The sequence below is a fragment of the Phacochoerus africanus genome, chromosome 16, assembly GCF_016906955.1.
Source record: "Phacochoerus africanus isolate WHEZ1 chromosome 16, ROS_Pafr_v1, whole genome shotgun sequence".
Classification (NCBI taxonomy): Eukaryota; Metazoa; Chordata; class Mammalia; order Artiodactyla; family Suidae; genus Phacochoerus; species Phacochoerus africanus.
Window position 1 is genome coordinate 21,580,041 of NC_062559.1, and position 144,179 is coordinate 21,724,219.

General features: G+C 37.7%; 1 protein-coding gene across 2 annotated transcripts; it reads left to right on the top strand.

Moving 5' to 3' along the window:
- The first annotated feature begins 15,426 nt into the window (after positions 1 to 15,426).
- LOC125117682 (metabotropic glutamate receptor 8) lies at positions 15,427 to 120,293 on the top strand. 2 transcript variants are annotated; one of them, XM_047763720.1, is made up of 3 exons: positions 15,427 to 16,356; positions 105,966 to 106,267; positions 119,720 to 120,293. In XM_047763720.1, exons 1-2 carry the CDS (start codon positions 15,430 to 15,432, stop codon positions 106,260 to 106,262), a joined length of 1,224 nt encoding a protein of 407 aa, XP_047619676.1. In that variant the 5' UTR covers positions 15,427 to 15,429; the 3' UTR covers positions 106,263 to 106,267; positions 119,720 to 120,293. The 2 variants fall into 2 exon arrangements, with proteins under 2 accessions (XP_047619676.1, XP_047619675.1); XM_047763719.1 differs by having other exon boundaries at positions 105,966 to 106,212.
- Positions 120,294 to 144,179: the final 23,886 nt, after the last annotated feature.

The following is a 144,179-nucleotide window of genomic DNA, read 5'->3' on the forward strand; positions in this document are numbered from 1 at the left end:
ATACGTATATTCTTTTTGAGATTCTTTTCCCATTTAGGTTATCACAGAATACTAAGTAGAGTTCCCTGTGCTACACGGCAGGTCCCTGTTGACCATCCATTCCATGTACAATAACATGCATATGCCAATCCCAAACTCCCAATTTATCCCTCCCCTCGCCTTCCCCCTTTGGTAACCATAAATTTGTTTTTGAAGTCTGTGAGTCTGTATCTGATTTGTAAATAAGTTCATTTGTATCCTTTTTTAGATTCCACATATAAGTGATCTCATACAGTATTTGTCTTTCTCTGTCTGACTTAATTCACTTAGTATGATAATCTCAATTCCTTGTTTCTTGATGTTTTGCTCTGTATTTCTAAATAACTTGCTTACACTTACTGTCTACTTATTTTTCTCCTCTGCCTGTTTATATTAACTTCTCACCTTGGAATGTGAAGAATTATCTCCTTTATACCTGTCCTCCTCTGCCATTTCCACCTCTTGTCCTATCAGCCTCCTGATACAGGCACACCTGTAGCTAATAAAAATCATTTACAAAATTGTTTGGTTGCTTAGTGTTTGTTTTTTGTTTTGCTTTTTATATACTTACAAACAATTCCCTTCCAAACTTTTTAGCAGAGGCATCTGGTTAACTATACTTAGGTTCTTAGAGACATCTCTCCAGCTTCTCCAATTTAATTGGTACATCTATAAATAAAGGTGAAGCTTGCATCCCAGCATCTCCCTCTACCATAAGTCAGAGGATTGTCTTCACATTTCTTTTGCATTGAATCTTCTCTTTCCTGGTAATTCAGCTTCCCTCTTACTTCGTTTATTATTTTCTTTAAGGACAACCTATCAACCCATAGCTTCCTGAAACAGAAAATGGAAGATATGTGTTTTGGAGAACTTGGATTTATAAAAATATATTCATTTTAATATTATGTTTAAACAACAGATTGCCAAAATCTAGGTTGGAAATCATTTTACTTGAGAATTTGAAGCCGTTATTTCATTGTTTCATAGCTCTCAGGTTATTCTGATCCTCAGTTCTCTGTAAGTTTTTGTTTTGTTTTGTTTTTGTTTTCATTGGGTTTTTTGGGGGGTTTTTTTGGTCTCCAGAATCTTCTAAGTTTTCCTATTTGTACTCATTATTCTGAAAGCTCACAGGATATACCCGTAATATGTGTATGCTTTTTATTTATTGGGCTGAACACTCAGTTGGACCTTTTAATCTGCAATGTCTTATCATTTCCTTTTCAGAAAATTTTTTTCTGTGTTTAATAATCACAATGCCTCATTTTCTTTTTCTGGAATTCTCATTTAAATCCTGGACTGATCCTTTAATTCTCTATGTCTCTCTGATTTACTTTCTGGGAAATTATCTCAACTCTACCTTCTAATTCTTCTATTGATTTTTTGTTTCTGAAATTATAATTCAGAATTATAATTAATTCAGTTATCTATAGTTATAACTAATTATGAGTAAGATTGCAATTTAGCTATATTAATTATAATGATTTAGAATTAATTTGTAAGAGTTATTTTATGCTCCATGAATATTCCTTTCTTATAGAAATTTATTGTTTTATTTTTTAAAAAACTTCTGAAGGTATTAATCATTTTCAATGCTTCTCTTTCCAGACATAGCTTTATTTACTTACATTGCTTCACCCCCCCCCCCACTTGTTTGGTGTAATGTTTAATATTCATGGTAAAAATTTTTCTTCATGCCCAGTGATCCTTGGATTCCACTCAGATATGAGAGTGCTGGACACAGCTGACCAACAGCTTTCTGCACATGGGTATGTTTGTTGACAATGGATATCACTGCAAAATCACCTCACATCAGAATGTCTAGATATTTTCTTTTAGGCTCATAGATCTAAAAGTCTCCCAAAGCTGAATCTTCACATCCTCCGCTTGGGGGATGTAAATGAGGCTAGTTGTGTTCTGTGAGCCAGGTAGGGGTAGAGGACTGGAAAACTCAGCATTCGTATGTTTACCTGCCACAACAAATGTTGATGTGGTACCCTGATCCCAACTATACCAGGCATCCTGCATCCAAGAGACCCTATGTTTTACCTTCCTCAGAAAGCAAACCTCTAGTTTTCTTTTCTTTTTCTTTTTTTTTTTTTTGCCAGGTTGGGGGAAAGAAAGTGTCCTAGCTTCACTAACATCAAATATTTGATCACATGATTTTAGTGCTGAATTTCATTCCCTTATAAATTGAGAGCTCTTTGTGTGCATAGATGTTGCTTCATTCATTTTTCTGTTCCTAGTACCTACCCAGTTGTTTATACTGTTATTGTAATTCATGTTTTTGAATCAATGAATAAATAAGTTCTTCATAAATTGAGGAAACCCGTAGCCAGATGCACCTGACTTAAAATATTTCTCTTCTGATGTCATAGAGATTCTTTTCTCATATCATTGCCTTAGTTTTGATATGTTGTTTGTCACTTCTGTGTCAGAGTAAACGTGTCTTAATATCAATATGAGTTTGAGGAAATTCACAGTATTTCTGTCTGCTATTGATCAAAGTTCGACATTCTAAGCACGGTCTTTTTGTTGTATTTCAATAGCTTTGGTTACTACTTTGTCCTATTAGCTGAAACATAAAAACAAACAATTCTGGAAAATATTTGTGTGTCTTTGTGAGTCATATTTCTCCCAGATGACAGCTGTGGTCTCCTCTTGTACCACGCAATTTCTCATTCATCTCTGTTCTTTGCTGTCTGGTCACTTGGCTCAGCTGAATCCAAGAAAACTTTTTCTTAATCTCTCTCAATCTTTCTATTCTGTACTGCAGTCTGTGAGAAGAGTCTTTAGTCTCTAGTTTGGGGGCTGAAAAGAAACATCAGGTTCTCTCCTTTTTTTCGAAAGTCATTTATTTTTATGATATGTCTAATTGTGATAACTCTGTCCCTCCCTAGCTGCAGGAGCCTTTTTGTTGGTATTTAACAGTTTCTCTCTCTATTCTCTATGTGGGTAGAATATAGTCATGAAATCTCTAGGAATTCTGTATGCAGTAGAGGTGTTTTTTTTTTTTTTTTTAACTGTCTCTTCTCTTTTTAATTCAAGTAAGGTATCTTATTTTCCATGTATTAATTTGGGATTAAGTTATAAAAAATGTCTTTTTGGCAGGAAGAGTGCCATTTAGGGTTGTGAATAAATCATGCTCAGAAGTTCCCTGGTGGCTCAATAGGTGAAGAACCTGGCATTGTCACTGCTGTGGAACAGGTTCAATCCCTGGCCCTGAAAGTTCTGTATTCTGGGTGCAAACAAACAAACAAAAAAAGATGGTAAATTGATACAGTAGCCTCTTAATGATACTCGTATATGGAAGTAGCTAGAAGAATCTTAGCTGGAGACAATGTTTCACTGTAATAATTATGAGGAAAAAAGGAATACATAGCATACTCAAACCATGAAACAAATATTTATCTCTTCTGAAGGTTTTTTTCTTTTTTTTTCTTTTGGTGTGAAAAAAATCCTTTAAGCAAATTATCACCAAATCCTTTTGATTCTTCTTTCTAAACCTGTTTTCAACTCACTCTTTCTTTTCTGTTCCCAGGAAACTCACTGCCCTGGTCCCACCTACTCTTCTGTTCTTGTCTAGGGTCTCTCCTGTCTGGGACTATACTCTCCTCACCCAGATTATTATTTAAAGGTGTTATAACTACTCTGCTGTTTCCTATCTCCTCTGCTCCCTATTCTGGATGTTCAGTCAGTTTAAAAATAGTTTCATCCATCCTTCATGCCATGTACTGCGCTGGGAGACATCAGGTACAGGCAATAAGATGCTGGGACTGGCCATGTGGCTTCCAGTCCCCTTCATCATTTAGTAATACTCCATGTGATGTGAGGCAAATTACCCACTGCTCCGTGACTCCTTAAAGAAAATGGGGTAGAGTGGGGGTCCCTAACTCACAGGGTTGTTATAAGCACTTAATGATCATCGCTTCCGACAGTTCTGGCACATAGTATGCCCTCAACAAATGTTAGCTCTCATCATCACCATCACTTTTTATGTCTGTTTACTTAGCCATATAAAATGGCTTTCCACTGGAAATAATTCATTCCAAACTCCTTTGTCTTAACCTCTCACAATCTGAAGACATTTACTTCCTATAAATTTCCATAGATTGCGTTAAATGTACATTGAATGATATGGCCTAAAATCGAAATAGACAAGTGTTTTGCACTCAACATCTGTTTTATTGTTCAAAATATCACAAAGTGCCTTATCAAGAATTATCTTAGTTTCTAAATCAACTTAGTGTAGGAAAAATAAGAAATGTGAATAATTAAAAGGACTGTTCTAAGAGAGCATTAGCCCAGAGCTGATTTGCAAATTATTTACTTCTACTTAGTAGCAGTGAAGGATCTGCTGAAATGAACTTAGTCATCACAAAGTACTGGCACAATGTATTTAATGTAGCTATTTATAGATGACATTTAGGTCATATTTTAAGATTTAGCTCACTTTGAAATTAAAAATATGAAAGCTTTTAAATAATATTCACAAGTGATCTAACATATCAAATCATCCTGATAAGTTAAAATCATTATTTTTGTAATAAATGTTCAGATGAATTAATCTTAAGTGGAAAGATTTTATCAAAGGAAATTATTTAAAACTCTAATTTTGTTTTTTTAGAATACAGTCTGAACCTAGTAACACAAGTCTTAGTTCAATGTCTTGTGATTTAAAATGATCACTATTCATAGCATTCAAATAATTATTTTTATTACAAATTTAAAATTATGGAAAAATTATTCTGTTTCAATACTACTGCTAAAAATATCATACACTCCCTGGACATCTGCCTTTGCCCTGTGTTTGGGTGAGACTATGTTATAGTGTTAGTGCATCCCATTCACCAAGAGCATGGTAGGTCTGACTTCCTATACTTGTCCCTGAAACCAGGCATCGCACAACATATATCCCAGCATCCACACTCACAGATATCACCTCCTGCAGCTTCAGAGTCAAGAGCAGAAGACACTCACCTAGACAGTTTTCTTTGCATTGAGCTGCTGTGATGAGAGAAGGGGCATCTCAGGTAGCAATTACCAGGAACTGACATTAAGAACTGAGACAGTGGAAAAACCAAACCATGAAAGAGCAGATTTGGATGAAATCCAAAGACATTGCTTTTGCTTGCTGCTGCTGACATAGTTTTTGAACAGATCAGCTATATTTAATTATACGCAGAGCATGGGGCCTTTTTTCTAGCGCTGCCTCTTAGTCCTAAATCAAGATATATGTAGAGTTTTTGACCATCGTTTACACATTTTTTAATTCACAAAACATTTTTGCAGATATTAACTTGTTACATCTTTCCAATATCCTATAAATCATGTGTCAGAGTGCATAACTGCCCCAAATTAGCCTCTCTGAAGGTATGGATGAAATAATCTAGAAACCATACAGATTTAGGAAATAATAAGTTATTTTTTTAACTTTGAAAATTTGGCTTTATTTTTTAAGTCGAAATAATTGATGGCTTTAGAATTCCTCTTTGGTCTCCCTTCTCCCTACACATTGAACACTTAAAACCACATAGGACTAATCTTAGGAAAGAATAAGTTTACTACCATCCTAGTCAAAACCCTAAATTAAGAATAATTATGTATTTGGAGTAGTAATACATGTGTTTAGTATATCTTCAACTTATTAATCAATTTATTTTCTTTCAAACATTGAATTCCTACTGAATCCTAGATCTTAGTATAAGTAATGAGAAGTAAAAATATCTGTCTTTGAGATTCTGGGCTCTTGGTCTAGTGGGGAAATTGATATATGAACAGATGATAGTAATATAATGCCAAAAAGTTATAATAAAAGGCACAATTAAGTATAATGAAATCCAGGGGAGGCACATATCTATCCAAATGGTATAGGGTCAATAAAAGGAGACTTCACAGAAAAGCTAAATTTCCTGTTGTGAAGGTAACCATGGACTCTTGATTTTCAAATCCTATCCTCATGGACTTTGACTGTGTCTTTGGTCACCACTGACCACAACCTTGTTGCTGAAATTATCTTTTTGTCTTCTTGGACCTTAGACTAGATTCTTCTCCGGTTTCCATCTGCCCATGTTTTTTCATCCGTCTCTACTAATTTTTCTGAGTCTGCTCCTTAAATTCTGCTCTTTCCATGCCTCCATTTATGTCATCTTCCTTTCACACTTTGCACTGTTTCTGTGGGTGAGAATTTGCTAATAAATATTCATGGTCTCAACTTTCTCGCATATGACTGTGTTTTAGAAATCTTTGCTGCAGGCAAGCCTGACTCATGAACGTACCTCATGTGTTCATCGGGTTCTGGTTCCGGAGCTTCTTGGCTTGGATGCTTTGCTGGCACTTTGAGTGAAAGACACCCTCACTTGTTCATGATTTTCCCACTCCTTCTTCCTTTATTCAACAAATTATTTATTGATGCCTATTGGGGGTTAATTACCACCCTACCTACCTACTTACCTACTGCACTTAGGCTAAGGATGTAACAGAGGACAAAAATGACCTGGCTCTTACTCGCTTGAGGAAAATACATTTAAATTGGGAGAAGGGCTTCTTTTAAAAATATCAACTTGGAGTTTCCTGCTGGCCTATTTGGTTAAAGATCCAGCATTGTCACTGCTAAGGTACAGGGTTCCATTCCTGCCAGGAAATGTTACATGCCGTGGGCACAGTTGGGAAAAAAAAAGCCAACTTGTGGTTCCTTTCTAGACCTATTATATTGTAAAACTGGGAACGAATGAGGTATATCTTAAATTCCTTATGTGATTCTGAGGAACATAACTTAAAAGTTATAAAACCACTTATTTGAATAAAAAGAAAATCAAACAAATAAATATATAACTACATACTGTAAAAGTGCCAATGAAGAAGACTACAAGTTGTCGTCTGAGTGTATATGGGGTAAGGAAGGTTGATTCATGATTACCTGGGAGTTAGACAGGGGTGAGAATAAGCCTGGCCATGTTATTGGTGATTGATTAGGCATGAGGTTGAAGCAAGTGAAATGCTAAGGTTGACTCTCAAACACAAGCCTGGGGGCCAACGCTTGGTTCCTCTTTCCCTCCTGCCATCCTTATCTTTATTTTCTTTACTGTATCTTAAATTTGTCTCTTCTTATTCATCACCACTGTCTCCAACAGTTCACAGGTTCTTGTCTTGCCTGAAATCATGAAATTATTCTCCCCATTTTTATCCTTGCTATATATATAGATATTCTTGCTTCTATGTCATCTTTTCCCTGATCTGTCACCATACTGGTCTCCAAAGTAAATGTATATAAAGTATGTTTATATTTTTAAGTTTAATATATATATTTTTTAATATTTTCTGTGTGATCATGCATTTGGTTAAAATCCTTCAATCACTCTCCATGGCCTTGAGAGTCAAATCTGAAAACCTGGTGCTGCTTACAAAGTCCTTTATGCTCGCTGCCATTCTCTGGATTCCTGCCACCATTGCCTTTCATCTCGATTTCTACAACAGCCTCAGCATGGTTGGCAGTTGACCTGTGTCTAGTCTTGGGTTCCTTAAGTTTTCTCTCTGCCCTGAAGCCCAGGGATTCTTCTAAAAAGTAAAACTCATTATCCTTTTCCTCATTATAACCCTTCAGAGTATCCCAACCTCCACATTCAAGATAACATCCAGACTCCTCTCAGTAGCTCACAAGGTTCTTCACAATCTAGCCTATCTTTTCCAGAGCTGCCTCTTGCCACTCTGCTCAGTTCTTTAATCTATACTTTTGCTCTTCTTACACCTTTTGTTTCTCCAGTGTATTATGACATCTTGACCCTGGATCTTAATGTTCATTTGTTTGTCTTCTGCATGAAGCATTCTTGAGACCCCCTTGCCTGGTTTACCTCCTGCACATCCTTCAGTCTGCTGTTCACACATCCCTGAAGCCTAGGCTTGGCGACCCCGCTAGGTGCTCTTCTAATGCACCATTTCCCCATCCTTGTTTTAGGGAGCCCCATACTGAGCCGTGACTGGCTCTTTACTTCTCTCTTTCCCCACCTATACTGTCTCTGGAGGCCAGGGACCATGACATGGTCACTATTGAATCCCCACATTGATCCTCATATCTTGCTTTTTTTTTTTTTTCCCTCTGTCTTTTTAGGGCCGCATCTGTGACATATGGAGGTTCCCAAGCTAGGGGTCTAATCTGAGCTGTTGCTTTGGCCTACACCACAGCCACAGCAACACAGGATCTGAACCTCGTCTGTGACCTACACCACAGCTCACAGCAACACTAGATCCTTAACCATCGAACATGCAAACTCATGGTTACTAGTGGGATTTGTTTCCACTGCACCACAATGGGAACTCCAAACCTTGCATCTTTTTTTTTTTTTTTTCTCCTTTGTCTTTTTAGGGCCATACCTGCAGCATATGGAGGTTCCCAGGCTAGGGATGTAATTGCAGCTACAGCTGCTGCCTACAACACAGCCACAGCAATGCGGGATCCAGGTTGCATCTGCGACCTACACCACAGCTTGTGGCAATGCCAGATCCTTAACCCACTGAGCGAGGCCGGGGATCGAACCTTTGTCCTCATGGATGTTAGTGAGATTCGTTTCCACTGAGCCACAACAGGAACTCTCAAACCTTGTATCTCGAACAGGGTGGGCATGCTATATGTTTTTTTTTTTTTTTTTTTACACCAAAGGAAGGGCTGACTGTTAATACTTCTGACACCGTTTAGTTTGCATTTTTTTTAAATAACAGCTTTATGGAGATAATTCAAATGCCTTCAAATTTGCCCTTTTAAAATACATAATTCAGTGGTTTTTAGCATATTCACAGGGTCAGGTATCTACTACCACTAATTTTAGACCATTTTCACCACCTCCCAGGAAATCCTATACCCTTGGGTAGTCACTTTGTATTCCCCTCTCTCCTTAAACACTGGCAGTCACCAATCTAATGTCTGTCTATGGATTTGCCAATTCTGGACACTTCATATAAATTAAAATCACAACAGTCTATGGTCTTTGTGGCTGATTTATTTCACTTTACATATTTTAAAGGTTCATCCATTTTATAGCATAAATTTGTACTTTATTCTTTTTATTTCTTTTAAATTTCAGGTTGTATAGATAAAGCACATTTCATTTATGGACAGTTGGGTTGCTTCTGCTTTTTTTGCTATAATGAATAATGCTGCTGTGAACATTCATGCACAAATTTTTGTGTGAACATATGTCTCCAGTTTTCTTAGATTGAAATTACTTAGTGGAATTTCTAGGTCATATGACAATTCTATGTTTAACTTTTTGAGAACGTGCCAAACTGTTGTTCAAAATAACCGCACTAATTTACATTGCCACTGACAATGTAAAGGGTTTTAATTTCTTCCCATATTCACTAACATTTGCTCTTGTCTCTCTCTTTTTTTTTTATGGCCCTCCTACTGGGTACTCTGGTTTTGATTTGCATTTCTCTAATGACTAATGATGTTAGACATCCTTTCATGTGCCTATTGGCCACTCGTACTTCTCATTTGAGAAATGTTTCTTCATGTATTTTGCTTATTTTTAAACAGATTGTATGCCCTTTTAACTGTTAGATTCTAAGAGTTTTAAGAATGAATATTTTGGATTTAAATTCCTTATCAGATATATGATTTGAAAATATTTTCACCCAAGCTGTGTGTTGTCTTTTCACTCTCCTAATGGCATCTGTTGAATCACAAAAGTATTTAATATTGATGAACTCTGATTTATTTATTTTTATATTGTTGCTTATTCTTTTGGTGTCATCTTTCCCTGGCACCCTTGTTAAAAAGGCTATTTTTTCCCTCCATTAAATTGCTTTGTCATCTTTATCAAAAATCAATTGGTCATGCATGTAAGAGGTTATATCTGGGTCTCAATTTTATTTCATTGATTAGTCTATCTTTATGCCAATATCATACTGCTTGATTACTGCCGCTTTGTGGTACGTTTTAAAATCAGGAAGTGTGAATCTTCCAACTTCAATCTTCACATTCAAAATCTTTTTGTCTATTCTGGGTACCTTATAATTCCACATGAATTTTAGGATCAAAGTGTCAATTTTTGCAAAGAAGCCAGATGAGATTTAATGGGGCTCATATTGAATCTGTCAATCCGTTTTGGGAATATTTCCACCTTGGCAATGTTAAATCTTCTGCTCCATGAACTTGGGATGTCTTTTCATCTATTTAGATCTTTAAATTTCTTTAAATGATACTGTGGTTTTTAGTGAAAAAAAAAACTTGTACTTTACCTGTTAAGTTTATTCCTAGGTATTTTATTTTTATAAATTAGAAGTCTTTTGTATTTTTAAAGGTTATGTAGATCTATAATAACACATGAAACTAGAACTTCAATCTGAGATCATTTCACACAGACTAGATTTTCCAAGGACACTAAATCTACTTACCACTCTGAACAAGAGTAAAGAGCTTTGCATGACCCAAAGGAAATGGTTCAGTATTAAGGCAGAAATATATATTTATATACATGTATACTTATATATTGAGAAGCTTTATTTTGAGTTGCATTATCAAATTAATTGTGCAACACAGTGGTCATTCATATGTAAATGAATGTGATTCACAAAAAAGTGACTTGCAAAACATGATACCAAATTTTGACATTTTAAATAACCATGCTAATTAAGTACACTTATTAAACCTGTTGATCATATGGAAATTAAGTAAACTTTTTAAAAATGCCCAGTTTCATTGGAAATGTTTGCACATATAATCTGCTGTTATATAAATCAGATGAAGAGTTGGGCTTTTGAATACTGTCATGGCAAACTAGTCACCAAAATGATTATTAATATTGGGCTTATTTATAAAGCAAGATGAAAAGAGCTAATTAAGGATGGTATGACTAGATATCAATTATATTTAAGTGTTATATTTAAAATGTCTCCACAGGTAATCATATCAATGGAGATATCACTTAATATGTGGGAAAATACGTAATAGAGGTATTAAATTGAGTGAGAATTTTGTAATGAATACTAGAAGTGATTAATTACAGCAGGGCCTTTAGTTGGGGAACATTCTTCTAGTCCTTTTTCTCAGTAGTTATTATAACCACACAGAAGAAAATTATTCTATAAAAATAATGTCTGTGAAAAGAAGTTATGAAGCATTACTCTAGGTGGCTTGGTCTGGAAAGATTAAAGATTAAAAAGTGTAAGTATACTCACTAAGAAAGTCTTGGTTTTGTGGTGGTTAGTGTATTTGTCTGCAGTAGTAATCTGACAGCAGAAACCAGTGGATGGCTCACATTCTATGAAGTATACTGGGTTGGATCCTATAGAATGAATCACTGTTGTGTGACCATTGTCATCACAGAATGGGCCATGGTTTTGTCTCTCCCAGGTCTATCTACATAACTCTCATCCATTTGTTAGACCACATGTTTTAGACAGAAAACAGCCTGATATCAGAAAAACATCAAAGGAGAGGAAGGCACATTTTTTAAAGGAATGGTTTAGCCTTCTTTTTTTACTCTATGAAAGATGGTGTAATTTGTTAATATAGCAAAATAAAAGGGGTGGGTGATCTTCATTTATGTTTTGTAGCATAGTTGTGAAAGTTAGGCAGTTTAATGTACCCTCAAGTAGCATTGCTCTTAATTTAGCATCATATGTAAAATACATCTTTCAAATATTAATGTATTTACAAGACCCTGATTCAAGTGTTTATTTGTCCTTCCTTGAGGTGGATTTTGGTTGGTTCCCAGACTTCAACTATTGCATCAAAACACAATATAGTTATACATAAATAGATTTCTTGATGAAAATGAAGTTATATTATATTGAACATGTTAACTAAAACATACATAAAATTATCTCCAGTATGTCAAGGAATGTCATAAGATTGCTTTGATATATTATTTTTTAATTATCTTTATTTTATTTTATCGATTTAAATGTTGTATTGGTTTCAGCTGTACAGCAAAGTGAATCAGCTATGCATATACATATTTCCATTCTTTTTTTAGCATATGAGTTATTACAGATCTTTATTTAAAGAAAATTTACAACTATTTAAAAAATTGTGTCATTTATCATTATCTTATGGCTATTCTCTATTTAGGAAAAACAGTTTTCTATTAGTTCAGTACAAAGAAAACTGATCAAAAATGTAATATTTAGTTTATAATGATGAACATTTATGCTTTTAATGAGACCTAGCTGACATAGGTATATTTTCTTGTTAGTAAGTCTTGTTTATTTTTTCATCTTTTTAGGGCCACACTCACAGCATATGGAGGTTTCCAGGATAGGGATCCAATCAGAGCTGTAGCCGCCAGCCTACACCCGAGCCACAGCAACATGGGATCCAAGCTACACCTGTGACCTGCACCACGGCTCACAGCAACGCTGGATCCTTAAGCCACTGAGCAAGGCCAGGGATCGAACCCACATCCTCATAGATGCTATTTGGTTTCCTTAACTGCTGAGCCACGATGGGGACTCCCTTTTGTTAATAAGTCTTATTTCCTTCTGTAAAACTAAGTGTGTTGAGAATTAAAGAATTAGACTTGTGGTTAGAGAAGTAGACCTTTAAGATCTTTACCAAACTTTGATGCTTCTGAGGATTTTTTTTTTGTCAACAGTAAAAAAAATCCGTAGAAGCCCCAAACAAAATGCAATTTTAATTTTACAATAATTAGCTTTGAAACGTAACCTTCACAAAAAGTATTTTATTATCTTATAAGAGTCCATTAGGGTATAAAATCAATACTTTAGCCACTCAGTGGAGTATTTCATTTTTCTCAATATTTTTGAGAGAAGCCACTTCCAATTTAACTTTTTTCCCTTGCCTAACGGAATACTAAACATAAATAAAACAACTTTTCTGAATCATTACAACCGAATAGAAAATTAACAGGATTGTTTCCCTCTGTGGTGAACAGGCAAGGTAGAGCTAATAGTTCTGCATGCCCTTAGGATACATGAAGTGCCATCTTCTACTTTCTCAAGGGAGGATGTTTGAAATTAAAAATGCATGAATTCTGTACTCCACCTTGGGGAGATCTGACAGCCCTGGCAAGTGTTGAACCTAGGAACTATGATTCTCTGCCCTTTGTTATTCACTCTACATTCAAGAAAGGAAACCATCCTTAAGAAATAGATCTATTTAGGAGAACAATCTCAGTCACAGCGTTCCCAAAGGGAGGCAGCCTTAAGAGTGATGATAGAATATTCTGACCCTCAACACTTTGAGGCAGTTCACAGTAGATTCTCAATAGTTGACTACACTGGTGGTGGTCACAGAATGGGCGGGTAAGCTTAACTTGAGCTGCGTTAGTTTTCTTTTGCTGTGTAATAAATAACTCCATATTTAGGAGCTTAAGACAACAAAACATATTATCTCACAAGTTTTCTGTACATTGGAAATTTAGAAGCAGCTTTTCCAGGCTGTTATGGCTCAAGGTCTCCTATGAGGTTGAGTCAAGGTGTTAGCTGGGGCTGCACACGTCTGAAGGCTTGACTGAGGCCAGGTGATTTTCTTTCTAGGTATCCACTCACATGCATAGCAAGTGGGTGCTGGTCGTTGGCAAGATGCTTCTGTTCCATTCCATAGGGATGCTTGAGAGCTCTCAAGACAGTCTGGTTCTTCCTCTGGAATGAACAATCCACGAGAAAGCAAGGCAGAAGCCAAAATGTCATTTATGACCTAGCCTCAGAAAATACATGCAGCTATTTCTGGAAATTATTGTTGTTCATGCAATCAGCTCTTTTTAAAGTGGGAGAGGACTCCATAAGCACATGAATTCCAGGAGGTTAAATTTTTGAGAAGCCATCTTGGACCCAGACTACCACGGGAGATGGTCAGTTTTCTTTTGGGTTTTAATAGAGCTGGTCTTGGGAAAATAATTCGTTTTTCATTTTGTTTTGTTTTTATTAAACATTCCTGGAATTCTCATCATGGCTCAGTGGTTAACAAATCCGACTAGGAACCATGAGGTTGTGGGTTTGATCCCTGGCCTTTTTTAGTGGGTTAAGAATCTGGTGTTGCCATGAGCTGTGGTGTAGGTTGCAGACATGGCTTGGATCCCATGTTGCTGTGACTCTGGCATAGGCTGGCAGCTACAACTCCAATTAGACCCCTAGCCTATGAACCTCCATGTGCCGTGGGAATGGCCCTAGAAAAAGGCAAAAAAAAAAGGCATACACCAAAAAAAATTTTTATCTCTCATTTCTGTGCCTCTTTGTGTAATCTTTTTATTTCCAAAACCGTTTTTATTTCCAACTTTCAAGTGGGTCCCTTCTTCAGCAGTGCCTTTCCTGTCCTTCCTTCCTCAAAAATTCAACAAATATTTGAGGGTGAATTGTGTGTCAGTAACTTTTACTCATATCAGTGAAAAAAATCCTCCCCCCCATAGAGCTTACTTTTTATACAGCAGCTGCATTTCATAGTAAGTTGTCACCTGTTCTCTGTAATTTCTAGTTTTGTCCTATTAGCATTCTGTGGGAGCTGATGTTATTTCCAGGTAGATGGTGTCAGAATTGATTTGACGTATAAGTCACACAGCTGGTATCCAAGAATTTCTTGGTGGAGTGGAAAACCCCCTCTTCTCCTGCCCCTCACATTGGAATTGGGCCCAAAACCTTTTATAAACAAATTTAAGGAAAGAGGTCAATGATTAGCAAAATTCCCCTAAAATAATATTTTTATTTTAATAAAGGTATTCTATGATCTAATTCAAAAGGGTAAGATGGACCTTTAAGGCCCTGAAACAGACACAGAACACAGCAGGAGGACTTATTCATTTGTACCAATTTCTCTGCTTTCAGCCTACATTTGTTCAATGGAAAACATCACCATTAAGCTATCTCACAATGTGGAAATGCAAGACTAGGGGGAAAATAATGTATTTCAAGCTTAAAAAGAGGCAGAAACAATGAAGTTATCACCATGAACGTACGAGGAGTACATTCAGAGAACGTACGTCAGAGAATGAAGTAGCTAGTTTGGCCATTTCTTTTCAAAATTAACCCAGTGAGATTTGAATTTATCCACATATGGTGGCTCATCATTTACACATATGATTATATCCTAGCTGGTGTTTCAGGAACTCTGGCATTTATACCTGAACGTAATTCTAACGCATTTTGGCTTGGGACTTTTTTTTAGTATTAAAACCATTTAAGCCAATAAGTCTTTCTCCAAATGTCAGATTGGTCAACCTTTAGGAGGTAAACTAATGACACTCATCAGGTTGATGATGTGAATGATTTATTGGGTCCAATCATTTAAGACTTTCATGAAGTCAATATCAGGGAAAGCAGCTCTGGGCTCTTATTATGGTAAACTGTGTTTGTACTGTCAGCATTCAGTGATTTATTACAAACCTGTGGCTAGGATTAGGATATTATAAATGGGGGAAAAATGGAAGGCTCATTAATATTTTATACCCACAGGTGGAAGACATGCAGTGGGCGAATAGAGAGCACACTCACCCGGCGTCCGTTTGCAGCCTGCCCTGTAAGCCTGGGGAGAGGAAGAAAACGGTGAAAGGGGTCCCTTGCTGCTGGCACTGCGAGCGCTGTGAGGGTTACAACTACCAAGTGGATGAGCTCTCCTGTGAACTCTGCCCTTTAGATCAGAGACCGAACACCAACCGCACAGGCTGCCAGCTGATCCCCATCATCAAACTCGAGTGGCATTCTCCCTGGGCTGTGGTACCCGTGTTCGTTGCCATCCTGGGAATCATCGCCACGACCTTTGTGATTGTGACTTTTGTCCGCTATAACGACACACCTATTGTGAGGGCTTCGGGACGTGAACTTAGTTACGTGCTTCTCACAGGGATTTTTCTCTGCTACTCCATCACCTTTTTAATGATTGCAGCACCGGACACAATCATCTGCTCCTTCCGACGGATCTTCCTGGGACTTGGCATGTGTTTCAGCTATGCAGCCCTTCTTACCAAAACAAACCGAATTCACCGAATATTTGAGCAGGGGAAGAAATCGGTCACAGCACCCAAGTTTATCAGTCCAGCATCCCAGCTGGTGATCACCTTCAGTCTCATCTCCATCCAGCTCCTGGGAGTGTGTGTCTGGTTTGTTGTGGACCCTCCGCACATCATCATTGACTATGGAGAACAGCGGACTCTAGACCCGGAGAACGCCAGGGGAGTGCTCAAGTGTGACATTTCCGATCTCTCGCTCATTTGTTCACTGGGGTACAGTATCCTCTTGATGGTCACTTGTACTGTTTATGCCATTAAAACAAGAGGAGTTCCAGAGACTTTCAACGAAGCCAAACCTATTGGATTTACCATGTATACCACCTGCATCATTTGGTTAGCTTTCATTCCCATCTTTTTTGGTACAGCTCAGTCAGCAGAAAAGGTAAGTGGCAAGAAATGCATTTTACCAACACTTTTCCTGGATTTCACTTCTTCCTTTAGGATACTTTCCCTTCTTTCTTTTTAGTTCACTTATAGTCTCTCAAGAAGCTTCAGTGTAAGATGTGTATGAATATATGTATATGTATATATATGTAAAGATCACTCTGCTTTGAATATGTGTTGACTAAGGCTGGTTTTCAATGAAAACCACTTTAATGTGTCCTCCTTAGCAAGGCTGAAGATTGACAGAGCTCACATCTCTTTCTCGATCCCTTCCCAGCTCTTTTATTGACTAACATAACTCTTCTTTTCCAAGCATTAAAAGAGGCAGGGAGAAAGGCCAGACATGACTCACAGGGATGCGCTATCTCAGAGATATCTCCGCGCATGACAAATGCTTCCTTCCCTGGTTCTAAATGACTCTGGACAAAAGCTATTCCATAATAATTAGGATGGTTTTAGTCACAGAAGCAGCGTTTAGAGTAAAATGGCAACAGCAAAAAGAATCTAAATGTCTTAGTTCCATCTGAACGGTTTTACTATTTCTCTTCAGTCCCCATTCTTATTTTTTTTCCCATATGTAGAGAACAATGAAGGGAGACAGCTATGGGCAATTATATAAAGCAGTTTATAATTTATTAGAAGTTGAAGATCAATTGAATTTGCTGAAATAATTTTCCTTTAATCTTCCATTTAAATCTTTAATCTTCCATTAACTTTGCCACATAAAACTCTGCAAGTAAAGAACATCTATATGTGAAAGGAAGTATGTGCTGAACTGATGTATGGAGTTCAATGTATAGAAAGCAGAGAACTAACATTAATCATGAATTCCGAGGTTTGGGTGGTGTGGTGGAGACGGCCAGCTTGTAAAACAAAGGCAAATGCCACCATTCTGAAGAGACAGCCCTTCAGCCCCAACATACTTATGTGAAAGTTCCCTTCTCAGTGTGAAGACTTAAAGATTGTTCCTTCCTCTGTCATCAAAAGTCCTGAGGAATTCAAACATCCTGGGCGCAATTATCTTCCCTAGGCTCTAACATTCCAAGTCCTGCATGACTCTTAAAATTCCAGCTAACTCAGAGGAAAGAATGCTCGACAAGGGCACAGAGAGCTCATTTGTATGAGCTTTCATCCCTTCCAAGATCAATGTGGCCTTCAACTTTGAAAGACAAAAAGTGTACTTCAGCAAACCTGATTCAGAGTACACTTGCCGTGGTTTCCAGCGCTGTGACCTTTCTTGACGTGTGTAGCCTGACGGAAATCCATGAGTATTTTATATAGGACCATGCTCATGGCAGGAAAGTCAAATAAGACAGTTTGGGGCTCTCAACCTAATAATTAGATAACATTCTCTTTTGGCGCATATGCAGAGGGGAGTTTATGAAGATTAAACTTATCAGTTTAACTTAGGAAAGAATGTTTCTCTCAAATTCTATTGGCTCTATTTTGACAGGGTTAGTTGGACCAGTCAGGGAAAAATAATGTTTTTCAGAGTCTTGGAAATGTCCATATTACTTGAATTATTAATAACATCAACTTAAATGGTACTTGTACTTGTGTTTGAACCTGGAATTAACTCTTCAATATATTGTTTTTATCTAGAGAGAGCCATGGGTAATTTATTTTGCTTTCTTGTGGACAAGAAATATTTAACCAAACAAAATCTCCTGAACTCTGATATCTAACTCCCTTTTCTTTTTCTTTCTCTTCCTTTACATTTTATAAATGATGGCCTACTCTTACTTTTTATATTATGACTTCCAAGGGCCTGGGGGAGCAAATATAAGTGCTAATAAGATATTATTTCTATTCAGAGAAGTCTTTTAGTGACTCAATTATAGAATAAACTTTTAGAGTATATAAAATCATGGTTCTCCATTCAAACTATAAGATGCCACTATAGTAATTCAAGAGTGCATCATCCTAAGGTTCCTTTTTAAGGAAATGAGAAAAAAAATGGCCATTGTCTCTCAGAACAAGAACTCTGCAGGGTTTCAGTTGCCCCCTGAAGAGCAGTGATGGAGAGAGTAAGAGTTTTCAGGGTGAAATGGATCCATGAATATGCCAGGGAGTGGAGGCTGCCCAGTGCTGCTGGGCCTGTGGGAGTTGTACATCCTTCCAAAAACCTGGAGTTTCTGTACACATTTGTGGATGTGAATTTATCAATGCCTACAGAGACAGAACTGAATGCTAGCCAGAATTCTTTTCTCCTTTTTAGCTTTGTGGAATCAAAGCAGGTCAAAGAGGCACATGGTAAGATAAATGTATAAAATATATTAATAGACATAAAAAGAATGAAATAATGCCATTTGCAGCTACATGGATGAACCTAGATATTATCGTATTATAGTAAGTCAGACAGAGGAAGTCAACTATCATATAACACTACATATGTGGAATCTAGAACACTGGTATAAATGGACTTACCTACAAAGCAGAAATAGACTCACAACATAGAAAAACAATTTATGGTTACCAGAGAAATTAATTTGGGGGGGATAAATTAGGAGTTTGGAATTAGCAGATACGCATTGCTGTATGTAAAATAGATAATTGACAAAGACCTACTTTATAGCACAGGGAACTCTCTTCAACATCTTGTAATAACCTATAAAAGAAAAGAATCTGAAAAAGAATACATACAACTGAAACACTTTGCTGTACACCTAAAGCTAACACAACACTAAATTAACTATGCTTCAATATTAAACAATGATTTAAAAAATACGCTTATGTGTCATCCTAACAGTTCACATTACAATTTGTTTCCCGTTGGAGTTCTCTGGTGGTGGTGCAGTGAGTTGTCATTATAGCAGCTCAGGTTGCTTCTGTGGTGTGGGTATGATTCCTGACCCAGGAATTTTCATTTGCCATGGGCACAGTCAAAAAAAAAAAAAAAGAAGAAAGAAAAAAAGAAAAATTGCTTCCTGCTGTTCTGTGTCAAAATTAGTACTCTTTAATCTTTATTCAAAATAATACACAAAATTTTGAGACTTTATTTTTTCACATTGCTAAAATTATTGACACAGAAATTAAAAGTGAGTAAAATATTTCTATCTCTAAAGGAAGCCTTTTCCTAGGTTTCATTGGCTTTGGAGGACCAAAGAGCTGGTCAGGCCTCCAGTGTCATTTATAATGCTCAGCCAGTTAACCCCACGTTATCAGCTTGAAGTGTTTGTAATAGTCAGGTGGCACACATACCCATTAATTCAGCAGATCCTTATTGAGCACTGTGGCCAGAATCGTGCCAATTATTGAGCCATGTCAGTCTGCTTCCTGAACCTTCCTTGTACAAAGGCTCAGCCTGGCTCCCAGCCCATGCTGCCTGACGCCTGCCTGCACCAGCAAGTGCCAGGCTCAAGGGCAGAGGGAGATAGTGAAGAGCAGGATGCAAGATGAGAAAGCAAGCAAAAGAACTATGTATCTGATAACTATACATCAGTGACAAAGAATTTACAACATGGAAGATAGGGGCAGAGCAAAATTTCTTCCAGTGTGCATTTAATTATATTTCATAGAATGATGTCTACAGGAGAAAACCTATCTAGCCACACCAGGTCTCTTTGAAATTACAAGAGAAGTAGGAATAGAAAGTAAAATTAGTTGAATAATTTAGACAGATGTTTTAGAAAACCTCTGAGTAAAATCAAGTTATAAAGGGAAATTTGTAGCATTCCTGAGGACAGACAGCTCTCTAAAGTACACCTTCATTCAATGGTAAAATGCCATTTAATTTCACACATTCTTTTTTTTCAGATTTTGAAATCAAAATGATCTATTTTTTTCAATAGATTTTAATGACATCATTTATTAGTTTTGCACCTATGGCTGCATTCAACTAAATCGTAATAGAAGTGAATTTTTTCTAGTCCTGAAGAAAGAGTGGTGTGAAGGAAGGGCAGATGCACCAAGGCATGGATCAGGACCAACACAAACTTTTATAATTGGGTTGAAAAGACAAAATTTTTAAATATAATTAATGTAATAGTCAGGAAAAGAATCCTCAGGGATAGTTAGGGGCTGTTAGGATGGCAGAAAACTCTTCAATACAAATTTTACTAACTCTAATTGGGTTCATAAAACCTAGATAATCAGACCAAGGTTATGACACTGCCAAGCTCCAAGGAGCACAGTGCTTCAACCAGAGCATAGTATGGAAACAAAAAAAAACACACCCTTAAAACAGAAAAGAAAATAAAGCTCCAAAATGTTAAAAACCCCTTATGTCCCAAAACCCCTGGCCTTGCTCAGTGAGTTAAGTGTCCAGCATTGCTGTGAGCTGTGGTGTAGGTCACAGACCGCTTGGATCATGCCTTTCTTCCCTCTCCTTCCAGATGAACAGTGCGGCCTCTACCTAGTAGCTTAAGTCAGGAACCTGGAGTTATCTTAGACCCTTCCCTCTGTTCAGCCTCACCCCTTTATTTTCTCCTGTCATCTTCACATGTCATCCTTTATCTGTCTCATGTGTATGTCTGTCTCACGTATCTGAATGAATATCTCTTTTACATAGAGCCTGTCTCATGTATCTGGATGAATATCTCTTTTAACATAGAGCCTCTCTCTCTCTCTCTGTGGCCACACCCACAGCAGGTGGAAGTTCCCCAAGCCAGGGACTGAACCCACACTGCAGCTGTGACCTGGCCATAGCTGAAGCAACACCAGGTTCTTACCTCACTGCACCACAGGAGAATTTCGTTATGTAGCACATTCTCAATAAACACCTGTGGAATGAGTGAGTGGTGTGTCTTGCATAATGATGATATAATATAATAATATAAATGCCTATTTATGATTTAAGTTAGACTGGCCTAATGGGACCTTATGTATTCACCTTACTGTGATTCCCATTACAACTTTTTTTCCTAAAAAAATAATGTTTCTCATTTAAATGGTATGTTTCTTTTCAAAATTTTGTCAGTATCACTTATTCTGATATAGGGCTGCTAAATATTTAAGGAGAAATGCGAAAAGGAATTCCTACAGTTGTTCTTAGTTCTGTCTAAAGTACACACGTCAAAGGAGAATTGATGCTATTCTCCAGATGCCTTTTCCATGTCATCCCTCCCTCATTCCTTTATTCTCTCTGTTGATTATAAGGCAGAAGAGCCATAGGGGTGCAGAGGTGGGTGAGTGGAGTGAGAAAGATCATGGGGGAGTTCTAGTTGTGGCACAGCAGAAACGAATCCAACTAGTATCCATGAGGATGCAGGTTCAACCCCTGGCCTTGCTCAGTGAGTTAAGTGTCCAGCATTGCTGTGAGCTGTGGTGTAGGTCACAGACCGCTTGGATCATGCGTTGCTGTGGCTGTGGTGTACGTGGGCAGCTGCAGCTCCAATTCAGTGGCTAGCTTGGGTAGCCACAGATTTGGCCCTAAAAAGCTAAAAAAAAAAAAAAAAAAAAAAGAGAGAGAGAGAGAAAGAGCATGAGCTGTTGAACAGGAAGACATGGATTCAAATCCTTGTTCTGTTAAACCAGCTGAGAAAATGCAGTTCAGTGGCTAAATTTGTGCAGAGAACAGTACATTCCCCAGAGAATCCAAATTCAGCAATAGAGTGATATAAAGCGCTCACCTTGTACCCAGCCCTCTTCACAAACTGAAGCAGATGTGAGTTCATACTATTTAGGAAAGGGCAGGAGGATGATTGACTTGTTTAAAATCCTCTTGTCTCATTATGGTGGGTTTTTGTGTTAATAGACACCTCATGGTGGTTTTGCCAAGAGCTACACATTATGAGTCACAGGACGTGTTTAGTATGTAATAAACAATCAATAGATGTTGGCTGTTATGACTGTTAGGTTATATTTCATGAGTGCAGGGATCTTATTTTATTTTGCTCACCATCATATCCTTCCATCTAGCATAAAACCAGACCCAGAATGGGTTCTTCACACATATTTGTTTAATGACTGAATACATTTAAAATTCAGAAGATTGCCTCAATTTCTCCAGCCATTTGGACTATATCTGTGGAGCATCCCAACCAGAAGTATTTTCCCAAACACAGGGGCTTGCCCAAGGGTGTAGACCATAGCAGCTTCCAGAGGTTAAAGGAGAGAAGAATCTGCAGGGCTCAGAGAAAGAGAAGAGCAACCTGTTCCTGAGGCAATGTGGAACAGCCTTCGTGTATTTAGCAGAAAAACTGGAAGAAAGGCAAGTGTCACCAGAAAGCAGTTGCTGACACACTTGGGTGACCACTGAAAAGTGGATAACTCTAACAAGAGTGGTGAGAGGTAGTTTTAAGAACAATAATAAGAATCTTGCTCTAAGAAATTGTCCAGATGAGAAAAGAACAGCCTGAGAAACCTGAGGTTAGAGTGTCAATATAACCTAGACAGCGATGGCCATGGAAGTAATTTTCAGAAGAGATCAGACCAACCCTAATTGTCTGCTAACACTTCTCCACTTGGAAACAATCATCAGTATCCTTCCTGTGTGTCCATCATTTGTATAAACTTTGTAGCGCTTTCTTTCTTTGTTAGCTCACAGTCATTCCAAGTGATTCTTTAAAAGGTTTTTACCAACTATTTCTTGAAATAGAACTGTCCCACATCCCAGAACTATTTTCGGTATTAGGGTAGATTAATCATACCACACTGTTGTAATCAATTCTGGAAGGAAAAATCAAATTAAAAGGAAAAAGAAAAAACAACAACTGGAAAGCAGAACATTTTTATGATCTCATTTTTTTCACTCAGTGAAAACGATGTGTTTGTGAAGATATAGAAGGGAAAAAAATGAAATGAAAGAGATTTGAAGGCAGAGTATAGGCAAGCCTGTAAGGAGCTCTTCTAGGAAAGGCAGACTCATTATTATTATTATTATTTACATTTGTGCTACAAATCACTGCTGCAGAATATTACCAACTTACCCATCCAGGGCAGATCTTTGGGGGGATGCCTATCTTATTGGATAGCACAAAGAAATATTTGATTGTGTGAACCTGCTTAGATTCCATGATCCCACTTTTTGGGGGCTCAGAGGAAACTGTGTGGTCTGGGGCTACTTAATTTAAACATTTGATTGTTGGTGAGATTATGGCATTTACACATTTATATATATATGTGTGTGTGTGTGTGTATTCTCCCTCTCTTTCTTGAACTGAAATTGAGTTTACAGAGGATTTGAATTGTCTACACCCAAGTTACAATCAATCAATCAATCAATTAGTCAACCTGGGAAATTAATCCTAGAGCTAACATATCTCATTAAAACAGTTTAGCTTTCTGAATATCTTTGAAATGCTAGAGAACTAGGTTTGATTAAGACTAAAATGTGAACATTTTCTGAAACATAGTGACCATGACTTTATTTCATACGTTTAGCAGGAATGCGATACAAAAAGACTTAATTTTTTTCTATAGCCAGAACTTTAATGACGCCCCAGACTGTTGATAGTACAGAATGCAGTGACTAATTTACTTATGTAACTCCAAATTGCATTTTCCGTGATTCAGTAGATGCTTATATCTCATGGAGCACACAGGGTGCCAGGAAGAGCAGATTGCAAGCAAATAGTTCCTCTTGGCTGTAACCATATATACATTTCCATGTTGGGAATTTTTTTTTTTTTTAACCTCTAAGTGCAGAATCATATGCATTGGTACAACCCACCCCACTGTGTAGAGAAATATTCAACCAAATATTACCTTAAATTCCAGGCTATTTAAAATGAATGCCAAGAAGATTTATTTGCATCATTAAAAGAAATTAAAAAAAAACAAAACCTTAGGCTGGCTTCTGGTCTAAGATATGGGCTGGCACAAACATAGATATCTATTCCCTGTAAGGTCATAATTAATTTTTTTGTTTGTTTTTGTTTTTTTAGGGTCATATCTGCGGCATATGGAATTTCCCAGGCTAGGGATCAAATCAGAGCTGTAGCTGCTGGCCTATGCCACAGCCACAGCAATGCCAGATCCGAGCCACGTCTGTGACCTAACACCAGAGTGCATGGCAGTGCCAGATCCTTACCACTGAGCGAGGCCAGGGATCAAGCCCACATCCTCATGGATACTAGTTGGGTTTGTTACCACTGACCACAACAGGAACTCCAAATTTTTTTTTAGAAAAAGGAAAGAAAATAAGGGAAATAAAAGAGGATGGAAATGATGGGTTTAGAGAGAGAGGGAGAAAGAGAAACAGAGAGACAGAGAGAGACGGTAGTTACAGGTAGACCTCAGAGATATTGTGGGTTTGGTTCAGACCACTGAAAGAAAACAACGTAATAAAGTGAGTCACACAGATTTGCAGGTCCCATCCCTGGCCTCACTCAGTGGGCCTAGGATCCAGCATTGCTATGAGGTGTGGTGTTGGTCGCAGACATGGCTCAGATCCTGTGTTGCTGAGGCTGTAGCACAGGCTGGCAGCTTAGCTCTGATTTGACCACTAGCCTCAGAACTTCCATATGCCATGGGTGCAGCCCTAAAACTTAAAAAAAAAAAAATTAAAAAAATTAGAAAAAGAAAGGGAGAAAGTGAAAAAAAAAAGAAAGAAAGAAATATGAGGAACATTTAGAACACATTGAGCAAAGACCCAGGATCCTAACATGTATCTAATAAATGTCCAAGAAGAATAAAGAGACCAAGAAAGGGAAGAAATAATCTAAAAGTAAAGTTTCACAAACTGGAAATAGGGTGTTCCTAAAACAGAAGGGGCCGCTCATCTTGGAAAAATGTTACTAATGTAGAGAAATTCTAAGATTTTTTTTTTTTTTTTTGGTAGAGGTGGGGGACTACTCCTGTAAGGAATGAAAATTGGACCTCATGTGCTTCTTGAAGGCAATAAGGCAAGACTTTCTTAGGGAAGAGTATTTTAAACTTACAATTGTAGGACTGGCTAAACTATCAACCATTAAGAGGCTAAAAGTGAATGTGGCATAGAAAATCTGGTGCCTATATATCTTACGCATGACTTATTCTAGATATAATCCAACAAAATTAAAAAGTGTGTCTGATATGAGGCAAATATTGGCAACTACATATGAACTAGAAGAAACAAAATTTAAAAGCCATTGTAAAAGATTTATTAGATCCAAGTGTCTAATTGCCCTTTAAAAGACAGGGTTTTAATAATTATGTTGATCCTTTCTCTGTGAGTCCAGTCAGGCTACTTGGATAAATCTTAAAGGAATAATATTTAGTGGCCATTATACAGCTTTTTGTACTGGTCTTACACTGTTAGAAGGAATCTAGGACCAAAACACGGACATGTTAATTTATCTATTTAAGTGAATATAAATATTATAAACCTGCTAACTTAAAAATAATAACATAACTTTAAAAAAATTGGGGGAGTTCCTATTGGGTCGCAATGGAAATGAATCTGACTAGGAACCATGAGGTTGCGGGTTCGATCCCTGGCCTTGCTCAGTGGGCTAAGGATCTGGTGTTGCCGTGAGCTGTGGTATAGGTCCAGATGCGGCTCCGATCGTGTGTTGCTGTGGCTGTGGTGTAGGCCAGCAGCTGTAGCTCTGATTAGACCCCTAGCCTGGGAACCTCTATGTGCCACGGATGTGGCCCTAAAAAAAAAAAGGAAATAATAATAATAATAAATAAAAATAAAGAAATTGGGAGGTTCTTAAAAAGGAGCAATAGAGAGGGAAGCTGTATAAGCACCCTAAATCACTCACCTTTTACTGTGAGTAGTCAAGTAACTCAGAAGTGCATTATTTAAACAGCAGCAAATTAACTAATCAATTAATTGAACCTGTTCAAATTTGTTAACTATATAGTGTCACGAGATGGGGAGGTGGGTGATGGAGAGATTTAATTTTATTTAATAAACACAGGTTTTATTTTACTTAATAAACAAATCTATGATAAAAACAGAAGTCATTGTATATAGAAACGTTTCAATGAAAGTCTCAGGAAAAGCATCTCTAAGAAAATCCAAATGTACCTTCTCTTGGGGACTTTGGATGTGCTACACATACTTTGAGAAAATCTTAGACGCAGAAATGGGTGAGTGATTTGGGACTGGTTTAAATGACTCACGATCTTTGGTCATCACAAATAGTTTATGAATTTCCTCTTCTTTAGGGCTAATGACCTAAAGAAAATAATTTTTAAAGGTCACAGTCTGTATCAACTCCCAGCCAGCGATGGCATTTTCAAACGTTTGCTATGCAAGGACTTTAGCTTGGTATTTAGGAAAATGCAAAGATGAGTAGCAAGTATTTAGGGTCAAGAACAGGGACACACCAAGCACACAGAAGTCTGGCACAAAACAGAGGAACATGATGGAGGCAAAACATCTACTATGACGTCTTGGAGCCAAGGACGGAGAAAGAAAGGAAGGGAGTCTGTCCTCCTGAGGGATGGAGGACATCTCCTTGAAGGAGGTGGGGAGCAAATCGGCCTCAAAGAGTGGAAACAGGTGGATGTAATAGTCCCGACAATAGGAGCAGTGGGTTTAAACTTTCAGAAGAGGGAAATGTTGGGACATTGTGTGTAAAACCTATGACTGAAGAACAGTTCTGAGTTTAGCACAGGCACAAGGGGGGCTGGGTGACCACATGTCCCGATTTACCCAGTTGCTAATAGCATTCCTCTTATCTGAAAATGTATTTCCCAGTGTGAGCAATAAGTTTTATGGTTACCCACAAACTAAAGCTCATCAGATAATTGGCAGCGAATTCACAGTGGACCTTAAGCCAGGTTTGTACTTCATGTGCGAGGGACTTTATATTTGAATCTCTCTGAGCGAGGCTGTATTCTCACTACCGTTCTATTTTGTGAGGTTTCTCTGCTGGGGTGAGTCAGATGCATTGCAGTGTGCAAGAACAAAGAAAAAAGACAAGAAGAAGATTATTGAAGAAACACAGGCAGGAAATAGGGAGGGCTTGACTTGTGGCAGCAGAAAGAAGAGACTCCTTTCCAATCGAACTGGGAACAGAGGACAGAGTGGGAGGTGAGGCACTCGTCCTGTGTGGTCTGTGTCTGTGTGTGTGGCTCTGAACCTTCTCTGTGGCTGCGGCAAAGTCTCTGTCTAACTGGACTTCAAGAAAGAGCCTGAAGCTTTCCCTCTGGCCTGGGCTAAAGGAGAAAAAGCAGTTCTTTTTCATTGCTAATAACTGCCTCTAGCCAAGGATGGAGGATATGTGGTCCTAAAAGAGTGAAGTTGTGTAAAATCAGTGTAGATAAAAGCAAAGATAAGAATACAAGGACAAGAATACCTGATGGACTATGATTTTTGGTAAACAAATATGGTACCTAATACCCAAATGAATTGTGATCATTGAAATAACAAGACAAACTCATTAGAAATAAAAGTCAACTCACTCCTAAATGATTTTGACTCCAACTCATTGTATAAATATGGACGTGTAATGAATTTTATAGTCTAGTAATCTTGGGCAAATTTTAGAGTAATCTTGATTCCCTTTGCTTATCATATTTGCGACCAAATTCATTCACTAGTTTTTTCCTTATTATAGATGTCATTTTTGTACAACTTTGGGCACCTTGCATTGAGTTCTTGAGTTAAACTCCAAAAGTTCTGCATTTTGACAGTGTTCTGAATCTTGTTCACAGGGAATAGTTTTGAATCAATCAAAACTTACAACACTAATTGTAGAGTTTTTAAAATGTGTTTTAAGGATGACTTAAGGTTATTCTCCTTTTGAAAAAAAAATCGTTTTAGTTAAAAAAACTGCCATCAGTTGAATGTTTTTATTGGAACTTTAGACTCACTGAGTTATTTGTTCAGTCAAGCGTATCTACAGAAAAATACCACAGAATGTGATATTTTCTGTTGTCTGTTGGCCCCAATTCTGTAAAATACCGCTCCCCAAATAACCTTTGTGAGTATATACAAACACATTTCACACACGCATATACATATAGGTTTGTAGAAGATTTCATGTTCTCAGGCAAGATTAAATGTCATATGTTTCTCCTGCCAGCTGTTTTCTCTGAAATCCTCATTCACACAAATTGAATTGAGTTGAAAATAGTATTGGTAGATTGTGAGCCTGTCATAAAACCATAAAGTGTTTACATCAGCAGGCGGCTTATCAGGGTAGCACTGCCCTTTCTTGAACAAAACACTTTCCCCGTGCAAAAATGTCCAATCAAACTGCAATTTATTGAATATTTGGTTATATTGCCTCCTTATTGTTAAGAACTGACAATGACAAGCATGAAATAAATAATTACATTTGGGATGAAAAAGAAAGCTATGTGTAGAAGGTGACAAGAAAAACAGCAATGAGTAGAGGCAGCCAGTACTGTAGGATTATAAAGTACATGTCTCCAAAGAAGGCCCTCAAAGTTCTTATTTTTACTTTGCTTATTATTTTACAGTGTATTTCCTATATAGAACATGCACACATTTGTGATTGCTAATACACATGGCTTTGCACCTCTCCACCCCCATCTTCTATTTTCCCCTCTCCTACACTCTAGGAAACCATATTGCTTGAATATTTTTTTCCCCTCTGTCTCCTTGAGCTCATCTTCCTTCTGCTCAACTTACCCATGACTTTGGCCTTTCTCCCAGGCACCATTCCCTTGAAACACTCATCATTCACTTGGCTTCTGCTATACATGCTCCACTCATGCTTTTCACATTGCCTTCTTAATCTCTGCTCTCACGTTACAAACATGTGAAATTAAGCAATCCAAAACCAAAATCTGAAAGCAATCCAAAACTCAAGTTGTGAAATTAAGATATCTAAAACCCAAAATTTAGCATATTTGAAATAGATACTATTTACTGAATGCCTCCTTTGTGCCAAAAACCAAGCTAAGTTTTTATGTATAAACACTCTCTTTAATTTCTAAGAGATGGATTTTATAGATGTAGGGAATTTAAGTCAAGAATTCTTACATTTGTACTGCTAGTATGAGGAGTGCCTGGGCTTAGCCTATTCTGTTTGACTACAGGTCTCATGCTTTTAGCTGCTACTTTATACTTCTCCCTTATGCTTATTCTGCTTAATCTTTAATGCCTCCTTTCTAGCAATGGTACCTGTTTTTCAGAGATCAACACTTGAGAGTCAACATAGACTTCCTCTTCCCTTCCACTCCTATGTATGCTCTGTCAACAAATTATATTATTCATTTGAAACTTCCCCTAGATGCATCCTTTCCTCCCCATTTCCAAGGTCACATCCCTAGTCTAGGTCTGATCATCTATGATGATGTAAGAGCTGACCTCCTAGACTTGTTTCTTAAGCATGACTTCCAGATTTCTACCATAAAGTTACTCTGCATACTTCTGTTATTCTTAAAATATTTATTCAACCAACAAATTTTAACACCATCCCTCTGCTCAATACTGACAGCATTGATTGAGCTAGATGTGGCTTCATGGAGCTGGAATTCTAGGAGATTTTAACCTGATAATTATGGAATAATTACTCAATAAAAATTGTTAAAGCCTTCATCAGAGATGCTATGAAGTTTTCTTAAACTAAAATGATCTTTTATTGACCATTAGCTCAAATCTAAATTTTGACTTTCACAGCCCTTCATTCCATTGACCCCAATTTCCTTTGAAAATCAACCAACCCATGAATTGTTCTCTAACATACAAAACATTACAGATCCTGAATGGATATATATTCTATCTGAACATCTATTATTTTACCTTTCCAGCTTTGTGCTCTGCGTTGTTCTTGGGCATTTATGAGTCTGTGCATCTGGGGTTTTACCTATGGTTGTATTCTCATTCAGAAACCTTCAGGAAGACATGATAATGATAATTCTTTTGTGTTCGATCTGACACTCACTTCTTGCTTTCCCCTCTACGCCTGACAAAGTACATTGCAAATTGTTCTCAGCTAAAAGGTTTTGTTGAACTAGATAAACAGGAAAGTGGTAAACATTTTCAAGCTAGTTCTGAGCCAATGTGTGCCAGAAAGCGAGTTTAAACAAAAGTGGGGAAAATGTTTGGGCCAAATGGTTCTCCTCTCATTTAATATCTCTGTGGCCTTGATAAAGCAAGTTATCTTATCTGAATCTCAATCTCCTCACGTGTAAAACAGGGTTTGACCAGGTTGACTGTCTTACAGCCTCACTTGGAATGTCAGCACCTGGGGAATGTAATTGCCTCCAGGATATTTGATTTCCTCACAATTTCTCTAAGACCCTGTCTAATTCTAAGACGCTATCATTGTAGAGAAAATTACTGGCTACATAGAAAGTGGTCAACCACTGAGAGATGTGACCTAATTTTTAAGCAAAAGCACATGAAAATTATTATGCATATGGAGCGAAGGATGCAAATGAGTGCAGGAAGCATTTTAGAAGATAAATGTGCTTGAGGCAGTCATCAGTCTCATAAGTCTTAATCAAGTGTATTCACATTAACATAGCATGATACAAACATATGATCCAAAGTCTAAATTACTTTTCCAAAAAGCCCTATGGGGCATGTACTCACACCATATGTTTCTTTCAGTTTTACTGAGATAGCTTAGGCAGGAAAATGAGAAATGCACTCAGTACTTAATCCTCTATATTGATTTCTAAATTCCCTTGCTCTCTGGTCGAAAGAAACAAAGATGAGCTATAAGGTGTTACTGATCATAGACATATCCTACTTTCTCTGATTTTGCCAGTTTAGCATTACCTAGCATTTCTTTGGCACATTCCACTCATCCTTACTCCGTGTTTATCAGTCAAATTATTTTTCCCTTGCTAGAAATAATGAACCGCTGGCTGGAAGACTTTAATGTGACCCCAGAGAAGTTAATGTGTAAAGTAATCTCTTGTTAGAGATTGATTTTGATTTCACCTCACATTAGTGAGTTCCTTATCCTTTCTACCACATTTTCCTTGTACTTCTAGTTAAATGTAGTATCATAAATTGCTCTGCCACAATGCCTTAGGAAAGAGAAGGAAATTACATCCACTAAGCAGGTCTCTTGTGACAAATTGTAGAATGTTGGTAGCAAAAGTCAGTTAAGTTCCGTTAGATATCTTTGAATTTTCCTACCATTTTTCCCCCCTAATTTCACTCATTTCTGTAAACCCTGAGAGAAAGCTGGTGCATTAAAGTCTATTTAACTGGAAACAGGAAAAGTTAGGTTCTTGAAAAGAAATTCATGGTAGTTTAAGACTTAATTCAAGTATGCCAACAATGTAAATGACAAGAGTTCTCTTCCTGTTGATTGAAAACCTTATAAGGCAAACAGAGAAATACATTTTTTATTTTGAAAAATAAAGGTCATATTTCTAATGCGCAGAACACTTTAGGGTCAATTCTAACTGACTACAATGTGCAATAGATATACATTGTACGCTATTTTAAATAACATTATGAGCAATCGAATTGTGTTCAGTCTACTTGCATGGAGGCAGCATGGTGTAACAATCATGGATATGGAGAGCAGCTACTGGGATACAAGTCCTGCTTCCACTATGTGCTCTACTGTGTATGTGTTCTCTGTGCTCTATTTATTATACTCTAAGCCTCAGCTACCATCTGCAAAATGGGGATAACAGCAGCATTCAGCAGACAAGATTAGACTATTATATAAGACTACTGCTTGCTCCCGGAGGAGGGGCAAGCTGGTTCCTTATATGAGGTGAATGTAAGCATGAGTACAGGGCTTGGGATGGAGGGGTGGCTTAGGTGGCTTGCCCACTCCCTTGGTGGTGCTCTGTGCAAGGGGCATGCACAGGACCCTGTTTTTGCTCCCAACTCCTCAGAAGTGGCAGTTGGGTTTTTGGTCTTTTTGTACATTGTCCATAACTTGCCCCAACTATGTATGCATGCATGCATCTTTAGTCCCTTATATTTTCTTCATACTTTGCTGCTGGAGGAGGTGTTTGTCTAGGTGCAAGCACTGCAGCAAAGAGTCCCAGTCCCACTTTTGAGCCTATCTCAGACCAGCCTGAATTGCTTTGACATCCTCCATCTTCTTCCTTCCTATTTTTTGTACTGATGTATTTATGTATTTGAGACATTTTTAAGTTTATATTCTTGTTACATACATCTACCATAACTATAGCAACTAATTCTATAAGTATAGACCTAGCCCCAAACAGATACTGTTTTACATCTTCTTAAATAGAGCAGAGCCTAATTATTTAATATAAATTATGACATGATTTTGTATTTAAAGTAAATAGAAAATAATATGAGAAAAAGAATGTGTGTGTGTGTGTGTGTGTGTGTGTGTGTGTGTGTGTGTGTGTATGCCAGGATCACTTTGCTGTACAGCAGAAATTGACCAAACATTGAAAATCAACTATATTAAAAACATTAAAAAATAAAAATAAATTTATTTTATAACTATTTTATGACTGTAATATGACTCCAAGTTAGAAGTTTTAACACAGTTTGCTTATATTTTTTTCCCCTAGTCCCCACACTCTAGTAATATGTTCTATCACAAAATAATTTTAAGCTGTGTGATTCCTGAAAAATTGCTGTTTGTAATGTATGGTTAAAAAGCATGAACAATATATATTTCTGTAGAAAAAAACAGTCTCAATTTGTCGGCAATGGAAAAATATATTTATGCATAGTGAAACTCACTTTAATATAATTTCTAGAACATATCTTAAAGTAAGGTATACGTAAGTCATGACATTTTTCAATTTGAACTCCTTATAAATTCCTAAAGTATGGCTTCTTTTTCAAATTGCTTCACGATGTTTTCTTTCTTAGAATGTAAATAATTTGAAGCTATTCTATATGATATGGTATTATACCAAAGGGTTCTCATTCTCTCCATTCTACTCCTGGTTTCATACACTGTATCAGGAAGATAGATGGTTGCTTAGTTTAGTCCCAGGTGCCCTAACGGTTGCTTAGTTTAGTCCCAGTATGCTTCCTACTGAATCCTGTTAACCAAATATTTATTTTCAGTCAAAAAATCTTAACAGGACGTCCTATTATGGCTCAGTAGTAATGAACCCAAAAATCTTAACAGGACGTCCTATTATGGCTCAGTAGTAATGAACCCAACTAGTGTCCATGGGGATGTGGGTTTGATCCCTGGCCTCATTCAGTGGGTTAAGTATCCAGCGTTGCCATGAGCTGTGGTATAGGTCACAGAGGCACCTTGGATCCCACGTTGCTGTGGCTGTGGCTTAGGCTGGTGGCTGCAGCTCCAATTCAACCCCTAGCCTGGGAACTTCCATATGTCACAAGTGCAGCCCCCCCCCCCCCAAAAAAAAACTGAACAAACATCAGCTTCTATTTGAAACCATTCAACACTGTCAGTTACATCTGATTTGGGTCTTAGTTTCCCACACAATGTCTTATCATATGATCCCACAAATTCTCTTTCAGTCTTCCAAAGAAACAATCCCATTTCCTCTATTAGCTCAGAGTTTCCTCTCTATTAGTGTATATTTTAGTGAAGAGCAGCTTACAAACGGACTCAATTGCCCATTTTTCTCAATAACTTCCATTCCTTTTTTCACTTCTTATTCCATGATTCCAATACTTTTATTTTGAAATAGTTGCTTCACTTTAAAAAATCCCCCCCATTATTCAAATGAAATACTGCATATATCATCATACTGAAAGAAGAGCTATATATCGTCACATCCTGAAACCTCAATGCCCTAGAAGAGTAAAGCAAATTTGGAATTGTTAGTATGTATGGAAGTAAAATTATTAATATTTATCATATTAAAATATTTCTGTTTCTGTATGGAGTACTGATAAGCAAAAACTATTATTCCATTTTACATCTCAACTCAGTGTATAATAAGTCATCATTTCCCACACTTATTCTTTAAAAATGTTATTCGGTTAGGGTTGCCTGATTTATTAAATAAAAACCCAGATGTTCAATTAAATTTGAATTTCAGATAAACATTGAATAATTATTTTGTATAAATGTGTCCTATGCAATATTTGTGACATCCTAAAATATTATTTGTTGTTTACCTCAAATTAAAATGTAAATAGGTGTTCTCTACTTTTTCAGATGAATCTATACTGGATTGATAAGACTAGATTTATGAGACGAATGTAAATAACAACAGAAATGTTGAAATTTTCAAATTATTTGCTATAAGAATTTAATATAACTTTATGTGTATATTTAAGGCACAAAAATAATTACAGTGCAAATATAAATTTAAAGTACAGGCGAAGACATATGAAAATAAATGAGCATTCCTTGGATGGAGGGCATAAATTCAATGACTAATAATTGTGGTAAGCAGAATAAAGGAAGTCCTCTCAAAGATGCAAACATTCCAATCGCCGGAATGTGTGACTTTATCACATGGCAAAGGGGAATTAGATAGCACGTAGAATTAATGTTGCCAATGAGTCGACATGAGACATTATCCTGGATTATCTGAGTGGGTCTAGTGTAATCATAAGGAACTTTAAATGTGGGAGAGGGAGGCAATGCCACTTGAGAAAGATTGCTAGCTTTGAAAATGGAATGGGGTCCTGAGTTACAGAATCCAGGCAGCTTCTAAAAGCTGGAAAAGGCAAGAAAAGGTATCCTCCCCTAGGGCCTCCAGAAGGAAAGCAATTTTGCAAACACCTTGATTTTAGGTGAGACCGGTTTCCAACTTTTGACCTCCAAAACTGCAAGATAAATTTGTATTGTTCTAAGCTACCGAGTTTATGGTAATCTATTACAGAAGCAAAAGGAAACTAAAGTAAATACTATGTACATTGTTGCTTTAGGTGATTCCTTGTATAATCTTCTGCCATTTTCAGATGTAATCCAGATTGACAGGTGGTGCATTGTCTATCATGTTCTTCCACACTGCTGCCAGTGAATACTAGGTTTCATCTGAACCAACCTGTTAGTTGAATTATACTGTGATCTGAGCTGATAGGTCCACATGCACAAAGTAGCCACAAGCCACAGATGAGAATGGGGTTGGCCAGGAGCTATTTCATTCCAGCCATGAGGTGCATATACCTGTTGATCAAGCCAATCTTATTCTCTTTCTCCAGGAAGGAGTACAGTGGTGTGGAGACCATTATAACCCCTTCTCTTCTCCTCTGCTTTTAGAGAAGAGAAGCCAGTGAATTTCAATCATGTATTAGTTATGAATCCACATGAAGAAAAGTCCTTCCATAACTTTTCATTTCTGTGGCATTGTCAAGATCCTTAACTGGAGATTCATCTTATTCTGGCTAATTTTTTTTTTTCCTTTTCAGAACCTCAGATTTTTGGTGTAATTCAGTCTTTTCTGTGTGCTCAACTTTCTTCTGGATCCAGCTCTATATATGATTTTGCCACTGATCTCTTTCCCACTTATTTCTTCCTTGGCCTTTCTGGCATTCTTATGTATTTTTTAACTCACAACCAGAGCTCAGAAATTTCCTATTGGAGTCTTCCATTACATGAACACTTAAAATTTTGCTAAGTTTACTGCACGCCTGTTTTTATTAACTATCCATGTTTTGTTTTGATTTTTTCTGAGGACTGTCTAAAGTTACACTGGTATGTCCCTTGGTCTTTGTCCACATGTAATTTCCGCTCTTCCCCAAAGCTGATCCTATTAACACACAGTTAACAAAGTTGTTCCTTGAGACGCTTATTGTTCATCTTCTTGATATGCCTTGTGGTGGCCTTATAAGAACTTCCCCCAACAGGATAAAAGGCAAAACCCAGAGAGCCAGTCTCATCACAACCCACCATGTAGGGAAGAAATATTCCAAAAACACCAGAAGAGTTATGAAATTGCCTGGTTGTCTCTGGATTTGTACATTCTACAATTCTCAAGGAGATGTCTTGCAAGACCACTTAATTCAAAGCTGTTTTCCCATAGTCACATCAGTGCTCATCTTAGGTGTCACTAACTGCTGGAATTTAATATGGGATAAAAAGTGGTGGTTGGCCACATTTTAGCAGATGTGAATGGACAGCATAGCCCTGAGATATGTACATAAGCTTCATACTGAGCTTTCCTTTAGTGACACCTGAGTTTCCCATATACATGGAGGCCATGGGAGCTGCTATAGGCAGTACTGATCTTCTTACTCCCCACAGCCTCAGCAAGGAGGACTGATGGTGGGTATCTCCATGGGAATAAAAGGGCAATTTTCTCAATATGTTGACATCTTTGAATTTAAGAATATCTCCATGTGGATTTTCACCTGTTTGCTTCACCAACACTCTTTGACCATGGCTGTATAAGAGGTACCGGTTTAGAGGATGTGATACTATTGAGCCCAAGGCCACAGATTTAATCTCCACATAGACTCTAATGAAGATCTGCAAGCTAGTTATGTCTCAAGACTGGCTGGAAACTTTGGTCAAAATATTTCAAAAATATGTGTCAATATGACTGGGAGTCAGTGAAGGAGTATATACCCATCACATGGTCAGCACTGAGAGAAATATTAAAGGTCATTGAATCCAATTGCCCATCAAGAATTGAAGCTAGTAGTATAAGTCCATCCAATGCCTGAACACCTCCAATGACTAAAAACCCTTTATCTTCCCAGCTAACTTATAACATAGTTGTTAGCTCTGACTCTTAAGCTTTCCTTAGGTTGAGTTAAAATTTATCTCTAACTTACGCCAAGGGGATTATTAAAAAATCAAGACTAATCCTCTGTCTTCCACATGGCAATCAATTCATCCTTTATGTATTTGAGGACAACCCCCACAGATATTTGAAATTTTGGCTTCATTCTTAAACATGTTTATTTCTTTCAAAAGTCATTCATATATATTTTAGTTTTTACATTTTACATCTATTTACATTTTAATAAGTCCCTTTTGAAAAATTTTTGAAAAGAATGACACAGAGTATGCCAACAGAGGTCAGAATAGCACAGGTCAGTTTTATCAGGGAAATAGATTAAATAGATTTTTTTATTTGTTTAGATTTTTATTTTTTCCATTATAGTTGATTTACAGTTCTACTGTACTGCAAAGTGACCCAGTCATACATTTATATATATTCTTTTTCTCATATTATCCTCCATCATACTCCAGATATAGTTCCCTGTGCTATAGAGCAGGATCTCATTGCTTATCCACTCCAAATATAATAGTTTGCATCTATTAGCCCCTAACTCCCGGTCCATCTCACGCCCTCCACCTCCCTCTTGGCAACCTCATGGACTTTGATAGATTTCTTAATGAATGCTAAGCTCGCATTAGCTTTCATCTGGAAACTGTATCAATCTTGAATTACTTATTCAATTCTTTATTAAGCTTATTTTCAACTAAAACTCAGGTCTTTCTTAGATGTATTGCTATTGACCCATGGATAGTGTCCACTGTTATCTGCATAATCCTTCCCTCATTTTATTATTTTATTTATTATTTTGTCCATGTCCACATGCAAAAGTTCTGGGGCCAGGGATCAAACCACAGCAGTGATAATGCTGACTCCTTCCCCATTAGGCCACCAGCGAACTACCCTTTCCTGCTTTTAAAGTGCTGCTGTGTATCTTAAGAAAGAACTTAGAAGGGCTCCTGCTTTCTACCAAACAGGTGGCACAGGAACAGTTAAATATGTGCAGCCGTGGTAGCTTTGTGATTGTGTTCGGGAAGTATCTTACCTACGTCCTTCTAGCCATGGGAATTCAGTGTTGCCACAGCTGAAAATAATCTGGATTTTCTGATGCTTTCCCCTTTCTTTTTCATAACTGACATTGTGTGTGTGTGTGTGTGTGTACACTAAAACTTTCTATTCTGATACTGTCTGAATGACAAAAATGGAATAATTGTTCCATTTTTCCCTGTTTTATTTGCATTAGTTAATTTCTAATCCTCACCTGTTTTATCGTGAACCTATGTATAGATGAGTCTTTGGTCATTTAAGACGTTTTCTGCCCTTTTCCCAAATGTTTTCTCCTTGTATGTCTAGGTACCCTGGTGAGACAGTACAGACAATGGTTTACAGTATGAACTTTGGAGTAAGATGACCCTGATTTCCAGTAGGATTGCTATCATTTGCTAGCTGTGAAATTTTTAGCAAGTGTCTTAATTAAATTTCAACTCAATTTAAAACAATCTGTGTACTGGGGACAACAATTACCTACCTCAAAGGGACATTGGAACATTGAATTAGATCTTTTTCAAGTGCCTAGAAATAGTAAGTACTCAATTGATGGCAATAATACTTACTTTTATTATTACTTGGTTATTTTGTAGTTGCTACACTGTATTTATCTTCATAATGTACTCAATTTGTGATTGATTTAGCAACTTAAAGTGGGCTTTTATTCATCTCCCCCATTCATGTTAAATTTAAATTATTTGTGATCATAACAGCCATTCTCTGGACAAATACATAGTTTCTGAATCTCAGGAAATGATGCACTGTCTTGTCGAGGTTCTATTTTTCTAGTACCCTAAGTGACATCCCAGAAATCAAAATCCCATAATATCATATTATCTATGCAACCAACCATGCTCTTCCAGGAGTCACATATCCAATAAAAGCAGTCCCATATTTTAACCATAAATCAGAAAAAAAAATTAAAAATAACTATTACCTTCAAGTATTAACTTTCCTGCCCCTGTCTTCAGAGTTCCAGTATACTTCCCAAATTGATTTTGTAGTCATTGCTTGTCTCCCTCTCACCCACACATATCCCATCCCTTTGGGGTAATAAGGAATCAGTAGCAATTAATGTATTTGTTCAGTCCCAACATCCATGTAGATCAACTTGGCCAGTTCTATGTAAAGCCACTTCCACTGGTGCCCTCCATTTGTCATAATGTTGGTACCTGCAAACACAATTACTGTCTGATGCTTATTTACTGATGGCCCTGCTCTATTTAATAACACAGAGTTTCATATATTTCATGTCATTCTGGGATTGCAAAACTTCTTTAAACTTTCCCTTATACATGTCATCCATTCTTCAAAATACAGGCTAGATCAATTATTTGAGAGGCAATTCATTTGACTTAACTAACTTACCTCTCAACGCTTCATCGATGTCAATAAAACAAATCTCACTCAACTTGAATACCAGAACGATACATAATGTACAAAGCATGATGACACATGAAATTTAGGCCAGAAGATGAAGTTGGAAATATAATTTTCTCCTTGAATCATAACAAATACCCTGAGTTGAGGGTTTGTGAGTCAGGTCACCATCCTATACCTGTCCTGCTTGTACAGACAATTTTCAGTACCTTCAGTGAATAAAATAATGACAGTGAAGTGGATTTTCATACTGAGGAGTGGGGATGGGGAGCAGGAGAACCCAGGGTCCAGAAAAGATGTCTTGACTGATAGAAGTGGGGTTCTTCCTGGATGAATTGAAACCTTGGAAAACTAAGTGGTGGTCACAGGAAAGTTGGGTTGAAGAAGAGGGGCTGTTGTGTAGGGTAGTGTTTTGTGAGAAAGGGACTTGCCCCCAGCAAAAGCAAATGTCCATAGGAACAGATGCTCCATGTGGGCCCTAGTTATCATTCTGGACTTTGCACAAAGGAAAGCTGGTACTTTAATATGAACTTGAATATTAGTGAAGGGCAGATACAAACAAAATAGATTTCAGAAAAGAAGAAGAATCCAGGAGTCTAAGAAGATAAAGTACCAATCAAAAGGAGTTATTGAGTCCCTGATGTTTGAATTTTGGCAACATAGGAAAATTCCCCCAAAGTAATTCAAATTTGTTAAAGGTTGTAGTATCATTACACTGATAACAATATCTGGTTGCAGAAGAAAAAGTTATATACTTATTGCCAATATGTATTGAGTGTTTACCCAGTGTTTACGCAGGCACTGGTTGAACAGGATGTTCTAAATGTATCAAGCCAGTGAATCCTCATACCAATGCCACAAGATATGTGCTATTATTATTCCATTTTATAGAGGAGATGGATGAGAAGGTTGATGTATGGAGAGGGGAGGTGACTTGCCCGAAGTCATAAGGCTAAGGCAACTGGTAGAACTAGGACTTGAAGCCATGCTATCTGGCTTCAGAATCAGATTCTTAATTGCAATCCACACTGCTGCAAGGATACTTATGTGGGGAGAGTAGAAGAGGGAAAAACATTTACTCGACTGGGTGATTTTGAAGACTTCACTGAGAACCTCTTCAGGTTAGGTTAGCTCCCTCTCCCAGTATTTCTGTGTTATCTTTGTGTGTCATGCCCCTGTGATGTACTGCATTATAATTTACATATCTATTTGCATCTGTCTTCATCACTAGATTGTTACTTCCTTCAAAAGAGAATTCCCTCTCATGTATTCATCCTTGTTGTCCAGCAGAGACCACACAGAAAGACATTCAAGGAATGCTTCTTGAATACATGAATTAGTGAGGATATAATTGATGAGCATAGTTTTTAGAGGTGGGAAGGGGTTTTCTTGGAAAGAGAATCCCTCCTGGGAGTTTCTAGTTAGAACAGGCAGAAGGTCTGAAATCCACACTGCCAAAGCAAGAGTTTTGCAAGGAACATGTTTGAAAGAAGCATCATAAGGTGGGCTGGGGGGCACACAGAAAGAGCAGACTGAGACTGAGGCATTGTTTACTTAATTTTTCCTGGTTTGACTTTACTTACCTTCAGCTACAGATAAAGACAGATCTAAGATCTGAGAAACTGCCCCTTTCTTGCTCCCTTGATTTTAGGGGACACTGGTCTTGTTCCAGACTCTGATGTGTTGCCAAGCCAACACTAGCCTAGACTGCCTTCATTGAATAGGAACCATCTTCAGATTAGGGATGTGTGGAGAAAACCTGTCAATATATAAATTCAATAGGAAAGCTCATGGAAAGATCTACAGTCTGAATGTCTATTCAAGAAGATACTGAAAGTATTGAATTGGGGCCATTAGTCAATGTTCATATTAAATAGTGCTAAGATTAATTAGCCTATACAATTATGACACTAGAGGAAATTTAGGTGATGAGAGAAGGAGAGCAAAATTGTTGTAGTATTTATATGTCTGTTAGTCTGCTTATACAACAAATCAGTTTTAGTCCTAGTAAGGGTTTGCTTGCATCCATCAATCTGAAATCTAATTGGTGACAAGAGTTGCTTCTCCTGTTCATGATTCTACTTGGAAAACTTGAAACTGAAAAATGACTCCAGCTGCACATTTAAAGACCTTCATTTTTCCTTCTTCCTATGAAAGACCTCTATAATTTGACTCCACTATCAGTTATCATTACTTGCTAGCTTGTGGGTTTGATATCCTGCACTATAGTTAGTACGAAAAACGTAGTTATTTGGGAAATGGGAAATAAGCTCTTCTCTAGCACTGTTTTGTAGATTTTCAGGTAAAAAATCATCTCTTCTTTGCAAACATTGATAAATATTTTCCTGAAAAAATAAACCAGAGACAATCAATTGATACCTTAAATTAGGTTATTTTGTTACATACACTGATGATTTTAGCAGAATAATTGGTGAAATGATTGATTAAAAATGTAATGTTTTGTTTGTCTATTGAGACATAAAAAGTTAAAACAGTCATTAGCTGCAAAGTCATCAGAACACTGAATATATCATCATTATAAATGTAGTGAACAGGAAAACAAATAAATCAGTGGGGAAAAGTCCACTTTCTCAAGGAAGGAAAGTTTTTGGCTTATACTACCAAAAGGAAGCTAAATTAAATGTGAAAATAGAAAACTTAGAGTGAATGTTAAAATGTTTCACTTTAAATTTAATATGCCTGTATCTTGTTAAAATGTAATATGCATAGCTTGATCAGTAATTAATTATGAAACATTTGACAACTACACATATCTATATGATTCACTGAAAATATAATTTCCATAAATCACATCTACATTTCCAAAATGGTACTTATGTAGAAAGGTTTTAGATCTCTTTTTTAGAAATGCCTTGCTTGGATATTGTCAAACTCAATCTTATGAGCAAAATGAAACGGGAAATAAAAGGGGAAATATTAGAGAAGATAGACTAAGTTATGTTGTGGTAATAAAATAACCCTGAAATTCCAGTGACTCATCAGAAGAGAAGCTTATTTTTCTGTCATGCAAAGCCTGCGGCGACTTAGGAGACACTGCCATCCCCCCACCCCCATTAACTGTCCTCCAGGTGGTCACTCAGTAGTGAAGATGCGTCCATCTGGTGGCTCCACCCTCTCAGTGTACAACCCCCATAATCACCGTGACAGAGGAAGACGGAAGCTAGCACTGGATCTTAAATGCATCAGCCCAGAAGTGACGATCCACTACTTCTGCACACATGCCACCCCTCTGACCTAGTCACATTCTCTTCTAGCTGCATGGAGCCTGGGGAAGGCGGGAGAGCAAAGTTATTCAGTGAGTAGTAGCCAGGAATGGAATATTTGTTGATAAAGAATCATCATATTTTATTGCTAAAAACAAATATTCTATGAAAAAAGAAAAAAAAAATCATGATTTGGTAATTTTCTTACCAGATTCCTGGCTTTCTAGTACCATGCCCATGTCAATTATTTGACCTCCCTAAAGTCTAAGTAATTTGATCAATATTTCTTGCTTTCTGAAACCTTTGTTTACAAAGGAAATATTAGGCCAGTTAGTTATGTGGACAGGCTCATATCTGGTCAGCTGGTCAGAGCCACATCTCATGTGCATTTTAGACTCATGTTCTCTGGACCCCTTCCTCCATCTCGTCCCTCTCTTTGTGTTACAACTGCTCTCTTTTTCCTGTGAATCTTACTCTCTCAGCTGTAGCTATGCTTCTTCTTCATGACAGAAGAAGATGAAGGCCAGGGAGCCCAGATTTATCCTCTTAGCTTAACAACTCCAGCAGGAAAAAAAATTTTTTCTCTCTGAGAATAATGTATCAATTCCTGGGAATCACTGTGATGGGTTCTGCTTGTGTCTCAGTCCTGAACTTTTAACCAGTCCCACTTGCCAGAAGGATGAAGTCCTGAGGAAGGACTCTGAGGAAGGACTTGGGACTCATGACTGTCCCTATAGTTCATGGCCAGGAAGGGCACTTGCTTGACAGCACCACTGAAACTACCTAGAATGTGGAGCCAGGAACTATTCCCAGAAGACCAGACAGGACATATGTCCTCCACATCATGTTTGATAATTATACCTACTTTTTAAACTCCATGTTCATATTAGACCCTCAACAACTGTAACCCAGCTAGTGCCCCGTGGGGCTCCTAGGCACACAAGCCTTTCTGTGTCCTCCATTTCTTGTTTTTAGAGAATCAGCCTCAGCCTCCATGACCTTCCCTGAGTTCCAAAGGGCCGATGCTAATCAGGGAAGGGAAGGGATGCAGAAACCAGGAAGGCGCAGTCAGGAGACAATACTGCAGCCTTGGGGCAGGGTCCTGGTTCCTCCTTAAGGAATATACGTAAGAATATCTTTGAGCCTTTCTCCAAAACTAAAACCGCCAACAAATGGAAGAACTACTTGATGAAGCATTCCTCATGCCAGGAAGGAGGACTACCAGAACCAGTCCTGGGGGCCACTAAGCACCAGCTTTGAAAGACAATGCAAACTTGCCTCTACCCTGATCCTTATTTGCAGCCCTACTTTCCACTCCCCAAACTATAAAACCACCTCCTAATCCCTTCCAAAGGGGCACAGTCTTTAAGGCATTAGCCTTCTATGGCCCCTTTGCATGGCAAAACAATAAAGCTACCTTTTTCTCTTTCTCCAAAAACTCTTGTCTCCACTTTCTACTCTGCAGTGGCGGACAGAGGCTGAGTTTCTGCAACACTTCCTATTGTAAAGTATACATTAATCAATAGACCTTTTTATGTCTCTAATTTTGAAAATGTATAAAGTAAGCATTAAGTTGAAGAAAAAAAATTCTCAAATTATTTATTAAGAATAACTCAGAGGAAGAAGAGTCTGAACCTCTATTTTGACCATTATATATATTATATTATATATTATCATATGCATATGCAAATACAACATAGTAATTTTAGAATATTAAGAATCTGCATTTTACAAAAGTTTCTTTTTTAAAAAAATTATTAGAATTGATTTAAAATATTGTGCCAATTTCTGCTATACAGTAAAGTGACCCATTCGTGTGTGTGTGTATACATACATTCCCTTTCTTATATTTTCTTCCATCATGGTCTTTCCCAAGGGACTAGATATTGTTCCCTATGCTACACAGAGGACCTCATTGCTTATCCATTCTAAGTATAATAACTTGCATCTACTAACTCCAGACTCCCAGTTCATCCCACTCTCTCCCCTCTCCTCCTTGGCAACCAATGTCTGTTATCTATGTCTATGAGTCTGTTTCTGCCTTGTAGATCAGTTCATTTGTGCCATATTTTAGATTCCACATATAAGTGATATCATACAGTATTTCTCTTTTTGACTTACTTCACTTAGTATGATAATCTCTGGTTGCATCCATGTTGCTGCAAATGGCATTGTTTCATTCTTTTTTATGGCTATTATTCCATTGTGTATATGTACCACATCATCTTAATCCATTCATTTGTCAATGGACATTTATAGTGCTACAATGACCATAAGTGTACATATATCTTTTGTGTGTATGTGTCTTTTTGTCCTTTTTAGAGCTGCACCAGCAGCATGTGGAGATTCCCAGGCTAGGGGTCTAATCAGAGCTGTTGCTGCCAGCCTATGCCAGAGCCACAGCAATGGCAGATCCGAGCTGCATCTGTGACCTACACCACAGCTCACAGCAATGCCGGATCCTTAACTCACTGAGTGAGGCCAGGGATTGAACCCGCAACATCATAGTTCCTAGTCGGATTCGTTTCCACTGCGCCACAACGGGAACTCCATATATCTTTTTGAATTATACTTTTTTCCAGATATATGCCTAGGAGTGGGATTGCTGAATGATATGGTAGTTCTATACAGGGTTTTCTGAGGAACCTTCCATAGTGGTTGTACCAATTTACATTCCCACCAACAGTGAAGGAGGGCTCCCTTTTCTCTATACAATTAGTAGTCTTACTAATGGTGGCCATTCTGACAGGTGGGAGGTGGTACCTCATTGTAGCTTTGATTTGCATTTCTCTAATAATTAGTGATGTTGAGCAGTTCTTCATGTGCCTACTGGCCATCCATATGTCTTCTTTGGAGAAATGTCTATTTAGGCCTTCTGCCTAAATCCATTTTTTGATTGGATTTTTTGTTGTTCTTGAGTTGTATGAGTTATTTGTATATTTTGGAGATTAAGCTCTTGTCAGTTGTAATGCTTGCAAATATAATCTTCCATTTGGTAGGTTGTCTTTTCTTTCTTTCTGTCTTTTATTCATGGTTCCTTTGCTGTGCAAAAGCTTGTCAGTTTGATTAGGTCCCATTGGTTTATTTTTGTTTTTATTTCTATAGACTTGGGAGACTGAAGAAAACAACTGTATGGTTGATAGCAGAGAATACTTTGCCTCAGTTCTCTTCTAGTTTTATGGTGTTTTATCTTATATTTAAGTGTTTAAGCCATTTTGAGTTTGTTGTACATGGTGTGAGGGTGTGTTCTAATTTCACTGATTTACATGCAGTTGTCCAGTTTCCAGAGCCACTTGCTGAAGAGACTTTTCCCCATTTTATTTTCTTGCTTCCTTTGTTAAAGATTAATTGACTATAGGTGTGTGAGTTTATTTCTGGGCTCCCATGCTGTTCCATTGATCTGTATGTCTTTTTTCGTACCAGTACCACACTGTCTTGATTACTGTAGCTTTGTAATATTGTCTGAAGTCTGGGAGAGTTATGCCTCCTGCTTTTTTTTTTCCCCCACCTTGGCATTGCTTTAGAAATTCTGGATCTTTTATGGTTCCATATAGATAAAACTTTTTTTTTTAAAGCAAAATACAAATATTCAGTTTTGTTCCTTTAAAAATGGAAGATTTTGGTGTATGCTATAGTAGACACTTTTGTGTATGAAAAAGAGAATATCTGCAATGGGGTCTATCTTGAACACTTTACATGGATAATTAAAAAAAAACTTGTATCTTCCCTCTCCTGTAAACAGATGCTATAGGAAGGCTTCTGAACAGCATGTGGTTTGACTACACTGCACTTGCACACCTACTGTACAGGCATCTATTCTATTTGTATTTAGCATGTCAGTATAGAGGTAGACTGTGTCTTTCACTGCTATAGCATTAAGGGGCAGTTAGCTCTTTTCTATTTTCTTCCATTCCCTAGTGACTGCTAAATTATAAATGTTTTGCTTTTCATTCTTGGAATGAACACTCCCAATTTCTACTGCCCATATATGTGACGATAATGTCACTTACTCATAATAGTAGGTGTTTCACTATTAAGACAAAGAGTTTATGACTAATCCCAACAGGTCATATGGCAACCATAATAAATTCAGCCTCACTGCTGGCTTTGCTCTAAAAAGTAAACCAGGTCTAGTCATCAAACCCTGAAAACAGTTTATGAGCGTCTGTTATCTGCAAAGCATTGATCACTCCTGTTCCAAGTACCCTTCCACTGCCCCCAAGTCCTCCAGGCTGATTTAAGCCCAGACTGCTGAAAGTTGGCCTGCCTAGAGCTGCTACCAACTCTGTCTGGATCTTACTGCATTTACCCTTCTTGTAGCAGCCTTCATTGATTGTTTTGCTCTCTGACACCAACTTTCAGCCTGCCTGTACTTGCTTTCTTCCTTGGTATTTGGATCTCCTGATGAGTTCAGGGAATCCCTAGAGCTTTCCAACCTGATCTGACTGGTCCAGAGTCACCCAAGCCCCTGATGACAAGTGCATGCTTTATTACTTAATCTGTCCTTTATTCCGGTTGATTCTCATAAATATTATCTCTGCCACTACTGCTGACCTGCCCATTTCCCTTGTTACTTTTACATAATTTTCCTTGGTTTGTTTGGTTGGTTTTTGTTTTATTTTTTTATTTTTTATTTTTTTTACTGACCACCATTTTCCCTAGGCTTCTTAGGCTTCACCTAGTTACAATTTCAATGCACCAAGAGTTATTTTGGGGGGCTCAATTTTTCTCAGCTGTGATCATATGGGTAATCCAATATGGCATAAATACTTTTGTTTCCCTTGCCAACTATTTCATTGCCTGGAAATTCTATATCTTTGGAAGGTTAATTTCTTGATAGCCAATGTTTCACTGCACCACCATAAAAAAGCCATGCTCTCTCAACTATTCTGTGGGTTAGTTTTAAAACATTATTTCCCATCTCTGTAGTCATTTTTTAAAAAAATCTGTAAAATGGAAATACTAGCATTTACTTTCCTATCCATCCTGCAGTTAAAGCTAAATAATTCATGCAGAACTTTTGGAGATCCATTCATAAATTATGTGATGTGAGTACAAAGTCTTACCATTATTCACATAAGTATATCATCATTGGTTGGATGTAAACAAGATAGAAAGGATTCAGAAAGAAATTAAAAAACAGTAAAATGTAATACTAATGATGATTAATTTTTAAAAGGTCAGGAAAAAAACTAAGGATAGCATAAGAAATGACAAATAGCTTAATGGTCTAAAAATAAGCAAACATTCACACAGCACTTTGATATAATGCAATTAAAATTGTCTGATCCCTTGTAGTCCCTCATAATTTATATCATAATTCATTAACAGCTATATAAGGAAGACCTTCTTAGATGACTAGCAAAAACTTAGCCTCTGGTATATAGTAATTCGTAATGCTTTTTTGCTCTTAATACTATGTGACACACACTGGAGCATTTTTTCCTGCATTCACTCAATTCTTCACAATCTCCCTGGGAAGTAGTTGCCACTATACCATTTTACACTGAAGAATCTGAAGAATATGAGTACAGCTGATCCAGGGTCACAGAGTTTTGGGTGGTAAAGAATGAAAGATAACATAAAACAAGCTTTTTACTTGGAAACTGAAAAAAAAGAAATAGAGTCAAATCCAGGTTGTCTGTCTGTCTCCAGGCCATATACATCCAGCCATACATATACTGCTTCTGTATAACATAAAATAGCACACTTACGTTGTTATTTTACAATCTCCATGAATATTTCTTCTGTATGACTTCTGCTGGTTCTTCTCTCTTTCCCTCTGTCTTAAATTTTGATGTCTGACTCTTATTTCTCTACTTTTACTCAATATTCATTCCTCAGATGAACTTTATTCCTCTTCCTGATATTGTTTGCCAAACATATTATTTTTTAATTGTTATTTCACCAATATAATTTTTTTTCTGCTGTACAGCATGGTGACCCAGTTACACATATATGTATACATTCTATTTTCTCACATTATCATGCTCCATCATAAGTGACTAGACATAGTTCCCAGTGCTACACAGCAGGATGTCATTGCTAATCCATTCCAAAGGCAATAGTTTGCATCTATTAACCCCAACCTCCCCATCCACCCCCACTCCTTCCCCTTCCCCCTTGGCAACCACAAGTCTATTCTCCAAGTCTATGATTTTCTTTTCTGTAGAAAGGTTCATTTGTGTCCTATATTAGATTCCAGATATAAGTGATATCATATGGTATTTGTCTTTCTCTTTCTAACTGACTTCACTCAGTATGAGACTCTCTAGTTCCATCCATGTTGCTGCAAATGGCATTATTCTATTCTTTTTTATGGCTGAGTAGTATTCCATTGTGTATACATACCACATCTTCCTAATCCAATCCACTGTCAGTGGACATTTGGGTTGTTTCCATGTCTTGGCTGTTGTGAACAGAGCTGCAATGAACATGCAGATGCATGTGTCTTTTTTTAAGGAAAGTTTTGTCTGGATATATGCCCAAGAGTGAGATTGCTGGGCCATGTGGTAGTTCTATGCATAGATTTCTAAAGTACCTCCATACTGTTCTCCATAGTGGTTGTACCAGCTTACATTCCCACCAACATGCAGGAGAGTTCCCTTTTCTCCACAGCCCCTCCAGCGTTTATTTGTGGACTTCTTAATGATGGCCATTCTGACTGGTGTGAGGTTGTATCTTGTGATAGTTTTGATTTGCATTTCTCTAATAATCAGGGATATGGAGCATTTTTTCATGTGCTTGTTGGCCATTTGTATATCTTCCTTGGAGAAATGTCTATTCAGGTCTTTTGCCCATTTTTCCATTGGGTTGTTGGCTTTTTTGCTGTTGAGTTACATAAGTTGCTTGTATATTCTAGAGAATAAGCCCTTGTCAGTTGCATCATTCGAAAATATTTTCTCCCATTCTCTAAGTTGTCTTTTTGTTTTCTTTTTGGGTTCCTTTGCTGTGCAAAACTCATCACTTTGATTAGGTCCTATTGGTTTATATTTCTGTTGCTTTGGGAGACTGACCAAGAAAATATTCATGAGGTTGATGTCAGAGAATGTTTTGCCTATGTTCTCTTCCAGGAGTTTGATGGTGTCTTGTCTTATATTTAAGTCTTTCAGCAATTTTGAGTTTATTTTCATGCATGGTGTGAGGGTGCATTCTAGTTTCATTGATTTGCATGCAGCTGTCCAGGTTTCCCAGCAATGCTTGCTGAAAAGACTTTCTTTTTCCCATTTTATGTTCTTGCCTCCCTTGTCAAAGATTAATTGTCCATAGGTGTCTGGGTTTACTTCTGGATTCTCTATTCTGTTCCATTGGTCTATATGTTTGCTTTGGTACCAGTACCACACTGTCTTGATGACTGTGGCTTTGTAATATTGCCTGAAGTCTGGGAGAGTGATGCCTCCTGCTTGGTTTTTGTTCTTCAGAATTGCTTTGTCAATTCTGGGTCTTTTATGGGTCCATATAAATTTTTGGATTGTTTGTTCTAGTTCTGTGAAAACTGTCCTGGGTAATTTGATAGGGATTGCATTGAATCTGTAGATTGCTTTAGGTAGTATGGCCAGTTTTACAATATTAATCCTTCCAACCCAGGAGCATAGAATATCTTTCCATTTCTTTACATCTTCTTTAATTTCCTTGATTAATGTTTTGTAGTTCTCTATCTCCTTGGTCAGGTGTATACCCAGGTATGTGCTTTTTTGGGGCGCAATTTTAAAAGGTATTGTATTTTTGTATTCCTTTTCTAATATTTCATTGTTAGTATACAAAAATATGACTGATTTCTGAATGTTCATCTTATATCTAGCTACTTTGCTGAATTTGTTGATCATTTTAAGTAGTTTTGGGGTTGAGTCCTTAGGGTTTTCTATATGCAGTATCATGTCGCCTGCATACAGTGACAATTTTACCTCTTCTCTATTTGGATGCCTTTTATTTCTTTTGTTTGTCTGACTTCTGTGGCTAGGACTTCAAGTATTATGTTGAATAATAGTGGTGAGAGTGGGCATCCTTGTCATGTTCCAGATTTTAGTGGGAAGCCTTTCAGCTTTTCTCCATTGAGTATTATATTTGCTGTGGGTTTGTCATAAATGGCTTTTACTATGTTAAGGTATGTTCCCTCTATACCCACTTTGGTAAGAGTTTTGATCATGAATGGATGTTGGACCCAAACATATTATTTTGATCTCTGACCTTTCCCCCAAGCACCAGACCTGCATCTCTAATTGCCACTGACCATATCGGCTCATATGTCCCAAAGGTATTTTGAGAGAACAAATCAAAAATGGAAACCATTGCCGTTCCTTCAGTTTCTCATCTCTGCTAATGTTGGATTCCTGGATCGCAGGCACCCTTGTCTCCTGTCTCCTTCATTCCCCACACAGATTCTGTCACCAAAATCTCTTAAGTTCCAAAATTCTCTAGAAACTACCTCAATCTGGCCTTCTTTCTTTAATCCTTTTACCTCCAGTGAGTTTAAGACACCCTTATCTAAATTTACAAAAATCTTCCAATATCCTGACCACAAATCCCCTTAGCTCCCTAGGGTCTATCCCCCATTCTGCACTCAGTATCCCTCTCCTAAAAATAAAACAAAGAAGAGAGAAAGAAGAAAAGCCTTCTGGGTTAAAAATCTTCATGGATTTCCCTAGGTCCAAACTTCCTAGTATATTTCTCTTAAGCCCACTTCTCTCCTTATGCTCCAGATCTTCTAAATCTACTGCTCCTGAAAATGTTTTGTCTGAAAGACGTGTCCTCTATTCCTTTTGCCTTCAAAGAACCAAAACTATGCCCCCATAAATTCCTTCTTTCTTCCTTCTTATCCCTTGTACCACCCTTTGCTGGGTACATTTGTCACTTGACTGGAGCTGTCTATACTCAGTGCAAGGACCATGTTAGACTCATGTTGATATTCTTGCTATTTGACCTGATGCTTGGCACAAAGGAAGCATTTTAAAAAGTTTTTCCTGGGCGTTCTCATCATGGCTTAGTGGTAACAAACCCTACTTTGTATCCATGAGGATGTGGGTCCCACCCATGGCCTCACTCAGTAGATTAAGTATGCAGCATTGCCATGAGCAGTGATGTAGGTCACAGGTGCATCTCAGATCTGGCGTTGCTATGGCTGTGGTGTAGGCTGGCAGCAGCAGCTCCAATTTGACACTTAGTCTGGGAACTTCCACAGGCCTTGGGTGCAGCCCTTAAAAGCACACACACACACACACACACACACACACACACACACACACAAGGTTTTCCTGAATAGAAGAATGGATGCTCTTTCATGATTTCCCTTGATAACAAAATTTAGTGTACCTAAACACTATGGCTATAAAATATCCACCATTGTTTAACTTTCAGTAGGTGGGAAAGAGCAATCATATGAGTTATCATTTTTACTTAAAATGTCATACTAGCCTTGTGTTGACATCACTCAATATTTTATACTCTAGCACGGACACTTACATGAGTTTGTTCTTTGTTCTCTCCTTGTAAAGAATCATCTGCTACTGAGAGTTCTTATGAAATATGAAGCCTCTAGTGCTGGAAATGAGCTATATCTGGATCTTGGTGTACACATACATAAAAATAATCGAGCTATAAATCCAAGATTAATGCTCTTTATGCATGTTTCAGTATCTATCTAATACACCAAGAAAAAAAGTAAGAAAAGTCAAGAAATAAAGTTGAAAACCCAGTGAGTTCCCAGATGTAACAAAGCCAATTATTAAAGATGGCGATTCTTGTCCTGTGCTCTGTTCCATTTAAAGCAACAAAAATGTGCCCATCAAAACTCTAACATAAAGCAATGCTTATCTACATGTGTTTGCACAGACAAATGTGGTACTATGTCTATATTCTTTGTTTCGAAAAGTAGTTTCACTAACTGAGAATCACATATATCACCCTATATAAAAAAGCAAACAAAAAAGTTAAAACATAGTAACAAATTTAGGATTACTAAAAGGGTTAGGTGAGGGGGAGATGGATTGGGAGTTTGGGACTGGCATATACATAGAATTGTATATGGAATATATGGTCAGTGGGGGTCCTGCTGTATAGCACAGGGAACTCTGCTCAGTATTCTGTGATAATCTATATGTGAAAATAATCTGAAAAAGAATGGATGCATGTATCTGTATGACCGAATCACTTTGCCATACAGCAGAAATTAACACAACATTGTAAATAAGCTGTATTTCAATAAAATTTTTAAAAATGAAAAACAAAATAATAAAAACCAAAAGCCGCAATAACAAAGCTATTAAATAGTGGATAGATAAAAGTTGTTAATTTGGGGCCTTGTTTATTTATTTATCTTTTAAGGAGCTTTTTAATACATGCCCATTGGTTGGTTTAAAAGTTGTTGGAGCAATAACAAGCTAGAAGGGGAGATAGAGTAATGCAGTAATAGTTCAAGAAGTAGCTATTACTCCCTAGGGCTGGAGAAATAAAGGGAAAAAATTAAGCTTATCAGGTTCTAGAAGCCAGGAGGAGGGGTCCTATGGATTTACCATTCATATTTTGAGTGTGGGAGTGTGGAGAGAGTTTGTTGTGTGGTGGATCTGGCACCCCAGGAATCAGAAGAGGGGTCCTTTAGAGCTGGGACTCAGACCTCCCTTTGAGGAGGGAGACCAGCCCAGCTGCTCTGGGGCCCCAGGAGCCTAGGGAAGAGTTTCCTGGAACTAAACTCATCCCTCAGAGAAGAGTGCCGCCTAGGTCTGCCGGTTTTTTAACGGGACTCCAGGAGACTTCTCTAGAAGCGATAACAGAGAGCAGAACCATGTAGCTGCCGGGGTCAGGGTCATTGCTGGGCATCCTTGGGAAGGAGGAAGACCCTTTTCCTCACCTCCTCTTCTGGTTCCCTTCCTGTACACTCTAGTGGCACAAGGAGCAGAAACAAGGGAGTTCCCATTATGGCTCAATGGTAATGAATCCAACTAGGATCCACAAGGATGCAGGTTTGATCCCTGGCCTCAATCAGTGGGTTAAGGATCCAGCATAGCCGTGAGCTGTGGTTAGATTGCAGATATGGCTTGGATCCACTGTTGCTGTGGCTGTGGAGTAGGCCGGCAGCTGCAGCTCTGATTCCACTCCTAGCCTGTGAACCTCCGTATGCTGAGGGTGTGGCCCTAAAAAGGAAGGAAGGTGGTGGGGGGAGAGAGAGAAAGAAAGAAAAGAAAAAGAAAGAAAGAAAGAAACATCCTGCTAACAATACGCAATGTAGTTTACAATATCACAAACCAGAGCATCCACAGGGTGGATCTGGAGCTGGGAGACAACTTTATAACCTCTAGACAATAACTCTGAATTCAGAATAAATCTCTTATAAATTCCCCCAAAGTAGAGAGGCCTATATTTGTTTTCCCAGAGACACATGCCTAGTAACAAAATAAATACACATTTATATTCATGTCATGAATCCCTATTTTATGCCAACAGTGAATGTAGAAGACATTCACCATAGGTCAATAACTTTGATTTCTTCTAATTAGCAAGTTACTTTCATCACTTAACACAAGATAAATACATAATTTATGACCCATAATCAAATTTCACGTCATAAAAACCCTAATTTGACACCATAGCTACTTTATAGCCATTAGAGCTCATCTTTTACAGGTACAGCCAAAGTGAAGCTTAGATGCATGGGCATAGAACAGGGCAGAAGTAAGGTGGAAAAGGTGAAGAAGTAAATTATACTATAAAATATTTAATATTAATTGTCAACTCATTAATCAGACAAAAATAATGGAGTCAGCCAGCAGCCACCAGTGCCATTTCCACCTACTTTTTTTTTTTTTTTTCCTTTTTAGGGCCATTCTTGCAGCATATGGAAGTTCCCAGGCTAGGGGTCAAATCAGAAATATAGCTGCTAGCCACAACCACAACCATGGCAATGCAGGATCCAAGTCACGTCTGCAACCTGTTACATCACAGCTCATGGACTGAGTAAGACCAGGGATCGAACCCTCATTCCTCATGGATAATAGGTTAGTTACTACTGAGCCACAGCAGGAACTCCTCCCCCTACTTTTCTGAAGACACAGCATCTCCTCTGTGGGTGAGAGTTTTCTGTAGAAGAGTTTTCAGCTGTTCATGGGGGTATGACAAAAGGGGTTCCCAAGATGAGGTCTGTTACTGTGGGGCCTGGGAAACCAGGCACTCCTACTGGAAGCTGATCACCTGAGGCCCCACCAATGCTCAGGAGTCAAAATGCTAATAACCACGATTTTGTGGTTTAGACCAGGATACAGGCTTCTCTGTGGCCCTGGATACCATCTTCCATTTACTTCATCCAACACCATTCAGCATGCATGGACAGTCAAGGTTTTGTCACTGTCATTGTTACTCAATACAAGAGAAAATATTTTAGTAAAAATAGAGCAGCAAAACAAATGAGTTTCTTAAAGTAGCTGCCGCTTCAGTATGCAGAGCTCTCTCTCTCAGTACATAGCACTCTCGGGTCCTGTAGTAAATTATGAGGATGTTTATGGGCTCAGAGCTCTCCTCTTATTATGAAATCTGCTAACCCTTGGGGTCTGTGACTAACGTCTTTCAATCTCCAGAATTGGTCTCCTGTCTTCTCTAAGACACATTTCAGGATCAAGGGATCTCTTTGCCTTAGCTTCGATTTCCTGGTCCTTAGCTAGAAATTTATGGCAATGCACTCTTATCATTGCCTTGAACTCTGAGCTCCATTCGTGAAGCAGGAAGTCTCCACCTAAACTGTACCAACAAATGCCCCCTTGATGCTTCTCCTTCACGGCTGATCTGATTGTCCAGCCCTCCCTGCCTTTTATGACAAGGAGGAGCTCTCTGCATTATCGCAGATCACAGTCACTTATCATTTAAAGCCTCACATTTCTACTTCAGAACATGAAGCTTTAACCCCACATTCTAGTAGGAATGCTGAAGTTTCACATATACCAATTGCAGAAATATTGCAATTGATTTCTTCAGAATGGGATCAAAAACATTTTACCCAGAAGAAGTTTAAGATGTTAAGTCAGGGGAGTTCCCGTCGTGGTGCAGTGGTTAACAAATCCGACTAGGAACCATGAGGTGGCGGGTTCGGTCCCTGCCCTTGCTCAGTGGGTTAACGATCCAGCGTTGCCGTGAGCTGTGGTGTAGGTTGCAGATGCGGCTTGGATCCCGCGTTGCTGTGGCTCTGGCGTAGGCCGGTGGCTACAGCTCCGATTTGACCCCTGGCCTGGGAACCTCCATATGCCGTGGGAGCGGCCCAAAGAAATAGCAAAAAGACCAAAAAAAAAAAAAAGATGTTAAGTCAGTTCCTGAGTTGTGACAAGGATTGAAATGGGGCAAGGCCATAAAGAAGATGCTCCGGGTGAGGCAATTGCAACTGTGCCTGCCTCATGCTTACTGTCTCCTTATAAATGAGCACATTCAGGCTGATGTATCTAACTCCAGTCCAAGTTAGAGGACAGTGTACTAGTGAAAAGGGCCTGGATTTGAGAGACAGACTTGCCCAAGTTTGAAGGATGGCCCTTCCCTCCATGTTTGACCTTAAGCAGCTCATTTATGCTTGCGGCACCATAGTTTCCTCATCTTTAAATAGTTTTATAAGATGGAAATGAATGAAAGAGCAATTGTAAAGTTCAAACATAAAATGCAAGCTTTTGTAATAAATAGTAACGTTTCCTGTGTGTTCCAACATCTTTCCATATACTGCTCCATTCCTTTTTTTTTTTTTTAATTTTGGAGGGATGTTGACACCATGCTGAGTTCATCCTTTCTTAATGCTGAAATTGGTGTAATCACTATTGCCATTACTTATTAAATTCCTTCTATGTATCTGATATTTAATATTACCCTATTTCATACATTCTCAGTGGAGATGATATTGGCCTCAAGGGGATGAAAATTGTTTTTGGGGGCAGTAGCATAAAAATCTTACTCTTAGACTTCCCCCGTGGCTCATAACATAACTACTAAGAATTTTCTTTGCAATGGCTTTGGTTCTATCCCTGGCCCAGGAACTTCCATATGCCATGGGAGCGGCCACGTAAAAACAAACAAACTTACTCTCTTTATATATAAAGCCCCAATATGCATTTAACACATAAAGAGATACATAGTGTATCTGGGGTGTTATAAGTTCATGATGGGGAGATTAGGAAAAAATGTCTAAAAAGGCTCCTTGGGCCAACAATATTAAAAAGAATGTTAGAGGCACTGAATTGCAATACTCCAGTTTCTCTTCCAGCCATTCTGCTAGGTCTACAACAGAAAGCTTAGAGGCGAAATAGATTGTCCAGGGCCACAGAGTTAATGAGTGATCATCACATAAGTGAAATAGATCTCTGGATGATTTTACTTCCAGAGGGAGAGGCTGACATAATACAGAAATTATAGAAAAAGCAATTCCAAGAAAATTGGCCCCACTGAACCTTTCCTGATTCAGAAAAGTCTGCTAGCATCTGAATGGAAGTAACAGGTGTGCTTTGGTACCATAATAGTGGGACTAATAAAACTAATGAACTCTTCTCATAAAAATACAAATGTATCCATCAACAGATGAATGGATAAAGAAGATGTTGCATACATACACAAACATACATACATACAATGGAATATTATGCAGCCATAAAAATAATAAAATAATGCCATTTGTAGCAGCATGGATGAACCTAGAGATTATCACAATAAGTGAAATAAGTCAGAAAGAAAAAAGACAAATATTATATAATATCACATGTGGAATCTAAAATATCATATAAATGAATTTATTTATAAAACAGAAACAGACTCAGTTATAGCAAACAAATTTATGGCTACTAGAGGGGAAAGTAGGAGGGAGGGATAAATTACGAGCATGGGATTAACAGATATACACCACTATATATAACACAGAAAAACAGGACTAGCACAAGAAACTATATCCAGTAACTTGTAATAACCAATAATAAAAGAATCTGAAAAAGAACGCGTAGACATACGTATCTGCTTAACTTTGCTGTATAACTGGCAATAACACAATATTATAAATCTAATACATTTCAATTTAAAAAAATACAAACAGACCTACTTCTTTTCATGAAGGGATCAGAAGGTCTGGGATTAGTCCTGACTGTGTCAGCTCTGTGCAAAATGTCACTTATCCTTCCTAGACATCAAGTGCCTAAGCTATAAAATCTGTAGATTTTCCCTTTCTCTCACCCTTTCTCTCCTTCTCTCTCCTCCCCTCTTCTCACCTCCCTTCTCCCTCTTCATCCCTCCCTCCCTTATTTCCTTCCTTTTTTGATACCCAAACTCCTTTTCATAAATGGAATCACTTGTGAAATAAACAAATACAAAGATGAAGAGGCAGGGCTCTGGCCACAGTACCCCTCCAGCTTCCTACCCCCACCCCAGCAATCTTTAAAAAAAAAACCCTAGAACTCTTGAGCTTGTGGGACCCAGTTAGAAGACCACCGAATTTAGTCTCTTCCAGTTTTGGAGTCTTTGATTTTGGACTTGCACTCAGAAGGGATGATTGAATTGACCAAAAGTTACTGTGCAAAGAGTGTTGACACTGTGCATATATGGCTAATCAAAGGTGGGATATTTTAATCACTAGTCACTTCACGAATTAGTTTTTACTGATACACACACAGGAACATGTATATGTATGCTTAAATATTAACTTGCAAACCAGAAAGGTGTGAGTACATTGGCTCATACTCATTACCAGGATATTTGTCAACAGTTGTTACTTTCAGACTAGGAGGATCTTCACATGTTAGTTCTCCATATCATGATATAACTGATAGTTGATATCTTTGCTGACACAGCTCTTGGTATTTTAAGAAGCCCTAATGAAGAAGACTGAATGACAAAATAATTTAGGACTTTTATTACGCTCGGGCCCTGTCTATTCATACACTCTGTTCTTCAGCTTGGGGACCTCAATTATTATTCTACTTTTAAGTTTCTGGAGAGTTGGCTTCTACTCCAAATACTATCAATTATCAAACTTAGACTGAAGAGTTATCAAGACCTTTCGATGTATCAAATCTCTTTTGGTGGCTGTTACTATCATCACTGCAGTTTTTTAATGAATTAATTAGTTAATTGATTTTACAGCTGCACCTATAGCATATAGAAGTCAAATCAGAGCTCCAGCTGAGGCCCATGCTACAGCCATGCTAACACCAGATCCAATCCACATCTGCAACCTAAGCCAGAGCTTGCAGCAACCCTGGATTCTTAACTCTCTCAGTAGAACCAGGAATCAAACCTGCATCCTTACAGAAACATCAGGTCCTTAACCTACCGAGACACAAGGGGAGCTTCCATCACTACAATTTAGTAGCATCCCCTGATTAATGGATTTTAATCTGTTGACCCTACTTTGTGCTAAAATCTTTGGGTCTTCTTAACATTTCTGGTATTTTTGTTTCTGGTTGCAGCTTTTTCTTTTCTGCCTAGAGAAATTCCTTTACTATTTGTTGTAAAGCTGATTTAGTGGTGCTGAATTCTCTTAGCTTTTGCTTATCTGTGAAGCTTTTGATTTCTCCTTCAAATCTGAATGAGAGCCTTGCCAGGTAAAGTAATCTTGGTTGGAGGTTTTTTCCTTTCATCACGTGAAGTATATCATGCCACTCCCTTCTGGCCTGCAGAATTTCTGCTGAAAAATCTGCCAATAACCTTATTGGGGTTCCCTTGGATGTTATTTGTTTCTTTTCCCTAGCTGCTTTCAATATTCTCTTTGTCTTTAATTTTGGTCAGTTTGATATATGGTGTCTTGGTGTATTCTTCCTTGGGTTTATTTTATATGGTATTAGTTGAGCTTCCCGGATTTGAATGAGTGGTTCCTTTCCCATATTAGGGAAGTTTTTGGCTATTATCTCTTGGAATATTTTTTCTGTCTCCTTCTCTCTCTCTTCTCCTCTGGTACCCCTATAATACGGATGTTGGTGTGTTTAATGTTGTCCCAGAGTTCTCTGAGACTCTCTTCATTTGTTTTCAATCTTTTTTGTCTTTTCTGTTCTGCATCTGTGATTTCTACTAATCTGTCCTCCACCTCGCTTATTTGTTCTTCTTCCTCCTGTATTCTGCTGTTGGTTGCTTCTAGTGAATTTTTTTATTTCAGTTATTGTATTTTGCATCTCTTCTTGTTTAAGTTCTATACCTTGTATCTCTTTGGTCAGTGTTTCCTGTAAGTTTTCCATCTTTGCCTTCAGTTTATTTCCAATGTCTTGCATCATCTTCAGCATGAACAGTCTAAAGTCTTTCCTGGAAGCTGATTATCTCCTCATCACAGCTGTTTTTCTGTTTTGTTTTGTTTTGTTTTTCTCTCTCTCCCTTGTCTGAGTAATAGTTCTCTGTCTTTTCATTTTTATAGGTTTTTGTTTTGGTGATCTTTTTACAGATAATAGAGTTGTAGCCTCTCTTACTTTGGGCATCTGCCCCCCTTGTGGCTAAAGTTGGTATGGGGGTTTGCTGTAGGCTTCTTGATGGGAGGGACTGATGCCTGCCCACTGGCAGGTGGAGCTGATTTCTATCCCTCTGGTGGGTGGGGCTTTGTCTCTGGGTGAGATTAGAGGTGGCTGTGTGCCTGGGGGGTCTTTAGGCAGCCTGTTTACTGATGGGCAGGGCTGTGATCCCACCTGGGTTGTTGTTTTGCCTGGGGCTTCTTAGCACTGATGGGTGGGGCCAGATTTTCCCCAAATGGCCACTTCCAGGAAAGGCATGGCTGCTGAATATTCCCGAGCTTTGCCTTCAACCACTGAATATTCCCGAGAGCTTTGCCTTCAATGTCCTTCCCTTATAACAAGCCACATTCACACCTGTTTTCCCAGGAGGTCCTCCAAGAACCACAGTCAGGTCTGACCCAGATTCCTATGGAGACTTTGCTTTGCCCTGGGACCCAGTGCACGTGAAAGTCTGTGTGTGCCTTTTAAGAATGGGGTCTCCATTTCCCCCAGTCCTGTGGAACTCCTGCGCACAAGCCCCACTGGCCTTCAATGCCACATGCTCCGGGGGCTCTTTCTCCCAGTGCCAGATTCCACACATGGGGGTTTGACGTGGGCTCAGAACTCTCACTCTTATAGGTGAGTCTCTGTGAACCAGTTACTTTCCAGTCTGTGGGGCTTCCCACCTGGGAGGTATGGGGTTACTTATATCATGTAATTGCCCCTCCTACCTCTTGATGTGGCCTCCTCTTTGTCTTCTGGAGTAGGATATCTTTTTGAAAGTTTCTGGTCTGTTTGGTTGAAGATTGCTCAGCATTTGGTTGTAAATTTTGTTGTTTTTTTAGGAGGGAAGTTGAGCTCTAGTCCTTCTATTCTGCCAACTCAATCCCATCTCCCTGGGTCTTCTTAATTCCTACTTACATTTCTGGTTTCTGACTTTGCCTTTTAGGTATGAGCAAACTTTGGTTTGCTAAGCTGGCTCTCACCAAGTTTTTTGTTTTAAGCCCTCCCACACTGACCTCTGCTTCCAAGGCCATGGTGTTCAGCCATCTCCTGCCTATGGGACTGTCATATTCTTGCTTCTGTTCTGACCTTTTGGTTAGGGCCACAGTCTCTGTCCCCAGACTGTAGCACAATTTGCAAATGTTTTTATTATCAGTGAGCCATATCCACTTGAAAGAATATCCAGTTATGTAATGAATATATAGGTTACATTTTTGTTTGTTTAGCTGATTTTGAATTTAATGTTTTTATTATCCTAAGAAGCCCATTCATAAATTCTCATAGGAAGTCTTTTATGTTGTGTACTTAAGTGAGTTCTTTTTCACCATCTTTTTCTATTTTAATCAAGCATATAGTATTTACCAGTGTTCCGTTTTCTTTGAAGGGACTGTGTCTTGTATGTTCTTAAACATTGCCTTTTGTGGTTTTAGTCACCTAGCTTAGCAGAGGAGTAGCATGTTTTCAAGAAAAGTGCAATTTGAAATTCTGCATTTTCAGTCAGTGGCAGTGGCATTCAAATTCTACTTTTGAAGACTAATTCTTCTTTTCACTCACACTTTCCCCTTTTTTTTTGTGATACACTATAGGCTTTTTGAAGTAAAGGAAAACAAAGTAGATTTATGCATTTGTGTGCCTTCCCCAGGCATTTCCTTTAGAGGACTTGAGTTACCTCAGGATTTGTAAACAATTACTATGCTGCTTCCTGTATTATTAGTTTATGTTTTACTGATTTTGTTTAAGGAAATAGAAATATAAATTATGAACACAAATACCTGAGTATTTATGATGTGGTAGATTAGTAGGCCTGTTAACCTGCCCCCAAATCATTGCCATCAAGGTATGACACTGACAATTAAGTTGCATGTGATTTGCAGATAATCTCTAAGATTGTTTGAAATGATGTTTTGTTTACATAATACTAAGCAGTATACCCACCTATCTGATGTCATGGCTAGATTGCTTCTTTAAAAGCTCATGATAACATATACTACGTTCCATCTAAAGACTTGCTAGTTGGGGTTCCTTTGTGTTTCAGCCAATAACGGTCTGACATTGTCACTGCAGTGGCTTGGGTCACTGCTGTGGCATGGGTTCCATCTCTGGCCAGGGAACTTCCACATGGCTGGCAAAAAAAAAAAAAAAAAAAAAACCTCTTAGTGTATGAGAATCACAATCATGCTCCTCTCTATAAACTAATTGCAAGATCAATGTAGTTAGTAAGGAAGAAGTGATCATATTTTTCCTGGTAAATTGGGTTGGAAAATATAGCTTGGGTCTGAGAGCTCAACGCCAGCTTTCTAACACCCACCCTTCCCCAGTGGCTATCAAGTCTGTTTCTTGAGACTCACTAAAAGCGGAGTTCCCGTCATGGCACAGTGGTCAATGAATCCGACTAGGAACCATGAGGTTGCAGGTTTGATCCCTGGCCTTGCTCAGTGGGTTAAGGATCCAGCGTTGCCATGAGCTTTGGTGTAGGTTGCAGACACAGCTCAGATCCCATGTTGCTGTGGCTCTGGTGCAGGCCAGTGGCTACAGCTCCGATTAGACCCCTAGCCTGGGAACCTCCATATGCTGTGGGTGCGGCCCTAGAAAAGGCGAAACGACAAAAAAAAAAAAAAAAAAACAGAGAGAGAGAGAGAACGAGCAATTCTGCAGAGCTGAAACTTCCCCTGCCAGTCATGCTGTGGGAAGCTGCTCCTCATGACAGCAGTTGCAGAGAGAAGAATGTGCCTCCTACAGCCAGCTGATTCCAAAAAGAGAGGCTGGAAGTAGCTAAGTTGTGCATTCTTAGTGCCTTGGCCTAATCTTATCCAACAGATAAATCACTCCCCCTTCCAGAGGGAACTATAGGGGAGGTGTCTGGACTAGAGATAGATTAGTGAGACCTGCATATCAAGTTGATAGTTGAAAACTCTAAGGTGGCCATTAGTATTCCAACCTAGAAAATGAGAAAGCAGCCTGATAGAGATTAGAGATTCATTCAATGTCACGGAGTTTGTAACTGATGGAGCAAAGCTTTAGATGTTCCACTCACGAGGCTGCTTTGTCAAAAGCAGCACTGCTAAAAACCAGTGCTCATGCACTGGTATTCTTCTCACATGGAAGCTGCTATAGGATTTTTTTTTCCAATGGCTCAGACCCATCTTCTGCTAAAATCTGTTCCTCAGGGAAGGTTGATCATTACTCTTTTAGCATAATGTTAGGAATCTTTGGGTGCCTGCTGCTCTCTTCCTCATCTGGGAGAAACTTTCTGTCAATGTCTCTGAGCCAGGGTCTCCCTCTTCTTATGGTCACTGTCCCTCTGTTGGCTCCCCCACCCCGGTACTGCTCCTGTCCCTTCTAACCACGTGGCAGACAGTCTGTGTTCTGGATCTGATCCCTGGCCCCCTGTCTTTCCTGCTATTAGTCAAAATGCAGTTGCAGTTTGTAACAGAGCTTCTGGTTTCTTAAAGTCAGATGCTTTTTAATCTCCATTTTCCTTCTTAAATATATTAAGATAATTAACTTTTTTTAAATGGGAAGGGTATTTCATAATAGAACAATTTCATGAGATGAAAATTTTATCCACTTAATAAAACAATAACTTAAACAACAGTAAAACCCTCAAAAACCTTCTCCAGCAAACCCCACAAATGAACACACCCTCCCAATGCCCTCTTTCCCACCCCATTCACACTGGTGACTATTTTGATGTGTTTCACATTTATTCTAGCACAGGTATGTTTATGGACGTTAAGAAGCATTTTAAGCAATATTCAAATGGTTTAGTCATTAAAAACATTTATTTGAGATCTCTGATCTCTGCATGTTACTATATTTTGACAGTTATTTCAAATTCTAGCTTGTCTATTACTTTGTCAGGGAAAAGTGTTCCACCTGACAGAATTACTCAACTTTGAGATTTATGTATAAGGAATACTGTCTATATCTTTATCTGTAAAATCAATGATTGTCACATAAGAAAACTACCAAAATTCAGTATATGAGAAAATCTAATTTTTATGAAAATAATTATTTTGTTAAATATTACCATATAGTTGCTAATACCCAACCACATTAAAAAAAAAAAAAAACTAACATGAGATGTAGTAGGAACAAGGTTTCAGGAAACAGGCAACCTGATTTGTTGGGTGGTGCTTGTTATGCATGTCATTTATCCCCTGTATAGCTCAAATTTCTTCATGATTAAAAGTGAATAATAAGATCTGCCTCATTGGTTGTGCTAGGATTAAATCAAAATATGATAATGAATGTAAAGTTCCTAGCACAGTTCCTGGCACATAAAAAGTGCTTCATAAATGCTAACCATGGAATTATATAATTATCATATAATTACATAATTAAAACTATGCCATGAAAGAAAAGATAGTTTTATTATTTCTCTCTAAAGTCAACTTAGCTAATTAGACACCAATTCAGAAAGACAAACAAACAAGGAGACAGGTCTTGTGGGAAACATCTCTAATCTGTATGAATGATTTAAGTAATCTGAAATTGATTCAGGGCTAGACTTGAAACAGTGAGCATCTTTCCACATCCACTGATTTGTTACTTTCTTATATTTTTAAAGTTATTTTCAATCATTATCTTTTTCTTTCAACAATCCTTCTTATTATTAATTTTATTTTACAAACAATGTATCTGTTGCTAAGAATAAATAAAATATATTGACCAAAAGTTCACAGATATTATGGAACAAGAATATCTTCTTGTTCTAAGAAGGAGAATCCACATGCTCTTTCCCTCTAGTTCATTGTTTTTTGTGTGATGCCCCACTACCAACAGTGTGAATTTTTGTGAAAGTTCTTAAATTCTGTACACTTACATTTATGTATTTTAGAAAAATGCAAGCAGTCTAAATCTGTGAGCAATACTCTTCTTAAACTGAAGCTCCTTGAAGAAGCACATAAAGTAGTTAAAAAAACTTAAATGGCAAACAGCCATATCCATTTCATTGTTCTTGCCTGTAAAATGAAAATAATAGAAATGAACTATTTTAGGACTTGCTTACTTTTTGAACATTGATGATAGTGCTGGATTGTTTCATGAAAATAAAACAAAAGATGTGCTCCATTGAGAAAACTGTCTAGAGTCTATGGAGAGGGAGATTGTTTCCATGAAATGGTATATAATCACATGAAACTCATAAAATAGTAATCGTATTTGTCAAGTAGTGCTTACTTTTGGAATGTCAAGATAAGTCAATTTCGTTAGATTTCTAACCTCATACTTAACAATGGATAAGGTAAAATATAAATTAAACAAACTGCATAGGGGAGTTAATCGTGTTTGCAATTACTGTCAAAATTGCCATAGCATAGAAGAAATGGCATAACTTTAGAGTTAAATGGTCCAAAGATAGATTCACATCCTGGTTCTGTTGTCCATGAGCTGGACAGCCTTGGCCATATTACTTAATATTGCTAAATCACCATTCCCTCATCTTTAAAGTGGAGATTTACCTGTTTTCCTAGCCTTCTCCTGGGATTAGAGCTCATCTAGATGAAGAGGGTAGAATGTAGTGCATTTTCCATAAAAGATGATGATTTTGTGAGTGTGGATTTTTCTGAAAGCAGAATGCTGAGACAAAGACTTGAGTGTCACCAGTTTATTTTGGAGGGAATATAGGAAATAGGAGTGAGGGAACATGGCAAATGGGACTGGGAAAGAAGTAGACGTAGAGAGGGTATGTCTAGAGTCCATGAGGGCCCTATTCCCACTGAAACCTCTGAAAACATAGACTACTTCCCGTATTCATCCATCTGCATAAGGGGGTGCCCAGAGCATCTGTCCACTGTCATAGTTCCTATTCTGTAAGGATTTCTTTCCAACTTCATTTGAAGAAATGTCACATGCTTATTATACCTGTTTGGGGGAAGGTGCTGTGACTATTGATTGCAAGAGCTCTCAGGTTTGACTTTCCATTGTCAAGGCTTCAGAATTTTATGTACAGATGGACCACTCTATTCAGCAGAAGACTACTGCTCTTTTCAAGAGTCTAGTACTCAGCGTGGGAGAAAAGTGCTCTATTGTTAGAGGCCCAGCTGAAGTGAAGGAGGAGGTCATGTTAGAGAATCCGGACTGGAGGAGAAAGAGGAACTAAATAGAGGAACTAACCCAGCATGCTGGGTTAGCATGCTGGCAAGGGTCACTTTCAGAGAGATGAGGGTTGCAGAGGATGAGGGTAAAACTATAAAGAAGGGAGAGAGAGAAGTCTAGATATTTTTATGAAATCTTTCTTTGTAGTGCCTTTTATAAATTGTATTGCCTTTTCAGATATGAGCTTGATAAATTTCCAATTCTTAAAGACTTATCAGATGAGATCAATGGTGATATTAAGAAATGTAAATGTTGATACTGTGTAATGAAATGTGTCAGCATGAAAGACTTGAATAGCTTAGTGAACCACTATTTGCCCGATGATAAATACATGATGTTACAAGATCATGCATGGATGAATGATTCATTCAAAATGCAAAACAGACCAATGGGTTGGTAGTATATGGAGTTTCACTGATATTTCTTTGGTTTCTGAATTACCACTAGTCTTTAAGAAACTACTACAGTAGGAGTTCCCGTTGTGGCTCAGTGGTTAACGAATCTGACTAGGAACCGTGAGATTGTAGGTTCAATCCTTGGCCTTGCTTAGTGGGTGAAGGACCTGGCATTGCTGTGGCTGTGGCGTAGGCCAGTGGCTGCAGCTCTGATTAGACCCCTAGCCTGGGAACCTCCATATGCTGCGGGAGCGGCCCTAGAAAATGCAAAAAGACAAAAAAATTTAAAAAAAGAAACTACTACAGTAAATAGGATAGTATCAAATAAGAATATCTATAATTATCTGAAAATGTTATTAAAATACTTCTCCATTTTCCCATACTATATGTGCACAAGGCTAGGTTTTCTTTATATGCTTGAAACAATACGACATATGACTATAAATGGAAGATCCAGTTGTTTTGTATTAAGCCGGAATTAAAGATATTTGCAAAAACATAAAAACTGCCACTACTTAATAATGTTTTAAATAAAAATATACTATATTTTAAATAAATATTACAAATGAATATTTTTAAATGTATTACTTTTAAAACACATAATGAACTAAATCTTATTAAATCTTTGCTTAAAATGAATTCATAAATCAATATTTTAAAAATTTTAATTTCAGATATTATAGATCTTGATAGATATAGCCTATATAAAGAAAAGCACTTCAATATCCTCACAAATCTTTAAGATTCTTAGGAGGTCTTAAGTCCAAAAATGTTGAGAACTGCTACTTTGGCAGAAGGGTAATCACAGATTTTTTTCGAGATTTCAATTTTATCTCCCTTACTCCCAGCCTTTACCCTCCAACAGAAAGCTCTGTTTCCAATTCCTTTTGAAATCCCCCTAAAGACCACACTCTTTAACATTCTTCAACATTTCCTGTGAAGACCCCTATGAAAATTCTTTGGCTTTCTTTCCCCAGACACCACTCACCATTTTATGTATTACCATTTACTTTTGGAATTCAAACCCACCCTGTTACGTGCTGTTACACTCCTGCCTTTGCTCCAGCTGTTTCTCTTGCCTGGAAACACTCCCATGCTTTTCTTTTTTCTGCCTATATTTGACTTTTCTATCAAGACCTAGATTCATATGCCACGAGTACAGCTGAAAAAAAAAAAAAAAAAAAAAAAGACCTAGATTGGGCGCATCTAGCTCAGGAAACTGGAAACTGTAACTGAACTTCCAGTCTGGGTCTCTGTGCAGATTCTTTGTGCTCATATATCTTAGCATGAGCATTTAGCATGTTATGGAGCTATTTCTTGTTTCTGTATCTGTGTTATCTCATGACTAGTAAGCTTCTTGAAGATAGAAACCTTGTACCTAATACACAGGTGTCACTTAAAAATGCTTATGTAGTTAAACTTGCTTGCTTAATAATGCTTCTTAATAAATAATATTGTTATTTAATAAGTGATATAATACAAAAATAATTAGGAGTGTTAATATGGTAACTGCTTCCAAAATGATTTTAAGTCAAAAGGATCAATGATAGGACTTACAAAGTGTTCTGATAAACACATAAAACAAATACATAAATCAAACTCATTTTTTTTTCTCCTTGTTGACAGGCAGATTAAATGACAATAATAAGTTTTGGAAAAAAAAAATTAGCAGTAGTTCCATGCAAATGCAACTTTGCTCAGCTTTCCAAAAAAGGGATGTGATTATTTAATGTTTTTAATCACATTTGTTTTAGGAAGGTCAAGTATAACTCTGTAAGGACATTGTTGCAAATTTGGTTTCATAAAAATCTGTGCAAGAGTTTTCAAAAAATAAGAATCAGATTGGTTTGGAATAAGGTTATCATAATACTTTAAAATAATGGTGCTAATAGTGAAGTAATGAATATATTTAATTTCTTGTTTGGATTGACTATGATCTTTCAATAGCAGTTAGATTGAAAAATGAGGGCACTCTATAATATGTGCGTATTGCCTTGGCAGTGACCAATGTTTAATGTATCTGGACATAAGAAACCCATTTAAGTTCAGGAATGATAGATGAGAACTTACTACTAATATTTCTACACATGAATGCTATTGAAATGCATGTTCTAAGTTACAAGGACTTGTTGGATTGCTTTTCTAGGTGTCCTTCCATTTAGGCTACTTCCTTCGTCCTAATATAGGTCTATTAGGTCTATTAGCATACTGCCTCTGTTGAGTTTACACAGCTTTCTTGACAAGGGCAGTCCTGCCGTTGCTCCATCATTGGGGTAATCACCTGTTACTTATTTAAAGCCTCCATCATTTTGTATGACAGAGTAACTTAATTATGCCCTGCTTTGGAGATGTTAAATGAAATTATCTTCAAAACAAGTGCACTTCACTTAATATTTTTCTCCATCAAGTACTTGAACTGTGACATTTACGTCATAAGCACTAAGTCACTAAATGCTTTATAAATTGAGGCCTTCTGATAGGGCAATTATCGTTGAGGCAGAACATTCTTCTAAAGTACCTGAGATAGAAATTGTGGTGGCTGATGCTCGAGTCTAGATGAAAGGATTTTGGAAAAATGAAAATTTAGTAAATAGATAATGAGCTGTAGTTATCGATGCTCTGGACCAAATTTTGTTACATTAGTGGTTGTAATCCTTTCAGTGGATCACAAAACCTCTTTATTAAAAGAGTTGAGACCAGCACTGAGAGAAAGAAAGAATGAAGAGAGAGAAACCAAGGGGAGGAAGGAAGGAGAAAGAGAGGGCAGGGATAGAATATAAAAGTATATAGTGGGTGCTAAGGGTAGGTTCTGTTTCCTAAAATTCTAATTATGGTTATAGGTACATATTATACATCCTGGATCAAGTATAAATGTTTTTCTTACTGTGTGCTCCTGTCTAAAAAACTTGAAAAGCAAATTTCTGAGATTAATTACCATATAAAACTGTTACAGAAGTTACCAAAAGACTCTATTCTGAGATTAAGTCCTAAACACAATGCAATCTTACATGTCCTTGGCCATGTCTTCCCCCCTCCAACATTTTATTTATTTATTTATTTGTCATACTTTTAGGGGTGCACCTGCGGCACATGGAAATTCCTAGGCTAGGGGTCGAATTAGAGCTGCAGCTGCTGGCCTGCGCCACAGCCACAGTAACTCCAGATCAGAGCCATGTCTGCAACCTATACCACAGCTCATGACAATGCTGGATCCTTAATCCACTGAGAGAGGCCAAGGATTGAACCTATGTCCTCATGGATACTAGTTGTGTTTGTTACCACTGAGTCACAATGGGAACTCCATCCCCCAACATTAAAAAAAAATTATTTTTACTATGGTAAAATACTCATAATGTAAAATTTATCATTTTAACCATTTTAAGAGTATAGCTCATTTATATTAATTATGTTCATATTATTATGCAACCATCACCACTATCCATCTCCAGAGTTCTTTTCATCTTACCAAACTGAAACTCTATACCCATTAAAGAACAGCTCATCATTCCACCCTCCCCACTCCAGTTCCCAGCAATCAGAATTGTACTTTCTGTATCTATGATTTCTAAGTACTTCATATAAGTGGAATCACAATATTTACCCTTTTGTGACTGGCTGATTTCCCTTAGCATAATGTCCTAACTCTTGTCAATGTAGCATATATCAGAGTTCTCTTCCTTTTTAAGGCTGGATAATATTCCGTTGTATGAATAAACCACATTTTGCTTATCCACTCATCTACTGATGGACACCAAGGGCTGCTACCATGATTTAGATAATGTGAATAATGCCATTTACATGGGTGGACCAGTGCACTTTTAGATTCACTTTGAGTTCTTTTGGGTATATACCCAGAAGTGGAATTGATGGATGGTGTGGTAATTCTAGTTTTCATTTTTTGAGGAACTGCTATACTGTTTTCCACATTAGCTATACCATTTTATGATTCCCAACTCTGTACAAGTATGTCCTTTCAATCTGTGATATTTCCTAGGGCTTTCTTCAACTTCCATGACCTTGAGAATTTTGAATAGTACTTGTCAGTTACTGGTAGCACTTACAGACATTATGTAAAATATCCCTCACTTTTCCTTTAACTATACTGAATTTATGCACCATTGGAAAGAATTCATACAGGTAATGTGCCTTTATCACTGCATCATATCAGAGATATGATGTCTTATGTAACATCTAGAAATACATAGTAATATGTCTTATTACCGGTGAATTCACCTTGATTATTTGATTAAGGAGTTTTCTTCCAGGCTTCCCCGCCAGAAAGTTTCATTTTTCCCACTGTAATCAATAAATCCTTATTTGGGAGAGATACATTTCTTAGTTTTTTAAAACACATATTTGCATAGTCTCAAAGTATCTCCCCCAAATAACTGTTTAGCAAACACAACTGAATGCTGCCAGAAGCAATTACTACTGTGACGTTCTAAAGATGATTTTCTCTTTCCCTCTTTCCTTCTCCATTCATTAGCTCAAATTCTTCTTTAAGGAAGATCTGTCCTTTTTCTTCTACTTATTTATTTAATCAGATACCTATCTATAACTTCAGTGTTTATGCATTTTTCCCCTACACTGTACAGCTACATGGTAGCTTGAGTATGATAAAGGGGAAAAATAGTGATTTTTTTAATGGGTACTTTAGTAATTGATACCATGACTGAGAATACTTAAAACAAATGCAGTTCCTCCCCTACCCTCTTGCAGTTTATTTTAGATGCCTCGTGGTTTCTGATGCCTCATAGGTACCAAAGGGATTGGATGGGAGGGAGAGAGGTGGCAGGGCAGGGGAGGTCTCATGTGACTGGCGATGGGTGCAGCTAAGAGCTGTTATTCCTACTCTCTGAGCTGACTCATTTCTCAGGGGGCCTTTATGTGGGATCTTCAGAGTTCCCCTTCCCTGGAAACATCTTGCCCTGACTTTCTATCATGAGAGATATATATCTTTAGCCAACCACCATAACTACTTGGTGGGTACTTACCTAGGCACAGGTGTCCTCTGTGGAGATGTACTCTCAGAGTCCCATCTCTTCCCTAAGCATCCCTTGAGGATAAAATACCTTTAAGGAGGCTGAGGAGCAGCTTGCCTTCTCTCTCCTATCTTTCTTCTCTCTTTGCCATCTGGCTCACAAGACATTCGTACTCTTGACTTCTTCTGGTGGGAGTTTAATAACGTTTCTCTTCTAACTTCTCTGGCATCAAAGGCCAATTCAGTCAGCCCTTTGCCTTTTAGGGGTCTGTCAGGACATACACATAGGTGTCTATTCTCCCAAATTGTGAGCTAGACATAACAGTCTTTCTGTGGCATCTCTCACACTGGTCTTAAAGGAGGGGTAGAAAGGCCAGGAGGAAAAAAGCTCCAGAAGTGTAAACAAATTCTCCAAGAATACTGTCTACCCAAACTCTGGTCTACATCTAAACCTCTATACACTCTTTTTGAGGATCAAGATGGGTGGCCAGCTAAGCATTAAAAAATATCCAATTTTGGAATAACTTCTTCACAAACTGTTTAGTTGGAGGTCCATATTTCACTTTGGAATGTGGAAAATCAAATATTCCAAATGGTCTGGGACAGCAGCTGAAACTGATTGGGCTGATTATATGTGTCAAATGTTGCTGAGAGATAAATCAAGATAAAAGCGAAAAACAGTCATTTCAATTTGGCAACCTGGGGGTGAACTTGACAAAAGCAATTTTCATAGAGCCCGAGTGGCATGGGTTCAGGAAAGAGTGAGAGGAAGGCAAGGGGATTCAGCAGCTAGAGTTGACGATTTCATTGACTTTTACTGCAAAATGATGAAAACAAGTATTTCTTAATGCTTGGAAACGAGGGAGTCACAGAAGGAGTGTCATAAAATGGGATGTGATAGCCTGTTTCTATTATGAGGAAAGCAATCCATCAGAAATGGGAAGATTGATAATGTAGACAAGAGAGGGGAAATCATGGAGAGTGCCGAGAGAGGAGAGAGAGGTGGCATCTTGTGCACAGGTGGTGAGCTGGCCTTAGAGAGTAACCAGAGAAAAGACAGAAATGCTTGTTGCAGAGACCAGTATGTTACTGAAAGTGGCAGAGAAGCGTGTGGAAGTTCTCAAATTGTCTTCTGCTTTGTCAGTGACATAAGAACTAGTTATCACATGAACGTGAGAAGAGTGAATATTCCAGTTTTGAGGAAAGAGATGTGAATTAGTCATGTTCTTGATGAATGGGATAGTGAATCGAGGACAATCTAATAGAACTGAAGGCTAACTGAGGACCAGTTGAGGCTTATTATTAACAACTGAAAATGAGGCTAATTTACAAAAAGGTCACATTTAGCTTCCCAATGGTACAGATGTGGAAGCAGCAGTGAGTTATATTTAAAGAGGAGGAATTATATTTTCTAGACACAAGCAATAACAGGAGAGGAACAGGGAGGTAGAGGGTGTATTTAAAGCCATGCTCTATTAAGAGCACAAACAATGAAATCAAAGATAGATAATGAAGAAATAGAGGAATAAGAGAAGACTTAAGCACTAGTGTTTTGGAGGAAATTATAAGGCTGAAGAACTATTGACATGGGTACTGGAAGGCACAGACTTGAAAGAGGAGGCTTATCAGAGCTTAGGATGCTTGAACTGAGACTTTGGCAGGTGTGTGCTTATTGTTAAAACAAGTAGGATGCAGGGCACAGTTACTGCGAATGAAGAGTGCAAGAAATTGAGAGGCTGTGGCATTTGATGGATCATCAGTGTAGTTGGTAATATCAGTAAGAATCATGGAAGAGAGCAAGAAATAATATTTTGATAAATCTCCAATACTATATAAATGACACATTGTACTTTCTCTTGTTATTTGGCATTTTAATTTTATTTGCATCCATTGTCACTCTGATTGTAGGCAAGTGACAAGGGCAGATATTGAAATTTTATGGTCAACACTACATATCTAAAATGTCCTACAGCACTTTATGATCTTTATGACTTATGAGGCAATTTCACGTGCATTATCTCACTTTATTTTAGTAGTTTTCTAGTGAGGCAATTAGCAATGGCATTGTTATAACGATTTTATAGATGAAGAAATTGAAGTTGGATGATATTAAGTCATTTGCCAAAGTTGGTATGGCTAGGAAATAACAATATTTTTTTCATGGGAACATATTCCACATGGATATGTTTGAGAATGGTAATCGGAAGACATTTATTAAGTATCAAAACTATTCTTTCATGCTTTTATAAAACTTGTCATTGTATGGCCATTTTTTTGCAATGGAAATTTATGATAAGAAAATATGCTATTTTAAAATTCTGAAACACATTTTAGTTTAGCTGTAGATTGTACTTACTTTTTCCTCTCCTGTTCTTAAACACTTTTTTTTTTAATTTTTAAAGAATATATAGTGATTCTTAAGATACCTTAGTTACTGTAAAGCTGTATGTTATTAAGAATGTAGTTTAAAGATGTTTAACTATTCTTATGATTTTAGATATAAAAGAGTAAATAAAATACTGGGATCAACAATTCGACAGAACATTGAAACTTTCAAAATGAGAAGATAGTAAATATCCCAGAATTCAATTAATGGGTCAAATCATAAAAGCTTTAACATGCTATCAATGGATTAAGAAAAAAAAAAAAACCCATGAAACTATCAATATCTGTTCTTTTTTAAAAGAAAAAATGTCTTTGAGAAAACTAATAGAGAAAGTGTTCCATTTTATAATGAAGTGTATATATCTTAAACAAAGAATTAGAATTATTCATAATGATGAGATTCTAAAGGCATTCCTCACAAAATTAGCAACAAAATAAGGATTTTTTGAATCAACTTTATATAGAACTTTTTCAGAAATTTAGAGTAATATGAAGTTAGACATTAAACACAGTTAAGAATTCTAGTTCTTTAGAGGGAAGAGGAAAACTTATCTTTTTTCTCCCAATATCATATCCCTAGAATATCAAAAGACATCAAATAAGTGCATATTACATTAAGAAAATTTAAAGCACAATATGATGACCAGCTACCTATGAATAGCAATAAAATAAATCAATATCAACATCTTTTTTGTATCCTACCAATAACCAATTAGAAAATGTAATGAATAAAAAATACCTTATTTATAATGGAAACTTTAAATTCCAAAAATAGTATTTATAAGAAAACATACTATCTATTTCAAGAAAAATGCAAAACTCAGGGAGTTCCTCTGTGGCTCATGGGCTTGATCTCTGGCCCAGAAACTTCCACGTAATATGGGTGTGGCCAAAAGAAAAAGAAAAATACAAGACTCCATTGAAATATTGAAAACAATATTTGAATAAATAAACTATGTATTGTGTAGATAGGAAGAAAGAGTATAAAAATGCCAATTCTTAAATTAACTAAAATTCATTAAAATCATGTCTATCACTTTAAAAGCCTTATTTTTCAAACTAAAAATAAGAAAAGAACTAATCTGGTAAAGAGTAGTTCAGAAAAGGCAGCAAATGTGTACTTAATGTTAAATTATTAAAAATTATCTCTCTGAATTTGGGAAAACAACAAGAGTACCCAATATCACTGTTACTCACCATTGTACTGGTGTTCCTTTCTGGTGCAAGATAAGAAGAAAGACAAATAAAAGGCATAAAGTTTAGAAAGGAAAAAAAAAACTTTCATCATTTGCAGATGACCTAAACTACAGATATGCTGTTAGAATTAATAAGTAAATTTAACAATAGTCACTATATACAAGATCAAAATATAAAAGTAGTTATCATTCTATATGGAAGCAATGAATAAATATAAAAGGAAATTTTAAAAAGAAATCATTTATGATAACATAACTATCAAATACCTAGAAATAAATCTGATGAAATCAGTTCATAACCTCTACACTGAAACTTCAAAATAATATAAAAATATATTAAAGAGGATCTAAATAAATGGAAATAGGAGTTCCTGTTGTGGCTCAATGGTTTAAACACCCAACATTGTCTTTATGAGGCTGCAGGTTCAATTCTTGGCCCTGCTTAGTGGGTTAAAGATCTGGGGCTGTTGTAAGCTGAGGCATAGGTCACTGATGTGGCTTGGATCCAGTATTGCCATGGCTGAGGCATAGACTTCAGCAGCTCCAATTCCTTTGACCTCAAGCCCAGGAACTTCTATATACCACAGCTGCGGCTGTTAAAAAATAATAATAATGGAAATATATATATCATTCCTGGATTCTACACTTAATTTTGTAAAAATACACATTTTCAAATTGATGTACACATTAATGCAATCCCAACCAAAATCTTAGTAGGGAGGGTTGTGTGTGTGTGTGCGTGTATGTGTGTGTGTCTGTGTGGGTGAATATGATGTGCTTGTATGAAAATTGATATAGAATTATAAAGGACCAAGAATACTGAAGGTGCTCCACCGAGGTAGCTATCATCTATCTAGTTATCATCTATTTATCTGTATCATATGAAATTGGTTCTGTTTCTCTGGTTGAATTCTGACTCATACAATCCATATTTTTTTTTTAGGGCCATACCTGTGGCATAAGGAGGTTCCCAGGCTAGGGGTCAAATAGAGCTGCACCTGCAGGCTTACATCGCAGCCACAGCAATGCCAGGTCTAAGCCACGTCTGCGACTTACACCACGGCTCACGGCAATGCCAGACCCTTAACCCACTGAGTGAAGCCAGGGATCAAACCTGCATCCTCATGTATACTAGTCAGATTTGTTTCCACTGAGCCACAAGGGGAACTCCTTCATAAATATTTTTGATGAGTTAAATCCATTCCTAGGGATAATTCTAAGGAAATGTTATATTTGAAGTGAAAATACCTGAGAAAAAGATAAACATAAATACATGAGGAATCGTATAGTATATAGTAAGCAGGAGATTATGAGTGGCTCAAAGTTCAGGCTTTGAAGTAAGGATAGAGAGTGAAGAGGGATGTAATTTTAGTTACTATGTCCCCTAATTAGAAACAAAAATCTAAACATGTAACTTTAGGATATTATTTTAATATATGTTATCAATGGGAATGAAAATATGTGGCTATTAAAATTAGATTAATAAACCTGGAAAATATCTAAGAGTTACTTTTATTTAGAGCCTCACCCTCGGCATATGGAGGTTCCTAGGCTAGGGGCTGAATCAGATCTGTAGCTGCCTGCCTACACCACAGCCACCCCAGATCTGAGCCACACCTTCAACCTACACCATGCTCACGGCAACGCCTGATCCTTAACCCCCTGAGTGAGGCCAGGGATCGAACTTGCTTCCTCATGAATACTAGTCAGATTCGTTTCTGCTGAGCCATGACAGGAACTCCTCTAAGAGGTACTTTTACATGTCTGTTGCCAAATACTTACTATTCACCCTATCCTAATCACAGAAAACATGTATTCATTCCAAATATAATATTAAAAAGTACAATTTATTATATAAAATTTAACAACTGAATGTTTGTGCTAAAAATAAGTTAATGTTCCAAAATGGAAATAAGTCTCATGAAAAGATTATAACAAATTGTGTGTCTTTGGATACACCAACGTTCATCAAAAAGTGGGCACTGCTGAATTCAGAGTTAATGTTGCCTAGTTTTGCAGTAACTGTAAATAAGCACATAAGATAGATTACATACATATTAATGGACTGAATGCTTATAATGTATAGTTCTTTTGAAGTAAGAAACATTTTACAAAGAAATTTTCATTGACCTTGTAGGAATACATTGATGAATGCAAACTGGCATTTAAAAGGATTGCAAAATAAATAAGTAAATATGTCTACAGTGTATATTGGCAGTTATTTAATTATTGTATTCTTAACAATCTATGGCTTTCAAAATTTGTTTTATAATTCATTAAGTTAATCATTTCAGAAACAGGAATAATTCTCTATGAGGGCAACTAGCTTCATTCTTTGCCATATTCAAAGACTCACACAAATCCTTCGTATTTCTTTAAATTTGGTTAATAAGGGATAATGAGTGAATATGGTTTGCTTATTTGATTTTTTTTTTTTTGTCTTTTCTAGGGCCGCTCCCATGGCATATAGAGGTTCCCAGCCTAGGGGTCAATGGAGCTGTAGCTGCCGGCCTATGCCAGAGCAACAGCAACGCCGGATCCTCAACCCACTGAACGAGGCCAGGGATTGAACCTGCAACTTCATGGTTCCTAGTCGGATTCATTAACCACTGAGCCATGATGGGAACTCCTGCTTATTTGATTTCATCTCACTTCCTCCAGGGCAAGAGGGAGCTACTAAAAGTTTATCTCATTTCTATCCTTTTGTTAGTGTTGGCTAGTCTTTAATAAAACACACCCATATACATATATACATCTGTAAAAGGGAGTACATTATCTCCTTTAAGTTCCATTATTTTTTCATTTTATAAAAGTAATTTGTACACATTTTAGAAAAATATTTTAAATGTAGACCAAAAAACCAGAGAGAAATAAATATCACTCATGATTCTGCCTTATATGAACAATCAGATTTGATGTTTTGGTTTATTTCCTTCTAACTTTGGCCTGAGAGATAAATGTTTGTCTTAGGATCATAACAGAGATGTAGTTCTGTCTTGACATATATTATTCTTGATTGATTGATTGATTGATTTTTGCTTTTTAGGGACACACCCAGGGCATATGGAATTTCCCAGGCTAGGGGTCAGATTGGAGCTACAGCTGCCAACCTAAGCCACAGGCTCAATAACGCAGGATCCAACCATGTCTGCGACCTACACCACAGCTGGTGGCAACACTGGATCCTGAACCCACTGAGCGAGGCCAGGGATCAAACCCACATCCTAATGGTTACTAGTTGGGTTCGTTACTGCTGAGCCACAACAGGAACTCCTATTCTTTAAATTACTTTGTTTCCTATGTCATTAAATTTCTTTATAGATGCCAATTATGGCTGTGCCATTATGTATTTATTCTATTTGGACACTTGGTTATGCTAAATTTTAATTTTTAAATAAGTAATTCCTAATGAACATCCTTGTAAATAAAACTTCGTCCAGAGTTCTACTCTGTTCCCAACATCTACGATGCCTCATATTTTAAGCATTGGTGGCAATGCCCTTTCTTAGCAAGGAGTGGATTTAGTTTAATTAATGAACCATTTTCTTGTATAGTCTTCCCTTGAGTCCACTATTTTTTTTTCCCAGAATTTGTGGAACTTTGCTCCCTTTCCCTTCTAGAGTCATGGTATCTCAAATATAGTTAAAGGGAAGTACACGGACACTGGAGCTAGATGACCTGGGATGGAACTCCATCTGTGCCACTCACTAGCCCTATAACCCTGGGCAAGTGGGCTACCAATTCTGTGCCTCATTTCTTTATCTGCAAAGTGGGAATAAGCATAGTAACCCCCTAAAAGTCTTATGATTTCACATAAAATGAGAATGCATCTAAGGTGCTTACAAAGAGCCTGGTACATAATAAATGCTATTGTAAAAATATACTTTATTGATTATCTTAGATTTTTAAGAAGTCTCCTCCCTTCTAGTACTCAGTCCCTTTGGTTTTCTGCAGTCTCTAAGGCAGAAAAGTTTTACTTTCGTCACCCTGACTGGGGTTTTCTGAGTTTCTAATTGGATCATAGTCTCGACCAGAAAATCAAATCTTTTTCTGTAATTACCTCTTTGGCTTGGTTGTGTTGTTTCATTCTTCTTGCCCATTACAAACACTTCATGGAAGCAAGATGTTCTAAAAGCCTTATATTTGACAGAGAAGCTGGAGGCAGAAATGCTTGAGGGAAGATATCAATACTGAATAATATTAACAGTAACAGTACTTTCAAAACACTTTTTTATACATTATTCACAACCGTTTTTCCTCTTTTCCATATGAGAGGAAGTTAGTTTATTGGCCTGCAGTCCCCATATCCGGGGGTGGCAAATTCAAGCATTTAGCATTGGCTTTCTGACTCTCAACAGAATGGCCTTTCATTTGCATACAATTGAGTCTCCATAACATCTTAGTTAGCTTTTCCGAGTGTGTGCTGCTGTAATAAGCAGCATAAAAATCAGTGGCTTGGAAAAACGTTTTATTTCTTGCCGGTGTTCCATGTCAGGGATTACAGTTGCCTTGCCAAAGGACAGACTCCATCTGAAAGATGCCATTCTCTTGGAGAAAAATAGTAAGGATTAATCAATGATGCTTAATGCTTCTGCTTAGGTGTGGTGTACACTTTATCTGTTGGCAACTCATTATTTAAAGCCTATCTCATGATGAACCTTGGCAAGGATAGGATGAAGAGGAAAGCTGTTCCCAAAAGAGTGGTTCTATACATCATGGAACAATGGGCAAACATGGGTAATCAAATGATAGGGCAGGGGGAGTAAATAATTGAGGACAATAATGCAATATACAATAGAAATGCATGAACTGAAAAGGATACAGGAAGGGTCTTTGCAGTAAAATCAAAATAGAAATATTCAAAGAAAAGAAAAAAGAAATAATAGACTGACAGAAGTTTACTGGGGTGAGAGAGGAGTTCCCAGTCATAATTCTGTAGCTTCATTTTTTTTTTTCCCCCTGAGGTATTCAGAAACTGGAGATGGTTGTTTCCATTGACAAACAGTTGGTTAGAGGCAGTGTGAGATATGAACTGGCTGAGGGAAAGAGGTCAAAAGAGAAAGCTGTACGTCAGGCGCAAGTGCTAAGTTGCTGACTTCAGAATTTTAGAGTATTAATTTGACAGCCCAGCTTCTTTTTGGAAGTGATGAGTTATATAGGCTTTCTTCCCTGTAAACTCCCTCAGGTACTGAAACCTGTATAAAGTGCCTGAAATGATTTTTCCTTGAAAATGGAATAGAAAACCTAGGTTTTCCTAACCAAAGATGGAGGTCATTGAACCTAGGAATAAATGTAATGGCTTGGGATTATCTTTGATAGACAAGGCACTTTGTCAGAACATGGTAATGATGTGAACGAGGTCAGTCATTACAACCCACCTGAGGATATCATAACTTCATTTTTCTGCCACAGCCATGAACATTGTCCTTCACCCTGCTCAGCCCTCACACATTAGTCAGAGGGGCTGCAGAACCCTTATTCAATACCAGTCTATCACCTGTAGAAAAATAATTCTAAGTATGTGATCTGAATATACAATTTTATTTCCTATGCATGCAGGAGCCTGAGACTTTCTGGTCAACTGGCTGCTCTCCTTTATGTAAAGATTCAGGAATACCTATTTCTGCTATGCTATGGTTTTGCCATCTTCATTCTTATAAATACCCAGTCAGCAAAAAGGGAAATATTTCTTGAATTCTTGTAATAAATTTTGTAAAACTTTTTTTTTTTACATTTGTAATTTGTGTTCACATTATATTGGTTGAAACCTAGTGAAATGGCCACACTAATTCTAGGCAGAGTAGCCCCTGACTGGTCACACACTCCCCCAGAAACAATTCCATATGGTGGAAGAAGGGGTACCCATGTTGATACTTCTGCCACACCCATTTTCCCTGTTAAAAAAGTATTTCTTTCTCAGAATTTTCCACTTGATAAGCTGTTATATTTATAATGTTACACTTAAAGTTGCTTGGTAAAAATCATAAAAGAAAAAAAAATGTACAGGACTATTTTTTCCATACATTAAAAAAAGCATACTCAATACTATTTCCCCCATGAGTGAAAGGTTTCGCTTGGGTGCAGTTATTCTTAAGACGGAAGCAGCAATAGTTTGAACACACTTGGAACTCAATCTATCTGATCTACCAGTGGAATAATTTATCCACACAATTCTCTAATCCTATTCCTAGGAAACCAGTTTTAACAATAGCATCCAGATGGTCCTCCAGCTTAAGAATGGTTTATGTTATAAAATTCTGTTTATAAATTGATTTGTGGTCTTTGAGATATTATTGCATACCTACAGTATTACATATGGCAGTTGTCTCTGTGGCATCCATTAAAAGCCTATTTAACCCACCATCTCATTTAGATACAGAACCTTTGCAATAAAAACTATAGTAAATATCATTTTTGTGATGTTGGTAATTAACATAAAGACCTAGAAATGAAAAGTTGTTTTCTGAATATAAAATATTCAATTAAAATGTTGACATTATAATGTATAAAACAGCTGTTATAACTGCACATACTTTATTTGATAATAGCTGGGTTTATTTTTTATTACTTAGGTGTACTATTTAGTACTTGTATTTTTCACATTTGGAAAAGTCCACATTCCATCACTGTGAAGTATGGTCAAAATTAACAACCCAAATTTTAAAATACTTGGAACAAAGTGTAACTACTTTTATTTCAAAAGATCCCTGTATCTATTTACATTAATACTGACACAGCAACAGTCTGCCTGGTAAGTTATTTCCAAGATGGAAACATGCATTATGAGAAATGAGAAATACCCATCCCTTCTGGATATTAGCTCTTTGTCACTCATGGGCAACAATGTTCACGTCATTGAAACCTGTGAACATGACTATTTATTATAAGTGGGGTGACTTAAAGGAAAATTCAAGATAATGTAAATAATTTCTTACTGAAAATCACATATTAAACCAAAATTATTTTACAGAACTTATCACAAGAAATTAAAATAGTTTTTAAAATCCATTCTGCAATCATGAAAGTGAGTGGCTAAGATGCAGTAAAGGATGTCATTGGAAATGACATTGGAAATGATAGGTCAGGGCACTGGAACAATTATGTACATCGATGTCAGATTTGACCAACATAACCACATCACTTGGAAAAGAGAGCAAGACTGGGCCTGGGCCAGAACACCTGACACTTGAGGGCAAATTTTGGCAGAAAGAGCAAGAATGAGGAAGGGTATATAGCTGAAGGCTGTGATCATTTTGCTTTTGTTTTTGTTTTTTAATTTTAACAATATATTTAACCTAATTAACAAAATATAATTAATATAAAAATTGTTAACAAGATATTTTACATTATTTTTCTTCTTAAAAAATTTTATTATAGTTGATTTACAATGTTCTGTCAATTTCTGCTATACAGCAAAGTGACCCAGTCATACATATAGATACATTCTTTTTCTCATATTATCCTCCATCATGTTCCATCACAAGTGACTACATATAGTTCTGTGATAGGTGAAAAGACAGGACATTGAGGAAAACGATGAGCTGGTAATGTTATCCAGAAGAAGCAAAAGGGCGGAGGGAATTCCTCATCTTTATCACCTTTCCTGTGGAATGCGGATTCAAAGACTAAAAACAACCATCACTTAAGAGGAATGGAGAGAAAATACATTTAGGAAAAGAGAAATTTCAGTTGATACCACAGGGTGGAGGTGGGAAGAAAAGGTTGGGAATGCAGAGAAGTTTATGTGGAAATGGAGTTATAAAGCACTCTAAAACTGGTTTATAAGTGAGGGAAGGGCAAATTGCTGAGTGAGTTTTGAGACGAATCTGAGTATTCTTGCTGGTTCAAGAGAATATTAAATATCAGAGCTGAATCTCTTTGGAAGTGGACTGATGGTTATAGGAATAATCTGATGGCTGTGGGTTCAACAGAACAACATGGGGCTCCAGTAGGGAAAAACCCAGTTACATACCAACAGGTCAGGCCATTTAAGATCCAAACAGCAGTCCAGCTGACTTGTGTGGAGATGAAATGGGTCCTTTGTATTGAACTTATCATCAAAGCCAATTATAGCTCAAGACTCTTTGGAAAGAGAGAAATCTGAGATAGCCTATGGGTTCTGTATCCCAGGTGATTTAGATACCAGGGATTTCTGATCAATTCTGGGCTCTAGAATATGCTTTAAAGTTTCTTGGTCCTAGCCTATACTTAACAAGTCTCTCATTCTTAGAACTTGTATCATCTGCAGGACTACGAGGAAGATAGTGTGAAAGAAGAGAAATGGTCCTGGGAGCTGGATCAAACTGTGTGGGAGGGACCTTGGGTTAGTTCCTCATCGAAGATTGTACAGAGGCTCCTCTCTTTCCCTCTCTGCATTTAGCCTCTTCAGGTGCCTGGTTGTGGTACTCTTAAAGCACTGCTAGATGTGCTGGATGCTTCATTCAGAGTACATGCTTTGCTCTTGCTGGATGAGGTTTTTCAGTGTTAGGTGTGATGGCAGAACAGCCAAACTCTCTCACATCGTAGAGTTTATATGTCAGAACAGGACTTTTAGCTCTGACCTGCTGAAAGCACACTCCACCTTTCACTGGTTATGACACCTGCAACTTCTTTAGGTTGTGAATGCTGAGTGTTTCAATGTCTTGGACCTATTTGAAAAAATTCTGTCTTTTCCTCAAAGTTGTCATTACCACAAAGAACTGAGTCTCTGATGTGAAGTACTAGGTGCCAATATGTGTGATCAGTACACACTGTAATAGATCCCTGGTCTGACATGGGCAGCATCTTCACCATGGCCTGGCATGGTGACCTGGGGAAGTCAACATGTGTATGGGTAAAGTTTTCATTCTCCTCAAAGCTTCATAGCTGACATCGAGGGAGACCCATGTGTTGATATCCGACATGGTAGGGAACAGCTGTATAAAGCAATGTGAGGTTTCAGGGTTTTCCTCCATAGAAAACTGGCTACTTTGATGTTCACCTGTATCCTCCCCACCCCACCCCCACCCCGCCTTTTTTTTCTTTTTACAGAGGGACCCTAGGCATATGGAAGTTCCTGGCTAGGGATCCTGTGGAGCTGCAGTTGCCTGCCTACACCACAAGCCACAACAACTCTGAGCTGCATCTGCCACCTACACTGCAGCTTGCAGCAATGCTGAATCCTTAACCCATTGAGCTAGGCAAAAAATCAAACCCACATCCTCATGGACAGTGTGTTAGGTTCTTAACCCACAGAGCCACAAGAAGAAGTCCTCACCTCTATCTTCTAGAAGCCCTAGTCCTAGGAGCAAGACTTCCTTATGCTCAAAGAAATCCCTATGTGGATTATCTCAGAAATGGTGATTAATGAGTCCAGGAACTGCCAGGAACTGGGCAGGTACATGACAAGAATAGGTACAAATACTGCTGGGGCAGAGAACTCATGGGCCCTAAGCTATGAAGATGCTATTCATTAGGGCCTGGACCACATAGAGGGTGATGACTCTATGAGGCTGAAGTGGATGTGAATTTGTCACCTTTTCAGATAGAGTTACAATAGCTTCCCGAATCACCTTATCTTAGGGCAGAACTTAGGAAAGCGGCCACTCAATAAATATTCATGCTCCCTAGACATAGTGCTTAGATAAAGGTGTAAGTGGAGATCCTTCATCACTACTGTAGACGTCACAGCACCTGGGAGAAGGAGGCTCTTAGCCATGCTCTTTCTTTCAAAGAGCAGTGATGCATGAGGGACAATTTAGAGGAGATGGAACCTGAGAAAAAATTGTTTTTGCTGGTGTATATTTCCTGAGCACTAGAATCTCTAATTCTGAAAGGAACTGTAAACTTGCCAAGGTATTAGATCCTACCTAACACAGGATCAAAGGCACCATAAAAGTGTTATGTAGCTGTGTCACCGGGTGAGAGGAGGAAACAGGACAGAAGCTGAGATGGGGACTTTCCTTATGCTCACCTCACTCAACAGTGTAGTGCAAGCAGCACTGGCTCTCCCCTCAGGGCTGGGCTATCCTTCTGTCAATCATGTATTAACTACCTTTCTGAACTCCCCCCATGGTTCCTAGTCTATCCAGGTTTTTTTTCTCTAACCTCTTATATCTATTTCTTTGGCAATAATGCATTTTTATCCAGATGTGTATATTTAGTGACATTAAGTTACACATAATTTGCCCTTATAATTTGCAAAATGATTTGTATCTATATTTATATCCTCTTTATTATTTCTATGGTAATTATTGATATCTTATCTTTTTTTAAAACAAATATTACCAAATGTGACTTGGCTTTGCTTGTTGTGTCTGCTGGCTTTAGTTTTCTCACTTATTCATTTCTTCTTTTATCACAGATATTTCCTTTCTTCTACCTCTATTGACTTTAATTTTTCTACTTTGACTAGTTTCATGGTTAAATATTGAGACTTACCTAGTATTGCCATTTTAGATTTGAATTTTCCTTAAAGCATTTAAGTTGCATTCACCAGTTTTCATTGGTACTGTTCTCATGATTGTTTATTCTAAACAGTTTACCACTTCCTTTAAAAAAAATTATTGCAGTTGATTTACAATATTCTGTCATTTTCTGCTGTACAGCAAAGTGACCCAGGTACATATATATATATATATATATGTATTTTTTTTCTTACACTATCCTCTATCTGGTTCCATCACAAGTGATTAGATGTAGTTCCCTGTGATATACAGCAGAATCTCATTGCTTATCCACTCCAAATGCAATAGTTTGCATCTACTAACCCCAAACTCCCAGTCCATCCCACTCCCTACGCCTCCTACCTTGGCAACCACAAGTCTGATCTCCAAGTCCATCCATGCATTTGTTTCTTTTCTGTAGAAAGGTTCGTCTGTGCCATATATTAGATTGCAGATAAAAGATATCATATGGTATTTTGTCTTTCTCTTTCTGACTTGCTTCACTTACTATGAGAGACTCTAGTTCCATCCATGTTGCTGTGAATGGCACAGTTTTGTTCTTTTTATGGCTGAGTAGTATTCCATTGTGTATATATTAACCCATTTTCTTAACCCATTCATCTGTCAATGGACATTTAGATTGTTTCCATGTCTTGGCTATTGTGAATAGTGCTGAAATGAACATAGAGGTGCATATATTTTTTTCAATGAAAGTTTTGTCCGGATATATGCCCAGAAGTGGGATTGCTGGGTCATATGGTCGTTCTGCATTTAGTTTTCTGAGGTACCTCCATACTCTTTTCAATAGTGTTTGTACCAATTTACATTCCCATCAACAGTGAAGGAGGGTCCTCTTTTCTCCACACCCCCTCCAGCATTTGCTACTTATTGACTTGTTAATGATGGCCAATCTGACCAGTTTGAGGTGGTACCTCATAGTAGTTTTGATTTGAATTTCTCTAATAATTAATGATGTTGAGCATTTTTTTCATGTGCCTGTGGGTCATCTGTATATCTTCTTTGGAGAAATGTCTATTCATGTCTTCTGCCCATTTTTCAGTTGGGTTTGTTTTTTTTTTTTTTTTTTTTGCTATTGAGTACCACTTCCTTTTTAATGCCAGTTACTTACAGGAGTGCTATTAATTTTCCAAATAAAAACAAATATTTGTTAACTTTTGTTTGAATTTGTATTACACACACACACACCACTCACATATCTGTTCTATTTCCCTAGTAAAATTCATTGTCTTTATCTGTATTTCTTCAACACCTTTATGTTCAAGTTTTTGTAACTTTTTTCTGAAGAATACAGTATCTAGATTATTTGTGACATTATTTTCTCTCTTCTTTTTTTCTCTTTGGTTTTGGTAATTTGTTTTTATGTCCTGACATGCTTGACTGTTAGCTGGTAATATTTTATTGGATACCTGACATTGTGTATTTTTAAAAATACAGATACTATAGACGTTGCCATTTTCCTTCAGAGAAGCTGCAGTTTTTTACTAGTCCACAGTTCAAGTAGAAGCATTTCACCTTGATCTACTCCAGGATTAGGATAATTTGAAACTAGGTCAGGCTTTCTGTGGGTTTTTCGATTTTTGATATTTCTTTTATCATGTAGGATAGTCCAACAGGTATATCAGTAAAAGTCCAGGATGTTTATAATTACTTATCCTCCTCAATGGACTCAAATTCCAAATTTTATTTCCTAAGCATTATGACACTGCTTAAATGTTGAGCCTCTGAATCTGGATTATGTTTGATTTTTTTTTTTTAGCCTGTTTCTTCCTCACACTTAAGATTCACCAAAGTCTAAAGAAAAAAAAATTAGCGTAAACCTCAGGCTCACTTCTTTGTAGTATGCTGGAATCTTGGGCCCTGGCCCTGCATTGGTAACCCTAAATGCCAGTTTTTGTCTCCCCAGCCCTGTGAAACTATTACAGGACCTATCTAAAGGTTTCTGCCCTCTTACATCTAGACATTGAATCAGCACATTCCCAATGGATAAAAGCAGTGAAAAATGCCTGGCTCATGTGTGTGTGTGTGTGTGTGTTCGTGTGTGTGTTCCTAGGATCTTGGCTCCCAAGTCCTGGCTGCCTTGACTTTTCCCTGATGCTTCCAAACATTGTTTTTAAATTTTTATTCTTTTCCTTTTTTGTCCATCCCTCAGCATATGGAGTTATGCAGCTGAGGCAATGCCTGATCCTCATCCCAATGTGCCAGGCCAGGGATTGAACCTGTGTGCTCCAGAGATGCTGCCTCTTCTTTTGCACCTCAGAAGGAACTCCCAAACATTCTTTTTTTTGAACTTTTGCTTCTTCTGTAGCTATTCTCAGTGGGTTGGTTTGATTATAGATACTCCTTCATAGCCGGAATCTGAAATCCTTCATCTTTTGAGATTTTTTTCATGATGAAAAGATTCTTTCCTATGGTATTTTATACTTCTTTCAAAAATTTCAAAGATAATTATTTTTTATCTTTGACATCTTCCACTAACTCCAATGGATCTATTTTCTTGGACTTTTATTATCCTTTTTGTGAAATCTGATGCTTCTCTTTCATAGTATAGGTTTTCTGTAAGTATTTGTTAATTCTGGCTGTCAGTCCATCTGTATTTGTGAATCCCAATAGGCTTACCTACTATTTTGTCAATAGCCTGTCGCTGACAGCTGTGGACATGGGGTGGTGTCTATGCAAGAACAATGTTCCAGCAATTTGTCTTCTGAATATAGGGAAACCTTGTTCTTTCTGGTGGCCTGTGGTTCTATCATGTACTCTACTGCTCTGTCCAGTGAAAACTCAATGATAAATTTATCAAAAAAGATGAGTCTGGCAGTTCCCTTGTGGCACAGCGGGTGAAGGATCTGGCCTTGTCACTGCAGTGGCCTGGCTCACTGCTGTAACACAGGTTTAATCCCTGGCCCAGGAACTTTAAAATACTGTGGGTGAAGCAAAAAAACAAACAAAAACAAACCAAACAAACTAAAAAGATGAATCTGTCTGCTTCTTTAGTCCATATTTCTAGCTAGATGATTCAGTTGAGTTCAACAAGATATGGTTCTCAGAAGATCACAGCTTCTCTGGGATCCACAATGAGATTTTTTTTTTTTTTAATGAGGAAAGTAGCTGAATGCTAAGAGCCGTCTAAAAAAATTCCTGTGAGTTCACAATTAAATATTAATTCAGGTGCTTTAATTGAGACTCTTATTTTTTAAGAAATTTGGCCTGACTCCATTGGAAAAGGATGATTTTCTGATTTCACAAGGATTCAAGTCATATTAACCCTGCTCCTTCACATGTCTGTATATCTCCAGGAGCCATATGGTGTGTGCTAAAGATATGGGCTTTTAAGTCAGACAGACTTCAGCTTAAACCTCCACTTCATCATCATGAATTGTGTGACTTTTAAAACATTACGTTCACCAGAATTGACCCATTTCTGACTTACAGGATCATTATGAGGGGTTAATATCCATTAAATAGTTGCCAAAAATGTTGATACTTCATCCTCAATAACTAGTAGGTTGTAATTATTGTACCTAAATTTACCTCTTTAGTCAATAGCAGAGATTTTTGGAATTCTGTTATAAACCAACTGCAGTCACAGAACATTCAGAACTTACAAGAATTTACAATCTGAATGATTGTAATTCTCCATTTGTGTTGGCCTACTAGGGCTGCCACAACAAAGTATCATAGACTGGGAGTTTTAAACAATTTAAATTTATTTTCTCGTAGGTCTGAACACTAGAAGTCTGAGGTCAAGGTCTCCACAGCATTGGTTTCTTTGGAGGCCTCTCTCATGCATTTTTATTTATTTATTTATTTTTTGGTCTTTTTAGGGCCATACCTGCGGCATATGGAGGCTTCCAGGCTAGGGGTTGAATCAGAGCTGTATCTGCTGGCCTACACCACAATCACAGCCATGCCAGATCCAAGCTAAATTTGCAACCTATACCACAGCTTACAGCAATGCTGGATCCTTAACCTACTGAGAAAGGCCAGGGATGGAATCTGCATCCTCATGGATACTAGTCAGATTCATTTCTGCTGAGCCATGATGAGAACTCCAATTTTTTTTTCTCATAAATTTTAGATGTCCACCTTCTCTGTGGGGTCCTTACCGGGTCTTTCCTCTGTGCGCATACATATCTGGTATGACTCTATGTGTCCTAAAGTCCTCTTCTTATAAGGACAATATCTGGTATGACTCTGTGTGTCCTAAAGTCCTCTTCTTATAAGGACAATAGACTATCCCACTCAGCCCATTTTAACTTAATTACCTCTTTAAAGACTCTATGTCCTAATATAGAGGTCACATTCTGAAGTACCGAGGGATAGAAATGGGATGTGTGAATTTGAGACTAGGGGTGGGGGCCACAATTCAGCCCATTACACCACTCCTTCTGGTTCTTTCTGCTTTAAGTAATATTACCAGGGGGGAAAAAAAATAATGTTTCTATAACACCTTATGCCTCCACAGAAGTACCTGCACTGAGATACTGCTTTCATTCTTTTGGTTTTAGAAAGTATTATATGGAAAGTATCTAGTTGAACAACGATTTATAAAAATATATTTGAAAGCATTTCCATAATGTTACCAAATTTTCTTCAATAAGACAACTTATGTAATAAGTTTCTCCTAAAATTTAAATTCCAGCAAAGCCTCTATCTCCAGACAATAATAACTATAGGGTTATCTGCCTATCTGGCTAGCCAGATCTTCCTTGACCTATAATAGGGTTATACCCCAATAAACCCATTGTAAGTTGACACTATTGTAACTTAAAATGCATTTAATACACTTCCTACCATAGCTTAGCCTGGCTCACCTTCAGCATGCTCAAAACACTTACAGTTGCCTATAGTTGGGTAAAATCTCCTAACACAAAACCTATTTTATAATAAAGTGATAAATATCTCGTAACTTAGTCGACACAGTGGTTGTCTAGGTACAGAATGATTGTAAGTGTGGCTGTCTACCTTCCTGATGGCACAGATGACCAGGAACTGTAGCAATGACATTGCCCAGCCTCGCAAATGTGTGTTCTTACCACACATCACTAGCCCTGGGCAACATCAAAATTTAAAATTTGAAATATGGCTTATACTTAATGAGTATTGCTTTCACACCGTTATGAAGTCAAAACATCTGAAATGAAACCATCCTAAGTTGGGAACTATTTGTTGGGGGGGGGCAGTGGAAGGTGGTATGTGATTAGACAATGTATACACAAACTTTGTTCTTTTAATCTTTTTGTCTTTTTATGGCTGCACCTATGGCACATGGAGGTTCCCAGGCTAGGGGTCGAATTGGAGCTGTAGCCACCAGCCTACACCAGAGCCATAGCAACGCGGGATCCAAGCCATGTCTGAGACCTACACCACAGCCACAGCAGTGCAGGATCCGAGCCACGTCTGCAACCTACACCACAGCTCATGGCAATGCCAGATCCTTAACCCACTGAGCAAGGCCAGGGATCAAACCCATGTCCTCATGGATACTTGTAGGGTTCATTAACCACTGAGCCAAGACGGGAACTCCATTAAATTTTATTCTTGCAGTAATCATTTCTTCTCCTCTGCTTTGTCCTCAAAAATTTAGGCTTTTATTTGCTCTTTCCATGTAAATATCAGTTTACCATATTTTGTATCTGATCATATAGATACTGTTAAAATCATAGTAATTAAAAGTATCTCCATTCTTATTCTCAGTTCTGCCCATGCTGTTGAAAAATGATAAGGGGCTAAAAGGCAGCACTAAAGCAAGAGTCCACGGAGGGAAATATGGAGGGAAAAATACCTGTTAAGGAGAAATTATTAAACACTTAGCAAGTAGATGCTTCATACTCATTGCAAATGTCACAGTTAAAAATTCTGCATCACTGAGAATTTTTTTATTATGTTTTTATAAATAATACTCATGGAGAATACTTAAAATCTAAAGACTACACTTTAATAATGCTCTACTTTAAAACATCTAAGAAACATCTATCAGGCTTTAATAGAAAATAATTTACTAAATCAAATATTAAATATTATGGATATTTAATTATAAATACTCACTATATATCTGATATCTGTTCTGCCTTCTTTAGAAGATCTTGAGCTTTCTTACACTTCTCCTTTCCTATCCTTAGTGAAGCTAATAGTTCACTAGTTGGTGGATTCTTTGTTATTCTTTGTAGCTGGTTTCCACCATTCTAAATAAGTCCCAGGTTAAGGATTCAGACCTCAAGTGTGCACCAGCTCATTTTTGCATCCATCATCTTCACTCTTTGGTTTGACTCTTCATTTTGCTAACATGTGTCCTGGCTAAAAGGGAGACGGCAAATGGGTCAAAGCAAACTCATTTCCATCTCACTTATGAAAACACAACAGTGTCCCTGACCTATGGATGAGTTAGCAACCCTATGATTTCCATCTGAAAGGAGAGACACAATACTCAGGTTGGTGATTATTCCCAGATGAAACACTAAACTGTGATACTTTGAATGTATTTCCCATAACCATAAAGTATATTTTCTTATAAGTATTTTGTGCTTCTGTGTGTGTGTGTGTGTGTGTGTGTGTGTGTGTGTGTATTCCTTATTAAAAGTCCTATAAAAATGTGTGGCTGGTTTTAAGAAAGCAATACTGTTACGTCTTTATTATGTGAGAAATGGGGGAAGATTCATAGAGATAGAATCAAGGTTAAACAATGACAACAAAAGCTATCATCTCTCAATTACTGTGTGCCAGGTGATCTGCCAATATTTTACATAATTGTCTTCTTAAATTCTTTAAGTCACTGGAAGTTTATAGTGTGATTACATTATCCTCAGATGCACATTCTTTAAGTGAGCAAGGGATGCAGGGCAGAGACCAGGACTCTCATGTTCCCCAAAGTGAAGACCATTGACTTTTTATCTTTAGCGTTTTTTTTAATTGAAGTACAGTTGATTCACAATGTTGTGTTAGTTTCTAGTATAAAGTGATTAGGATATACATATCCTTTATCATTATTTTCCATTATGGTTTATCACAGGATACTGAATACAGTTCTGTGTACTCTACAATAGGTCCTTGTTTATTATACATCTATATATAATAGTTTGTATCTGATAATCCAACCCTCCCCTACACACCATCCACCTTGGCAAACAAAAGTTGACTTTTGTCATATTTACATATTTACGGTTTAAAAGACTGTCACATTTATAAACGTTTAAAAGACTATCTGACCGTCTCTGTCTCAGCCCAAGTGTTAATTTGAAGGCATATGGGGGCCTTCAAATTTTCATATATTTTCTAGCTTTATCATCTGATTTACGGTTTACCTCTTGAAACTACATGGGCTATTTTCTTTACTTTTATAGGTTTTTATTTTCTTCTATTAATTTTTTGTTCTGTAAATTTATGCTGTACAGAAAAGTGACCCAGTCATCTATCTATATTTAGAGAGAGATACAGATATGTTCTTTTTCTTTTATTATCCTCCATCATGTTCCATCACAAGTGACTAGATATAGTTCCCTGTGCTATAGAGCAGGATCTCATTGCTTATCCGCTCCAAATGCAATAGTTTGCATCTACTAACCCCAAACTCCCAGTCCATCCCACTCCTCCCCCTTGGCAACCACAAGTCTGTTCTCTAAGTCCATGTGTTTCTTTCTTTTCTGTAGAAATGTTTATTTGTGCAATATATTAGATTCCAGATATAAGTGATACCATGTAGTATCTTTATCCTTCTGACTTGCCTCACTTAGTATGAGAGTCTCTAGTTCTATCCATGTTGCTGTGAATGGCATTGTTTTGCTCTTTTTTATGGCTGAGTAGTATCCCATTGTGTATATCTACAACATCTTCTTAATCCATTAATCTGTTCACAGACATTTAGGTTGTTTCCATGCCTTGGCTATTGTGAACAGTGCTGCAATGAACACAGAGGTGCATGTATTTTTTTCAGTGAAAGTATTGTCTAGATATATGCCCAGGAGTGAGATTGCTAGGTCATACGGTAGTTCCTTATTTGGTTTTCTGAGGTACCTCCATACTGTTTTCAATAGTGTTTGTACCAATTTACATTCCCATCAACAGTGAAGAAAGAATTCCTCTTTTCTCCACACCCTCTCCAGCAATTGCTATTTATTGACTTGTTAATGATGGCCATTCTGACCGGTCTGAGGTGGTACCTTATAGTAGTTTTGATTTGAATTTCTCTAATAATTAGTTATGTTGAGCATTTTTTTCATGTGCCTGTTGGCCATATGTATATATATTTGGAGAAATGTGTACTCAGGTCTTTTGCCCATTTTTCAACTGAGTTGTTGGTTTTTTTGTTGTTGACTTGTATAAGTTGTTTGTATATTTTGGAGACTAAACCCTTGTGAGTTGCATCATTTGAAATTATATTCTCCCACTCCATAGGATATCTTTTGTATGGTTTTATTTGCTGTGAAAAAGCTTTTAAGTTTGATTGGGGCCCATTGGTTTATTTTTGTTTTTCTTTCTATCGCCTTGGTAGACTGACCCAAGAAAACATTTGTATGGGTGATGTCAGGGAATGTTTTGCCTCTGTTCTTCTAGGAGTTTGATGGTGTCTTGTCTTATGTTTAAGTCGTTAACCCATTTTGAATTTATTTTTGTGGATGTTGTGAGGGTGTATTCTAGTTTCACTGATTTATAGGCAGCTGTCCAGTTTTCCCAGTACCACTTGCTGAAGAGACTTTTTCCCATTTTATGTTCTTGCCTCCTTTGTCAAAAATTACTTGACCATAGGTGTCTGGGTTTACTTCCGGGTTCTTTATTCTGTTCCATTGGTCTGTCTGTCTGTTTTGGTACCAATACCACACTGTCTTGATGACTGTGGCTTTCTAACATTGTCTGAAGTATGGGAGAGTTATGCCTCCTGCTTGGTTTTTGTTCTTCAGAATTGCTTTGGCAATTCTGGGTCTTTTATGGTTCCATATAAATTTTTGGATTGTTTGTTCTAGTTCTATGAAAAAATGTCATGGGTAATTTGATAGGGATAGCACTGAATCTGTAGATTGCTTTGGGGAAGCTGGCCATCTTTACGATATTGATGCTTCCAATCCAGGAGCATGGAATATCTTTCCATTTTACGAATCATTTTTAAATTCCTTGATTAATGTTTTATAGTTCTCAGCACACAAGTCTTTCACCTCCTTGGTCAGGTTTACTCCTAAATATTTAAATTTTTTGCATGTTATTTTAAAAAGTATTGAATTTTTATATTCTTTTTCTAATACTTCATTGCTAGAATAGAGAAATGCAACAGGTTTCCGAATGTTAATCTTGTATCCTGCTACTTTGCTGAATTCATTGATCAGTTTTTGTACACAGTCCTTAGGGTTTTCAATATATAGTATCATGTCATCTGCATAGAGTGACAGTTTTACCTCTTTTCTTCCAATTTCAATACCCGGTATTTCTTTTGTTAGAATGATTGCTGTGGCTAGGACTTCCAGTACTATGTTGAATAAAAGTGGTAAGAGTGGGCATCCTTGTCTTGTTCCAGATATTACTGGGAAGGTTTTCAGCATTTCTCCATTTTATTATATTGGCTATGTGTTGGTTGTAAATAGCTTTTATTATGTTAAGGTGTATTCTCGCTGTACCCACCTTGGTAAGACTTTTATCATGAATGGATGTTGGACTTTGTCATCTATTGAGATGATCATATGATTTTTGACTTTTCTTTTGTTAATGTGGTATATGATGATGATTGATTTGCCTATGTTAAACCATCCTTGTGAACCTGGGATGAATCCCACTTGGTCGTGCTTTATGATCTTTGTTGGATTCGGTTGGCTAAAATTTTGTTGAGAATTTCTGCATCTATAGTCATCAGAGATATTGACCTCTAATGTTCTTTTTTGGTAGTATCTTTGGTTTTGATATTAGGGTGACGGCGGCTTCATAGAAATGTCTTTGGGAGTATTGCTTCTTCTTCAACCTTTTGGAAAAGTGTAAGAAGGATGGGTATAAATACTTCTTTATATGTTTGGTAGAATTTGCCTGTGAAGCCATCTGGTCCTATACTTTTGTTTGTAGGGAATGTTTTTATTACATATTCAATTCCATTTCTACTGATTGGTCTGTTCAGTTAATCCCATTCTTCTTGATTTAGTTTTGGCAGGTTGTATGTCTCTAGAAATTTGTCCATTTCATCTATATTGTCAAATTTGTTGGCATATAATTGTCCATAGTATTCTCTTATGGTTTTTTTTTTTTTGTATTCCTGCACTATCTGTTGAGCTTTCTCCTTTTTTCAGTTCTTATTTTATGTGAGTTCTTTCTCTCCTCTTCTTGGTGAGTCTGGCCAGAGGTTTGTCAATTTTGTTTATTACCCTTTCAAAGAACCAGCTCTTAGTTTTTACTGATGTTTTTTTTCTATTGTTTTTTGAATCTCTATTTTATTGATTTCTGGTCTGATCTTTATGATTTCCTCCTTTCTGCTGACTTTAGGTTTTGTTTTTATTCTTCTTTTTCTAATTCTCCTAGGTGGTGTGTTAAGTTGTCTACTTGAGATTTTTCTTCTTTTCTGAGGAAGGCCTGTATCACTATGAACTTGCCTCTAAGCAGTGCTTTTGTGGGATCCCATAGATTTTTGAATGGTTTTGTTTTCATTATCATTTGTCTCAAGGTATTCTTCTAATTTCCCTTTTGACTTCCTCATTGACCCATTGGATTTTGAGTAGCATGTTGTTTAGTCTCCAGGTAGTCAGTTTTTTCCCATTTCTTTTCCAGTCGTTGATTTTAATTTTATGCCACTGTGGTCAGAAAAGATACATGAAATAATTTCTATACTCTTAAATTTATTGAGATTACGAGTTCCCATTGTGGCTCAGTGGTTAACGAACCCGACTAGGAACCAGGAGGTTGTGGGTTAAATCCCTGGCCTTGCTCAGTGGGTTAAGGATCCGGCGTTTCCATGAGCTGTGGTGTAGGTCACAAATGCAGCTCAGGTCCCACGTTGCTGTGGCTCTGGCGTAGGCCAGTGGCTACAGCTCTGATTGGACCCCTAGCCTGGGAACCTCCATATGCTGTGGGAGTGGCCCAAGAAATGGCAAAAAGACAAAAAAAAAAAAGAAAGAAAATTATTGAGGTTAGTTTTGTGCTCCAGTATGTGGTCAATCCTTGAAAATGTTCCATGTGCACTGGAGAAGAATGAGAGTTCCCGTCATGGTGCAGTGGTTGACGAATCCAACTAGGAACCATGAGGTTGCAGGTTCGATCCCTGGCTTTGCTAAGGGGAGTAAGGATCTGGCATTACCGTGAGCTGTGGTGTAGGTTGCAGATGTGCCTTGGATCCCGTGTTGCTGTGGCTCTGGCATAGGCCAGTGGCTGCAGCTCCGATCAGATTCCCAGCCTGGGAATCTCCATATGCCACAGGAGCAGCCCTAGAAAAGGCAAAAAAAAAAAAAAAAGAATAGACGTTCAGATTTTTTTGGATGTAATGTCCGGAAAATGTCAATTAAGTCTAAGTTTTCCATTGTGTCATTTAGGATCTCTTTTGCCCTACTGACTATCTGTGTAGAGAATCTGTCCATTGATGTGAGTGGGGTGTTAAAGTCTCCTACTATGATTGTATTCCCATCAATTTCTCCTTCTCTGTCTGTTATTATTTGTTGTATGTATCTGGGTGCTCCTATCTTAGGGGCCTATATATTGATGATTGTAATATCCTCTTCTTGAATGGATCCTTTTACCATTAAATAATGTCCTTCTTCATCTTTATTTATGAACTTCATTTTAATGTCTATTTTGTCTGAAATGAGTATTACAACTCCTGCTTTCCTGTCTCTTCCTTTTGCATGAAATCTCTGTTCAAATCCCCTCACTCTCAATTTATATGTGACTGTGCCCTAAGATGAGTCTCTTGTAGAGGGCATATTTATTATAGGCTCTTTTTTTAAGAAATCCAATCTGTCACTCTATGTCTTTTGATTGGAGCATTCAGTCCATTGGCATTTAAGGTAATTATTGATAAATATGTATGTATTGTCATTTTAAACCTTGTTTTTTCTGTTTCTCCTTTGTCCCTTTTTTTTAGTTGGATGATTTCCTTTTATGCTTCTTGTGTCCTATTCTTTTTGGTTTTTGTGAATGTACTAGTTGGTTTTGATTTGTGGATGCCCTGTTTTTCATGTACATTACCCCTTCCTGTATCTGTTTGCATTAGCCTGACAGTAGTATAGACTCAAACACATTCCAAAAAAAGAGTCTAGATTTACCTACTTTCCTCCCTCACATTTTATGATTTTAAAGTCCTTTTTTTAACATCTTCAAGTTTGTCCTTTTGCTGTTCCTTGTGTTTATGGTTACTATTACAATAGTTTTTTGGTTTTGTTTTTTTGTTTTTTCCCCTTTAGGTCTGTCTACTGGCTTAATTGATTGCTTTCCCGGTGTGGTTTTCTCCATCCTATTTCTTCTTACTTCTTTTTTATTTAGAGGAGCCCTTTCTGTTTTTCTTTTAGAATGAGTTTAATATTACTGTACTCTTTCAGTTTCTGTTTCTTGGAGAAAATTGTTATTTCTCCTTCTATTTTAAATGATATTCTTGCTTGGTAGATTATTCCAGACTGCAAAATGTTTCCCTTTTCCCAGAACTTCAAATACATCCTGTCACTCTCTTCTGGCTTGTAGTGTTTCTGTAGAGAAATCAGCTGATAGCCTTATGCAGGGTCCTTTAGAATTAACTCTGTTTCTCTCTTGCTGCCTTTAGAATCCTCTCTTTAGCTCTTGCCATTTTCATTATAATGTGTCTTGGTGTGGGCCTGTTTGGGGCCCTCTGTGCTTCCTGTATCATGGTATCTGTGTCCTTCAGATTTGGAAAGTTTTCAGCCATAAGTTCTTCAAATATATTTTCCATCCCCCCTTTTTTTGTCTTCTCTTTCTGGAATCCCCTTTATGTGTTGATTGGCCCACTTTATAGTCTCCTGTAGATATCATATTGCTTTCTTTTTTCTTTTTCACGTGGTTTTCTGTCTGCTGTCCTGAGTGGATGATTTCCATTGTACTATCTTCCAAGTCCCTAATTCCTTCCTCTTCTAATGATCCATTTTGCTCTTCAGTGACTTTAAGTCAGCTTGCATCTCTGCAAAGGAATGTTCTAATTTTTCTTGGTTCCTCCTTATATTTTCCAGTTCCTTTCTAAAGTAATCTGCATTAGTGTTCATAGCTGCTCGTAATTCCTTCCTACTCGCTCTTCGTCCCTTCAGTATTTTCACTGTCTCCTTTGTGCACTCAGTGTCTCTTAGACTGCAGTGGTCTGTTTCATGATTTGCTCCTTCGGGTGACTTCTGCTTTTTTTAACCGGGAATGATTCCTGGGCTTCTTCATTTTGCTTATATTTTTCTCATTCTGTGAGTTTAGGGAAAATGACTCCTGTAGGCTTGGAGGGCTAGTTATATGCATGAGTGCCCCTGGGTATTTTGTGAGAACTTACTTTTGATTTTTAGGGTGCTTGTTGTGTGTGCTTCCAGGGAGATGGAGGCAGTGGTCAGGGCTAGTAGCTAGTGCCTGGTTGCTGGGCCCTTGACAGTGGGCAGGACCCACGGGAAGGTGGGGCAGGCTGCTCCTCGTTGCAGGGCCCTGGGAAGTGACAGTGATCAGGCGGGTGTAGGCAGTGCCCAGAGCATTTGGCAGTGGCAGTAGCAGGGCAGGTGCATTCCCAGGGGAGTGAGAGCAACAATGAATGGTGCTTGGTTGCAGTGCCATTTTTTTTTTTTTTTTGGCCAACCTTTCAGGTGCCTAGGGTCTCAGTTGGTATCTGTTCACAGACCCCTAGTGGTGGTGGGCCATGTCCTCCTCGGGTGTCTGAGATAACTGCTGTGAGTTGCTCCATCGCCTGTAGATCACGCAAGAGATGTCACGTCATGCTTAGTCCCCCGCTGCCCTTAGGCCACACAAGAGTTGCCCAGCCACCTGTATCTGTCACAAAAGTTGCACAGTCACCAGTAGCACAAGAAAGTGGCACCTCATAACTAGAAGCCTGTGCCAAGGCACCCCACCCTCTGAGAGCCCAAGTGTGAGCAGGCGAAGATATTCCTATGGCAGTCTGCCCCTCCTCCTCCCACCCTCCCTAACAATGGTATCTTGCTTCTCCAGGGGGCCTAGACCTCCTTGTGGGTTCCACTAGCTGTGGCATTCAGCTCTCCAGCCCGAGGTATACTGCTCCCTAACCCCTCAGGCTGTCTCCATCCAGCTGGCCTTGGCTTAATGTCTAAATAATTCTAAATATTATCATAAAAGAGTCATGTGCCCTGAGGGATGGATGGATAGATAGTAGATATCCAGGGACTGAGGTCTGGGGAACTTTAAGTTAAAGATGTTAGAATGAGAAGGATCCCTCAGAACCTGACTGAAAAGGAGAAGCCAGCAAGATATTTGAACTAAACAAAACAGAAACAATGGTAAAATGTTTGATATGGATTTGGGAATGGTTCATTAGCATCCAGACTCAGCCTGAAGAGCTGGGTTATTGCCTCTGGTGTTTTGCTGTGTCCAATTGCCAGGGCAGTTTTACTAGCTTCGGTTTTTACAAGATAGGTTGATTTGAGGCTTTTACCACTCACAAAGCAACTCCAGAATTTCTCTGTAAATTTTTCTATCTTTTAAAAAAAGTGGCGTTAATCACTTCTAGGAATGAATGAGATTTAAAGTCTATTGGCTGAAGCCCAGAAGAAAATCCATTTGTGGATGCAGGTAGCACTTTACTGGACACACTGATCAGGGAATAGATAACAGAAGAAGGGAAAAAAAGGGCAGGTTTTGGGGTTCCCATCATGGCTCAGCAGAAGTGAATCTGGCCTCGCTCAGTGGGTTAAGGATCTGACATTGCCATGAGCTGTGGTGTAGGCCAGCAGCTACAGCTCTGATTCGACCCCTAGCCTGGGACCCTCCTTATGCCATGGGTGTGCCCCTTAAAAAAAAAAAGGCAGGCTTTAAGTATAAGCATAGTTTTCTGGAGTTTCTGCCATGTGGGTTAAGAATCTTATCACAGCAGCCTGGGTCACTGCAGAGGCATGGGTTCAAGCCCTAGCCTGGAACAGTGGGTTAAAAGATCTGGCATTGTGGCTGTGGCTCAAATTCAATCCCTGGCCCAAGAACTTCCATATGCTGCAGGTGCAGCCATTTATATATATATATGAAATGGACATTATTTAATATATATATACATTACTTAATATATAATATATAAATTGGACATTATTGGAGTGCCCACTGTGGCACAACAGGATCTGCAGTGTCTCTGCAGCACCAGGACTCAGGTTCAATCCCTGGCCTGGCACAGTGCTAGGCTCTGATCCCTGGCCCAGGAACTCCATATGCTGTGGGGCAGCCAAGAAAGAAAAAAAAAATGTGAACGGAACTTTTTCACTAGTCAGGCTGTGTGTGAAGCAGCAAAAGAGAACCTGGCTGAATGTAGCAAAAAAGTGAGATAAAACCATCCAGGGCAAGGCAGAAATACTCAGGAATAAATAATCTGTTTCTTATCACAGGGCATAAATCTGTTTGGGGTTTTAGGTTTCAGAACATGTTACCTTAGTTACTAAGAGGTTAAAAACATACCAGCTTTGATATGAGAGTCTGTGGAGTTCTGTGTGCAAGCAGCTGGTCGAAAGTCAAAGACTGACCTTTTTTCTGGAGGTCACTCTTCCTGGAGCTTTTGGTGATTCCCAGACATTCAGCACATCATTGGATGTGCACCAATGATTCCTGCAGAGAATGAAGAGGAGTTGTAACAAGTCCCAGAAAAGATGTCATGTTAATATGCTCCATTGTGTCATCTCCTCCCTGGCTTATCCTGAGATCAGATAAAGCTGCCTCAGTGCATCTGACTGCTCCAAAATGTGCAGGGGCCATGGAGGCAGAGGAAGAGACAGACTATCAAGGGACGTAATAGAAAAGACACACTCCTTCTTCCAGGTACTAATATTTTGGAGTGACAGGGGGCAGAAGGTGGGGGCGTAAAAGGAAGATGGAAAAAAGAAGGTTGCATTAACAAATCCAAAACTCATCAGCATCTCTCAGTGGATTTATGTTGCTTATAGGGAATTCATGTAGTTCCCTCCTGTATTCTGCTGAGCTATAATTTAATACAGAGAGCCAGTGTACTATTCTAGGCCTGTAGCAGAGACAGTGACTATGGCCCTGACATCAGCAAAGAGCAGCTGACTTTTGGGCAAGGTTTCATTCTGCCCACTTTGAAGTAAGGTTACAATAGCATTTTCCTTGACATCATACAGTTAGAGCTGCAGTGCTATCACCTCTTCACTAAATGACCCTCTCTCAATTCTACCTACCTGGAAGGATGTTTTGTAGGCAGCCTTTTAGATTCAAAGTTGCAGGCCAAATAATCTTTGTTGAGCTGCTACTATTTTGTGCCTTTGAGATGATTTGTAAAGATTATGTCATTCCACCTACAACCCTTCTGTGAGAAAAGGATTATTTCTTCCCATTTCATAGGTAAGAAATTAAAAGTCAGAGGGAAAATAAGAGCTCACAGCTGTTCAACTGCCAGGGAAGTTTTATTAGAGTTTGGACAGTCACCTGGTGGGTCGACTTAGAGCTTTTACCACCCACAAGGCAATGCTACAGTTCCTCTATAAACTATTTATCTTCAAAAAATATATAAGTGGTGGTTTGGAATTCAAGCTCAGGTCTGCTTGGATATGTTCCTTCCTTACATGACTCAAGTGTTTAGAATATTCAGCAGGTATACAAAAAAAAAAAAAGCATGTGTTTTGGGAATCAAGTGCTCCATTTCAATTTTTTAATATGACATAGAAAGCCATGTCTTCTTAAATATGAGAGATATTGAGAATCCTATAATCCATGATGCTAAGGACTTAGTTTCTCTCAAATGCCAGGAGGTGGCATTTTACTTCTGTTCTTATTTTGCTCTTATTGCTTTCATTGAGATTATAATATGTATAGCATTTTCATTTCATTAAATATTAAAAAATGAAGTTCAAAACCTCAACATACTCACAGTTTGAGGTCTGTTGCAAAGGCTTGGTCACTGTAAAATTTTGCATTTTAGGGTATGATTTTTATATAGATGCTTTTTATGTATTGAGCTCACATTAAATTTTTTCAGAAGCTGTTTTAAGAGAGCACATAAGTCACATCAGCGTTATGGTGTCATCTGCAAACCTAGTGTCTAATGGAGAGCTTGGAACACCAAGCATGGTACTATTTAATTCTAATATCTATGTTTATTACATCTTCTATTGAGTTGGTTTGCTGAAAGAACAGACTGCAGTAATTAATGTGGAAACTAGCATTCCAGAATCTTCTTCATGCTTAATACTTAGCAAAATCAAAATTACTATGTATTACAGAAATTATTCTGAATATGGGAAGAAAATTATATTTATGGTACCAGACACATTTTATAAGATTTTCAAACTAGAAAAGTATTTATGAATTCCTTGGACTAGAATTATATGTTTTAAGTGTGGGTGTTCCCATCATTTCATAGCTGTTGGACCTCTGGAAGTTTTTTGGTTTTTATTTTATTTTTTTATAAGTTAAATTGACTTGGCAAGGTCTGAATGGGACAAAACTGATGGTTCCTATAAGGGAGTGGATTTGAAAATTTACGTGTGTGATTCGCATTTGGCTCTCTCCTTTCCTTATCTTTATGTCCTTTCTCTGCAGCCCATTTTCTACATAGCCTTTCTGCAGCAATGCTAGCTGGAGAATAAGCAGGAATTCAAAGAGGATTAACCAACACATGAGAGGCTTAGAAGTATTATTATAATAAGTTGCTTAAAAGTAGGTGGCAAAGCTTAGGGAGATTTATGTGGTTTAAAGGTGCATATTCACATCTTATCAGGACCTTCTTAATTGTAGTAGACCTTTAGTTACTCACATGTAACATGGGTTTTCACTTGTTGGCAGGTAGCACAAGAGATCATGACACATAGTAATTTGTCACTTTGCTGACAGATGGATTTGAATTATGTCTCTATTGAGGTTGGTATGCATGAGCCCAACCTAAAATCTGGATTCATACCTCAACACTTTGAGTTTCTTACTTACAATGTTAGCATCCCTGATGTCCATTTGACACAGTAGAAAATTATGGAAAGCATATTCTGAAAAACTTAATGTAAATCAAGGGATTCTCAAAGATCTTCATTTACTTAAAAACAAGGAGTAGTATATGAGTAATTATTGTATAATTTCCTAGAGGTAGATAAGAAAAAATACAGATTACAGATTCAAAATTTATACCCTAGCTGTGCATTTTATATGAATTATTACAGTTTATATAAATGATTATAATCACAGAGTTACATATTAGCAAGTGATCCATTGTGTTTACTCTTCAATGCATTAGTGCTTAGAAATAAAATAAAAACATTATAATTAAATAAGATTTATCATGGAGGACTTCCTGGAGGAGGTGAACTTTGAAACAAACCAATCCTAATGGAAGGGTATTCCCATACTTACCATAGGGTCTTAAGCAAAGGACAGCCTTCCTGGTAGATGAATTGAATAGTAAACTCAGTAACTCACATGACATGATTGCTCAGACAGAGACAGTCTTTTTGTGGGTGTCTGAAGTTTTGCTTCGTGGTTTGGACAGTTTTGTACATCAAGATTTTGTCATCTGTTAAGAGAAACAGTCTCCCCTAGGAAAAGGCCAACCATAAAGCTGATTCAGATATTTACCCTTGAAGGTAAACGTATTTCAGCCCTTTATTAAAATGATCCAATTAGTTTGCATTCTGGGGATTGATGGATACAGTCTGACAACTTTACATTTCCAGAGGTATCGTCAGAGTGAAAAGATATTAAGGAAAGGAGTTCCTGTGGTGGTGCAGTGGTTAACGAATCCGACTAGGAACCATGAGGTTGCAGGTTCGGTCCCTGCCCTTGCTCAGTGGGTTGACGATCCGGCATTGCCGTGAACTGTGGTGTAGGCTGCAGACGCGGCTCGGATCCCACATTGCTGTGACTCTGGTGTAGGCGGGTGGCTACAGCTCCGATTCAGCCCCTAGCCTGGGAACCTCCATATGCTGTGGGAGTGGCCCAAGAAAGAGCAAAAAGACAAAAAAAAAAAGATATTAAGGAAGATCACAGATATAATAAAGGGATCTCTTCATAATCTTAAAACATGGCTGCTTTGTAGCCTCAGTGTATGCCAAGTTGTTTGGAGAAATTGTATTTTGAGCTCAGGATATAAAAAATGAAAGTAGATCAGATTTTTGTTTTTAAAGATGTGATATATGTACAGAGTGTTTATCCTGCCATTGTGACAATCTGGAGGACATTGTACTAAGCAAAAGTAGCCAGAAAGACAAAAACTGCGTGATCCCACTTATATGTGAAATCTAAAACTGTGAGACTCTTAGAAGCAGAGAGCAGAACAGTGGTTGCCAGGGGCAGGGGGAGGGGAAATAAGGGAGATACTGGTCAAAAGGTGCAAACTTCCAGTTACACAAGATGAATATGTGACTATAGGTAACAATACTGTATTGTATACTTGCCATTTCCTAAGAAGGGAGATCTTAAGCATTCTTAACACACACACACACACACAAAGGAAAAGAAAACAAAGAAAATGGTAATTAGGTGAGGTGATGGATATGTTAAGTTGATTGCAATGATTAAAACATCAAGTTGTACACCTTAAAATACACAATTTCTATTTTTGATTATAGCTCAAAATATTGGGGAAGGAAAAAAGATTAAAATACTATCATGTTTGTTTTCATAACATAATGAAAAAAACAAAAACAGTGATTTTTAGGTTTGGCTTTTTTAGGTCATTAACCACTAGATTGTAGGAAGAAAAATTTCCCAGAGAAACGTCTCTTTGTAAGTACAAGAGCAGTCAGTTCAGTGGGGTAAGGATAAGGATTGAGCCCAGGCAGAGAAATTTTCAAAATCCAGATGTCAGGGTTCTATCCCCAAAGGCCGTATTTCAATCTTGGAAGGAGGAAGTTTCATGTATTTTCTAAAAGCACCCACATTTATTTTGATCTGATGCAATCATCGAGACCCTCTGGAATTATCCTTTAGGGGGACTGTGAAAGAAAATCAAGCCCTTATAGCATACTTGTGATATATCAGGTTAGGGAGCTGGAATTAAGCAATTATGTGAAGATGTAAACACTAGTATTATTCAAGCAGTGGTGTGCAGTGGTGATGTTCTGGACTGTTTGCCTGGACTATTTGCCTCCTGCTCTATTTCCACTATATTTAATTCACCTTCTAGGTTAAGTTTATTGTTGAAAGAATAGCATTTGACGCTGTGACACCTCCCTGAAGAAGATTTGTGTGACATAAAATGTTAGTCTTTTGCTAGACTGGTTTTGCCCCCTTCCTTATATATGTATAATTAAAATCTAAAAAGGAAACTCAGCTCTATCAGCTTGCTTTGTTTGTTTGTTTGAAGGAACTGGCCTTCATAAACAATAGAACTTCACCCACATTTGCAGGTGGGGACTAAAGGAATGGAATGCTTGAATTGAGTATAATTGAAGGCAGTTTCAACAAGTACCTTTTAACACACCGTTAGCAGAGAAGCTGGAATAATTTCAGAAAATGGTTATGTTATTTGCTTTATCTTTGATCGGGTTTATCAACATTGATTCTTTTTTTTTTTTTCCCCCTTCTTCAGATGTACATCCAGACAACAACACTTACTGTCTCCATGAGTTTAAGTGCTTCGGTGTCTCTGGGCATGCTCTATATGCCCAAGGTTTATATTATAATTTTTCATCCAGAACAGAATGTTCAAAAACGCAAGCGGAGCTTCAAGGCTGTGGTGACCGCTGCCACCATGCAAAGCAAACTGATCCAAAAGGGAAATGACAGACCAAATGGCGAAGTGAAAAGTGAACTCTGTGAGAGTCTTGAAACCAACAGTAAGTCATCCGTAGACTTTCCGATGGTCAAGAGCGGGAGCACTTCCTGATAGATGTACGTTGAACATTCTTCTACTGGTCTTGGGGACTGTGCTTCATGTTTCCAGGGACATGGTGGTACTCACAAACCATGAGACCATCACAGCAGTTAGAATCACCTGGTTAGAACCAAATGATTTCAAGGCAAGTGGCTCTTCTCCAGAGTGGGAATACAAATACAGCATCTCTTTCACCAAGTGATATTCAGGTCTCTCTTTTGAGGCATTACAGAGCTTGAAGCTTGGAACTATGCTCCACTTATAAAACTATGCTTTAGTGCTTAGGAACTACCTTACAGGCTTTGTTTGTCAAATACTGGCAACTCCTTGTAGAATTCATTGTTAACTAGTATTTATGGAGCATGCAGACCAAATATCTTACACAAATAAACAATATGTTACTTAGGTATTTAGGGAACTGAGAAAACTAGTTAGCCAACATCAAGGTTAAGTCATAGTTATTACTTGTCTCCCCAGACTGATCCCTTTCTTTGGCTTCCCTTGATCTTTGGTTTCCCTTATTGGAAGCATTAAGATAATAGAAGTCTTCTCTGAAAGCCTCATGACCCTGAAAACTGTAACATTACTTTTCTTCACCTATATTCCTCTTCTCTGTCATCATCCCTGAAGAAGCACATCCCAGTACCGAATTAATCCAGCAGAGTTTAACTGCGCTGTTCAAGTCCATCTTGGTATCTAAGCAAATAGACTGGAGTTATGAACAGCAAAATACCAGAAAGCTGAATACAGTGAAAAATACATACAACCTTTACAAACTTCTATAGATGGTTGAAAAAGAAAGAAAAGCTAAGGTCCTTGCTTCCTGTGTTCTGTGAATACAGAACAGGTATTTAATCATTAAGGATAAAACCATATGAAAAAATTACCTCTTTATCTCAGTTTCCTCCAGGAAGCTCTATCTCCTATTTTCTGTACCTTTGACATGAAACACAGGTTAGATTGAATTGATTTTATTTGATTATTATAACAACTTAGAGCCTTCACTAGACTGACAAACCTTCCCTTATATCAAGATTTCCAGATGAAAACTGTCTACTCTAATGCCCCATATGCATAACTTAATTAAAACTTACTGGCTTCATTTTCTATCAGACTTATTGTAATTACTGGCCATATCCTTCAGGAAGATGACCTTCAGCTCATGAATATCAAATTGAGTCACTTGTAGAGAATTTCACAGATACTCCCCACATAGTCATCCTTCAGCAAACATGAAACTTTGAGAAAGTGTACAAGAAAGATGCAGTAAGGATGGGTTTTGGCATCAAATTGTTATAATCATCTCTGATTATAGGTAAGCAATTGACTAATAGTGGGCTTATTTGGGCCCTTAGCAAAGGATGTACTATAACTACTCTTAAAGGCATCAGAGTAGAATGCTTATAATTTGAGGGCAGAATTTTCTGTGTTTTTCTGTCTTGAAAGCATCAGTTCAGGAAGTTAAAACCTACTGTAGGATGCCAATAAACTACTGTTGGCCAGTGATACACTTTGAACACTGGCACTCTTCAGTATGACTCATCAGTCTACAGTTGCACTTGTTTTATCAACAGTCCAGAAAATTTTATATAATATTGTTTCGAATGAAAGTAAGCAAACATACAGTGAAAGAAACAACAATTTCCCCAGACTCACCTCTGGAATGTGGTAAGGAAAAAAATTAATAAACTCTTCCCACCCATTTAAAAAATTGGTTCCATGAAGGGAAAGTTTCCAGTATTGATGAGACTAATCCCATGTCTTAGAAATAAGTCTCATCTACTTTTTTTTTTCCTCCTATTATTTTCTGTGGATGTTGAAATGAAAATTTTATAGCATGTACATTTCCCTGTTTTCTCAGAAATAATAATGAAAGAGTACAGATGTGGAGCATGTATGGTGGAAAAAGCCTCTCACATTCTGGAGGAGTCAGATGCTCATTTTTGGAAAGTAAAAGAAAGTTAAAAAGATGAAACAAAATAAAGTCAATTACTACCTGAAAGAAGGTTAAATTGTACTTTTGAGATTTCAGTGTATATCATCTTTTATAGGAGTGGTTTGGGTGAATACATTAGGCCAGATAAAGTGATTGAAGTTTACACATTCAGGAGAACAGTATATGAAATCTTTGCATGTCCTTCTGTAATCCTACTCCAGGTAACAACTGCTAACATTTGTTCACTTACACGACCTGCCATTATGGATGACTTGTGCCCTGGTTCCCTTTACTACACGTAATGATGATTTGAGCCAAGAGTCATTCAAAATCATAAATTCTCTCAAAATATCAAAAACTTGAATAGCTTAAATGCAACATTTTTCTTCTAAAACTGGGTCTTATGTCTTAAGAAGTATAATTGAAAATTGGGGGGTGGGGATCAAGAGGGCAGAAGAGTAAGACGTGGTGCTCACCTTCTCCAACAAACCAAAAAAAAAAAAAAAAAAAAAAACTACATGTAGAACGATTCGCACAGAACATCTACTGAATGCTGGCAAAAGACCTTAAACCTCCAAAAAAGGGCAAAACACCCTCCACATAACTGGGTAGAAAAGGAAAATTAAAAAAGAAAAGAGAGAAAAGCAATCAGAATGGGACTAGCACTCCTGAGAGGGAGCTTTTAAAGAGGAAAGGAACAAACCCATACCCTGAGAAACCACCTAACTGACAGGGAGATCAGCTGACATGGAAGAACCACAAAGTTGTGCAGAAAAGTGCAGCAGCAGGATTGAGGAGGGCAAAGCAGAGGAAGAGCTGCACAGATGATCTGCACCACACCCCTAGAGGCCACAGCCTGAGATGCTCTGGTGGGGGCTGGACGCTGAGACTCCGGCTCCGGAAGTCAGAACCAGAGAGAGGGCTAGGGGTGGATGTATGGAGACAGCCTGAGGGGCTAGAGAGCAGTGTGCCGAGGGCTGGGAGCTGAATGCCATGGGCTGGGGAGCCAAACGCTACAGCTGAGGGAACCAAGGAGGAGGTATGCATCTGCAGGAGAAGCAAGGTGCCATTGTTGGGGAGGGGAGGACCACATAGGAATAGCTTTGCCTGTGTACACACAGACTCTCAGATGACAGAGCACCTCTGGTGCAGGCTATGGGAGACAGAGTACAGAAGGCCAGGTACCTCTTGTGTGGCCTAAGGGCAGTGGGGGGCTAAGCACTCTTGTGTGATTTATAGTTGGCAGAGCTTCATAGCAATTACCTCAGATACCCGAGGAGGACATGGCCCACCACCACTAGGGGTCTGTGAACAGATACCAACTGAGACCTTAGGCACCTGAAAGGTTGGCAAAAAAAAAAAAAAAATGGCACTGCAACCAAGCACACTCATTGTTGCTCTCACTCCCCTGGGAATGCACCTGCCCTGCTACTGCCACTGCCAAATGCTCTGGGCACTGCCTACACCCGCCTGATCACTGTCACTTCCCAGGGCCCTGCAACGAGGAGCAGCCTGCCCCACCTTCCCGTGGGTCCTGCCCACTGTCAAGGGCCCAGCAACCAGGCACTAGCTACTAGCCCTGACCACTGCCTCCATCTCCCTGGAAGCACACACAACAAGCACCCTAAAAATCAAAAGTAAGTTCTCACAAAATACCCCGGGGCACTCATGCATATAACTAGCCCTCCAAGCCTACAGGAGTCATTTTCCCTAAACTCACAGAATGAGAAAAATATAAGCAAAATGAAGCAGCCCAGGAATCATTCCCGGTTAAAAAAAGCAGAAGTCACCCGAAGGAGCAAATCATGAAACAGACCACTGCAGTCTAAGAGACACTGAGTGCACAAAGGAGACAGTGAAAATACTGAAGGGACGAAGAGCGAGTAGGAAGGAATTACGAGCAGCTATGAACACTAATGCAGATTACTTTAGAAAGGAACTGGAAAATATAAGGAGGAACCAAGAAAAATTAGAACATTCCTTTGCAGAGATGCAAGCTGACTTAGTCACTGAAGAGCAAAATGGATCATTAGAAGAAGAAGGAATTAGGGACTTGGAAGATAGTACAATGGAAATCATCCACTCAGGACAGCAGACAGAAAACCACGTGAAAAAGAAAAAAGAAAGCAATATGATACCTACAGGAGACTATAAAGTGGGCCAATCAACACATAAAGGGGATTCCAGAAAGAGAAGACAAAAAAAGGGGGGATGGAAAATATATTTGAAGAACTTATGGCTGAAAACTTTCCAAATCTGAAGGACACAGATACCATGATACAGGAAGCACAGAGGGCCCCAAACAGGCCCACACCAAGACACATTATAATGAAAATGGCAAGAGCTAAAGAGAGGATTCTAAAGGCAGCAAGAGAGAAACAGAGTTAATTCTAAAGGACCCTGCATAAGGCTATCAGCTGATTTCTCTACAGAAACACTACAAGCCAGAAGAGAGTGACAGGATGTATTTGAAGTTCTGGGAAAAGGGAAACATTTTGCAGTCTGGAATAATCTACCAAGCAAGAATATCATTTAAAATAGAAGGAGAAATAACAATTTTCTCCAAGAAACAGAAACTGAAAGAGTACAGTAATATTAAACTCATTCTAAAAGAAAAACGGAAAGGGCTCCTCTAAATAAAAAAGAAGTAAGAAGAAATAGGATGGAGAAAACCACACCGGGAAAGCACTCAATTAAGCCAGTAGACAGACCTAAAGGGGAAAAAACAAAAAAACAAAACCAAAAAACTATTGTAATAGTAACCATAAACACAAGGAACAGCAAAAGGACAAACTTGAAGATGTTAAAAAAAGGACTTTAAAATCATAAAATGTGAGGGAGGAAAGTAGGTAAATCTAGACTTTTTTTTTTTTTTATAAGAATATATGTAAGCCTATACCACTATCAGGCTAGAGCAAGCAGATATAGGAAAGGGTTAATATACTTGAAAAACAAGGCATCTACAAGTCAAAACCAACTAGTACATTCAGAAAAACTAAAAAGAAAAGGAAACAAAAAGCATAAAAGGAAATCATCCAACCAAAAAAAGGAACAAAGGGAAAACATAGAATCAACTGGAAAACAAGGTTTAAAATGGCAATACATACATATTTATCAATAATCACCTTAAATGTCAATGGACTGAATGCTCCAATCAAGACAAAGAGTGGCAGATTGGATAAATAAACAAGAGCCTATAATATGCTGTCTACAGGAGACTCACCTTAGGGCAAAGGACACATATAAATTGAAAGTGAGGGGATGGAAAAGGATATTTCATTGAGTGGAAAAGACAGGAAAGCAAGAGTTACAATACTTGCATCAGACAAAAATAGACTTTAAAATAAAGGCCATAAAGAAAAAGAAGGACACTAATAATAAAAGGAGAGGAAAACCATTCAAGAAGAGGGTATTACAATCATCAATATATAGGCCCCTAATATAGGAGCACCCAGATACATACAACAAATACCAACAGACATAAAGGAGAAGTTAATGAGAATACAATAATAGTAGGAGACTTTAACACCCACTCACATCAATGGACAGATACTCTAGACAGATAATCAATAGGGCAACAGAGACTCTAAATGACACAATGGAAAATTTAGACTTAATTGACATTTTCAGGACATTACATCCAAAAAAATCAGAATATACATTTTTTTCACGTGCATATGAAACATTTTCAAGTATTGACCACATACTGGGGCACAAAACCTCAACAAATTTAAGAGTATAGAAATTATTTCATGTATCTTTTCTGACCACAATGGCATGAAATTAGAATCAACCACTGGAAAAGAAATGGGAAAAAAACTGACTACATGGAGACTAAACAACATGCTATACTAAAAACCCAGTGGGTCAATGAGGAAATCAAAAGGGAAATTAGAAGAATACCTTGAGACAAATGATAATGAAAACAAAACCATTCAAAATCTATGGGATCCCACAAAAGCACTGCTTAGCAGCAAGTTCATAGGGATACAGGCCTTCCTCAGAAAAGAAGAAAAATCTCAAGTAGACAACTTAACACACCACCTAGGAGAATTAGAAAAAGAAGAACAAAAACAAAACCTAAAGTCAGCAGAAAGGAGGAAATCATAAAGATCAGACCAGAAATCAATAAAATAGAGATTCAAAAAACAATAGAAAAAACATCAATAAAAACTAAGAGCTGGTTCTTTGAAAGGGTAATAAACAAAATTGACAAACCTTTGGCCAGACTCACCAAGAAGAGCAGAGAAAAAAAACAAATAAGAATTAAAAAAGGAGAAAGCTCAACAGATAGTGCAGAAATACAAAAAAAAAAAATCATAAGAGAATACTGTGGACAATTATATGCCAACAAATTTGACAACCTAGAAGAGATGGACAAATTTCTAGAGACAGCCTGCCAAAACTGAATCAAGAAGAAATAGATCAATAGACATGCCCAATCAGTAGAAATGAAATTGGATATGTGATAAAAACATTCCCTACAAACAAATGTCCACGACCAGATGGCTTCACAGGTGAATTCTACCAAACATACAAAGAAGCACTCATACCCATCCTTCTTACACTTTTCCAAAAAGGTTGAAGAAGAGGCAACACTCCCAAAGATATTCTATGAAGCTGCCATCAACTTAATACCAAAACCAAAGATACTACCAAAAAAGAACATTAGAAACCAATATCTTTGATGACTAGATGCAGAAATTCTCAACAAAATTTTAGCCAACCAAATCCAACAGCATACAAAAAAAAGATCATAAAGCACGACCAAGTGGGATTCATCCCAGGGTCACCAGGATGGTTCAACATACACAAATCAATCATTGTCATACACCACATTAGCAAAAGAAAAGTCAAAAACCACATGATCATCTCAATAAATGCAGACAACACATGTGACAAAGTCCAACATCCATTCATAAAAAACTCTTACCAAAGTGGGTATGGAGGGAACATACCTTATGGTAATCAAAGCCATTTAGGACAAACCCACAGCCAATATAATACTCAATGGAGAAGAGCTGAAAGCCGTCCCACTAAAATCTGGAACAAGACAAGGATGCCCACTCTTATCACTTTTATTCAACATAGTATTGGACGTCCTAGCCACAGCAATCAGACAAAAGAAATAACAGGTATTGAAATTGGAAGAAAAGAGGTAAAATTGTTGCTCTATGCAGATAACATGATACTATATATAGAAAACCCTAAGGACTCCACACAAAACCTATTCAAACTAATCAATGAATTTAGCAAAGTAGCAGGATACAAGATTAACATTCAGAAATCAGTTGCATTTCTCTATACTAGCAATGAAGTATTAGAAAAAGAATATAAAAATTCAATACCTTTTAAAATCACATGCAAAAAATTAAATATTAGGAGTAAACCTGACCAAGGAGGTGAAAGACTTATATGCTGATAACTATAAAACACTAATCAAGGAAATTAAAGAGGATTCAAAGAAATGGAAAGATATTCCATGTTCCTGTATTAGAAGAATCAGTATTGTTAAAATGGCCAGACTACCCAAAGCAATCTACAGATACAGTGCAATCCCTATCCAATTACCCATAACATTTTTTACAGAACTAGAAGAAACAATCCAAAAGTTGATATGGAATCATAAAAGCCAAGAATTGCCAAAGCAATTCTGAGGAACAAAAACCAAGCAGGAGGCATAACTCTCCCAGATTCAGGCAATATTACTAAGCCACAGTCATCAACACAGTGTGGTACTGGTACCAAAACAGACATATAGACCAATGGAACATAATAGAGACCCAGAAATAAACCCAGACACCTATGGTCAATTAATCTTTGACAAAGGAGGCAAGAACATAAAATGGGAAAAAGACAGTCTTTTTAGCAAGCATTTCTGGGAAACCTGGACAGCTGCATGCAAGTCAATGAAAATGGAACACATCCTCACACCATGCACAGAGACTCAAAATGGCCTAAACACTTAAACATAAGACAAGACACCATCAAACTCCTGGAAGAGAACATAAGCAAAACATTCCCTGACATCACCCACCCATACAAACACTTTCTTGGTCAGTCTCCCAAGGGAACAGAAATAAAAACAAAAATAAACCAATGGGCCCCAATCAAACTTGAAAGCTTTTGCATAGCAAAGGACATCTTAAAAAAGAAAAAAAAGACATCCTATGGAATGGGAGAACATAGTTTCAAATGATTTAACTGACAAGGGCTTAGTCTCTAAAATATACAAACCCCTTATACCAGTCAACAGCAAAAAAACCAACAACTCAATTGAAAAATAGGCAAAAGACCTGACTACACATTTCTCCAAGGAAAATATACAGATGGCCAACAGGCACATGAAAAAATGCTCAACATACATAACTAATCATTAGAGAAATGCAAATAAAAACTACTATGAGATACCACCTCACAGCAGTCAGAATGGCCATCGTTAACAAGTCAACAAATAATAAATGCTGGAGAGGGTGTGGAGAAAAGGGAACGTAAATTGGTTCAAACACCATGGAAAATAGTATGGAGGTACCTCAGAAAATTAAATACAGAACTACTATATGACCGACCCAGCAATCCAATTGCTGGACATATATCCAGACAAAACTTTCTTTGAAAAAGATAACATGCACCCCTGTGTTCACTGTAGCACTGTTCACAATAGTCAAGACATGGAAACAACCTAAATGTCCATCGACAGATGAATGTATTAAGAAGATGTGTTACATATACAGAGTAGACTACTACTCAATCATAAAAAGAACAAAATAAGGCCATTTGCAGCAACATGTTTGGAGCCAGAGACTCTCATATTAAGTGAACTAAGTCAGAAGGAGAAAGACAAATACTATATGATATCACTTATATCTAGAATCTAATATATGGCACAAATGAACCTTTCTTCAGAAAAGAAACAAACTCATGGACTTGGAGAACAGACGTGTGGTTGCCAAGGCAGTATGGGGAGGAGTCTGATGGACTGGGAATTTGGGGTTAGTTGATGCAAACTATTGCCCTTGGAATGGATAAGCAGTGAGATCTGCTATATAGCACAGAGATCTACATTTAGGCACCTGTGATGGAACATGATGGAATATAATGTGAGAAAAATTATGTATATATATTTATGTGTTACTGGGTCACTTTGCTGTACAGTAGAAACTGACAGAACATTGCAAATCAAGTATAATAGAAAAAAATAAGGGAGTTCCAGTTGTGGCTTAGCAATAACGAACCTAATTAGTATACTTGAGGACATAGGTTCAATCCCTTGCCTCGCTCTTTGGGTTAATGATCTGGCATTGCCACAATGCTGCCGAGTGAGTTGCAGATATACCTTGGATCCAGTAAGGCTGTGGCTGTGGCGTAGGCCAGCAGCTGCAGCCCTGATTTGACCCCTAGCCTGGGAACTTTTATATGCTGGGGGGGAGCCATTAAAAAATAAAAATAAAAAATAAAAATCTTACCAAAAAAAGAGTGAAAAAAAAGAAAGAAAGAAAACTGGAATAGCTTTTGCCCTTCAACTCTCTATAACTAGTACCATGCTTCCTCTGATTTAAACTGCCTCCTCTCAAAACTGGTGAAGCCTCTTCTCAATAAATCCAGGGCTGGTTGATCCACTGGAATGATATCCATGTTGCCACATTCTCACACTTCCTGCTACCAGACTTTTGACAAATCACCTTTACTACAATGAAGTGACAATGACATACGGGACAGTGTTTTATAAGCTATAAATCATTATATAAAGGTAAAAGTATCATTGCGGCCATGAAACTATAGATTCATTGGTCTGTGGTTAACAGAAAAGAGAAGACTTAAAATTCAAAAACTGTTGTTTTAGCATCTTTTTATTATGGGGAGAATTTTGATAATTATGGCTTCTATTCTATAACCTTATTTTTCTGACATTTTAGCTGTATATTTATGATATATATGCAATGTTTTTTCCTCATAGCAATGAAGCAATACAAGTCCACAAAACAGAAATTTCATCTTAAAGGTGACTTATTAAAGCCAGAAATTCTAATCACATATGTAATATTTTAAAGCTTCTAAAGGCACACAGAATAAATATGATGTGAAATTGGAGGGAGACCAAATGAGTCCATGTTCACGACTAAATTTGCAGAACTGCATTTCACACATTAAAAAAAGGTCAAATGTTATTTCATAGAAGTGTGGAAAGAGAGAAACAGAGTTGATATACATGAATTTTATCAATGGCACCCAATTAACAAATGCTGTCACATGGCATTCCTTAGGCTATGTTCATGCATAATTCATGAAAACAGCTGCTGCTGGCGGTAGAGGTTCTTTCTCTAGCTTGTGAACATAGTGTGGTGTGCACAGGAAGTGCATTGTTGCTGCATGCAAAAACTGATTTTCAATAAGCATATTCAATACCAGAAGTTTTATAGAGCTTCTCTGTACATATGTACATCTCGGATCCCTTTTGGTCTGTAATACTTCTGGGATAAAGGTAAAAATATCACTGCTGATATGAAAACCTACAAACATACCTTGTTTTACTGTGCTTCATTCTATTGTGTTTCCCAGATACTCCTTTTTTTTTTTTCCTATTTTTACCAAATAAGCATTTGTGGCATCCTGAGCTGGTTAGCATTTTTTAGCAATAAGGCATTTTTGTCTAGTTACGGTATGTACATTGTATTTTTAGTCATAATGCTGTTACACATTTAATAGACTATAGTATAGTGTAAGCATAACTTTTGTATGCACTAAGAACCCAAAAACTTCATGTCACTCTCTTTATTGTGATAATCACTTTGTTGCAGTTGTCTATATCTGAACCCATCCTGTCTCCAAGGTTTCTCTGCAGTTTGATCTGTGGTTAATAGAATGGACTTAAAATTCCAAAAATGCTATTGTTTTATCATCCCTCTGTCTCCTTGCAAGATAGCTGCTATTAACAAAGTCTGCCTCTTAATCACTGTTTCAATGTTGACCAAATCATCAGTTTCCAAAGCCTTACGTGCCTTTTCTAACCATTAGAAAAATTAAGATTGCTTGCCTTTTGTAAATTATAGTCTTTTTTCTCAATAGAATTCTACCATCTTTTTTCCTTGGAGTTCACATCTAAGAGTTCCAAGAGTGAAGTACAAATTAATAAATAGCTTTAGAATCTTTAAAGTTGGAAAGATCCTTGAAGATTAATATCAGAAGATCATCTTTGTCAAGGTCTCTTGGCTCTTGTTCCTCTATTTCAACCATGATTTTTCTTTCTAGCTATCTACAAATTTGATAAATATGTCTTACATTTTAGTTATTGTTAAATATATTGAATAGATCAGGAAGCGGAACAATCTTTTTAAGGGTCATTTTTCCTACTCTTACTTCATCTTGTCCACAAATATTACATGAAAGTCATTCAAAAATACAGCCAAAGTACAGATTTTATTTTCTTAGAAAAAAATTTAGAGGCATATGAGAGCATTATATAAATTAGGAATTTTTTTCTTTAAAAAGTGAAGACCATAAATGTTGTTGTATTTCACTTCACACTAAACGAAATGTGACATACAACATTTTAGAAGTGTTAAGCATCATTGCATATAGATTCTCCAGGACAACAGCCATTCCCTTGCAAATCTACTCTGCCTCCACCCTTACAAAAACCCAGTATTGTGGACTGTGGACCACTGATAATACTGAGTGACCCAGTTCAGTGGCCTTTCCCATTCATTTTTTAGAGAACAAAATGTAATTTAAAACCAGGTCTAAGATCTACTTCCTTTCTCTTGTGCCCATAAAAACCTAATGAGGGCAAAGTAGGTAAGATAAGCAGATATATCACCTGTTTGGGGCATGATGCTCATAATATTCAATGAAATCAAAAATAGCAAAAATATCTACAACTAGAACTTCCCGGGTTTTCTGCGATAATTTTAGTGATTGTGGACTTAGTATATTCTTAGTCTCTGGTAAGACCTTGTCTGGTCAATTCCTAGTGTTCATGTGCATTAAAATGGAATGAGTCTGATTGCCAATTATTTCAGAGAAGGACGTTCACAATTTCCTTATTCAATCTTCAAAAACTAAATTATTCTCTAAAAATTTGATTCACTCTGAATTGGATTTATATAGTGAAATACATACATGTTTTGAATTTTTCATCATCCTTCTGATGATTATTAATTCCAGGGTCCCACTGAAAAATAGCATGTCACATTTAAAATTTTAGAACAGAAATTTATGCCATCATCTCTCTCAAAAATCCAAAGGAATTATTTGGATTTAGGTTTGTATTTCTGGAAATTAAGTATGAGTATAAATTTGACCTAGAATATTTTCGTATCTACATTTTTATAGTACAGATTATTCTTACAATAATAGGTTTTACTTTATAGGAAGTTGGTACCAGAACAATTGACTCTTCATTTCCTTCTTTGAGTCTTTATTTTCTAAACATCTCCATTTGTATCCTTTGGATGAAACCAGATATATGTGTGCTGGCAAAATGCATTGATATTTTATTCTGTCTACTTCTAAAGTCTAAAAGTATTATTTTTCAAATTTTTAAAAAAAATTTAATTTTTAATTTATTTTCTTTTTAGGGTTGCACATGTGACACATGGAAGTTCCCAGGCTAGGGGTAGAATTGGAACTGCAGCTGCCAGCCTTTGCCACAGACACAGCAACACAGGATCTGAGCATATCTGTGACCCACACCACAGCTCACTGCAACACCAGATCCTTAACGCATCTAGTGAGGCCAGGGATAGAACCTGCATCCTCATGAATACTAATTGGGTTCATTACCGCTGAGCCACAACAGGAAATCCTTAAAAGTATTATTTTTTAAGTGGAAGATATATTCATTCTCAAAGCACAACTAATTATAATGACTAATCCTTTTTTGGTCATCAAATCAGATTCGAAGAATTGAGTCATTAATGTGGGTTGTAAAAAACTTTTTTTTGTCTTTTGCAGAATATTTATCTGCTCTTTCATTTTTTTGTATCGTAAATCAAAATAATACACATTAAGTAAGTTCCCATTATGGCTCAGTGGTAACGAGCCCAACTAGTATCCATGAGGATGTGGGTTTGATCCCTAGCCTTGGTCAGTGGGTCAAAGATCCGATGTGAGCTGTAATGTAGGTCACAGACACACGGCTTGGATGCTGCATTACTGTGGCATAGGCCGGCAGCTATAGCTCTGATGCAACTTCCATATGCTGCGGGTGTGGCCCGAAAAAGCAAAAAAAAAAAAACACATTAAAATTTAATTTTACCAAAATTTGTTAAAGAACAGAGTGTTCACATTTTCAGGGTTTTTTTTTTTTTTTTCCCCTTTTGGTAAATATACTATAAATGAAACTAGTTTTACAGATGAAAAATTCTGCTGCATCTTAATTCTACAATGGTTAGATTCTTCACGGTTTAAAAATAATAAGTAACATGAAAGCTACATATCATAAAATAGTTATCACAAGATTTGAATTTTAAAGTCATTTTAACAAACTAATTTATTAGTCTGTATTATAATTTGTCTTAATTTGTCTTAACAGCTTCCTCTACCAAGACGACATATATCAGCTACAGCAATCATTCAATCTGAAACAGGGAAAAGATACAATATGGAGAAACGTGGTATGCGATGGTAAACCATGAACATGACACCGCCAACACTTACTCCTGGAGATCTCTGTAGACTACAATCAATCAAATCAATAGTCAATCTTGTAAGGAACAAACAGTAGCCACATGCCAAAAGTATCAATAACAGGGAGTGAATAAACCCATTTTATACAACACAACCAATGAGTGTCAAGCTAAAGTATTGCTTACTCAAGAGCAGTTAAAAAAAAAAATCACAAAAGGAAAACTAATGTTAGCTTGTGAAAAAAAAATGCTGTTGAAATAAACCATGTCTGATGTTATTCTTGTATTTTTCTGTGATTGTGAGAACTCCCATTCCTGTCCCACCTTGTTCAACTTGTATAAGACAATGAGTCTGTTTCTTGTAATGGCTGACCGGATTGAAGCCCTGGGTTGTGCTAAAAATAAATGCAATGGTTGACGCATGCAATTTTTTATACAAATAATTTATTTCTAATAATAAAGGAATGTTTTGCAAATGTTGAGAGTTGTTTCGTTCCAGTTTTAAAGCCAGGGAAAACTTTTTTCCAGGTGGCACCTCTGTTGTTATTTAACTCCTCTGTAAAAGCCCTGGTGTGCCAAGAAAATTCTATTTCCTCGAGGAATGTGTTTTTGTACATTTGCGTGTATGTGAAGAAGATTGTCTTTTATTCCTATATGAAAAAGAATTATTTGTGTAAGACTTTGTGAATATTTCAAGATTTATGTGGTAGCTTTTAATAGTAACTGCTTCTTTTATGAAGAATCGAGCAGTAGCTTGAGGTCAATTGCTTCAGGTATCATAATTAACAAGTGATGAGTTAAACTGGGGAGAATATAATCTGAACATCACTATCTAAAAGTATATCTGAGTGTCACTAAAATTCTCTATTTTCTAGGTCAAACTTTGGCATGATGAAATACTCCAAGGTATGTAATTAGTAGCTTTTTCTCACCTGGGCCTAGTAGCCACTGAAATGAGTGAAGTGATTGGGCCTCACCCAATAGATTCCTTAAAGCACAGAATTAGCATATTTATTCCCTGAGCTTCACTAAAGAAACCAATTCAAATACCAGGTCAGTGCTTTCTTATTTTCCAAATGAAAACATTCATTGGTTCATAGGACAGAATCATTAAAGGGAGAGAAAGCAGGGAGTCTTTGTCATGCTAATAAACCATGCTGGAATGGCTAAAAAGGAGCCTGTTAAAGGCTTTCAAATCTGCTACCATTTTTGTCATGGGCACCTCTATTCTATACAATCCCAGACATCCAACAAGCTAATGGGTCTCTACAATCATTTTGTTAGTACATGTTCTCTCTGCTGCGCTAGCTTGGATGGCTCATTGCACTCCATATAGATATAGAAAGCTATCTGTGCTCTGTAGCTTCAACTCAGATATTGGCAGTCACTTTATTTAATAGAAAGAGTTGAAGTAGCATAGTTCAGGCTCCTTCAAAATATAGTCATGTTTCCTAGATACCAACCCAGACAGAGAGCTGCATACAGAAGGAAATGTGTACTTATTGGCCTCTTGTTGAGTTTTTCCTATTGTTGAGTTTTTGGTGTTTGCAGATAATATTTAAATCAAGAGAGAGTGTTATTTTCAAGTTTTCAGATCATCTGAATCACTGATGAATATAATCCTATAATTAGGATTCTAAACCCACCTCTGGGTGTGCCTTTATAGATAAGACCTAGTTTAAAACAAAATAAACTGCATATTTAGTATGTTTTATTGTGCCATGTCACTCAGTAACAATAGCCATGCCAAGAAAAGTAACTGTAATTATATTTTAATTTTTAAATCAACAGCTTTCTTCGTATTGGAGAGTATTAATCATTTTTAAGATTTTTTAAACTAGCAAATATCCATGTTTGGTTGAGAAAAAAATGCTTGAATTTTACAAGCCTTGCATTTCATTCAGAGAGCAAAATTCAAGTATATATATATATATATATATTCATATTTTCATTTACTAATTGACTCTAGTCAGGGTGAGTGGATGCAACAGGGTGATTATGAGAACAAAGCTCTCAGGCCCAAGGTGGGTTAGTATTATTTTTATTATTACTTTTTTCCTTTAAGGATTTAGGAAGAAAAATAAAATATTCAGCAAAACTCACAATGTTTCAAAATTGTTCTTCCTATTACAAACTTACCAACAGGTTGTCTTTCCTAAGTATTTTATAAATAATTGATAATAATATAGTGTTCTACAGCATCTTATTTAATTCATAATAGAGGTGAATAATAGTTCTCCTAGATTTACTTATGCCAATCATCCTTTATAACATTATCTCAGTGGAAAGTTTTCTTCTTGATGAAAATATTACCCTCCCCAGGTAATGGGAGGATAAACTCCCTCAGCCTCTTATAGTGGGACCTGGAGCATTCTGACCTCCACTGTGGTTATTTTCTCAGGGATTTTGCTGAGGGCTCAGGAGATGGTAATAAGGGCTGGGACAAGGTGGGGAGGTGTCCTGTAAGGAGAAGGATTTAGCATGTGCTGCTAGTCGTGGTGCATAAGTCCCATGCTTTAAAACAAATTGCCTGTGTACTATAGATAAGCAAATGCAAAGTTGCATGGAAAAAATATAGTACTAAATTCTTTAGGATCGACCTTGAGTTTTATTCTGGCCAAGAAATGTCACATCTAATCTCAGCATGCCAGAGGGAATGCTAAAAATGTAGCCTAAGGTAATATGCAGCAAATGTCACTAGTAGACTACAAATGATATATTAGTATGACCTTGGGCCAACCAAATCCGACCTCAATTTTTTAAAAAATTTACCTTATGCTAGGTAGTATTTAAAGGTGTTTAAATCCATGATGGTTGCTCTGACACAAACTAATTTTATTTATAAGGAAAAGTAATCAGAAATTTAAACTAGAGGGATAACTACTGGAACATGATTAGGGACTAACTGACTAAGAGTATGTAGTCTTTATCACAAATTTTTACACAAAGTTTAGCATTTCAGATGAACAGTATTTTACTTTTGTTAATTTAAATGAAATACCATATTACAGGGAATATCACTAAGTATTTGTGCCATTTTACTTCCTTCCCCTTTAACTCTGTATTCTCTATTATTTACCAATGACAGTGCAGAAAGAGTATTAACAATTTTCTAAATTATGTTAGCCAATACTGATATTTTACTCAGTCAGCAAGTGGATGAAATGACATTCTTTTTTTTTTTTTTTGGTCTTTTTGTCTTTTTCAGGCCACACTCATGGCATAAGGAGGTTCCGAGGCTAGGGGTCCAATCTGAGCTGTAGCCACTGGCCTATGCCACAGCAATGCAGGATGTGAGCTGTGTCTTCGACCTACACCACAGCTCACAGCAATGCTGGATCCGGATCCTTAACCCACTGAGCAAGGCCAGGGATCGAACCTGTGTCCTCATGGATGCTAGTCGGGTTTGCTAACCACTAAGCCACAACAGGAACTCCTGAAATGACATTCTTAAACTCTATTATGCAATTTTACCAATTTTTCACATTTTATTTATTTAATTTCCTTTAATGTCAGTATTTCATCCATCCTTTAGAATTGTTAAAAAATAATAAGGTTGTATGAAAGGATGAATAAGAAATAATACCAAATTATAGAAATTATATTCTTATCATATAAAATAATCTTTAGAAATGCTTCTGTTTGCTTTTATCATGGTTCTCCTTTCATGGAGCAACAAATTATGAAGAAACATTTGACCATAGCTAGAAGAAAAGATTTCCTTGAGGAGAAATGACATCTATGAATGTTCAGAAACTTGCTGTCACTTTGGAAAGTGTCATAGTAGGAAAAAGCAGAACAATTGTGGTTAAAAAAAAAAACACTATTGTCTATGACTGTTCTATTTCAGTTTCTTTCTTACAAAAATTTTTTGTAGCATAACTTTTAATGGTGTTATGACTAAGGGTGCCATTATTTTTTATTTAATTTAACCTTTCATTGGAACATTCAGAGTATTTTTCTGTTGTTGAACTTAGTGTATTATAAATGTATAGCCTATAATTTGACTTGTGAATCTACTTTCAGAGTAATAAGGATAGGAAAAAGAAATTTAACCTATTAAATATTCATTTTTCTAATTGCCTAATGCCTAATTAAGTAGTTTAGGCAAAACTAACTTTGACAAATAACTTGTTACAAGGTCATGAATGCCAAGCATAAATTGGGACCTATTAAAAAATAAAAATTGGCCATGTAATGACTTGGATGGGAGGTAGGGGTGATGTAGTTATCGAAAATAGGAAAGACAACTCATCAGTGGGATGTGTCAGATTTTGAAGTAAGCAAATAAGATTATTTACCAATGAACTAAGTCTTAGTAGGTGAGTTCACGAGAACATAACAAACCTTGATAGCAAATGAAAATTACCAGAATATTAAAGCATAATTCTGAAGGAGTTAAAAATATAAATTTCATTCACAGGTAAAATGGGCAAATCAAGGATTTTATTCAACTCATTTATTGAAGAGGTAATCAATATGTTAAAGCTAGTACAAAGAGCATTTGAGAAGCTAATGATACATACATATATATATATAATATGTAAATAAATATTGAATAAACCAAAGGATTTGATACAAGACTATTTTAATGTCTTAGCAGTGTAATAAATGGTAAACATACAAGCTATTTCTCAATCGGACAGACATCATTTGAATCTACTGGCTAAAAATAGACAAATTAACCCTTGTATCTACCAAGCTGTAATATGGCCATGTTGCTAGAAATTCAAATTTAGCACTGTGCTGAAAAAAAATATCTTTTTTGCTTATTTCCAGGTTTTATACAACCTTTCTAAGTTCTATTGCTTTATTTCCCTCAATTTCAAACACTGCATTGGCAATATCCGAATAAGAATCACAAACACTCCTAAAATCATATTAAGATAATCCAAGTTAGTAAGGGAAGGGTTCTGGGATGTTGACTCTGTTTTAATTGTTCTTTCCTATCTTTACTCGTACTGTCTGTGCAGTTCAGAGGCTGGATTGAATAAGACGATATGGAGGATGAATGTGAATAAATGCGTAGCTACCTTTAGTTAACAGCTTCCTATCTCGCAGCTCCACAGATAATCTGTGAAAGTTTGACTTCTTCCCTTTGGCCGCTAGGTATTATCATCTCTAGAGGGTATTTCTTTGCCTTTTTAAGAGTATATGACCTTAAAAAGGCAAATTAGCTTCACAAGAGCATCCCCAAAGATGACAAACTATGGACAATTTATATCCCATCTCCATGCATATCTTCTCATTGTCCTTGGCTATTAAACCTGAACCACCCCAACAAGGTCTTCTCTCAGATCCTGCCACTGACATCTCGAAGCAAGAGAAGCAAGAACAAAGTTTTCCCAATGAAAGGGTGGGCACTGCCAAGGAAAGAGGTATGATAAATGGAGCTCTGCTTTGCCACAAATATGCTAGAATATATGAACCCCTGTATACTCCTCCCTTCCCTCTTGTACTCAAGGCTCCACAGAGCCAGTTAATGATGACTGTAGGGCTGTGGGATACTCTTTCCATAGGAAACCACTTTTCTGAATAGAGTACTAGTAGCATTGGAGCTCAGTGAGAATCTTTATTATCTTCTGGGAAAAGGATAAAGAAGCAACCTGTAGGAACCAAAATTATAAAATAGATGAAATGTGGTTTTTCCGTCTTTTTTTCCCCTCTCATAATGTTCTTGATCTTCTTTGTACATCTTGAAGATGTCATCCAATTGACCAACTGCCTCTACATGGAGATCTACTTTGCCCATTTTTCATTTTGGACCCAGTAATATTTTGCTGTGCTTCAAAGTCTCAATCTCAATTACTGTTCTCTATCAAAGTTGTCCTCACCCCCAAACACAAAGGTATCAAATAGGCATATCAAAAGCCCCTGAGGAAGCTACTAAAGCTGGATTTTTGTTATAAAATATATATTCAAGACAGTTTTAACCATTCACTTTATATAGAAACTAGTTATTGAGAACCTGCTATGTAGCAGATGTTGTAGGTGTGAGAATATAACAGCAGACAAAAATAACAACAACAACAACAAAAAAACCTTGTCCCCAAGGCATTTATATTTCTGAGGGAAAAATAAATACTAAACAAGATAAATGTACATAGTGTGTAAGATCATAATAAATACTGATGAGGAAAAAAATCAGAGAAAATGGATAGGAAATGGGTTGAGGAGTAACATTTGTAGAGGACAGGGTTGACATTTTAGATATGATGGCTAGGGAAAAGGACCTTAGATTAAAGCCTGAAGAGAAGGAGGGACTAATCTACCTACCGTCCTGGGAAAGAGAATTCTAAGACAAAGAGAACAGCAAGGATAGGTCCTAAGGCAGATGCATATCTAGAGCAGAGTAGGGGGAAAGGGTGAGGAGGGTGGAGTGAAGGGACTTGAGATTACTGGCAGAACTGGAGTTTTACCCTGACTGACTGGCTGGAGACCATCACAGGGTTTGGGGCAAAGAAGGTCTTCCTGAGTCTCGCTGCTTGCTATAGTGAAATGTGATTAATTCGTCTCAAGGAGGCAATGGCAGAAACATAGACACCAGTTAGAGACTCTGGGATGATCATTAAGCATTGGGCTGAGTAAGGCAGTGGAGGTGATGACAAGTGGTTAAATGCTACAATCTGACAGTCTTACTGATTTGACAATGTGGTTGAGAGAAGAGGGTGATTCCAGGGCTTTTGACTTAAGTAATTTGAAAGGATGGTGTTGCTATGTATGGAGAGGAGGACACTGCAAAATTATGATGAAATATAATTCACACCAAAGTAGGAATGTCCAAAATTTCTTCCCACTCAGCCTCCTTCATTTGCATGTTTAAAGATGTGTGGGTCAGGAACTGGAATAACTCTGGAAATCCTGGGATAAAGTTGGGGAGAGGAACTATTTTGAGAATGAGCATTTGTTCCCTCTGAGATATTTTCAGCAGGATCTCAGATCATCCCTCACCCCGACATCACCAAATCTTTCTCTTTTCTCTCATCTCCCTCTTCCAGGCTAAATTCTGATTTGTTTGTTTGTTTGTTTGTTCCTTCCTAGCTTCTCTCCATGGCACTCATCTACCTCCTGAGACCTATCCCAGTTCTTTTGCGGCTTTTGAAATTTCCTTTGATGACTGTAGTCGTTGATAATGTGGTGGCCTTTCTCCCAGGAGTGGCCTTTGGGTCTTTGGATCATCTTTAATCTCTATTTCCTTGGTTTCTGGGTTATTTTGAAGTTACTGGTGCTCCTCAGAATCTACCCCAGGAACATTTTTATTTCACCCCCAATCTTTTATCCCAATCAATACTCTTTTTGTCCAAGTAAGTCAATTGCCTTAAGAAGCATACCTATCGGCCCCAAGTATGGAATAAGTAAATAAAAAGGATATCTCCTGAGATAATAAATATTAAGGGACTGCAGGAGTATACTACTTTAGTTATGTTTTCTGCCAGTATACAAGCTCCCTATTTTTCAAGAGCTTGCTTTTTTAAAAAAATTCATCATTTAATGTATTCAACTATTCACTTATGCTTTCAATAGAAACAATGTGAAAATCATATATTAATTCTTATGTGGGGATGCAGAGAGGTTACAAGCTGGGAGGGATGATCAGACACCTAAAGGTAATAATAATTATAATAAAAAGGATAATTGCTAAGATTAAGATGTGCTTATTTTGTCAGACAGCTTTATAAGCACTGTACTGGAATAAATTTTGCAGTAGCCTTGTGGGATAGGTACTGTTATTATTCCTGTTGGCAGATGATGAAGCAAAGACCAAGATTTATTAACTAACTTGCTGAAGATCATATAGCACATGGGTGTGGTGCTTGTACAGAGCTATGTATTAGAATGTGTCACAAGGTTATAGAGGTCTGCTAGGAATATTAGGCACAAGTCTATCCTTGTGCCTGGAATCCTTTGATTTGGCTTCTGATAAGGTACGTCATTATCTACTTTAAAAGAGCCACCCATCCTTCCTAGCTTTGGGGAATATATTTTGATCAGGGATATTCTTTGGATAAATTCAAGTTAGTCCCAATTTTTCCTTATGTGCTTGAGGGTTTTAATTTTTATTCTGAGTTGCCTCGAATGTGCAATTTTAAAAATTATCCATGTACATCATAAGACCAGCCACAGAATGGAGGGCCTTTGTCTTCACAGTTTATGATTTGTTATATCTCATTTAAAATATTTCAGATGCTATGAACAAAATTTTAAAAAATGAAAAAAACGCTTGAGGGACTTATTTACAAATTATTGGTAAGTCCACATAAATAAACCTAGTTTTATAACTGCTATGCATAGGGTAACTTTATTCAGAAGTTCACTCAAATTGTTTGTAATCTTATACTTTTAGGAAGGCAAGCCATGATTGTTTCTTTCACGCACAAGTCGTTTCTTTAGTAATTAGCGTATGGTCTCCTTCTTAAGATAAAGACATTATTACCATACTGTCTTACAGACAAGAAGGCCAAAGCTGAAGATTATTAAAATTCAGTGTCAAATTACCCATCACTAATTGAGCCATATATAGGTACAATCCACAATGCTGGGCTAATGCCCCTTAGACCAAATGCGCCCAGCCATCCTGCTTCTGTCTTGATAAATGTTATTACCTAATGGCTATTTACTGAGCCCACAACCTTAGCATTGCCATTAGCAGAAGCTGTCTACAGTGTCAGAGTCTATCACAGTGGAAACTCCTGGCAGAGCCAAAGGGCAGAATTGGCAGGGGCCTTACTGCATTTCTACTGGCAGGTCCAATCTTCTGGTTCAGAAGGAAGAGGGGGAATGTTTGGATAGTCAGTTGATAAGCACTGTAATTAGCACTGTCCTGGATCGAGTGTGCAATTTAAAAAAAAAAAAAAAAAAGGTTTTCTAGATGCTGAAAAGCTGTAATAGTCTGAGTCCTATTTAGTCCTCCCCTCCTCCCTAACACACACACACACTCCAACATTTGTGATGACTTTAAGAAACAACAACTAGGCCCGACTTGTGTTATGGAAAATGGAAATTTCAAATTCAAAAAATTGTTGTATCTACTCATATATTGTAACTGGGGTTTGAGAGCGAGTGTCTTTTATCAGCAGGGATCTGAGATTGGAAATAGATCTTTAATGGCTGTCTGGGGCTGCTGGACAGGCCGAGAGTTCATAATGGCTTTATGAGCTAGGTCAGTGAGCCAGAACATAGAAGGGTTGATGTGATTGGCCTTAACTGTTATGAAGAAGCTGTAACAGCCTATTGTAGCAAAACCCTCACTTTTCAGAAAGTACTTAAATACCAATTTACAAAGTAGGGATTTTTAACTAATGGTGACAGCTGTCCCCCACTGAGAAGGTATTTCTTTACTAGTAACCAATAAGAAAAGGATTTGGCTGCTTCACCATATTTAATTTCTAAGTGTATTGACTGCATAGTATTCAAATATAATTACCATATTTATAGGTCTTATTCTGCCTACAGAATATAAAAATGGAATATTTAATATGAATAATAGACAAAATGTCTTCTTGGTATATTCCTTATTGCTGTCAGCTTTAGAAATTCACATGTGTTAAAATATATTTTAACTTAATTTTCACCATTAATACATAATAATGATTCCTTCTCTCAATCATTTTATGTTCTGAGGTTAGCATTAAAATCCAGGATGAAATGACTCATGCTGAATTAAGCTAAATAAATATTTAAAATCCCCTTGAACATGCAGAGCAAAATTCAACCATAGCGTGGAAGTGAAATATTTAATGGAGGTATTTTGTGATAGGTTGTGCACAGGTCACTGACACAGCTACATGCTGATAAAAAAAAAATGAAAATATTTCTTGATCTTTTTAATGGTTGGAGAAAATTTATTTATTATTGCAGAGACTACATATAGTTTTTTAATGGAAAATTTAGCAGTAAATATTCAGAATATGTCCTAAAATCGTATAGTTTTAAGGCTTAATTTAAACACTATGAATATGGTGTGGTCCCTCCACCCACTAAGCTGACTGGCATCATATTTTGAAGCACAAAAAATTTTCTAAAAAGAGTGTACACTGTATATCAGTAAATGGGGAAAATTTTCTAAACGCAAATATGTAAAGCCTATCTAAATATACGCAGGCAAGTCATTTTACAAGACAAGCAAGAAGCATATGGGGAGCTCAGGCCTTGTATTTCTACCACACTCATTTATTACCATTTCACTGTCCTCAGCATCAGAGGAGGACCATTTAAGAGCTAGGCCTTTACAAAGAGCCTATAAATCTGTAAGGCTAAAGTTAGTTTAAAATAAAAGTTGTTAAAAATACCCATCAATCTGCCTCACCTCTCTTCTTTGATTGGTACCCACTAGCCCCTGAAATTTACTTTGAGGATAAAGCAGACAATAGTTATTTCAGAAACCAACTAAAATGGAAATCATTTAAGGATGGGTTCAATGCAATGTTTCTCCGAGAGTAGGCTAAATACCAGTTGCAGCAGGGTCAACAGGGATGTGGTTTAAAATGGAGTTTATGAAGCCCTCCTAGAGACCTAAAGAATTAGAATTTCAGGGTATGGGGTTTGAGGAACTACATTTCTTTTTTTACATTTTTAAAAGAAGATTTATTTTACTGAAGTATAGTTTACTTACAATGTTGTATTAATTCCACTCTACACCAAAGTGATCCAGTTATACATATATACACATACACATATATACATTCATTTTCATATCCTTTTCCATTATGGTTTATCACAGGATATTGAATATAATTCTCTCTGCTATATAGCAGGACCTTGTTGTTTATCCATCCTACATATGAGAGTTTGCACCTGCTAACCCTAAACTCCCATTCCATCTCTCCCTCACCCACCCCGTCCCCCTTGGCAACCACTAGTCTGTTGTCTATGTGAGTCTGTTTCTGTTTTGTAGATAAGTTCATTTAGGTCCTACTTTAGGAAAATCTATATTTTAAAATCAGCACTTGTGCTCAATGAGTTTGGAAACCACTGGATTGGCAGGATGAGTTAGAGAAACTTTCTTCCATAAAGGGTTCGTGATACACAATGAATTTCAGGTAGTCTTTGTTACTACTTTTTAGCCCAAGTTCTATAGGTTCTTTGTACCATAGTATAATTACCTATAAGTATATGAAGGTTATGAAATTATAACAGAGATTTTAAAACGGCCAAGACCACACAGAGTTCCTATATGCTATGGAGAATCTATCTTGGCTTTTTCTTTGATATAAATGAAAAGTCTTCACCACATCCTTAGTAAATTTACCTTTCTTTATTTAATAAATCCAAGGGCCAATAACATGTACTTCTCAGTCTGGAACACTGGAGAAAATTTTCCTCTCATCTTAGTCTACCCCCTACTCCCCATTTGATCAGCAGAATTGCATTTAAGCATGCATATGAATAATAGGGATCATTCTCCCACCAATATTTTGGTCTTGTGTCTCAAGCAAGGAGTAAAAAAATTTAAAAAGATATCATTTACCATGTCATCAGTTCCTAGGGAGTAAATATGGCATGTGCAATTTGTTCGATTTAAACTACTGGCTACAACAGTAATTGATAGTAAGTCCACTTAATGGAAATTACTAATTATTCTTTAAGAATTCTAAAAATGTCTTCTCTCTTATTGGTCCACATTACTGCCTTGTGTTATCAAACTTGCTTTTTTTTTTTAATGGTCTATGGAATGCAATTTGATACAAATAAAGAAAAACTTACATATTCATGATGTGTTTTTTCCCGCACCTTCCCTCTCTAGGATACAAGATGAAGGCTATTTAAACAACAGAAGCTCTCTCTATTGCGAAGTCAGATCTCAAATATCCTCTTGCAGAAGGACCTCTTTCTAGCTGACTGGTTGGATAATGGTGTCATGTTTGGCATACTACTGTCTTTCCTCAAAAGTGCTAACAGGTGTCTTTTCATCTAGGTGACTAAAATGCAATAACTCACTCATTGGAGGCAAGGGCATCTTATTCAGAATTAAAGGAAGAATAGTATTCAAAATATGAGAATGTTTGAGAATTAGTCACATCCCATACTAATCAGACCAAATCTATAGGTTTATATTATACCTGAGGTCATAGTTAAAGAGAAATAATAACAAAGTAGAGTATAATTAAATGAACATGACTTAATAATACTGTAGGATTTTTTGAAAAAGAAAAAAAAAAACTATGTATGTTAAGTTAGAAGAGTAGACTTAAGTAAAGAGAAAAAACAAAATAACTCACTCCAGATTCATGGGCTGTTCTTAGAAGAAAGGTTGACTTCGGTCAAATGATCAAGGCCTTGCAATACAACAAGGTTTCGGATTGAAGCTATATGACCATCTCTAAGAAATTATGTGCAGAAGTTTCTTGCTTTAAATCATAAGGTATGACTTGATGGCCCCTTAGATTATTCCAGCAATCATGGACTGAGTACCTGCAACATCCCAGTCACCCTGCCAAGGGCTGCAAAGAACTCAGAGAAATAAAGACACTATCTGTGTGTGGTCTCAACAGTGACAGATGTGAGAGGAAAAGCTAAAACTCCCTAGGGGGTTTCAAAGATGGGAAATATTTCATCTCTAAGAATTTCTGATTTGTGAGTGCCTTTTGAGATTTATCAAACAGTTTGTAACATGGCATGGAGTAAGATAAAACAAGGATTCAAAATCTGTCAACTCTAAACAACGTGGAAACGAATCATCTCAGAGAGCAGAGAAGTCCCCTATAAGTCTAGTAAGTATACTCTGACCACAGACACCGGTCCTGGTGACTATGGGCAACTATAGGTATTTCCAAAGAGCAATTAAAAAATTATCTGCTCAGGATGACTAATCATATAATCAGCCTGAAGCAGGTCGCATTCAGGTATATGTGTGTACCATTCACTATAAATAAAAGGCTACACTGTGGAAGTGCAAATATAAATATTCAGAAATTATTAAAAAATCTCATTGATCTGTATTCTAACAGCAAACCATGTCAATTGAAATTGTTCTTTGGCACTAAGCCTAGTATAAAGTTCAGGCTTCTGGAAAGGATAGTATTTAAAGAGTTTGCCTTGTTTTGTTCTCTTCTTCATTTCTTTAAGTCCTTGGCTGGCATTTCTGTAGAGTGTCATGAAATGTTTTTGAACATCATCGCATGGCTTTTCTTCCTCCCTTCCTCCCTTCCTCTCTTTCTTTCTTTCTTTGTCACAATGGAGAGCACCACCATTGGCAACTGAGGAAAGAGGTGCCTACCAGGTGCAGGACAGAATACATCAAGACAGGGTTTCTAGAGAGGCAAAACGAATAGATCAGGCACACATACCTAATATGTACAAGGCTCTCTTCTAAGTATGGGGAGTTCAATATTAAAGGGAACGCTTTCTGCCCTTCAGGAACTAAGATAAATAAACAGGTTACTTCAAACTGGTGTGATGGAGTGATGAGTATTAACGTTAGAAGCAAGCATAGAGGGCTCTGGGAACAGGTAGGAGGACCTAACCTACAGCTGCTTTCTTTTCCTATGCTCTGTCAGCATTGACACACAGCCACACTGTCACAAAGACAGGAGAGAATAAAGAAAAAATTCTTGGAGTAGTATGGAGTTTCTAAATTTCACCCATGCTTTCACAAAGCTCCAAATCCAGGGAGAGTTTTCTGAATACAGCTGATTGTTTATACAAAAACAAACAAACAAACAAAAAAAACAGTAAAACTTTTTAAAAGTCAATATTTAACATCTCCTGCTTAAATCTACTTTTTTAAAAAAAGCAAAAAATTATAGGAGAAAGGAAAATTTTTTTTATTCCATGAATCAGGTATAAATTATGACAGATTTGCTAGAAAGAAAGTTTTACTCTTTTAGTTTAAGAGATGACAAGACAACTATTTCCTCCAGCAGGACTTTTTATTTTTATTTCTAAATCTTAGACCTCTGACCTCAGAAACACAAGGGCTCAGATTCCATGAGACAACAAAACAATTATTTAGCCTTTGGGCCTTGACTGCTAGATCTGTAAAATGGAAGTAATATGGCTTTCTATCTCCTTCAGAAGACCTCAATTTTGATAACTAATAAGAAACTAACAACAAAATGTTTTGAACTCCCTGGAGGTCAGCCATTAGCTGGGATAAAGTGGGTTACTGTAACAGCACTTCTTGAGCTACGGGTACTTATAGCAACCAAAACCAAAATATATCGCATCCTGTTGAAAGTGCCCTTGGAAAGGAAGAGTGCAATTATCCAAGGCTGCAACTGATTGCAGGGCATCTGTGAACATCTGGATTTTTATCAAGTGTGTCTTTGGAGCCCTAAGATATGTCTATTATTTACAAAAGTGGATGGCTCTCATAGAAGAGGTAATTGTGATACACTCCTCGTGTTTCTATAGCTTTTTACTGTTGTGATAAGGTCAAAAGGATAAAATTCCTTTTCCTCTACAGTCTCAGCCACCAGAAATGCTTCCAGTTGTGAGGGGATGAAGACAGATTTTTCTCTTTGGGGGAAGAATCATTAGCGTCACCTAATTTAAAGAGAGGCAGTAGGCGTTCCCGTTGTGGCACAGTGGTTAACGAATCCGACTAGGAACCATGAGGTTGGGGGTTCGATCCCTGGCCTTGCTCAGCGGGTTAAGGATCTGGGGTTGCCGTGAGCTGTGGTGTAGGTTGCAGACATGGCTCAGATCCTGCGTTGCTGTGGCTCTGGTGAAGGCCAGTGGCTACAGCTCCAATTAGACCCCTAGCCTGGGAACCTCCATATGCTGTGGGAGCAACTCAAGACCAAAAAAAGGGCAGCAGATGTGGAAACAGCACTCGTTTGAGGCAACTGGATTTCAAACCCAATTATGCCAGTAGGCGTGATAATAAATAAATCTCATCAGGTGTCATCTATGCAATGAGACTCATTGAAACAGACCCTCTAGGAGTGAGGGTCAGGCTGCTGTACTTTGAGAAAGCCCTACAGGGGGCTCCGATGAGCAGCCCATTCAGAGATGTGCTCGGCTCGGGCAGGTGATGACCACGTTCCCAACATTAATTCTTTCTCTGTTTAGGAAATGGTCTCAGGCAGCCTTGTATCCTTTCTCCAGTCCCTCGTTAGACCTCCAATTCAACCTTAACTCCTCCACGCCAAAGAAGAAACTTTGGTCGTGTAGGCATGTCATCAGCACAGCAACCACTATTCCAGGCTCTGCCTCTCCCATAGGCACAGGGAAAAATAGCAATGTCATGAGGGACAGTTCTCATTTCTTATCTCTTACAGGAGTGGCTGGTTGGTTGGTTTCTGTTTTAGCCAATATCCTGGACTCTGAAATATACAGCTCAGGAAATGAAAGGTCAGAGGATCACCAATGTAGAGTAGAATTAATGAAAGCTGGCGCATGGAAAGAAAAAAAGAGAATACAAAATAGAAGCAGTAGTTGGTGCTATTAACCTGTCCTTAGGTGCTATTAACATATTATTTTGAAAGCTGCCTTTGATCAGGGGACTCAGAAATGCTGAACCTTGCCCTCAGCCACGACTGTTGCTCTAAGAGTTCTCTGGGAATATAAACATACATATATACATACTCACAAACACAACAGAGCTGGCATTGAAATCCAGATGACATATCATTACCAACCAGAGTGTAGACCCTAAATTCAAAAGCAAGACTTAAAACAGTTGTTTTCAAAGTATGGTTCCTTGACCAGCATCCTAAGCATCACCTGGAAAGTTGTTAGAAATGCAAATTCTCAGGCCCTATCCCAGATCTGCTAAGTCTGATGTTCTGGAATGGGGCCCAACTACCTGTATTTTAATAAGCCCTCCAGGTGATTCTGATGTGCTGCTCAAGTTTAAGAACCACTGACTTCAAGTAACATGCCACGGCTGGGTCTTCCTTCTCTACCTTCTCCAAAGTCTATCCAGATCTTTGGCTTTTAATGTAGAATGAGGGGAGAGGCAAATGCAAACTTAGAGGAAAAGGAGTGAGAGACAGAATAAGAGAAAGCATTTACTTCACTGACCCTAGAGGGTTAGTTTGGGCTGCCTGCCCCAAACACCAAGAGGTCTTGCCAAAACAGGGCAACAGATGTTGGATTGACAGAAAATGCTTGGGATGGAGATATGGAAGTCCATGATTACTTAAAGGGCAGATTTGCTGTTGTCCTTGGTGCAATGGCATTTTTGAAAAAAACTTTGCTGCCTCTCTTTGCGTGTTGTTTATTCGCTAATGTTTTTCTCTATAGCCATATATGAATGAAACACCGTAAGTGTGTAGGGTTCTACCTATCTTAATCTCTTGCTGGAACAGCCGTGAGAGGGAAGAAAAGCTAGCATTTCCTCAGGGAACTTGGAGCTAGTCAGGAGGTTTTTCTCCTTCTGGAGCCTCAGGCATTGATTGTCTCCTGACTGTTCAGGTTCTGAGGATATGAACAAAGGTATAAGCTGTCACCATTATCTTTTTGCTCCACATTCACTGCTCAGGGCTCTAATCTGTGTCTAAACCCTGAGTAGCACTTGATTTCATTGGGTAGGGAGAGCCTCACTAGGAACTGCTTTTAGCCTTGGTGCGAAGTGAGAGGTACCAGCGAAGGTCTGGAGCTCCCCCTAGAGGTAGGAACCTCGTATGCATGCAGGGCCTCAAAAGCAACGCAGCTTGCGACATTGCCAAAGCAATGCCATTTCTGGGCCATCGCCACAGGTAGTTATTCAATTTTGAGTTAATTAAAATTAAAAAGTCAGTTCCTTGGTCACAACAGCCACGTTTAAAGTGCTCAGGAGCCACTTGCGGCCAGTGGCCTCAGTGTTGGACAGTGAAGATGGAGATCATTGCACAGCTGGAGGTGTCCAAGGGACAGTTAGGGGAAGGATGTGGAGGTCATCTAATATTATCAAGAGTAAGTCCCATCTTAGGGAAGTGACAAAGTAACCTATAGATGCCAAGTAGTGTATTCAGACACAGAGCAAAATCTTCTGAGTTAAGAGATCATTTAGAGGGGAAAAGGCATCCTGCACCCGAGGCCTTCAGGTGTTTCAGGGACACAGCTTTCTCATCACAGAATCCTCCATAATCAACTTCTCTGTGCTGCAGGTTCTGCCTCATCATCACTCAAGAGAGCCATTGACTCTCACCACCAACCCTATTCCTGACACTACTCTCTACATAGTTCCTTCCTTTACCGTGTAATCCAAGCCCTTGATCACGGGTAATCACTATTAAACAAACCAACATAACTAACAGCCTTCAATTCATATTTACTTCGAGCTTATAGTATTCATTCCACCCTCTCTCTCTTTTAAGGGTCATTGTACCAATTCACTTTGTAAAGCAGGGGCCATTCTCCTATTAGATGCGGAAGGTCAGCCTACCTTCCAAATCTCCACTAACCCTTCTTTCAGAGGAGCACAGGAGAAAAGACAGGTGACTGAGGAGGGGGGTTAATTCTATATATGTAGACTAGTAAGTGAAAATCATTTAGCAAATATAAGTAGCTGCCCTGGCAGCTTTTTTTCTTTGCCTCTTTGCCTTGAAGGCCTTTTATGAGCTCTACCAGTCCAGTCCAATTTACGTGATCCGTTCCTGGAATAGGACGACTGCAAAGCATTATTCAGTGCTACATTTCTGAATTTACTTATCAGCAACTCTGTTTCCAAAAAGACTGAAGGGCAGTTTTCCCCTGTAAATATTAACTGTTTGGGGGAAAATCAATCTATAATCATATAAGGAATGGTTATGCTATTATAAAACTGTATTCCCAAGTCACCCATCCAATCAATCTCATTAACTTTTAGCTATACCTTGTAAATACACAAGTATTTTCCATGTTGGAGGATTTATGTTACTTGTCATTCACATAGAGTACAACATAATTTAACAGCATGGTCCAGGAATTTATCAGATAAAAATGAAAACAAATAAACTCACACACACACAAAATCAACTACGGTTTTTAAATGTAATAGGCCAAAATGCTGCAACAATGACTTAGACAAGTTAGGACTGATTCTGTAAATAAAACTGAGGAAAAGCAGACAGAGACATAGTAAACTTCCCCAAACAGTACTAATTGGGAGACAATATAATCAAATCTGGGAGAAAATATGAATTACAGAATACTTTTGGAATGCAGTCGTCTTATACCCAGAGAAATACCAAAAATGACAGTAAGACTATTGCCTTCCAGGTATTTCCAGGTACTGGCTGGCTTCTTTTAATCAGCAAATTTTACTGAAAAATGAATAGATGAGGGTTTCACTGGGTAGGAGACAGAGGGCTAAACCAGATGATCTCTTTCAGGATTGTTCCAGATAGAAACATGTGATTTCATGATTTGTCAGTAGCAGCATCTAGCTACACAAATCTAATTCGTGTGATAAAGTCATTAAATATAGTTCTTCCAAATGGGCTGACCATATTTTCTATAATATTCCTTATTTTTTATTTTTTAAGAGAGAGCATAAAACTGAACTACATAAAGACCAGGTCAGATGATAACATATTTCAAGTTAATGGAATCTGAATTGATAACCACTCTTCTTGAGTGAATACCTTCAGTAGGAATACTTGAGAGAAAAACAGGTTACTGAGTTCCAGTTCTGCTTCTAGTGACTATTTTACAACCTCTCTGATCTCCAGTAAGGAGTTTCAATCCCATCGTCTCTGAGCATCCCTTCCTTCTCTAACCTCTACAGTTATATGCACAGTTTTAGTTTCCTTGTAACTGATACCAAACATGTGACATTAATCTAAAGGAATTAAGATATTAGAGACCTTTTCTCAGTAGATTGAGTTATTCCCTCAAATGTAAACAGAGAGGAATTTTTTTTTCTTTTTTAGGGCTGCACTGGCAGCATATGGAGGTTCTCAGGCTAGGGGTCGAATCAGAGCTATAGCTGCTGGCCTACACCATAGCCACAGCAACGCTAGATCCGAGCCACATCTGCGACCTACACCACAGCTCACAGCAATGCTGGATCCTTAACCCATTGAGCGAGGCCGGGATCGAACCTGCAACCTCATGTTCCTAGTCAAATTCATTTCTGCTGCATCATGACGGGAATGCCTCCAAGAGCAAAATTCTTGTGTTTTGCTTTCTATCATGGAACAGACTGAAAATTTCCTTGATAATGATTATTTTCATATCTAACATGAAAATGTTCATATTTCTTTTCATAACTCAAGAAAATGACACACGAAAACTCTGCAAATCTCTTAAACCCAATTATCTTGCTTATTGACCAAGAGATAGTTTGTGGCAAGAACAAGATGAGAAGCCAAGGACCTTTTAGTCATCATATTGGTGAGATTGAATATTCCTAAGCATGTATTTCATGTGAAAAATCATAATGACAAGTGATCAGGTGGGAGGCAGAGTCAGTCCTTACGTTGTCCAATGGGATACAAATAAAAACGCAAAAGCAGAAAAGAAGCATCTTGATTAATTTCCAGATGCAACTGAGTTCTCTGGAGCCTCTATACCTTAAGACAATTTTTCTTTTGCCCCACATTAAAAAACAGGCAAGAAGTAGGAAGAAAATCTGAGAATAATACCGTAAACATTAATACTGAAACAGTTATATACTCAATGTACATCCTAAAGTCAGGTGACTATTTTCATTTTGAGGAAAATGAAATAGTAGGTAGGGGAAAATAAATTCATTTTAAGTAAAAACTGAAAGTTACCCACTGCCTATTAACTATTCTGCTTTCATGTGTCGCTCAACTGCCAGATTTAAGAGGGACTGGACTCAGTTCACAAAGGCTGGCTGCTCCATTTCAGTAGGTTAGCCCAGTCAGATAAACCAAAAAAATGCAGTTAATTTATATGGTGAGATCCAGAATACAGTCTTCAAAATGCAAAACTGTATTTCCAGTGATTTTTTTTTTTGTCTTTTTTGTTGTTGTTGTTGTTGTTGCTATTTCTTGGGCCGCTCCTGTGGCATATGGAGGTTCCCAGGCTAGGGGTCAAATCGGAGCTGTAGCCACCGGCCTACGCCAGAGCCACAGCAACGCGGGATCCGAGCCGCGTTGCAACCTACACCACAGCTCACGGCAACGCCGGATCGTTAACCCACTGAGCAAGGGCAGGGACCGAACCCGCAACCTCATGGTTCCTAGTCGGATTCGTTAACCACTGCGCCACGACGGGAACTCCCGACTTTTTTTTTTTTTTTTTTTTTCCCAGTGATTTTATGACCTTTTATTGGACATTCATAACTCCAGGTCACTTCAGTACATATTAAGATAGGTGAAGACTTTGCAAATCTTAATAACAATGACAGTTGATTAACAGCAAAACTGCTTTAATTTGGAAGGTGTGAAAAATGCTTTAAGCTCAATATGTGTGGTCCTTCTGTGACAGATACTTTGTTTCATCAATTCATCTCTTCCCCAGTAGGCTTGTCAATGTTACAGTAGTTCTAACTCACACCTTGCCAACATTTATGTTTCACTGGATCAGTAAAGGAAGTACACACACTGAAACATGAGGAAGAAAAAAATAACACCAACATAACTTTGGGGATGAACGAATACCCTATTGATATTCAGCTACAGCTTCTGAAAGTGCTCACAGGATGTTTGGAAATTGCATTTCTAAGTGTTATGGGCTTTGGGTCTTTCAACCATGTAATGAATATATATTTTTTCTCCATTTATTTATTATTGGTAGAAATTGAGTGATGGACTTTTCCACTGATGCCCCTGTCCATGTTTATTTTCTCATTGCTCCAGTCAGCATTGTTATCTGACAATGCAAAACAAGTTACGTTTGGGTTGATACACACAGGCAATCCTTCTTTCAAAGAATTTTCATCTGTCACCATCATCGCCATTAAGATGCAGAACAGGGAATGACAGAATGATTGGTTTTATCTACATTTTGGTATATTTTTCTTTGAATGGCAGTCCCTAAGAATACAATTTTTGAGATAAAATAACAAAACTATGATGATTTCAAATGGCAGGATCTAATGGAGGATTATAAATTATTGCCTAAAGTGCCAAATACTTTGGACCAGTAGCTTGAAATTGTGTTCTGGAGATTGTTTAGAATGACTGCCTCTCACAATCTCTTTTTTTATTCAAGAAAATGAACTGTTTCTTGAAAATGGCATAAGACCAAAAAAAAAAAAAAAAACACAAAATAGCAAGGTCAAAATAAACTCCAGTAAAATAGACTACTACATAGTTCCCCTCACATTAGTAGTTCTTACCAATAGTACTTCTTTAAGCTATGCTCCTTTGTTTTCTAAAAGGAAAGATTTTTTTTTTTTTTGTCTTTTCTACGGCGGCTCCTGTGGCACATGGAGGTTCCCAGGCTAGGGGTCTAATCGGAGCTATAGCCCCGGGCCTACACCAGAGCCACAGCAACACGGTATCCGAGCTGCATCTGCAACCTACACCACAGCTCATGGCAAAGCCAGATCCTTAACCCACTGAGCATGCATAGGGATCAAACCCACAACCCCACTGTTCCTAGTTGGATTCATTAACCACTGAGCCATGATGGGAACTTCCTAAAAGGAAAGATATTTTTAAAAACTATTTTTGCTTTAGCTGTTCAGATGATATAAATTCAAACACTATTGCATAAATCTGATAAACTCAAAATGTGCGTATCATCAACTCCTAACTGAAGGCTCATTACAATATTAAGTATTGATGTGTTCACAGAGAAGAGCTACGTGATAGATGCTAACACAGTGAGGTCCAGCCAATGGATCGAACAAATAAGACACCTGTTTCTTGCACTTTCCTCTTGCTACATCTTCTAATTTGTGTTCTCTGTTCTCCTTCCCTTGTCTCTGTTGCATCCGTTAAAAACATAATGGGAAATAGAGATCCAGGCACACCTAATTTAGGTAGGAATCCGAGGAGAAAGCTTCATTCTCCTATCTCAGGCCCTGAAAGTTGATGTACACCTGGCCATCAATCAATTTTAAAGTTGAATGATTTTATTCTATTGGAAAAATTGAAACATTAGATAATACCCTAGAAATAACTTCTGCTTTTTACCCATTTCAAAATACATGCATGCACAGTTCGAGAACAGTAGCTAGAGAGGGATATCCTGACAATATTTTGATCATTTCAATGAGCCATTGAAATTTTTCATAAAAAGGAACAATGTCTAGATTTGTGCCAAGTCTTATTAATACATGAAAGCTATGGTGATAAAGTGAGCTTTTATTCTTTATAAAAATGATTATTTATAGATATTAAATAGGAAACTAAGATGCTACTAGAAACATCTAGAAATCAAAGTCCTATGAAGTTGCCAAGTTTTGCCAGCACAATTAAACAGCTCTAGAAAAGACTCATTTCTATAAAAAATAAAACATACGGTTTTCTCTAAAAACAGGTGTTTTGAAGAAAAAAACTTCTATGTAGTTAACGTTGTGCATTTGGGGGCCTTTAATCTTATTCTCCCTTAAATTACTTTTGTTCTTAAATACTTTAAGAAAAGTTGCAAGTTCACTTATTTCATCCATCATGAGATAAGTAACAGCTCAGAAAGCGGCTAGTGACATATTGCCCCATTCTCTTTAGAAACATGTTGAATGGATAAAACGCTTATTGTACAGCCAAGGGCTAAAGAATGAAGTTGGTGTTACCCCTTGTGTTTGTCCAAAATCCACAGACAAGCACCATTCTAGAGGTCTTCTTTTGTAAGAGGTGTGTCTCCTATTAAATCAAGTTATCAGCATTGGAATTGTGACTAGCTTCTCTGGATCATCCCTGAAGAGGTGACACTGGGGTTAGAATTAGTGATAATGTGCAGGTTGAAGTACAATTGTTTCAGATGCAATAAAATCAACTAAACAAAACTTTGAGTGCTCAGTGTAACTTCAAGTATTAAAAAAAAAAAAATTTCCAGGATTAAAATGGCAGAATAGAAGGACTGGAGCTCAACTTCTCTCCTAAAAACAACAAAATTCACAACTAAAAGCTGAGCAATCCCCACCCAAATGGACTGGAAACCTTAAAAAAGATACCCTGCTCCAGAAGAAAAAGAGGAGGCCACATCAAGAGGTACGAGGGGTGATTTCGCGATATAAACAATCCCATACCCCCCAGGTGGGAAGCTCCACAGACTGAAAACTAACTGGTTCACAGAGAGAGACTCACCTATAGGAGTGAGAGTTCTGAGCCCCACATCAAACCCTCACGTGTGGGGATCCGACACTGGGAGAAAGAGCCCCGGAGTATCTGGCATTGAAGGCCAGTGGGGCCTGTGTGCAGGAGCTCCACAGGACTGGGGGAAACGGGGACCCCATTCTTAAAAGGTGCACATGGACTTTTATGTGCACTGGATCCCAGGGCAGAGCGAGGTCTCCATAGGAATCTGGGTCAAACCTGACTGCAGTTCTTGGAGGACATCCTGGGAAAACAGGGGTGAATGTGGCTTGTTGTGAGGGAGGGACATTGAAGGCAAAGTATCAGGAATATTCAGCAGCTGCCTTTCTCTGGAGGTGGCCATTTTGGGAAAATCTGGCCCCACCTATCAGTCAGCTGCTGAGAAGCCCCAGGGCAAACAACAACCCAGGTGGGATCACAGCCCCCCTACCTAAAGACCCCTCAGGCACACAGCTGCCTCTAATCCCATCCAGAGACTAAGCCCCACCCACCAGAGGGATTAGAATCGGCTCCACCTACCAGTGGGCAGGCATCAGCCCCGCCCATCAAGAAGCCTACAGCAAGCCCCCATACTGACTTCAGCCACAAGGGGGGCAGCCACCAGAAGTAAGAGAGGCTACAACTCTATTATCTGTAAAAAGGGCACCACACCAAAAACCTATAAAAATGAAAAGACAGAGAACTATAACTCAGGTGAGGGAGAAAGGAAAAACCCCAGAAAATCAGCTAAGCAAGGAGGATATTCTTAGCCTCCAGGAAAAAGACTTTAGATTGTTGATGCTGAAGATGATGCAAGGCATTGGAAATAAACTGAAAGCAAAGATGGATAACTTACAGGAAACACTGAGCAAAGAGATACAAGATATAAAATTGGAACGAGAAGAGATGCAAAATACAATAACTGAAATAAAAAATTCACTAGAAGTAGCCAAAAGCAGAATACAGGAGGCAGAAGAATGAATAAGCGAGGTGGAAGACAGACTAGTGGATATTACGGATGCAGAACAGAAAAGAGAAAAATGATTGAAAACAAATGAATAGAGTCTCAGAGAACTCTGGGACAACGTTAAATGCACCAACATCTGTATTATAGGGGTGCCAAAAGGAGAAGAGAGAGAAAAGGAGACAGAAAAAATATTTCAAGAGATAATAGCCAAAAACTTCCCTAACATGGGAAAGGAACCACTCACTCAAATCCAGCAAGCACAACGAGTACCATAGAAAATAAACCCAAGGAGGAACACCCCAAGACACATAGTAATCAAACTGACCAAAATTAAAGACA

Excerpts from the sequence above, each read along its gene's own strand:
- LOC125117682 (XM_047763720.1), top strand. The coding sequence starts at position 15,430 with ATGCAGTGGGCGAATAGAGAGCACACTCACCCGGCGTCCGTTTGCAGC. Across the intron at positions 16,357-105,965 it reads CAGCTCAGTCAGCAGAAAAG|ATGTACATCCAGACAACAAC; the intron begins GTAAGTGGCAAG and ends CCCCTTCTTCAG.